The 140,936-nt window shown below is 53.5% G+C and overlaps 2 protein-coding genes and 1 pseudogene across 5 annotated transcripts in view; 1 reads left to right on the top strand and 2 right to left on the bottom strand.

Annotated features, from left to right (window-relative positions):
* Positions 1-45,107, top strand: part of PFKP (phosphofructokinase, platelet) — a 52,301-nt gene extending 7,194 nt beyond the window's left edge. The window contains exons 2-24 of one of the 3 annotated variants that reach the window (XM_086715059.1): positions 5,440-5,513; positions 15,433-15,510; positions 18,471-18,660; positions 19,592-19,757; positions 20,975-21,019; positions 21,131-21,239; positions 23,871-23,966; positions 25,100-25,192; positions 25,778-25,903; positions 27,326-27,390; positions 27,849-27,918; positions 28,044-28,190; positions 30,109-30,179; positions 31,832-31,919; positions 32,482-32,634; positions 33,186-33,188; positions 36,161-36,310; positions 38,424-38,588; positions 38,659-38,720; positions 39,521-39,632; positions 40,745-40,844; positions 44,341-44,443; positions 44,703-45,107. In XM_086715059.1, the coding sequence (XP_086571185.1) occupies positions 5,440-5,513; positions 15,433-15,510; positions 18,471-18,660; positions 19,592-19,757; positions 20,975-21,019; positions 21,131-21,239; positions 23,871-23,966; positions 25,100-25,192; positions 25,778-25,903; positions 27,326-27,390; positions 27,849-27,918; positions 28,044-28,190; positions 30,109-30,179; positions 31,832-31,919; positions 32,482-32,634; positions 33,186-33,188; positions 36,161-36,310; positions 38,424-38,588; positions 38,659-38,720; positions 39,521-39,632; positions 40,745-40,844; positions 44,341-44,443; positions 44,703-44,850 (2,414 nt within the window). In that variant the 3' untranslated portion in view covers positions 44,851-45,107. The remainder of the gene's footprint in view (positions 1-5,439; positions 5,514-15,432; positions 15,511-18,470; positions 18,661-19,591; positions 19,758-20,974; positions 21,020-21,130; positions 21,240-23,870; positions 23,967-25,099; positions 25,193-25,777; positions 25,904-27,325; positions 27,391-27,848; positions 27,919-28,043; positions 28,191-30,108; positions 30,180-31,831; positions 31,920-32,481; positions 32,635-33,185; positions 33,189-36,160; positions 36,311-38,423; positions 38,589-38,658; positions 38,721-39,520; positions 39,633-40,744; positions 40,845-44,340; positions 44,444-44,702) is intronic. The other 2 variants (XM_086715057.1, XM_086715058.1) reach the window with 2 other exon arrangements.
* Positions 45,108-45,919: 812 nt separating this feature from the next.
* Positions 45,920-89,753, bottom strand: PITRM1 (pitrilysin metallopeptidase 1). Of its 2 annotated transcripts, XM_086715054.1 has the most exons (27): positions 89,602-89,753; positions 86,992-87,091; positions 84,813-84,919; positions 84,328-84,479; positions 83,705-83,819; positions 83,534-83,630; positions 82,209-82,369; positions 73,848-73,974; positions 73,504-73,592; positions 72,664-72,792; positions 71,919-72,032; positions 71,640-71,736; positions 70,976-71,110; positions 58,643-58,781; positions 54,400-54,516; positions 53,642-53,774; positions 52,504-52,624; positions 52,325-52,401; positions 51,907-52,072; positions 51,559-51,659; positions 49,853-49,973; positions 49,108-49,179; positions 48,679-48,791; positions 47,650-47,775; positions 46,837-46,982; positions 46,434-46,536; positions 45,920-46,337 (listed from the first exon to the last, which is right to left on the bottom strand). In XM_086715054.1, the coding sequence occupies exons 1-27, from the start codon at positions 89,652-89,654 to the stop codon at positions 46,244-46,246; spliced, it is 3,105 nt and encodes a 1,034-aa protein (XP_086571180.1). In that variant the 5' UTR covers positions 89,655-89,753; the 3' UTR covers positions 45,920-46,243. The 2 variants fall into 2 exon arrangements, with proteins under 2 accessions (XP_086571180.1, XP_086571181.1); XM_086715055.1 differs by lacking the exon at positions 86,992-87,091 and having other exon boundaries at positions 89,602-89,694.
* On the bottom strand, positions 56,992-57,160 carry LOC112868056 (U2 spliceosomal RNA; annotated as a pseudogene).
* Positions 89,754-140,936: the final 51,183 nt, after the last annotated feature.

Here is a 140,936-nt window from a genome sequence, read left to right as displayed (position 1 = left end):
GCCGCGGCCGCTTGGATATAAAGGGTCCCCCTGAGCCTTTGTGTGGAAGCTCGGATGGCGTGCAGGGGACTGCTGGCTGTGGTCTCGGTGTCCGTGGTGGGCACTGGGACACGGCGTGTGGCAGGCTCGGAGTGCCCGGCCTCTCCCGCTCCCTGTCACCCAGGCTTCCCCGGGGCGGGCACGCTGGCTCCGCTCCACCCCCCACCGGGCCCCGCACCCAGTCCCCCAGCCCCGCTCTGCCCGCGCTCTCCTCCTTGGCAGTGTATTGGTTTCTCGGGCCCGGGAACCGTCCTGTTTGGCCAGGGATGTAGGGCACCAGTGCCTGGCGAGGAGACGATGCCCCATCCGTGTGCACCGGACGGCTGGACGAGTGAACGCGTGCCCACGCTTTCCCCCGACTTTTCACGCGGGCAGTGATGTGGATAGCACAGGATGTGGGGGAGCTCCCAGCTTGCCAACTGATCCCGGGGGAGCCAGCCCCTGGACACAGCTCTCTTTGTGACCTCCTCCCCTCGCCCCTCCTACCTACATTTTTAAACGGGGAGGCTTAATGGAGAATCTTAGGAGCAGGAGCAAGAGCAAGATAACGGTCCTTTAGCTTGTTTTCTGACACACGCTGACGGCTGCTTCGGTACAAAGAGGCGCGTGAATTCAGACAGAGGCCGGTGAGAGGGCTGAACAGCTGGGCTTTATTTTTCCGAAAGGAATTTAAGTAGGGACTAATTAGGGAAGGGAAGGTGACGCGTGGGGAAAATCGCTCCATACCGTTAAGAGGGTTAAGTCAGGAGGTTGATTATACTCTTCTGATCACGTGGGAAACACAAGATGAGCCCCACTCGTTTTATTAGAATCAGCATATCCCTTACTTCTTACAGATGAAGTTTCTTTTCTTTTTTGTTTTTAAGTTTACTTGTTACTTATTTTTGAGAGAGAGAGAGGGAGACAGAGACTCCCAAGCAGACTCTGCATTGTCAGCACAGAGCCCGACACTTAAGTTTACTTGTTATTTATTTTTGAGAGAGAGAGAGAGGGAAGGGGAGGGGCAGAGAGGGAGGGAGACAGAGACTCCCGAGCAGACTCTGCACTGTCAGCACAGAGCCCGACACAGGGCTCGATCCCACAAACCCTGAGATCAGGACCCGAGCTGAAACCGCGAGTCAGACGCTTGGCCGACTGAGCCACCCAGGCGCCCCAAGATTCCTCAGAGTTTCAACGTCATCAGAACAGACCTCAGGAAGCGTTTGGAAACAGGTCCACGGCGCTCCCTGACCTCCAGGGAGGGAAGATCTGACCAGACCCTCTTACCTGCACCCTAGTTCGGTGAGAAGCAGCGAATACGTAAGATCAGAACAACTTAAGGGTCCGATCTTTCTGCTGCGTCCCAAGTCACCAGCACACATTTCCCACCTCGCCGCCCCCTCGTTTTCCCAAGGTTTGGTCATTCTGGGTGCCCGTAACCAGACTCCACATTCCCTGAAGGCCGGGTTTACATTTCTGCGAACGACGAGGCGACTGCTCTCGAAGCACTAAGATTCTGACTCGCCAGCAACATAACGTTTCCCCATGATAACAATTAGGAGAGTTGCTTTAATTCCCCGACGTGGCCACCGAAGCAAAAGCGAAAGCACGAGGAAGGAACCCTGTGATGCAAGCTGTTGGGGAGCAGGGGTGTCTTCCCGTTTCCCTGGCTTTTGTCCTCCTGGGTCCCCTCCCTGGAAGGCGGCTACCTGCCGGGCCCAACCCCGCCCGGTGGGAGGAGGACCCACGAGGGCTGACTAACCCACAGGCCCCGCCCCGAGCACTTAGACAGGAATTGGGGCCCAGGGGGCATCTGGATCCCTCGCGGTTGGCTTTGGGGATTCCAGCACAGCCTTCCTGCTGCAGAATCTGCACCAGCTCTAAGTCTGACTGAAGGCCAAGGCTTACCCGCTGGGTTTTGTTCCCTTGGCGTCTCAGTTTCTGTGCTCGGAGCCTGACTTCCTCATCCGCCCAGGGGGGCTCCGGACCCCACAGGCTTCCTGTGAGCGTCCACCCCAGCTGGTTATTAGCCACAGGCATGGCCCCTCCCCAGGCCCCAGGCGGAGCTCCGAGCTGTGGCAAGAGGCCGGCTGGCTTCACTAGATGACTCACTTGCAAGTAAGTGAGTTAAAGCCCAGTGAGTCTTGGAGGGGGTTTTCAGGATGTACTGGCCGGACTGTCCTCCATCTGCTCCTCCCCGGGAACTTGGTGGAAATGCTCAGGCTCCTCCCTACCCCAGAAGCCCCCAGGGACTCTGCCAGGACCCAGGGGGATACCCAGTGCTAGGTGGGCACTGAGTGGGATGCAGGGGTGGGGTGCAGAAGTGAGTGCAGGGGTGAGTGCAGAGGGAGGATGCAGGGGTGGGATGCAGGGATGACTGCAGAGGTGAGTGCAGGGGTGGGAGGCAGGGGTGACCACAGGGGTAGGATGCAGGGGTGGGGTGCAGAGGTGAGTGCAGGGGTGGGAGGCAGGGGTGACTGCAGAGGTGAGTGCAGGGGTGGGAGGCAGGGGTGACTGCAGAGGTGAGTGCAGGGGTGGGAGGCAGGGGTGACTGCAGGGGTGGGTGGGGTGCAGAGGTGACTGCAGGGGTGGGATGCAGGCAGGGGGCCTCCGATGACAGGTTACAGTCGGGGCAGGCTTTTATCCCACAGGGACTCGGGGGCGTCCCCTCCGGATCATGTCTACTTGTCACAGTTCCTTCCTTCAGCCACCTACATGGCGCAAAAGCCCCATTTATCGTGCCTGTGTGAGGGGCCCCTTGGGAATGACGCCTCGTAAAGGAGGGGCGTTCAGGAGGGTGACGGTCTGGAGTCGGTGTTTATCATAATTCCCACCCAGTGACGGTGCCATTGAAGGGCTCGGGGTCAGTTTCCCTGTGACGGTGGCTGCAGCGTAAGCCCCGGAATCCTGGAGCCTGTTGGGGGGAAGCTAAGCAGCTGTGTTGTCCCCCCAGCCGCCCACCTGACACGGCCGCGGGGGACCCACAGGCCGCCCGCACAGGTGTGAGAGCCCACACTGTGCCACTCCTCCAGGGACGAGGGGTGGGTGGGGGCTCGCAGGGAGTCTGTCTGGGGGTCTGGAGCCCCATCTGCAGGTCGAGGGAGGGCATCCAGCGTGTCTGACCGGGACGCGGTGACATTTCGGGGGGAGCTGTGGGCTTGTGCTGTGGAGACGACCGACTGTGAGATTCAAGGTCGAGCATCCAGGTGGGGCCGAGCAGGTAGATAGAGTCCCCGTGCTGGACAACCTGTCCCTGAGGAGTTTGGCTCGACGCGTACAGGCCCTGTCGAATCGAGGGCAGGGACATGGGCATATCCGAGTTTGTGGGTGCCAACGCAGGAGACCCCGGGGCGCCTGGGGGGCTCCGTCGGTTAAGCATCTGACTCTTGATTTCAGCTCAGGTCATGATGTCATTGATCTGTGCTAAGCATGAGCCTGCTTGAGATTCTCACTCTCTGCCCCTCCCCCACCTGTGTGTGCACCTGTGTGTGTGCGTGTGTGTGTGTGCGCGTGCACGTGTGCACATGCTCTGTCTCAAAATAAACATTTTAAATGGACAAATGAACTTATTTATTTTGAGAGAGCGAGCGAGAGGAAGGGGGGTAGGAAGGGACAGAGAGAGAGGGAGAATCCTTGCTGACCCCGCAGAGCCGAAATCTCATGAGCCATGATGAAGACCTGAGCCGAAATCAAGAGTCAGACGCTTAACTGGCTGAGCCACCCAGGCGCCCTGTAATATTTAAAAAAAATTTTTTTAATGTTTATTTATTTTTGAGAGAGTGAGAGACAGACCGTGAGCAGGGGAAGGGGCAGAGAGAGGGAGACCCAGAATCCGAAGCAGGCTCCAGGCTCCGAGCTGTCAGCACGGACCACGAGATCGTGGGCTCGAACCCACAGACTGCGAGATCGTGACCTCAGCCGAAGTCGGCCGCTTAACTGACCGAGCCACCCAGGCGCCCCGTAGTTTTTTAACAAGAAGAACGTGTTTATAAATTACTTGTGTCGTAACTAACCAAAGACATACAGCCGTTCCAGGGCGGGATGCGGGGCAAACGTGGGGAGAAATGCGAGTTTCGAGGGCAGAGGCTGTCGTGGTGTGTGGGTCCAGCGTGGGCAGCAGCACGGAGAGCACGTACGGGAAAGGCAGCACGTGGGGGGTGTGGAGGCTGTGCCCTGATGTGCAGCGTCTGAGGGTCTGGAGGACCGAACAGCTGTTAATCCATAGGTCCTCAAACGGGGTTCGACCGGGAAGTGATGGCTCGCAGATGTGCACGTGTCCATGGACGTGTACGTTTTACGTGTGCGTTAAACGTGGACTTATTTCTAAGGTCTGGGCCCCATGCTCGTCCAGCCACGTGACTACTGTAGCCTTTGAGAGCCGACAGCCGTGTTCTCGGGTCTCAGACGTGGCTCAGCTGTGACCATCTCTGCCTGTCTTCTGGGTGGCTTTGCCCACCCAGTACGTACGAATTTCGTGTCCGTGTCTGTAACGCTCCTGGGAGCCAGGTGCCTTCCGTGTATTACCAGGGGTGGCCTTTCCTGCGTGGCCCGTGTTCTCCAGCCTCTGCAGTCCTGACATTTGTGTCTGAAACGTGAGTTAGCGGGGGAGGCAGGGGAGCGACCCGGTGTCCCGCATGTCGGCTAGGAGCCGGGAGCTGCCTGTTCGAGGCCTGGGACCGACTGTCCCCTCCCGAATCCTGGCCTCGTGGGCCGGCCTCTTAGTGATGACACAGGGTTTGCAGTTTCCTGTTCCCTCTGCTCTCCCCAGGGCTTACCCGGCCCAGGTGCGCCGCTCAAAAGTGGGGCTCCCGTGGAGAGCGAGTCGGGGCGTCGTGAGAGCACGAGGCTGTGTCGCACAAAACCGCTTTAATCCCCTTTAGGTAGTGTCCTCTGGGCAAGTGTGGAGCATGTCCGAGATTTATCTTGAGGAGGTATTTATTCATACCGTATTGGTCTGGCTTTTCTTTTAATAAACGGCGTGACTTAGTTTGAATTTAAGGCCCTTCACTGAGACATTCTTTACACTGCCAGCTGCTAACGAAATAACGATTTCCCTCCTCCGGTCGCAGAGGCAGCCCTCGTCCGTGTCAAGTTGAGTCTGTCTAACTACAGATAAGCCCCGGTCTCTCTGCTGTCTCGCCGATGGGCTGTGTTGCCTACCAACTCCTCCGGGCCGGGGTCCCGCCTCTGTCTGCGGTGACCGTCAGGGTGCCCCGGGCTCTCGGACAGTGACGCGCCCCGGCCGTGTGCCCTCAGCGCACCGGCCGCCTGGCCCTGACCCCGGACGTGCACGCCAGGCCCGTCGTCCGTGTGAGGAGCCCGCCGCACGGGCTCGTGGGTCCCCCATGGTCACAGCGGGTTAAATGGCAGCACGCGAATCGCCACAGTCTGGTCACTGACTCTGTCCCCTTCCTTCCGCAGGTATGAATGCTGCTGTCCGTGCTGTGGTGCGCATGGGAATATACGTGGGGGCCAAGGTGTACTTTATCTATGAGGTCAGTGTTGCGTCTCCCTCACGCTTTCTCTGACTCGGGGACCCGTGCCTCACGCTTGCCCGGGCGCTGTTGACCCAACACGAGATGACGGGTGGTGGGCACGGCCCTCAGGCCACAGCAGGGCCCCGTGTGCAGGGAGGGGGGGGGGTGCCCCAGGGAGTGGGGAGGTCGCACTCCTGGTCTGGGTGCAGGTCTGTGAGGTTTGTGCCAGGGGTGAGGGGCTGGGGGGGACCACACGGGGCGCAAAATGCCGCTTCGTGTTACCTGCTGGCCCCGTGGGATGACCGTATTTGTCTGCAGCCCTCCTTCCTTACGGAAGTGATCTGTCACTCATTATGGGGCTGAACGCGAATAAACATTGAGGTAACTGGCAGAAAGAGGCCACTTTGAGCTTTGTGTCACCACCGGGAAACCCAGACCACCTCCCCGGCAACCCTTTCCGTACCGACTTCAAATGAAGAGTCTGAGGTGAGCCGGGGGCCACGGGCTGTGATGTCCCACTTTCCAGGGGCTGACCACGTAGCGGTAGGCGAGGTTTGGAGTGGAGGCGCCCGTGTAGTTTGGACCCGGGCGTTTATGTCAAAAACTATGAGGGATAAATAATCTCTATTTAGGTTTTAAATTTATGAAACCTAACAAAGCGGAAAACACGGAAAGAAGAGAGCACATTCGTCTCTTATTCTGATCCTCCCCAAGACTGTATGTGAGAGTCTAGAAGGGGATCTGAATGCTATAAAAATTACAGCAAATAGGGGGGCGCCTGGGGGGGCTGCGTCGGTTGAGCGTCCGACTTTGGCTCAGGTCACGATCTCGCGGTCCGTGGGTTCGAGCCCCGCGTCGGGCTCTGGGCTGACGGCTCGGAGCCTGGAGCCTGCTTCCGATTCTGTGTCTCCCTCTCTCTCTGCCCCTCTCCTGCTCACACGCTCTCTCTCTCTCTCAAAAATAAACATTTAAAATTAAAAAAAAACTACAGCAAATATATTTTGTGCAGTGTTTTCCGCCACGATCCCTCTCCACACTTCAGGTTTCTGCGATATCCCACCACTGGGGACTCCCATTTACGTGACCCCTCGTTTGTGGGATCATTCCTCTCCCGTGCGACTGGTGACACCCCACTTTTCAAATGTCCTGACACAGGAGACCCGTGATGGTGTGTGAAGCCATTAGGTGTTTTGTGCGATTACCGCGATCCCAGCACAAGGCGCCGACGGGATGGCCCGTGCGGCAGGGATAGTGGGGGGGGGGGGGTTGGTATTTTGCCACAGTGGTTCCTGAAACCGGCTCCAGGCCCTGACCTCCCCCCCACCCTGCCCTGGCCCCCCAGAGCTGGCCTGGGCTCTCCTCCTTCTGGGAAGGGGCGGGTCACAAGCCTTTGCTCGTAGGGCTGGATAACAGTTTGTGTGTTTGCTGGAAAGGTGTTTTTTTTGCCCCGTTCTTGGCTTTGCTCTTCCGAGCTGCGGCTCTGTGGCTCTGGGGTTTGCGTCTCTCCAATTTGGGAGCTGTGAAAAGGATGGGCCCAATCAAAGCATTGTCTGGGGTGTCTTCGGGGTCACGTCACCCCTGTGGCCATTGGCCCTGGGCCGGGGCGCTGGTGTGGACAGAGCCCGCACCTCCGGTGGGTGTTTAGCTTGCTACAGTTGCCCGCGTGTGTTCCTGCCGCTGCCGGGGACCGCGTGCATGCGCACCGATGCCCTCTGCCTTTCCATCTGGTTCCATTTCACCCTGGGGAGGGGCTGCCTCTGCCTTGGAGCTCCAGCCGGAACCCCCCCCTCCTCCTGCCTGCTGGGGGCTGGGGCGGACTCGGACCAGGTTCCTCTCTCGTGACCGACAGCGTGTTTTCGATTCAGTGCAGACGATTCTGCCTGGACTCTGGGCGTGCAGCACGTGGGCCCCACAGTGTTTGTCCCCCTCGCTAGGGACGCTGTGGGGGTTCTCCAGGCTCCAGCTCTGTCACCAGCGGCCACTGGGACTGGAGGGTGACTGCGGGTGCTGGAGGGAGGGGAAGGAAGTCATTTCCGTTATTTCATAGTTGAAGAAACTGACTGGTGTGTGTCTTTCAAAAAAAGAGACTTTGCTTTTTCTGTGTCTTTTCGTCACGGGCAGAGCTGGGGAGAAAGCCCCAGTCCCCCATCCGGCCAGTGACGGGGATGGTACGTACTACCCCCGGGGACGCTGATGTCTGCAGACATTTCGTGGCTGTCACGTTATTAGGGCTCCCGCCATGTGGTGCCTGGGGACCAGGGACGCCACACAGCTCCCTGCGGTGCCCAGAACAGCGGCCACACAGGGAGTTAGTTACCTGGCCCCGAATGTCCACGCTGCCCAGGTCAACAGGCGGAGGGCGTGCGGTGGGCCTGGTGGCCGCGTGCATGCCAAACCTTTGGGTGTTGAATCCGGCCTAGTAACTGTCAGCATTAATCCTTGTCTGGTTTAAGAGTTCTGTTGTGGTTTTGTTTGTCGTCACTGGCCCTGTGTCCTGGGGGTATTGAGATGGGATAGTCAGATGAGATCTCTACTACCAGACTTCACAGTGTCCCCAGTCAGGAATCGCCTTGGGGCACATCAGCTATGCCCGCCCGCAGGAACGTGGGTTCCTTGGGAGAAGAGCATCTTGGGTATTCTCTGGAAGAGTCTTGACACAGGAAAGCAGACTTCTTCTCCCCATCGTGGGCTCCGCTGCCTGCTTTCGTCCCGACCACTTTTGGGGCCGTATTCTCGGTGCCCTCCCTGGAGGGGTGGGGTGGGTGGGGTCCTGTCGGCCGGGCGAGCCCGGCATCCCGCCCCTCCCGCAGGTGGGCAGTGCGGATCCTGAGTCTGAACAGATCCCATTTCTTTCAGGGAGGGTCTGTGTGCAGGGTGGTGTAATAAGTGCTTTACTGGTGACTGGCACCTCGGGAAGAAGGTGCCGGGGACAAGAGCAGAGGGCGGTGTCTGTGGCTCGGCCCCAGGAACGGCCGGCCCGTGAGTCCCAGCGATGGGGAGCTAACGGGGGCAGCCTGGAGAGGGGCTCCCTTGAACCGAAGGCATCTGTCGGGACAAGACACCTTGCTTCTCGTGACACCCCTCCCCCCCACCCCCAAAAGAGGAATTCTAGGGAACAGCCTGTCCTTTCTGTCCCCGTGGGGGGCCGTCCTGGGCTCACTCAAAACTCTGTCGCCTCCCACCCTCGGACTTTGCACTGGGAACCGATAGCATCTCATCGAACTGAATCCGTTCAGGTGCCATCAGCTCTTTGTCACCGACGTAAAGGACCCTGTCTTTGGAATCCAACCGACTCTGAAATCTGCTGGGTTTTTTCCTAATTCATTTGGGCAGCAGAATGCTCATCCTTTACCCACCCGCCTAGTGTGACCGTCCCTAGGACGGGCAGGGGGCACCGGCCGGGACCACCCCCTTCCCCACGGTCGTCACAGAAGTGTCTCCAGACGCGGGCAGTGGTGCTGGTGGGCACAGTGACCCCCGTTGGGGACGGCCGTCCGAGACCTCTTGGGGCTCAGATTTACAAGACGTTTGGTTTTCTTTCTCCAAAACCTCACTCGGCAGGCTATCCAGCTGCCTGTCGGTGTGTATAGCCCCCCACCCCGCCCGGCGCTTGACTGGAGCTTTCGAGGTTCCCCACGCGTCTAAAGAGTTAAACGGGTTAGTGTTACATAAAGGAAGGGTTTTGAGGTTTTTCCCCTCAGCAGAAAGTTTGTGGGAAGCGTATTGATGGGAAAACGCTGGCAGTCCTGCTCCAGGTCTGGCACCCGGATTGTTCTGTCTGGCTGCAGCCGGGACTGCTGTAAATCCGGGCCAGGACCACGTGCTGTTGTGCTGAGCCCTTGGGCACCGTCTGGGGAGGAGGGGGCGGGTGGCCGGTTAACCCGTTCGTTCCACCTGGTGAGTCACTTGTCGCTTTTTCTCCTTTTCCTTCGAGGCTCGGGTTTTTCCTTAGAGACCTACAGGTGTCTCTAGCTGTTCGGGGACGGCGATGACGAGCACGTCACATGGTTTCACAGGACTGTGCCCAGGACGAGGTCCCGGGGTTGAGGAGGGCCGTTAAGTCCTCTGTTCCTCCTGTCTTTGGTTGCTAGAAACAGGAGGCCAGTTCTGTCTCCTATAATCTGCAGACTCAAAATTCTATTAGCAGAAGGTTTTTCTGCAGATTTACAGAAATTATAGCTCTTTAAACATGACTCACTTAAAAGTCTTTCCTCTTTTTTGTGTGTTTATTTTTTTATTTTACGGAGAGAGGCGGGGACCTGGGGAGGGGCAGAGGGAGACAGAATCCCAGGCAGGCTCCTTGCTCAGAGCACAGCCCGACGCGGGGCTCGATCCCACGACCCTGGGATCATGACCGGAGCCGAAACCAAGAGGTGGACGCTCAGGGGACTGATCCCCCACCCCAGGCGCCCGGAGTCTCTCCTCTCTGAGATAGCGCTTACCAGTTGGGCATGGGCACACAGACCTGGAAATACCCACAGGCCCATCTCTGGTCTTCCGAACCCTGAATAAAGGCAGGAATGATTCCTGGCACATTCAGCAGCCGACCTTCTTGTTAAAAGCACGTATGTCAGACTTCCTGGAGAGAGGGGCCTCGGCCAGGTCAGAGCGGCAACCCCGGCCTGGCCGGCTTGGGCTGCAGGCGGAGACCCTGCTCATCAAAGCTGACTTAATACCCTGATAAACCAGCTCTAATCTGTTAACAGAGGGGTGTCATTTTCCCCTTCTGAACAGAAACCCCATTTGCCACGGGGCACGTGACTTCTGACGGGCTGCCTGCGTTCACCGTCTTTAAGCAGGAAATGTCATGCTCGGGGCAGAAAGACAGTGACCATCTAACCCCCCACTTTCCAGCCAGGCCGGGTGGGACAGCAGCGGTCCCCTCCTGGCCTGCCCTCCTCTGCTGGGCGTGGGGCGTCCGGGTGTGGTGGGACGTGGGTGCCCCCCGTGCTCCTGACCGGGGGGGCGAGCAGGCCAGGATGCCCAGGGTGACTTCTGGGGGGCGTGCTGGCCTGCTCGGACCTGCCCCACCCCTGCCTCTGCCTCTCCCCACTCTCCACCCCGAGTGCTGGGAAGGCCAGGTGACCAGAACCACACTCTCTTCTCCTGCAGGTTTGACACTTAACTGTTTCTACATTTTAACTTCCTTAGAGTCAGAACTACTAACCCACAAAGCACCTGTCTAAAAACAGTAGTAGGATGGCCCGAACAAGCAGTCAAGTGTGTGTCCCTTGCAGCTGACTTGCGGGGTCGGCTGCCCGGCTCCAGCAGGCCCGTCCGCACGGTTACTGGGTTCACAAAGGTCCTGTGGCCGCACGCAGCCGGATGACAGAGGTAACGGGCATAGGGCTGAGCGTCTCTCCCGCTGAGGGCCCGCTCCGCGACCCGTCCTCGGACCGTCCACACGCTGGTCCTGCTTGACACGGCCTTGCCCCGGTTCCCAGTTTAGTGTTTTAATCTCGGAAATATAATCTCCTTCCGGGCCTTTGCCCCGCCCTGCGTTATCACCGCGGGGCCCTGTCATGCTGATTTGCCGTGACCCGCTGTGGCTGTGGGTTTTGTGATCGGCCTGGGACTCTGTGTTATCCGCTTCGGCGTGGAGACATCCGATAACGCCAGGGGGCTAACGCAGCACGCTGGTGGACCGGCCGGTCTCCACAGGCACACCGTGCAGGGCTCCACCGGGGCCCGTCCTGTTCTAGAATTCGAGAGTCTGACCGCAGCTCGGAGGGACACGTGCGGAGGCGGCTCTGGGGCATCGTCCCCGAGGTCCCGGCCCCTGAGCGCTCTCAGGCCCGCTAGGCTGGAGCATCCGGAGCCCCAAGAGCCCTGGGGTTGGGCGGGGGGGGGGGGGGGGGGGGTGCGGTGAACTGGGCGCTGGGTCTGGGAGGGCCTGCTGTGTCACCGGGGGGTCCGCCCAGAACCTCCTGTAGCAAAACAGCCGACGTTCCTGGACTTCGAAGGCACCACCGTGGAGGACCTGTGCCCGCCGCTGTCTCACGCCCACCTGGTTTAGCAGGATGGCATTTCCTGACTCCAAAGCCTCCAGCGGTCGAGAGCGCACCTCTCGTGTGCTTGCCGTTAAGTCCTGTCGGTGACGTGCTCTCGTTTGTGAAGGACTAAAGCGGGAAGCCAAAACACGTATCTACGCAAAGCAGCAGAAGCCCGGGAGAGGTCTCTGGCGTCAGTGGTCACACCTAGAAGACGCTTCGCGGTCGCGATCTTGGCTACAGCGTCTCCGCTGGCAGCTGGAACGTGTGCCACTCAGACGGCGAGATGCTGGGCGAAAAATGCCAGAAACGGGATCCGGAAGGAGGATCGCCCGGCTGGGGGAGAAGGGTGGACGCCTGCAACATGAGCCTTCTAAATCACAAAGCGTCCTTCCCGTAGCATGGGACTCCGGTTTCCTTCTGGGCCTTTAATTAAAAAAAATTACGCAGTATGAGGTCTCTTGTGAGAGGAAGCCACCCACCGTGGACTGGTTCCGACTCTCCTCAGAGCCGATTTAACAGGTGCCTAAAAATGCAGGTCAGAGTGACCTCTGAAGGCAGCACGGGGTCCTGGGGACAGACTGGGCCCCCAGGCCTCCCTGGACATTGCTCAGGACGGTTCCAAGGGGGTCAAACTGACTTCAGAGTCTGGGGCACGTTTGGGGACATCACCAAGAGGTGCCGCTTGAAGCCTCCACAGGTCGTCACACTTGGTGCGGCCGCGAAGGGTCTCTCTCTGGCTCAACACCGTGCAAACGAGGGCCAGCCAGGCGGGGAGCGTTACTCTGGGGTAAAAACTCAGTGCAGTTCTTCCAGCTTTTGCGTGTCTTTACTCCCGTGTGAGTCATGGAACTCGCTCTGAAGTCAGACTCCAAAGAGGATGGCAGAAAATATTTTGGGCGCTCTTGGCTGTATTGGAATAGGCATTCAAACCTCCAAAGAGGCTTCAGTGGAAAACAGCTCATCCGAGCTTGTAAATTATGGTACGTTTGTGTAAAACCGGCCTTCTTGATTTAGTCACGTCTTCCTGGGAAGCGAAGGACGGCTTAAAACTGCGCTCAGATGTGCCCGAGCCCCCGGCCCCTGCCAGTCACTTCCTGCGGCCCAGCCCACGGGTGCTTCCTTTCCCGTAGACAGCCGCGCTGCGCAAAATAAACCATCTTGGGAGGCTATTCTGCCTTTCCAAATGTGTGTCATGTTTTCTAGGAGGATTTCCCACGTTCCTACTCCAGGAGCAAAGGGATTCGGAAATGTTTTTGTTGAGTCAGTGTTCAAGGCTGGGCGGTGACAATACAGGCAGAGGGAAATTTGCATTCCCCACAGAGGCGCCTGGGGGCAGAAGCTGTGGAATGCCGTGCGGGGCACGCGAGTCGCCCGAACTGTCCAGGGGACCGTGCCGCCAGCCAGGTGCAGTGGAGACGGCCCTCGACAAGCTGGGGACACTGCCCCGGCCTCCGCGTCCTCGCCGGCACTGGGGCACCCGGGGCGGCCCCTTCCCCTGGGTGTCCTTGGTGACCTCAGGACGGAGGGTGCCGGAATTACTCTGGCGGCCGTCGGAGCGGGGGAGCGGCGTGTTGGCTTTCTGGGTGTTGCCGAGGGGTTGGTGCGCGTCACCCTGCCGTGCACGGGACGGCCCTGGTTTTCACCTGCCGTTCTGGCCTCGTTCAAGATGTTTTCTCTCGTCATCAGGCCCGCGCGGGTTTGGGGCTGAAGCATCGTGCTGTGCGCTGGGTCCAGTTCAGCGCAGGCCTGTGTCCGGTGACACGTGCTGTGTCCCTGCATCCCAGGCTTCAGAGAACGGAGCTTGGAAAGCCGGCACCGCCACGGACGTTGAGTGCTGTTCCCGTATCTGAGGAATGGCATGGCGTGTGGTGCGTGCAGAGTGACGGGGGGTGGGGGGGTTAGTTCTTAGCAGAAACTGGGGAGTTACTTGGCAGGGCTTGGTGACAGGCAGTCCTGAGGCCGGAGGCTCCCTCCCTCTGCGTCCTCTCCCTGCTCTCTGTCTGTCTGTCTGTCTGGCTACCCGTCTCTCTACCTGTTTGTAACACGCTGCTCACTGTCCCTGGGAGTCCCTTAGAAGCAGGGAGGGCCTGCCTTTGCATTGGTCCCGGGGCAGCGTGTGTGGTTGGTGACTCACAGCTGGCACAGCACAACTCACACCTCTCGGGAGCCCCCCTTCCAGGGGCCGGGCCTGGCCCACGTCACCCTCCACAGACATCCTCGGCGGCCCCATACGTTATATGGACAGGGCTAAAAACACACACCTGGTAGGCTTTGTCGCTGCCCCACGAAGACGGCCTGTTCTGGGGGTTGTGGGGAGCCTGAGCCCGGGGGTCACGTCCTCAGTACAGGAGGCGTGGGGAGGCCCACCAGCTCCAAGGCGAATCTGCTCACGGCTCCTCTGCCCCACTTTAGTCCATTCCATTTGTCCCTCTGCTGTTTGTCACACAGAACACCAGACTGTGACATGTGCATGGGTGTATATGTATTTAGATGTTCGCATACTATACGGTGTAAAACATTATGTGACTATAATACATTGTATGCAACCTATGTTCTGTGTAACATATAAAGTATGTATTTGCTATATTTACGATTGTAATTATATTGCTGTTTTGTAAACGTATATGGTTGTATATTGTACGCAACATATTACGTGTTACGTACAATGCGTATCTATGTAGCCTATAAAAATATATACACAGACACAGGTGTGTGTTGATAGCCTGGTGTTATGTGTGTGACAAACAGGAAAGAGAGGTGGTCTGGAGTGAAACAGAACAAAGAGAGGTTGAAGGCAGGTTCATTCTGTATAATTTATAGACATACATCATGTATGTATTCTCGCTATATAACACAGAAATAATAAGTTTTATAATACGATGTTTCAGGATGTAAAGATAACAGTAATGTATCGTATGTCATGGTATACGATATAATATGTTAACGTGTATCATATATTATTACGATACAGTGTATTAACACGGTACGTTACATCATATGGGAACATATTTTTGACGGGTAAGCACAGGTTCACGCAATGATTGCCTGTAAAGGCTCCTGCCCTGTTGATTAACTTTCACACACGGTTCCCTACTTGGTGGGCCATTTCATTTTGAAAAAATCCTTACTTTTTTCTTTCCTCATGACCTCCACGAGGGTAGGAGATACGAATCCACCGTAACAATCTATTATGATCAACTTTCAAAGTGGTTAGTGCCTGTTCCTTTTTAAGGTTAAATGTCCTGGGGAGAGAGTCCGGGCGGTAAAGACGCAAATGGGTGTGTCTGTCTTCCTCGATCTCGTGTGGTCTCTGGGGAAGAGCGAGATGCCCTTAGAGCCAGAAGGTCCTGGTCCTCGGGCGCCTTGACCCCCACTGGCTCACCGCCCCCTCCGGCGAGTCAGATGCAGCTAAGCACAGGGTGAGGCCGACCGATGGCTGCGGTGATCCTCAGCCGTGCTTTTCAGAAGCCGAACACGGTACGGCGTGTGTGTCGAGAGCGGCACGGATAGCGGCCCAGGGAAACTGAGGCCCAGACAGGAATGCTTTCTTGCATGCGCAACGATTGACACCACTGTTTGCACATGAGTTTGTCACATTACGATCAGCGTTAGGGGAAGTATCTCCCCTTTCAGCCTGCGTGGAGCTGTCAGGTGACAGACAAACTGGCTTAGTCCCCGTAGGGCCCCGGACGAGTCTGGCAAGAAGTTCCCATTTGTTGGGGGTTAGACTGAGGAAGCTTTTGTGCACATTTGCCGCCTAGAAGCAGCACAGGTGGCACCCTGCTCGGAACCGCTGGGGTCCTAGGGGCTCAGAGTCCTTCCTCACTCCTCGCACTTACTTTTTCACAGAATGTACAGGTGGATCTGACGTCTCAGTAGAGTTGAACCCAGTGTGGTTTTTTTTTGTTTTTTTTTTTACAAGGATGTCCACCCTCTTTCCGCAGGGTTACCAAGGCATGGTTGATGGCGGCAGTAACATCGTGGAAGCCAACTGGGAAAGCGTCTCCAGCATTCTGCAAGTGGTACGTGCTCACTTCCCATAGTCCCTGTGTCTCCAAAGTAAGTCACTCTGGTAGTTGGAAACCTTTGGTCCTTCGGCTCCGGTGATGCTGGAGGCGCGTTGACGTGCTGGCTGGCATTACCGTCCTCGTCCACTTCTGGGGTAAGGACACATCCTCAATCGGTGGCTTAATTAAACTTTTTAACACGCTTTGCATCGTGCCAGCAGAGGATTATTCTTGCACTGGAGAGTCACGCGTGACAGCTGGGGTTCACTTGTGGGCCTTGTCGTGGATTTCGGGTTTGTTTCTGGTTTTTTTTTAATTTTTTTTTTTTAACGTTTTATTTATTTTTGAGACAGGGAGAGACAGAGCATGAACAGGGGAGGGTCAGAGAGAGGGAGACACAGAATCGGAAGCAGGCTCCAGGCTCCGAGCGGTCAGCACAGAGCCCGACGCGGGGCTCGAACTCACGGACCGCTAGATCATGACCTGAGCCGAAGTCGGCCACTCAACCGACTGAGCCACCCAGGCGCCCCTGTTTCTGGTTTTTTAAGGCCGGATTAATGTTGAGGCAGCTTCAGCTTGTTGGTGCCTGCTGGATTTTCGAGAGTCACCGGGCCTGGGAACGATCCCTGCTGTTGGCCTCCGAGGGCTGCGGGCTTCAGTGGGAACACAGCTCCCTGTGCCGGGCTGAGCCAGATGTGGCTGCTGGCTTTGGCCGTGCACAGCCGTGGGACCGTGCTGCTGTGGGCAAGACGGGTGCCGACCCGGAACGTAAAAGGAGCCTGCCCGGATGTCTCGTGCCGGATGAATTCCCCAAACACGGTCGCTCCGTGAAGGCCTGAACCGGTGGAGAATGGATGGCAGGGAAAGGATGGATTTCACAACACAGGTCTTTACTGGTGGTTCCGCACCAGTTAACGTGTCGCTCACGTTGAGCGTTTTTCAGTAGAAGGAAACCAGACTGATAGACTCTCGCTGAAGGTGCTCGTGCGACAGAAGGACGGACGGAGTAGATGGTGTCTGACTGTGAGTGGAATGTATTCACCGTAGGAAGGAAGGAAGTCCCGCAACTCGGGACGGCACGGGCCGACCTCGGGGTGTTGTGCTGAGGGGGGATGAGTCAGACCCAGACAACGTCCGTACGGTCTCACGTGCAGGTGAGATCTAGAAAAGCTGAACCCGCAGAAACAGAGCAGAGCGGTGGCCGCCCAGGGCTGGGGGTGGGGGAAACGGGGAGTCGCTGGTCCAAGGGCACGGACTCCCAGGTTGGGGGTGAGTAACCTCCACACCTAACGTACAGCATGGTGGCTATGCTTAATAATTCTGTTTTGTACACTCGAGAGTTGCTAAGGGAGTAGATCTTCGTTCTCAACACACACGGGCGCGCACAGAGGTTACGGAGGTGATGGAGGTGGTAATGAACTTGGTTATGGCGATCATTTCACAGTGTAGAAGTGCGTTGAATCATCGTGTCCTAGGCCTTAAAAACTCTTAACAACGCTGTATGATATGATGCTGAAAGTTGCCGAGAGTAGATATTAAACGCTCTCACCACAAAAGAAAGCGAACGTGAACGGATAAGCAGGTCAGTGAGCCTTCTCGTGGTGATCCCTTCGCAACGCGTGCATGTATCAAATCAGCACGTTGTGCGCCCCAACTTACATCACGCTCTAGGTGCGTTACATCTCCGTGGCCCCCGGTGGGGAGGGGATCGCCGGGTGTACGTTGTAAGGCTGGTTACACACTCGTAGGTCCTATCCTCTGCCCTCCCCGGAAAAAGGCCGGAGGGACGTTTACAGCCGTCAGCACTTAGAACGCTATTTGCAAAAAATGAGGACGCGTCTTCTGAATTCCAGGCAGCAAACCCACGTGTGACAGGACCATTTCCGGTCTGGTGCCGCGACCGCCCAGGGAGATGGGAACCCAGGCGGGGTTGTGCGGGGCGTGGAGGGCGACTCGTTGGCGATCCTCAGTCATGGCTTAGCTCCTGAGGCCCCGCGAGCCCCTCGGTGTTTATGGGCTGTGCCCGCTTGACCTCCAGTTGTCAGCAATCCCAGGACCCTCGAGTCGCTCTCGGTCACGTCGGAGTGACCAGTCCCTCTTTGTCCTTGCCCAGCACCTTCCGCCCCGGCTCGCCTTTGCTGGGCCACACCGTGCCGCTGTCTCCGCCATACTTCCCGTCAGTTGCACGGGCTCCTTGGGGTGCAGAGCACTTGCCTTATGAACTGAGCCCGTACGTGAAAGATTGTGTGCAAATGGAGGTGTTATAAATGAATTCACGATGTATGTAAAGAAATCCTGCTTTCTTTTATTTATTTTTTACTTCTTTAATTTTTTTTTAATGTTTATTTTTGAGAGACAGAGACAGAGCGTGAGCAGGGGTGGGGCAGAGAGAGAGGGAGGCACAGAATCCGAAGCAGCTCCAGGCCCCGAGCTGTCAGCACAGAGCCCAACGTGGGGCTCGAACTCACAGACCTGGGAGACCATGACCTGAGCCGAAGTCGGACGCTTCACAGACTGAGCCCCCCAGGCGCCCCTGCTTTCTTTTAACTCGTGACTAGGGGTCTTTCAGTTTTGAGAGACCGAGTGTGAAGAGCCCTGACTTGTCTCTCCTGGAAATGTGGGTGATCCAACTGAAGTTTTCTTACGACTTAGCCTTTAATAGAGGGCGGGGGGAGTGGGGGGAGATGTTAAGACACAAAACTCTTTGGCTCACAGGTTTCTATTCTGCCCGCATGGGGAGCTCCAGGAGAACGGGGGCCTTGGTACCCGGGCGGCTGGCCCGCGCCTGCCCGTGGGAGGCTCGGTGGATGGGGGCGCGTGGCCGCCCCCGCTGTCCTGCTTCAGCCCAGGCCTGGGGACGGCTGGGTTATCTTGCGGGCTCCTGTGTTCTCTGCGTGTCCACTGACGCGCTGGTAACGCCCCGTGTCAGCTCCTGCGGGGAGGAGGCAGGGACACGTGGTCTGGTTTCTTTCCAGGGAGGCACCATCATAGGCAGCGCTCGCTGCAAGGCCTTCCGCACCCGGGAGGGTCGGCTGAAAGCCGCTGGGAACCTGGTTCAGCGGGGCATCACCAACCTGTGTGTGATCGGCGGGGACGGAAGTCTCACCGGGGCCAACATCTTCCGGAAGGAGTGGAGCGGGCTGCTCAAAGAGCTGGCCGAAAATGGTACGTCTGTGCGCCCGCCTGTCCCCCGGGGGGTTTTCTGTTCCCTCCGTTCATTTGCCGTTCCCCTCGGAGCGCTCCGAACTCACGCGTCCGCCCAGCTGACGGTCGCGGGGCGTTTGGAGGTGAGGGTGCGGGTGTCCACCACCCCGTGCGTCCGGCTCTGCCGGGGGCCCCCCGGTGTCTGCCTTGTTGCGAGACTTGAGGTGACTTGTAGCGGAGGACCTTCTGTGTTCCGCGGCCCGTACCTTGGAAGGGTGCTGATGCGGAGGTGAGGCTTGGCATCCGACGCGGCCCGCGGCAGCTCATGGCCTCAAGGGACAGCCCCTTCTGACGGGCGGGAACCTGGCAGGAGCAGGGGCCCCAAGTCTGCGCTGTCCGTGCGTGGATGGGCGGGCGGCCGTCGGGTCCCGCGGCACCTGCCGCCCGCTGCACTCGGGCCCACAGCAGGCTCTGTGGCGGCACAGGGGGGTCACCGCCGAGTCCCTGCCCGCGCCCCCCTCGGCAGCTCTCTCCCGAGACCCGGAAGCGGGTCCCCACCACCGCCCCCCACGTCGGTGAGAAATCTGCGGGAGCACACGCAGCGTCCCGAAGCTCCCGGGTCTGTGCGAGTGACACCCCCTCACACGGAGGGACACCTGCCCGAGGCCGCTGACGGAGAGACGTCGGGTTTTACTAAAGCCGGACGCGGCGTGCTCCCCGTTCCCTTTCTGCGCTGAGCCCCTGTGCCCGGCTGGTGACATCTCCTGGCCGCAGGCTGGCTGCCGTGCCCTCAGCGCGCAGACTGAGCTTGTTCAGAAAACACAACGACACGTGGGAAACCGGGGCGGAGTGGCAGCTTTTTCTCTCTGGGACGCCCCGCTTCTCGCTGGCCGAGTGCCTGCGGGGTCGGCGGCGGCCCGTGTTCAGGGCCTGCGGTCTGTGTCCCACACAGGCGACATCGACAGGGAGGAGGTGCAGAAGCACGCCTACCTCAACGTCGTGGGCATGGTTGGCTCCATCGACAACGACTTCTGCGGCACTGACATGACCATCGGCACCGACTCCGCCTTGCACAGGATTATCGAGGTCGTGGACGCCATCATGACCACTGCCCAGAGGTGAGCCGGGGAGCGAGCGCCCGGCTGGGACGGGCCGCGGTGCAGATGTCCCTGACAGCCCCGGGAGGTCCCCTGGTGGGCGTTCTGGGCTGCGGGGTGGACCTCAGTCCCGACCCCGGGAGGTCCCCTGGTGGGCGTTCTGGGCTGTGGTGTGGACCTCAGTCCTGACCCCGGGAGGTCCTGTGGTGGGTGTTCTGTGCTGCGGTGTAGACCTCAGTCCCAACCCTGGTGGGCGTTCTGTGCTGCAGTGTGGACCTCAGTCCTGACACTGGGAGGTCCCCTGGTGGGCATTCTGTGCTGCGGTGTGGACCTCAGTCCCGACCCCGGAGGTCCCCTGGTGGGCGTTCTGGGCTGCGGTGTGGACCTCAGTCCCGATCCCGGGAGGTCCTGTGGTGGGTGTTCTGTGCTGCGGTGTAGACCTCAGTCCCAACCCTGGTGAGCGTTCTGTGCTGCAGTGTGGACCTCAGTCCTGACTCTGGGAGGTCCCCTGGTGGGCGTTCTGTGCTGCGGTGTGGACCTCAGTCCCGACTCTGGGAGGTCCCCTGGTGGGCGTTCTGGCTGCGGTGTGGACCTCAGTCCCGACCCTGGGAGGTCCCCTGGTGGGCGTTCTGGGCTGCGGTGTGGACCTCAGTCCTGACCCCGGGAGGTCCCCTGGTGGGCGTTCTGGGCTGCGGTGTGGACCTCAGTCCTGACACTGGGAGGTCCCCTGGTGGGCATTCTGTGCTGCTGTGTGGACCTCAGTCCCGACCCCGGGAGGTCCCCTGGTGGGCATTCTGTGCTGCGGTGTAGACCTCAGTCCCGACCCCGGGAGGTCCCCTGGTGGGCGTTCTGGGCTGCGGTGTGGACCTCAGTCCCGACCCCGGCAGGTCCCCTGGTGGGCGTTCTGGGCTGCGGTGTGGACCTCAGTCCTGACACTGGGAGGTCCCCTGGTGGGCATTCTGTGCTGCGGTGTGGACCTCAGTCCCGACCCCGGGAGGTCCCCTGGTGGGCATTCTGTGCTGCGGTGTAGACCTCAGTCCCGACCCCGGGAGGTCCCCTGGTGGGCGTTCTGGGCTGCGGTGTAGCATCTTGTAGAAAGTGGGCGCTCTCTGAACTTAGGCACTGCCATCGGCAGGAAGCAGGCTTTGCTTCTGACTTGGCTGTCACAGTGCCTCTCTCTGTGCTTTTCATGCTGTTCCCAGGGGTGGTAAGTGGATGTTTCCTTGTGTCTTTTGCAGCCACCAGAGGACCTTTGTGCTTGAGGTCATGGGGAGACACTGCGGGTATGTATGTGCACGTGCCGTCTGCGTGGCGAGGACCCTCAGCCCGGCCCCTTGGCCGGTCCACGCGGGAGCCCGCCGCTGCCTTACGAAGCCACCGCCCTTTCCGAATAGGTACCTAGCCCTGGTGAGCGCCCTGGCCTGCGGGGCAGACTGGGTGTTCCTTCCAGAATCTCCCCCGGAAGAAGGCTGGCAGGAGAAGATGTGTGTCAAGCTCTCGGAGGTAACGCGCGTCCTGTTTCCCGTGCCTCGCAGCGGCTCCGGTCACACCGCTCTAACCGTGACGGGTGACAGCCGTGGGATTTCCGGCGGGGACGGACTTGGAGACACGTGGGAAGTGTGGGGCTCTGAAGCGAGGTTGAGCTCAGGGCGTCGGGTCTGCCGGCTCCTCGTGGGTCCGTCTGCTCCCCAGCGATGCAGAGTGCGGGAGAGAAACGCCCAGAGCGCTGTTGTCCCTGCGCGGCGGCCGCTGGTGCTTGAGGTCGCAGAGGCCGTGGCCGCAAAAGAAGTCGAACCTGGGGAGGAAATCTGCTTCCTGTTCCTCCTGCGCCTACCAGCGTGAACAGACCTGCGCTCTGACCGTTTCCGCACACGCCGTGCGGCCCAGGTCACAGCCCCCCAGCTCCCCCTTGTGGCCCCCGCCCCTCTGGGCGTGCCTCCGGTTGGATCGTTTACCGGTCGCCCAGAACCAGGCTTTTCCCGTCCTCGCGGCTGTCGTCTGCGTCTCCCGCCGTGCGTTATTAGCCCCGGGGAGGCACACGAGGTCAGCTCTCAGGACAGAGTCCCCGTGCCTGGTGAATTTCCCTGCCGTGTCACCGCTGCCCTGCGGGGATGTCTTTAAGCGTGTGGCATAGGCCACTGACGGTCACACTTAGCAGACACTTGGGCTGAGGGTGCAGCAGGGACACGTGTGCGGTAAGACATTGCCGTCACCTTCAACGTGACGGGTTCCGAGAAAGGACTGTGGGCAACAGACCGAGTACCCTCTGACCTAAAAACAGCGTAAGAAACTCCTGACGGATGCCGCGCCCTTGCCGGGAAGAGCCCCGCACGTAGGAAGATGAAGCTTAGGCAGGGGACCGATGAAGCCACCAACGTCCCGGGTACGGGCGTTACCAGTGACGTAGCAGACACGCTCGGTGTTTCTCGCCTCTGACCCGGGGACGTGGGAGGCACCCCCGCCGGCCCGTTGGCGTGGGGCCACACATGGCTGGCTGCGTGAGAAGCACAGTGCTTCTGCATGGCTCACCACCCCCCCCCCCCCCGGTGGGGTCTGTACCTGTCCCTGCCCGCCACCGGTCCCCCTGCCCCCGGCCTGGCCCAGGACCATGCCATCTCGGGCCACGTTCTGGCCTTTGGGACGAGGAGACGCAGGCCTGCTCTGGGGCCGCGCACAGTGGGTCAGAGGGGCAGCGGTGAGGCTGTTACCTGGGGGGTGGGTGCTCGTGTTTAGCTTTGCCCGTCGTTTCCATAACCGTGTGGTCTTCTCCGCAAATGTCCTTGGGTTTCAGACTTTGTAGACGGCACTGCGAGCTGGGACGAGGACAAGAACGTGGTGGGGTCCCCGCGTTAGGTGTCGGCCGACTGAGGGCGGGTGGCTTAAGCGCGCTTGTGTGGAACCGTTGATCATTCTATCCGCAAGGAATTTTTATCGGGCGCGAACGTGGCGCTGGGAGCATTTCCCCAAATGTCCCGCCCGATAAACGGGCCCGGGAAGCACACCTCACAGCGTCCGCCAGATTCTGGCTACTTGGGTTTGAAATCGGAAAGGCCGCCCCGAGGCAAGACCCGGGCTCGGGCCCCGGCCCCAGGTTCCTCCGCTGTGCCGCGGGGAGATGCTTCAGCTCCTAGTGACCCGGGGGGGATTCGTGGGTGCACGGGTCCCAGTGGGGAGCCAGGGCTCCTGCCGTGCCCTGTTCGGGGCTCGGGGCCTCCCTCCCCACGTGAGTGTGGGTGGCGTGTGGCCACGTGGCCAATCCCGTATTCGTGGACACGTCGTAATCACTTGCGACCACATCTTCGCACGTCTGAGTTCCTCCAAGTAGGGCAGCTTAGTATCTGTCTAGTAGAGGGGAAAACCACCCCGCAGCAAACAGCCTGTGTCCTTGTGACACCCCCCTCCCCCCGAGGGACTGCCCACCTGTGTGACGTCTCCCGGCCTCCCCGGGAGGGTCTTTAACTTGGGACTCGGTAGACATTGTCCTTGCTGACCGTGGTTTCAGCACATCGCTGGGTGACACCCCCTTCCTCCCCCCCCAGGGGGCTGCGGGGACAGCAGGTGTGGGCTCAGTGCCAGGCTGGCCGGTCCTGCACAGGTGCGGCTTTCCCACGTGCGTACTCTCTGTGCGACCCGCACCCCCCCCCCCCGACCTTCTGCACGGGACTGGGGCTCCGTGCTCCCCTCCCCCCACCCCTGCACAAGACTGGGGCTCTGTGCTCCCCCTGCCCGCCCAGGTCTGGGGCTCTGTGCTCCCTATGCAGGGGCAGGAATTCCCTGCCAGGTTCACAGTGAGTGGGTGGGAGGCTCTGGCTTCAGGAGGAGACCAGAAGCCTGGTTTGCGGTATAGACGCGTTGCTGGGGCCGATGACTGAGCTCACCGCCTTCTGAGACCAGATGGCAGACGAGCGTGGTCCCCAGCCTGCAGTCACCTGGATGCTGGCCTGTGTCCGGGGTGACCAGCCTCCCCCCACCCCAACCCCCCTCACCCAGAGCGCCTTCACCCGCCCGCGGTAGTCGGTGACCTGTGTGCAAACTTGGGTGAAGATCTCTACCTGGAAAGAGGCCAGTGCGTTTGGGGCAAAGGGCCCTGGGTTTGTCTCTTGTTAAAAACGATTTCGGTGTCCTGTTTCCTAGAACCGTGCCCGGAAGAAAAGACTGAATATCATCATTGTGGCGGAAGGTGCCATCGACACCCAAAATAAACCCATTACCTCTGAGCAAATCAAGGAGGTGAGTGTGTCTGGTTTCGTAATGCTCAGGCGCCAGCCTAGAAGTGGGGGATTTTAACAAGGCTGGCGGGGTTTGCGTTTGGAACGTTGTGTTATTATCATGGAAACATTTTTTGTTCTTCCTGATGTTTAAAAATGTTTTGGTAATGACTCATAACTTTTAACGGCAGGAGACTCCCGCGGCTCGGCTCCCGCGTACTGTCCTCAATATCCCCAGAGGCCTTGGGAGCCGCCCTGACAGTTGAAACGCAGCAGGGGAGGGATAGGGACAGGGGGTCCTGGCTCCGGGCGCCAGCCGCCGGCCAGCGACAGGGGTCGGGCCCAGTGTTCTCACAAACAAGATTGCCTTCTTGGGTTCACGCCCGTGCTGCGTCCGGCCTCCAGGGCAGCCTTGTTACAGCAGGGCTCGCCCGAGGGCGCTGGCTTGTCACAAGGACCCGGGACGGGAGGGATGGGTTAGGCCGGCGATGGCTCGTGTCTGGACAGAACGCGGGGGAGACAGACAGACGGGCAGGCAGCCTCCGGTTGAAGCTGTCCATCAGGGCAAAGGACGTTATCGGCTGCCTTTGCGACCTGGTTTCTCGGTCCTGCTTTTCGTTCCTTCCCAGACCAGCCGTGCAGCTGAGTATTAGAACAGGGGGATCTGTCTGGGAAAGTTATCTGCCATTATCGACAAGAAGTAATCAATAAGATCAAAGACTTTCCTTTTCCCGCTTAATCAAAGTTGAGATTGAATCATGGGATACGAGAGCAGGAAGGACCACAGGCGCCACCTGGCCTGGCCCGTTGCTGGTACAGGAGTAAGAGGGGTGAGTGCGGATGGCAGCCCGGCCCGGCGACGCTCACGTGGGGCCGCCCTGGGGGGACCCCGTGGCTGACCACGGCGTCCACGCTGTGCTTTGCATTTACAGCTGTGCAGACTTACGGTGACTGGGGGGGAAACGTCTGCATTTCTAGAAGGTATTAGTAACGATGTGCCCTGATCTCAGCTCACCATTCACCTAAATGTTCCTCTAGGAAGCGAACTTTAGACACCCGAAGTCTCCCCCGCGTAGGTCCGAGGAAAGGACTCCCGAGTCCCCAGCCCCGGCACAGAGCACGAGATGACGTCCTGTGTCGCTCTGTTTCCCACAGCTTGTGGTCACGCAGCTGGGGTACGACACGCGGGTGACCATCCTTGGACACGTGCAGAGAGGCGGGACTCCTTCGGCCTTTGACAGGATTTTGGTGAGTGAGGATAGACGTCGTGGGGCGCCTCCCCCCAGGAGCGAGAAGGAACGTGTTACCGGGAAGTCCGACGCTCACAGAGCCATCCGGTGGCCATCTGGTGAAGAGCGTCCCTGCCTGCAGAGCCCTTGGCTTGTCCTGGAGACCCGCTCGGCACCCCCGTCACCCAGACGCTGGGGGACCCCCAAACACGGGGTGCTGAGGGGGAGGACGACGCATGCAGGTTTCTAGATGCAGGCCCCAGGGTCAGCAGAGGCCAGTCCAGACTCGTGGGTATTGGTCTGGGTGCTCTTTGCACCTCCGAGCCCCCTTCAGGGCCCCCCGCCAGCCACCTCGTAGTGGGGTCGAAATCTCGTCGAAATCTCCCCATTGGCGGTGGGTTAGACATGATAGGATAGACCGTAAGGAGCTCATCAGGACTCATGCCGGGGGGACGGGGGGACGGGGGCACGCTGGGTCCGGCTGAACACGGGCCAGGCCTCTGCTCACGGGTGCGTCTGCTCACGGTCGTGCCTCCCCGGAGCTGGTGGACGTGCTGCCCGGACCCGTGACCTTGCCTTTGACCTTCGCGATTGTCACTTACAGGCCAGTCGCATGGGGGTGGAGGCCGTGGTCGCCCTTCTCCAGGCCACCCCAGAGACCCCGGCCTGCGTGGTGTCGCTGAGCGGGAACCAGGCCGTCCGCCTGCCCCTGGTGGAGTGTGTGCAGATGGTGAGTTCGCCCGGGACGCCGGCCGCCGCCCGTGGGGGAGGCAGGGGCTCGGTGACACCAGGACGGAGGCAGCGCGCAGCGGAACCTCCCCCAAGATGAGCTCCGTCTGTCGGGAAGGAGCGTGTGCACATCACCCGTTTCTGCCAACAAGACGAGATGTGTCGGGCCGCGGGTCTGTGAGGCGTCCGGGGCGGGGGGCTTCACGGGGTGCGGTGGACGGGGCGGAGCCTCTCCGATGGCAGCCGCCCCTGCCCTCTGTCCCCGAGGACATTCCCATCTGAGACATGGCGCTGGAATGCCTAGCTGGGGTGACATCCTGGGGTGCACCGGCCTCCTTCGGGCCCCGGGGGTGGGGCCCCTGCACGCAGCAAAGCGGGCTGGGGTTTTCGAGGCAATTGGGCACCACGTGGGGTGGCAGCGAGCTGCATCAGACGTTGTCAGTGTCTTGTCTTTCCCGAGGCCTGTTTGTTACTGTCCTTTTATTTGGCCTTTCCGGTGGCTCTGAGGCGTTTGTACTTTATAACCTGTGCAGAGAGGTGATGAAGCAATTCGGTCTTGGACTTGTTGCAAGTGGCCGTAGAAACGTAATTGCCAGAAGGCTTTGGAGTGAATAAATGCGTGTGCAAGTGTGCATGGCTACGTGTGTGTATGTGTGTGCATGTTTCTGCTAGTGCACCTGTGCGTGGCTATGTGTGCATGTTTCTGTGTAAGTGCGCGTGGCTGCTTGTGCATGTTTCTGTATGTGCAAGTGTGTGCGGCTGCGTGTGTGTTCACGTGTGTGCGTGTCTATGTGTGCAAGTATGCACAGCTGTGTGTGCACGTTTCTGTGTGTGCAAGTGGGCACGACTGTGTGTGCGTGTTCCTGTGTGTGTGAGTGTGGATGGCAGCGTGTGTGTGCACGTGTGTATATGAGTGCCTGGCTGCACGTGTGTGTGTGCACCCGGTGTCTGTCAGGCACTGTCCCCGGGGTCCCGCACGTTCCTACAACCCAGATAATTTTGGAAGTTGGGCTATTTTTCTCAGGGAACAGATGAGGGAATGGAGTTCAGAGGCGTGAATAACTTGCCTGAGGCCCTCGGGCTGGAAGGGCCGAGGCGGTGTGAGTGGTGCTCCCCGGGCCGCCCGCCCCTGCTCCGTCCCCGGGAAGCCCCCCCTCCCGAACCGGGGGTTGCCCCCAAGGCCGTGTGCGAACTCCAGCTCGCCCTGGCTGTGCTGCTGTCCCTGGGGCCTCAGGGTCTGTGGCCCGGCCTTGCTTTATCACGGCAGCCTGGGCTCGGCCCTCGCAGCCGGGCAGGCGCAGGTGCAGCCTCGCTGATCCCGGGCTGCCAGCCCGGACGGTCGGACGGAGCGCAGGGCGAGGAGGGAAGGGCCCGGTGTCGGAGTCGTGACGTGTTCCTTCTTCTTTTCCTGACTGGTTTGAAGACCCAGGACGTGCAGAAGGCCATGGACGAGAGGAGATTTAAGGACGCCGTGCGACTCCGCGGAAGGTGACTCTCCCGAGGGCGCTGCTCTCCTGGGGCCCTCGCTCCTCAGCGGTGCTCAGCCGTGCTCCAGGGCGGTGCTCCTTCCCAGCCGAGAAAGTCAGGCCGAGTCCGGCCTCGGGCAGCGTTCTGCCGCCTGCAGGCCTTGATGGGGAGCGGCGGGAACAGTTTGCTGTCCGTGTCCTGGCTGGTGGGGTTGCTGAGGACTTGGCGAGGTTAGGACGGGACGTGGCACGGGGCTGGCATCTTGAGAAGGAAACCCGAGTGTGTGAGAGGCCTGGTTCCTTGGCCGCGGACACGACGTGCCTCCTACGTAACTGGACGCACCAGGGCCCGGGAGGTGGGGTGACCGGCCCCGAGAGCCCAGTGCAGGCCCCTGCGGACGGTCTGCTTCGACACAAGCCCTTCCCCGACCCGGCCCCTCGCGCCCTGACCTTGGCCCCGACGGCGGCCTCTCCTTCCAGGAGCTTCGAGAGCAATCTGAACACCTACAAGCGGCTCGCCATCAAGATGCCAGATGACCAGATCCCAAAGGTGGGTGCCGCCGCGGGTCGCTCCCGTGAGGCCCCCCGTGTCCCCCACGGACCCTGGCGTCCTGGGCTCCCGGGCTGCGTGCCCACTGTGAGCCCCCCGCGTGCGAGCCCTCCGCTGTCTTGCAGAGCAACTGCAACGTGGCGGTCATCAACGTGGGCGCCCCCGCCGCCGGGATGAACGCGGCCGTGCGCTCGGCCGTGCGCGTGGGCATCTCCGAAGGGCACAAGATGTTTGCCATCTACGACGGCTTCGAGGGCTTCGCCAAGGGCCAGGTGAGTCCCCGGGGGGCATCGTGGGGAACGGGGGCCTCCCTTCCAAGGCTTGAAACCTGGGGCCGTGTCATGTGACGAACGCGGGGCCCAGATCCGCCCTGAGGCGCACGTCCGAGGCCACGTGGCGCTCGGCAAGGAACGCACTGCCCGGTTTTCTCAGGGGACGGTCGGCAGTGACGCCCGTGGGGCCCGTGGACGCTGGCCCGAGGCTGTCCGCGTGGGGGATGCTGCAGGCCCGGTGCTCAAGAACGGCGAGCACCCGAACGAAAGCCTTGCCGGAGAGAGCGGGCGCTTCTTGAGTGCTTGTTGTATACACTCCCTGATCCTACGGGATCCGCACGTGAACCCATTTAAGTCTCGCAGCAAAGCGGCCGGGTCAGCCCCATTTTGCTCACTTGATCGACGTCACACGACTCAGGAGCTCAGATAGTGGGGAGGCTGCAGGCCCCACCCCGTAACCCAGCGTATCCTGCAGGGCAGCGTCTGTTCCCCCCGTTATTTAATGACAACAGTGCGCGGAGTTCTTCCGGGGGGCATCCGGCTAGGGACAAGGCAAAGCCTCGCTCGGCGGGGTTGCACCTTCAGGAGGGAGAGGACGTTGAGGGAACAGATGGTTCACAGGGCGTGGTCGCTGCCCAGACCCACAGAGGAGGGGTCAGCCGCGGGGACGGGAACTCAGACCACAGACGGAGGACGCGGCCGCAGCAGCAGCAGAGTCGGGAGGTGCAGGCGGCCGGGGGGCAGGTGGCTCGTAGGTGATGATAGAGTTGGGCTTGTGCCGGGAGCAGACAGGGCTTTGAGCAGGGGTGTGTGAGTGCATGCTGAGGGTCTCTGACCAAAAGCAGGAGCAGAACCAGGAAGATGAGCTGGGGCTTCTGCTATGAGCCAGGGGGAGATGGTGAGGCAGGGGGAGGTGCTGAGGCAGGGGGAGATGATGCAGGGGGAGGTGCTGAGGCAGGGGGAGATGATGCAGGGGAGGTGCTGAGGTAGGGGGAGATGCAGGGGGGAGGTACTGAGGCAGGGTGAGATGGTGAGGTAGGGGGAGATGGTGAGGCAGGGGGAGGTGCTGAGGCAGGGGGAGATGATCCTGCAGGGGGAGGTGCTGAGGCAGGGGGCGGTCCTGAGGTGGGGGAGATGATGCAGGGGAGGTGCTGAGGTAGGGGGAGATGCAGGGGGGAGGTACTGAGGCAGGGTGAGATGGTGAGGTAGGGGGAGATGGTGAGGCAGGGGGAGGTGCTGAGGCAGGGGGAGATGATCCTGCAGGGGGAGGTGCTGAGCCAGGGCAGTTGTCCCGTCTGGCAGGGGTGGAGTGGGCGAGCCGTCTGCAGCACCGGCTGCGTTTTGAAGGCAGGGCCAATGGGCTTCACCCCCGGAATGGACACAGGCATGAGAGAAGGAAGCCAGAATGACTCCATTTGCGGCCCGAGTGGCAAGCGGTTTCGTGGGAGGCGTGTCTACCGGACGCCCTGGGGGAGGCGTCCAGGGAGCAGACGGCTGTGTGCTGGGGTCTTTGAGGACGTGGGCGTGACGGGCTCCCCTCTGAGGGAGGGAGGGGAGAGCTGGCCAGGGAGGCCGTGCCCGGCGGGCCTCAGCTGGGTTCCTTAGATGCCTCTCAGTTTTCAGTTAAAGAAGTTACATCAGTTTAGAAAATTGCTCCTTAATTCCCGTGGGTAGAGTGTGGCCCGCGGAGTGTGGCTCTGGAGCCCGCGGCGGGAGGGCGGGGCCCTGGCGGCCTGGGTTCCAGGTTCACCCCAGGACCCACGTGACCTGCTCGGTGTCGCGACGGGAGCGGCTTCTGAGGGGGTGCGCGGGCCCTTCGGGACGAGCGGCCCGCTGGAGGCTCCAGGCCTGGGAGCCGGCCTCAGAGCTACCCCGTCCTCTGTCCCTTCTGCTGTCTGACTCTGTGTTTGCGCATCAGATAAAGGAGATCGGCTGGGCGGATGTCGGAGGCTGGACCGGCCAAGGAGGCTCCATTCTTGGGACCAAACGGTAACTTCTCCGTCTGGACTCTGACCTGCTCTTTGGGAGGAGGAAGCTCACGTTCTGCCAGAGCAGCTGGTGCAGAAGCTGCTGCTTTGGGGTTTTTTTTTTTCCTTTTTTTAAAATTTACTTATTTGTTTTGAGAGAGAGGGTGAGAGAGCGTGAGCGGGGGAGGGGCAGAGGGAGAGAGAGAGAGAATCCCAAGCGGAATCCGCGCTCGGACGGGGCTCGATCCCACGACCCTGGGATCACGACCTGAGCTGAGATCGAGAGTCAGACGCTCGGCCGACACCCCAGAAGCTGCTGCTCTGCCCTTGCTGTGAAGGAATCCATGCCCCAGCCCACCCCACGAGGGACCCGGGTCACGTTTTGGGGGGCCCACGGCTGGGCCCCGGACCAGAGCCGAGGCAGATGACTTGGGAGCGGTCTTGCCTCCAGTGAGCCTCCCCAGCGTGGCAGGCGCCCACGTGCCCAGCCGCTCGCGAGCTCACTGCTCCTCCGCAGCGGCTTGCTGGCCGTCGAGCCATCTGGGCGGCAAAGTTCTGTTCGGAGGTGGGCGCCTGCCCCCCCCCCCCCCCCCCCGGGCCCCTCCCGAGCTCCTGCGACACCCACTTGTGTCTGCTTCTCCAGCGCCAGCCCTGGCTCTGGGCTGAGCTCACTGTAGACACGGGGCGGCCTTGTCGCTGACATCATGAGGGTTTGCCCTGAGGGTCCCCGTAAGCGGCCCGGAAGGGTGAACGTTGTGCGAAGCCGGCACAGAGGGAAGAGGGGGGCGGGGGGTGGCCGGCGGCGCTTTGTCTGGTTCCATGTGTGGGCCGTGGGGCTCGAACCAGGAGGTAGGACCGGAGAAGACCAGCAGGTGTGGATGCGTGTGGACGTGAGCTGAGATCAGGTTGGGCGAGCTGTGTGCACCAGACTCGGAAACAGGAAGCTTCCGTTCAGACAATTGCCGTGAACGCTCACGAGCTTTTGGGGCGCGTTGTTTTTTTCTGATGAGGCACTGGGGTTCTTTTGAGGCCCAACTACTGGACGATGAGCGTTTCTTTCCCTTTTTTTTTCCCTTTTTAAAAAAAAATTTTTTTTAACATTTATTTATTTTTGAGACAGAGAGAGAGCATGAACGGCGGGGGAGGGTCAGAGACAGGGAGACACAGAATCCGAAACAGGCTCCAGGCTCTGAGCAGTCAGCACAGAGCCCGACGCGGGGCTCAAACTCCCGGACCGTGAGATCATGACCTGAGCCAAAGTCGGATGCTCAACCGACTGAGCCACCCAGGCGCCCCTTTAATGGTTATTTTTGAGACAGAGAGACAGAGACAGAGAGAGAGACAGAGACAGAGAGTGACCAGGGGAGGGGCAGAGAGAGAGGGAGATGCGGCATCTGAAGCAGCTCCAGGCTCCGAGCTGTCAGCACAGAGCCCGACGCGGGGCTTAAACTCACGGACCGCGAGATCACGACCTGAGCCGAAGTCGGATGCCCAACCGACTGAGCCACCCAGGCGCCTCTCCTCCTTTTTCAAACAACGCTCCCGGGAGACTTGATTTCCCGGCTCTGCCGTCCAGCTGCGGGGCCCGGCCCGGGGAGCGGGGTGGGGGTGCCGGTGGGGTCCGTCCGCTGCGCGAGGTCCGTCTGGCCTCACGTGTGACTGCACTGTTTGTAGGACGCTGCCCGGGAAGTCCCTGGAGGCGATCGCCGAGCAGATGCGGACCCACAGCATCAACGCGCTGTTGATCATTGGTGGATTTGAGGTACGTCCTTGTCTCTGTGCACCTGCAGGGCCGTCGGTTGGGGGGGAGGCTTGCGGCAAGCACAGGGCGGGGTAGGGGGTGGTCCCCCGGGCCCAGCTGCCACTGGGTAGTCGTGCTGCCGTGGGACGCTTCCCCGGCTCCCACGGAGCAGCTGGATCGGGGAGCCAAAGCTGGGCCCCCCACGGGGATGCACCTTGTCGGTGAGCCTCACACATCTGCAGTCTGCAGAAATGACGGCGTCTCTCGAATCCGAGGCCTGATGGCCGTCAGGGAGCAGGGCAGTCATGTGGCCGCGTCATTTCTGATCGCGCGTCGGACCGCAGACCTTCACGTCTCTTTCGTTCGACCGATAAGCTTTCCGTTTGCCTTAAAGAAAACGTGAGGGCCTCAAGTAATGAGACCCTTGCGAACAGGAGACTCGTGTCTCTTCTGCGTGACGCTGACCTCTGGGCTCCTTTGCGCTCACACAATTGCTGGTCCCCGGTGACGCGAACGCCCTCTGGTGTTTTTTAACGGCCCCTCTGCTCCCCTCCCTCCTTCCCCACAACCGCACGCCTGACAGGCCTACCTGGGACTGCTGGAACTGTCGGCTGCCCGGGAGAAGTACGAGGACCTCTGGGTCCCCATGGTCATGGTCCCCGCCACGGTGTCCAACAACGTGCCGGGCTCCGATTTCAGCATCGGTGCGGACACCGCCCTGAACACCATCACCGACGTAAGTCTGCGTGGCCAGCAAAGCGGGTGCCGCGGACGCTGAGCGGGAGGGCGCCTCCTGGCCCGCTTTTATCTGCCAGCGCACTAGAGACGGAAAGCAGACCCGGGTTTGTTTCCAGAACAGCAGTATTTTGTTTTCTTTTTGTTTTGAAGTCTGGCAGTCTCTAATCCAGCGCCCCTCTTCCTGTGCCTCGGCCAGGACGACGTGTCCCTGCTGGGCGCACTGACGGGGAGCGTGCGGCACTCAAGTCGTGGTGGGTTTCGTGATTTGGATGATCGCGGCCGTTCGTTTTTCTGACCGGGCCAAATTTACTTCAGTCCCGGACCGTAACTTAGTATGACGGATCCTGGGTCCGGTGGCCCCTGCGTGGATGTTTGGGGACGGATCCCGAGCTCCGTTTTGTGTCACTTTTTTCACCCACCTGAATCCGCGGGTATATCCGTCCTGCTTCTGGCTATCGCCGTGAGCATCATTCTCCCCCGTTGTACCCTGGCCACGTTCGGTCGCATCCAAAAACAACACGGATAGTACGTTAGTTTATCTGCCAAAAGGCAGTAACACAACAGAAACACGCCCGTGTTACCGTGTGTGAAAACCACACTTGGGAAATGGCGTGGGAGCTTAAAGCGCAGCGACCGACAGAATACGTTTCTAATTTTTCATCTGGCGTCTAAGATTTTTCAGCAAATTCACGACTCTTTATTTTCCTCGTGAGACACCCGTCCCATGAATGTTTTCCTAGCATTTTTTTTTTTTTTCTTAAACCCACGGCGTCGAAAATTTGTTTCTAGTGCTGGTAAATAAAAGAAACGCTTTTAAAATTTCACATGGTAAGTAACGCTTAGAACTTCATTTCTGCTTTTCTTTCCTGAGCTTCTTAAACCCTGTGTGCTTTCTTTACTAAAAAGCCCCACCCGTGTGTCCGGTGTCCCCTCGCTGGAGCGCCCCGCTGGGCCGTCACCCAGGCCACCCTGCTTTTGCCGCTGTGACCCGATTCAGCCCCTGATCAGGCTTCACCTGTGCACTGAAGGGCCGCTGGCCGTGACCTTCGTCGCTGTCTTCCTGCTCTTTCCCTGCCCTGGCTGGAGGTTGCGCCTGCTTACGCTCTGTGGAAGCAGCTGGGAGCTCGTGTTTCCTAACAGTCACCTGACTGGAGCCCCTCTTCGGGGTGGGTGGGGTGGGGGTTCCGGAGGTTGTCACCTGCACGTCTGGGCCCCGGGTGGGGTGTATCTCCCCGTGACATTTGATGTGCGCTTCGAGGCATGAAATCTCTCACTCATCCGTCCAGGCTCCCTCTGCTACGAGAAACTGCTTACGGCCTAGAGAGATTTGATACTCGTGTGTTGCTGACAATCCGAAAACCGGAATAGGCCGGGGGACCCCAGGTTACCCGCTTGCTTCCCTGGGATGCGGAAGTTTGGCGTATGCCTGTTTGGAGCTGATCTTTCGCGGAGTCTCTCAAAGCCAGTTAACCGGTGACAAAGGCACTGGCTCGCGGTCGGGGCCGCAGCGGGCGAGCCCGTGTGCGTCTTGCTCCAGATCCGCAGGCGGCTTTGGTGGCACCACGGCGCCGGGGCTGGCTTGTGACGGGTGGTGAGCCGGGCGCTCGGGGTGACGCCCGCTCCCGCCCCGCTCGCCGTGTCCTGGAGGTGTAGGGACTCCGTCTGGAGTGCACGCGTCGCTTGGTTTCTTGCCGGTTGTGGTCGTGAGAGCCAGAAGGAAGTGGTGTGGTCTGGGGGAGGTCTGGGTTTGGGCCAGAAGCCCGCTGAGGGGCCGACGTGACGAGTCACAGGCGTCCCACATCCCTCCTGACCCGCCTCGGGGGATCCGGGACCAGAGTGGGCTCCGTGTGGGCCCGTCCCCCGCACTCAGGACACCTCTTTCCCGGACGGGCCACCCGCGGGCCTGAAGCCTCGTGTCCAGATGCCCCGGGGGCATCTCCAGCGCCAGCCCCCCCTTTTGTTGAGATTCTGCCCCCAGGGGATGTCGGCAGTGCCCAGGGATGGGTCTGGCCATCCAGCCGCCGCGGGGGTCCCAGAGGCGATCTTGCTGTGACGGTACTGTCCTTCGGCTGTTTCGTCTTTGTCCCGACAGATCTCTGTGTGTCATGCGTCACAGCACCCCGTCCGAGCAGGGGTTTGAACGCTGTTCCTACGTGGGCAGAGCCACAGCTGAGGGCGGCTGAGCCCCGTGTGGCCGCGGACGCCGAGAAGGCGGCTGCAGTGTTATTCGCCCCCAGAACGTCTTGCCTTTTCTCCGAGCGCCCGGGTTGGGTTGGCGGTGCTGTGCTGTGAGACGCGCCCAGAGCGGACGTCCGTGTCCCTGCCCCCGGGGCCTCGGGCGGGACGTCTGTCCCCAGAGTTGCGCGCTCGCTTTCCCCGCTGGCCCGTCCCCCGTCCCCGCTGGAGGGTCCCCCTCCTTTTCTCGGGACGTGAGGGAAAAAGGAGCAACAGGAACCAGAACGTGGAAGGTGCTTCTGGTTACGGACACCCCACTTATTGCTGCTGAGAGCCCTCCTGGCCTCAGGGGCTGCCCCCCGTGACTCCCCGTGAACCCCCTGCCGGTGCCCCGTGCGACTTACGTGGTCTGAGGTGGACTGGGGCCGCTCCCCGAACTAACCTGCCACGGGCCCACCATCCACGTGTCCTCGGGCCACAGCCGCCCTAGAACCCTATGTGTTCAGGGGAGACACAAGGCAGCAGAGAGCACACGCCTTTCCAGGAGGCGTGGGTCCCCCTCCGCCGCCCTCAGACGTGCACGTCCCTGTAGCAGGTGCACAGGGGCCTTGCAGGCGGGACGAGGAAAGACCGTCCGGGGGTCCGTTCGCCCGCGGGTGGCCTGCCAGAGTGTCCAGCTGCTCAGCGAGCCCGGGGGCCTCGGGGACGGTGGACGGTGGGCCCGCGGCCGCTCACGAACATTCCGGTTAACACACTGCAAGCAGAGACCGCAAGCGCCTGCCCCCTGCTTGAGAACAGCTCCCTTTTGTGACATCAGATGCAAACGTTTTCACCTTGCGGTTCCAGAGCAGCGCTGGGGCTCCCCGCCCCTGTGACAAGGGCCCGGGGACCAGCAGAGGTGCGCCCAAGCCCTCCGGCCACCTTCGGGGCAGGGGCGGCCCGCTCCAGTGACCTGGGTCATCGTGGAGGCCTCGCTGGCGGGGCCCTGCACCACCACCCGCTGCACAAAGCTGCCAGGCCGGCCCTGAATTAAGCCCCCCCAATCGGCCTCCCTCGCCTCCTCCGAGACGCCAAGAAGGGACCGACTGGCTGTTTGTCCTCCACTGACACGCCGGCCCCTGCTTTGCTGCCACCTGCCTGCGTCCCCTCCTCCGGGAGGCCCCCCACCCTACGCCCCACACCCCGTGGGTGTCCCCGCTCCCACATCTCACCCCACTGAGGCCCCCGAGCTGCCGCACCCTGGCCCGTGAGGACATCCCCCCTGGCCCACGACGACGCGGCCCCGCCCGGTGGCGTCAGGGAGGTGCCGGGGACGCCCCGCTGACTGCCCGCCCCACGGCTTCAGGCAGTTCGAGGGCTCGGTCCTATTGGCCCAGGCACGTGACAGCCACCAGGAGTTTTGCGTCCCCATTTGCATCGTGCCGGCCACCATTAGCAACAACGTCCCAGGCTCAGACATCTCCATGGGTTCTGACACTGGCCTCAATGTAGTGGTAGAGGTAAGAGGGCCCTGTCGCCCCTCCGGCGACACTGCTGGTCAGGCCGGACTCTAGGGACTTCCTCTTCCTGCCCGGACACGCGAGGCAAGGGGAGGAACCCCCCCAGGCCTGCAGGAGTAACGAGCCACAGTTCCCGTTACTTCCCGCCGGCCGGAGTTCACGTCACACCTTCCACGGCTGCGTGACCCTCCCTGTGGTGGGGAGGGCTGATCTTCATCGGCTAAACAGGGAGCCTCTTCCCGTGTCCTGGGTGGGGTCTGCACCCCTAGCCCCCGGAGGCCCTGCTGTTGCGCGGGCTTGTGCTCGCGCTCAGGACGACAGCCGGCCCGGACGTGGTGTCCGGGGAGGGCCTGGCGGGAGTCGGGGGGGCACGCCACGGGGGTCAGGGGACTGCGAGGGTGAGCGCTCTGGGGGCAGCGGGGCACGGCCACGGCGTGGAACCACCCGCCCGTGGTTGTGCAGTGGGGGGCGCTGCTCCCAGGGAGGATGTCCCGTGCTGGAGGGTCCGGTGGGCTCTGCACTGGCCCCGTGTGGTCCGTGCTCACCGAGGACTTGTTGCCCATCGGCGGGCTGCTGTGGGGCGGTGGCCCAGGGTCGGCCGCGTCCTTGACGTTCATGTGGCCCGGGCTCCCACGCTTGCCACACACAGCCCCCTGTCTGCCGGAGGCCCTGGGCACACGGCAGCTTGGGTCCCGGCTGGCAGTTTGAAGCTGGATCACGGTGAGGGGACAGGGGCGGCTGTCTCCGGGCCTCCGTCCCCAATGCGCTGTGCCGCAGCCTTTAGCTCGTGACATGTGCACCGTAGTGTCATGCTCGTTTGCTCACCGAATTTGCTGCCGGGAGGGGAGCTCGTTCTGTTTCTGAGTAGGGCCACGGCCCCCGAGAGGCTCGTTCCCAGGCTGGCGGCTCCCACCCGTGACCTGCTTGGAGTTCTGTTTCTCCGCGGGTACGGTAGGCCCTCGGGCAGGCCAGGAAGCGGCCACCGGCCACGGAGCGCGGCAAGGCTCCAGGGGTCCGGCCTCTGGTGCTCAAGTGGCTCCGCCAGGGGTCTGTGCTGGGTGGGACCCACCACGCCCCTGCCCCGCCCAGTCTGGTTCCCCCAAGCCCCGCTCAGCAGACACCTTGTCCTGAGGGCTAGCTCTTGGGCCCGGCAGGACCACGTCCTCACACCCAGGTCCACGGGCCCTTTTCCGTCTTCACTGTGCTCTCAGCTCCACCTTGTTTCCGCGTGATGTGTGGTCTTGAAGCCCCGGTGAGGCGAAATGTTAGCCAGTGGGACCAGCCCAGGGATCGCACTGGGAGAATCTTCCGGCTGCCCCTGCGGGGCGCCCACGGTTGGGAGGGGACGTTCCCACTGTGAGCAGGCCAGGGGGCGTATCAGCACCCCTGGATTCCTCCTGCTCCCCACAAAAGGCAGAGCGACCCTGCGTGTACCACCAGCCCGGCACAGGGCTGCTGTCCATGCTGGTTTAGGAACCCGGGAGGGGGCGGCTGGCTGAAATAGCCGGGTCAGGACCCGGTGACGCTGGGGGCTCCTGTCCTCCAGACTCCACACCCTGGGAGCAGGGCCGGCCTGGGGATCCCGGAGAGGGGCTCTGACCCGTACTCAAAGGTGCTGTTTTGGGGCCCGGCAAGGCTAGCGCTGGATCAGAGCGGTTGTCCTGGGTGGGCCCGGTGAGCGGCGCTGTGGCCCCCCGAGCGTGCGTGGTGGTCCGGACTGGTGGGGTAGTGGGAAGGCAGTGGACAGGGGTCCCTGAACCAGTGTCTGGAGGAGGGCCCGTGGGAGACCTGTAGGCCGAGGGTCTGGAAGGGTTCTCAGGACCTTGGTCCGGGAGCTGCTATCTGGCCCAGAACACAGGTGCCCTTGCACGACGTGCCGTTCACAGACAGAGTGACGATGCCCAAAACCCAAATGTCACGGGGAGCTTTTCGGAAAAAACCAACCGAACAAATTCCCACTGAGCCCATCAGATGTCAGGGTGCCCACGTCCCGTGGGGCCACGTGGGCAGCGGGGGTGAGCCGGTCCCAGGCGCCCCCTCCCCCCCTCCCCGCGGTGGGCAGCGGCAGGGCCCGGGGGTGGGTGGGATGACCCGTGTCCTCCTCTGTGGCCAGACGTGTGACCGCATCAAGCAGTCGGCCAGCGGGACCAAGCGCCGCGTGTTCATCATCGAGACCATGGGGGGCTACTGCGGCTACCTGGCCAACATGGGGGGGCTCGCCGCCGGAGCCGACGCCGCCTACATCTTCGAAGAGCCCTTCGACATCCGCGATCTGCAGGTGCGTCCGTGCCACGGGGCCGCCGCGGGCGACAGGGAGGGCGCCTGACGAACAGAACACTCTTCCCTAGGCCAACGTGGAGCACCTGACCGAGAAAATGAAGACCACCATCCAGAGGGGACTCGTGCTCAGGTACGGACGCCCCCTCCTCGCCCCCGCGCCCCCCCCCCCCACCCCAGCCCCGGCTTCTCAGAACCATCCGGGTTCACGGTCTGAGCGCGCAGGGGCAGCAGTCCGGTCTCTGCCCCGGTCCCGAAGAAACGCGGTAGTAATTGCGCGTTGCGTTAAAAATTGCGTGCGCTTAAGTCACTGAAGGGCACGTTTTAAAAATTCACTTTTGCTTTGTAGTTAGCTTTGTTTTTGTTACCATCTCACCAAGTCAAGTATGTGCTTAAGTCCCTGGCATCTGCAGGGAAGGGCGCGTGGGGTGCAACGGAACCGGCTGCCCGGCCACACCCTGAGCGCTGACCCACCCGCTGCCGTGTTCTGAGCCCCCCTCCCCCACCCCCGTGCTCTGAACACCCCGCACGGTCACCGCCCCCCCCCCCCCCCCGGCTGCTGAACACCCCCTCCCCCACCCGCAAGCTCGAAACACCCCCCCTCACTCCACCCCCCCCGCCGAACACCCCCCTCACCCCACACCCACCCCGCCACTAAGCACCCCCACCCGCGTGCTCTGAACACCCCCTACCCTCACCCCACCTGCCCCCCCCCGCCGCTGAGCACCCCCTCCCCCACCCGCATGCTCTGAACACCCCCCACCCTCACCCCACCCCCCTCCCCCACCCGCATGCTCTGAACACTCCCCCACCCTCACCTCACCCCACCCCCCTGCCCCCCACCCGCGTGCTCTGAACACCCCGCACCCTCACCCCACCCCCCACCCCCTCCCGCCCTCCCGCTGAGTAGCCCCTCCCCCCACACCCTTGCAGGAACGAGAGCTGCAGCGAGCACTACACCACGGACTTCATCTACCACCTCTACTCCGAGGAGGGCAAGGGCGTGTTCGACTGCAGGAAGAACGTGCTGGGCCACATGCAGCAGGTGGGGCCGGGACACACAGGCGACCCGTGGCCGCCGCCCCGGAGGCTCTGTACGGGGAGGCCTTGTTTGAATCGCGGTGGGGAATGTGTGCTCGGAAGGTGGTTTTAATCCCGTTGGCGCTTCCTTCCCTAAGCGATGTTCTGTTGGAAAGCTGTACTAAACACCATCAGCTTTAGGAATTCTGTTGTGTACGGGGGGAAGGGCGCTGTAGGGAAAGCTCTCAACTTTCCTACAGTCAAGTGCTTCCCGCAACACCGGGCCTTCCTATTTATGGATCAACCGATCCTTGAGGTTTGCACAAGTCAGAACGATCTGCAAGGAGTCTTGGGGTGGCTCTGATTTGCAGGCGTGCCCCAGAGGTCAAAGCTGGAGGCGGGTGTGGACCAAGGGCGGCATTCCTGTCCTGGCCCTGACACCCCCCACCCCCCCAAACCCCCACCGGTATCTTAGGGTTTTTTTTTTTTAATTTTTTTTTTTAATGTTTATTTTTGAGACAGACAGAGTGTGAGTGGGGGAGGGGCAGAGAGAGAGGGAGACACAGAATCCGAAGCAGGCTCCAGGCTCTGAGCCGTCAGCACAGAGCCCGACGTGGGGCTTGAACTCACGGACCGCGAGATCGTGACCTGAGCCGAAGTCGGACGCTTAAGGGACTGAGCCCCCCGGGCGCCCCTCTTAGGGGTTTTAACTTCGGGTCGACTCATTCCTCCAAAGGGCCCGTCACCGTCCTGAACTTCTGTGGCGACCTGGTGCCCATCTGTGTATTTTCGTGGACGCTACTGGCCCACAGAGGGGATCACATTCTTAAAGGAAACCGTGACCCGCTCCCCATCCCCAAATACGATTAAGGAATCCTGAAAGAAGATTCTAATAAGGAAGCCCGGGTTGCGCAGCCCAGGCCGGGGTGGGGCGAGTCCTGGGGTGCCGCCTCACAGGCTGGGCTCCGGCTACAGGCCCCGACTACGCACAAGGAGATAAAAACTTGCAAAAGCAAAACAGAAACCCCCAGAACTGCTGCTTACACAGTCTCCTGAAAACACGATGTCCGTTTTGCTCAATACTCGCGGCTCTCACGGCGGTTTTAAAATGAGGTTTCCTGTGACTCTGACCGACAGGGTGGAGCGCCTTCACCGTTTGACAGAAACTTTGGAACCAAGATCTCCGCCAGAGCCATGCAGTGGATCAGCACAAAGCTAAAGGAGGCTCAGGGGAAAGGTACCGAGTGCCGGCGGGAGGGCGGAACCCCGCGCGGGGGAGGGGGGCGCCTCTCCTGCTTTGGTTCGTCCCGCCTCGAGCCGCGTGCGACACTCCCCGCTAGCCATCTGGCCTCGGGGTTGTGACCAGGGGTGTCCGAATCCATGCGGTCCCCTGCCGGGGAGTGGCGGAGACGCTCAAGTGGCCGCGTGGCGTCCCTCCGCCACAGCCACGGAGAGCCGCGCACACGCTGGGCTGCGGTGGCAGGCCCCAGCACCTGACCCTCCCTTGTGCCTCCGACACTGATCTGGCTTGTACTGTGCTGAGACTTGGATTCACTCGTGACCGTTCTTTTCGGCGAAAACCAGGAACTGGCAGGTGCCTGGGCCGTTTGCGCCTTCAAAGCCCGAGTGTGTCCTTCCCGCACGGTCCACTCCCTCCCACCAGGGGGAGGCCTCAGGATCGCAGAACCATTCTTTCCTGGAGTCCCGCCACCTGGCATGAAACCTTCAAAGGCTCTCGTAGTTTAGCGCATATAAGCCCACAGCGTGCGTGGCCCTCTGATGTCGCGTTAGGGTTTGCAGATTTGCCGCGTGGGTGTGCGCGTGTCTGGGGTTCCGGCGCTGGAACCCTGCCCCTGCCCCCGGGGCCCGCTGGCTTGCATGGTCCGGCAGGGGAGACGTGCTCACCAGCCACAGGCTCACCCTCGCGGTGTGCGATTTCCCCGTCACTTTTGGACGACCGGTGTGATGTGGGTGCGAGGCAGCTTTGCTGTGGCGTTGAGGCGACCTTCCAAAGCGATGAAGGAAATGCCAGGTTCCCTCATGTTTACCTCAAGGTCTTGCTGTTCCGTGGGGTCTTTCAGTACTCTCGTCTCTTAACGAAGTCCTCCGAATCTTTATGCAGCCAGTATACTTTTTCCTTTACGATTTGAGCTTTTTTTTCTAAAGCATCCTTCTATGTCAATGTGTTTGATCCGCTGGAGTTGATAGGAAGCATCAGGTCTGAGTTCATTTTCATGTGGAGAGTCACGTGGGGGCCATGTGCGAAGTGTCTAGTCTCCATCACAGACCAGCTATGTGCAAACTTACCGGGACCATCCGTGGGCTACTGGAGTCACCGTGGGGCACTGGGTTACTGACCCCTGCAGCGTTCAGGTTTATGAACAATTACGGATAAGCCGGTCCTCCTTCCACTTTCCAGCCATTCGTGGCCTCGTGAGCTGGCACAGAAATAGAAGCCGATTGTTAGCGCCCACCAAAACCCGTGTGGGGTTTTTTGAGAGAATTACATGTAATCAAGAATTTGCAGGTAGACTTGACATTAAAAAAAATTTTTTTAACGTTTATTTTTGACGCAGAGCATGAACGGGGGAGGGTCAGAGAGAGAGACACAAAATCCGAAGCAGGTCCCAGGCTCTGAGCTGTCAGCACAGAGCCCGACGTGGGGCTCAACCTCATGAGCCGTGAGATCATGACCTGGGCCACAGACGCCCAACCGACGGAGCCCCCCAGGCACCCCTTATCTCTTATTAAAGCATAAAGATCTTACATATCTTCTAAGTTTACTCCTAACTTCTTGATATTTAAAAAAAATGTAAGGTTTTTTTTTTGTTTTGTTTTTTACGAATTGCTGACATATAGAAATACAGTTGTTGTAAACGGAGCATATGATCAGTAATGTTTTACACACTCTTAGATCGTGGATCTGTCTTTCACATCCATGGACATCTTTCCGTGTGCATACAACCTTACACTCGCGGGTGTGCGTTTTACTCCAGAGAACTCTGAAGAGCTGCTCTGATGGCGGGATTCCTGCCGAGGCCTCGGCCCCAGCCCCAGTGAGAACAGGGGACACTGTCAGTGCTCCTTGACGAAGCATCACTGTCCTCTGAGGTCTCTCTGCAGTTAGCGTTTGCTGTTGGTCTTTGGTAAACTTCCGATACTTGAGGCTACTGGTGTTCACTACGTGTTCGTTTGGTCACAAAAGGATACTTTGCCTTTTTCGTATCTTATGAAACCATCTCGTAAGCCAAAATGGTATAAAGTGAAGAAACGATTCATTTATGCCAGAAAATTCCTGAGCATCCCTAGACCCCCCCCCACACCCCCCCCCCCCCCCCGGCCACTTAGGACACACACGCTGCTAAGGGTGCACGAAAGAAATTGAGGTGAAGCCCAGAGGCCACACAGCTCAAGGCTCGCATGGCTGGTGTGCGGGTCTCGTGTGCGGGTCCCAGGGAAGGCGCCCGGTGGCACCAGTCTCACTGCCCCTGCCCACTCCCTGCAAAACAAAGCTCAATGCTCTTTGAACTTTTTGTCATGTTTTTTGTAAAAGAAAAAATGTTTGGTTTTTAGTTAACGGAAACAGGTACCAACGTGGTCTTTCATAAAAGCAGGGTAGCTGCACACACTTTTGTGTAGACCGAGGTGGTCGCGTGCCTTTTCTGCACCTGGTTTCCTGCTCCCTGGCCCCGCACAGGCCGGTGTGCAATATCCTGTGATGGCCTTTCCCTCCGGTGATTTACCGCTGTCCTGTCCCCGGCAGGTGCGGGGTGCCAGCCTGCTCTGTCGTAGGAGGTCTAGGGGTGTGGGGGCTCCCTGCGGAAATCGGGGAGACGGGAGTTTTGCCCTGCTTTCTGGAGGGCTGAGACCCCGCCCCCTCAAGCCTCCTGCTTCCTTCATAGGGAGAGTGGAGCACGGTTTCCCTGACGTTTACAGAGCTGCTCCTGCTGTCTTTAATCTGTTCTGGAAGCTCTATTCTAGGAATTTTCGGGTGCCTGTGGCGCTCATAACCCCCTTTTCCTGCAGATGCTGGTTACTTGTGTCAGTGCCTGTCCTCACCCCGTTTTCCTGACCGGGGCTGACTAGATCTCTGCGTTTATTAGCAACGTCTAAGAACCAGTAATGCAAATGCATCCAGCCTGGTTTTGGTCTCAAAGAACCGCCTCGGGCTTTGGTTCTTTCCACGACCGTCGGTTTCGTACATTTCTTGCTTGGGGTCTTCTTTTCCCAGTTCCCTAAGGACGCTCATGCCCTTAACTTCCAGCTGCTCTCGTAGGTGCGCTCGTGAGCCTCCGCCTCCCGTCACATTTCACCGAGGCCGGCTCGTTCTGCAGTTGGCGCCAGTGTTCTGATTCCAGCATTTAGGGAGACACTCAGTCCCAACTCTTAGGGCGCTCCTTCCCGGGCTCTGCCTTCTGGGGGCGGATCACTTAGTGCAGGTAACGGCACCGCTCGGGTTGCGTGTGCGAGGAGGCCACGCCTCCACCCAGACACTTTCTCATCTCTGCCCTCCGCCCCTGGCACGGTCGTGTGCGGTGGTCCCCCAGGACTTGCCCCACCTCGTCAAAAGCCCTGGGAGAGATAGGGGGCCTTGCCTCTGCTCAGAGGTGGGGTGGGGTAGGGGCACCAGGCATCGGGTCTCTGCCCCACACCCCTCCCCTCCCCTCCTCCCTCGCTGCTCCTTCTGGCCTCAGCGTGACAGATCATTTGCTCTGACACCCCTTATTTTACAGGAAAAAGGTTTATGACCGATGATTGCATTTGCGTGCTGGGAATAAGCAAAAGAAACCTCCTTTTCCAACCTGTGGCACAACTGAAGAAGGAAACAGACTTCGAGTAAGTAAATAAAACAGCGCGTGTAAACCTCACTGCCCTTAGAAGCGTGAGCGACAGAGGGACGCCGCTGCTGGGGTCACGGTCAGTAACTCGTTATCGCAAGTGACTCGGAATTAACACGAGACGTAGAAGCGGCAGGATTTCTAGGAGCGTATAAAACGGTGTTGCGTACCTCGTGAAACTGCTCGATCGTCCACGCCTCCCTGGGCCGCCTCGGCTGGCGCGGGCAGTCCTCACGGCCGCTTCCTCCCGTCCGCAGGCACCGGATCCCCAAGGAGCAGTGGTGGCTGAAGCTGCGGCCGCTCATGAAGATCCTGGCCAAGTACAAGGCCAGCTACGAGGTGTCCGACCCCGGCCAGCTGGAGCACGTGCACCACCGAGGCCACGAGGAGCCTGCCGCCATCTAGACGCCGCCGGCCCGCACCGCCCGGCTGGCGCTGCTTCCGACTTCCCGTTTACCGCCCGTTTTTGTAACACTTAAGTTATTTATCGGCACTTTGCGTGAGTTCTGCTGACATTAACACCCGGTCACAGAGCCCCCGTCCTGTCTCCCTCTCCCCGTGGACCCCAAGGCTCCAGCACGACTTGTCTGCTGCGTCTCCTACTGTTTCCCGCTTTCAAACATGTGTATCCAGTAGAATTAAACGTTTGGCTAAAACTCCAACCATGGGACTCAATTGAGTTTTTTAGGTAGGCACTTAAATCCTCAGGATAAAGGTTTTGTTGGCAGTTTTACGGGCAGGTATTGACGGAGTGTTTTGACAGGGATCAGTGCACGTTCCGAGTCATCGCGGGCAACAGAGATGCCGCTTTGACACACGGTACACTTGCCAGGTGCGTGGAGGTGGCCCAAGTCCCAAAGTGACTCCACACGTGGAGTAAGTGATAGAAACTGGGAATGTGTCTTCAGAACGAGGTGAGCTCACACAGCGGACTTCATTCCCAGCCGCACACTGACGCCAAGGTTCTCCTACCGAAGAAGCAAGTCAGTGTCCGGTGGGACCCACGCTCGGGGCTGTGGGCAGTCACAGGCAGAGGGACGGGGACGGCCCTGCTTCCCTGAGGGCAGTAAGATGGTCACCTCACATCTGTGTTCAGTGAAAAGCATTCCTGCCTGTTCTGTCGTCTAGAGACGCGAAATGACCCGGGCTACAGACCCGAATGCAGGAAAGGCATCGTCCGGAGATCTGCTGAGGGGCGGAGGGCGGAGAGGCAGACGGGGACCAGCACCGAGCGCGCTTTCTGTCTGAAATATGCACAGTGAGCAACACGGGAGACGGTGGGAGAAGGGTAATGCTTACCAGGCCGCCCTGGGTATCACCCCTCTGTTCCAGACTTTTCCACGGGGCCTGGCTGTGACCACACTGGTTCACACATCAATGCACGTCGGATACCTCTGTTCACTTACTCATTTTTTAATAAGGGCCCCAGGAGCTCCTGTAGCAAACGGTCATTTAAAATAATGACTAAAGAAAGTACGGGTGAATCAGAGTTGCCCTTTATTTTTAAATTTTTAAAATAAATACTCCATGATTTGTAGGTAAAATAAGGACTTAGACGATGAGAAACTCTGAGTTACAATCTGTGTGTCTCTAACACTGAATACACCATCATGATCATCTCTTTCCTTCTAAGGGAGGAGTTTGGTCTGACCGGCCACACAAGAGTGACACGTGACCAAGATGGGGTGGGGGGAGGGAGGGACAGTAACTTTCCCACCTTTCAAGTTAAATTAGCTCAGGCTTCCCTTCAAGGGCCATGCCTGCCTGTCATCCCATCCCACTCCCGAGCACAGACGTGTCATCTGACTATCCATGACGGGTCCTTAGCGATTTTTGCGTTCTCCGGTCCGAGCAGGGCCAGGCCACGTGTGCCCCTCCCGACGCCGAGGTACCTGGAGGGGGGGTGGGGGTAGGTCAGGGTCAGGGCCGTTCCCGCACGCGAGCCTTCGCGGGCCGCAGGCTCCGGACACTCGTCACGCGGCACTTACTTGTCGCTCACGGCGACGAGACTGTCGTGGCTGACGGCAAAGAGCTGCTCCCGGTGCACCTGCTTCAGCTCGTCCGAGAGGCCGTACAGGAAATGGTCCAGCCCTGCGGGCATCAGAAAAGCCAGTTCCCACGCTGACCTGCTCCAAGGGCACCCGGTGGACACTCTTGCAGCAAAGGTCAAGCTGTTGCGTGGCCCCTTCCCGCAAAGCCTCTCCCCCAGCCAGGGGCGGAAGCCACGCTGCGGGGGGGTGCCCCTCTGGCACCTCCCCCCAGCACCCCTGGGCCTCAGACCACTCAAGCCCTGGAGTGATGGAGCCCCCGGACCCTGCCCGAGCGTGTGTGTCACCGAGGAGGCGGGGACCTGGCAGAGCTCAGACCGTGTCCGTCAGGAACAGCAAATACCTCTGTCTGAAGGAGGCACAGGGGCGTCCACGGAGGCGAAGACGGAGAGCTTGGCCTCGTCGATGTCCTGCTGTGTGAATCGCCCAGCCTTAGCCCAGTCGACGGCCTTCGCAAAAGACTGGAGCGTTTCTGTCGAATGCGGGTCCCTAGGAGGCCAGAGAGACTCACGCGTTCGCCCCTTCACCCTTACACCCTCTGATTTCACAAACAGAGGAAACCACGTGGACAGGGAAGAAGGCTCACGCGGACCAGACCCGCTGAGGATGGTTGGATAAAGCCCCTCAGTTCCTTAAGGAGCACCCAGAATGTCCTCATAAGCAGCCGTAAGCGGGCCAGTCTGCAAGGACAGCTGGGGAGCCCTCCCCGCTCTGCGCACAAGTCCTTGAGGCCCCGCGGGACCTGGGGGAGGCGGGGGCGGCAAACTCCTCCTTCCAGCAGATTTCTAACTCAGGTCCGCGGAAACTCAGGAACTGGTCTAAGGAAAGGGCGGGAGCAGTCAGGGCACGACAGCTCCACGCCTGGCACCCACACCGGGCCTCTGGGATCGCTCGGAGCCCGGAAAGCTCTCAGCTCCTGTCCTCGGCAACTAAATCTTGGTCTCGGGTAACCGCAGTATTTAAGCCAAAATGTTTCCCGTCACTACTGCGTCTCCTAGACACGAACAACCCAGAGGACACTGCTGGGCGTGGTTTTGCGTCCAAGAAGCGAGAAACAAGGGGAAACGCTTCTCTTTCAAAGGCTCGCCCGCCGCGCGTACACGCAGCCCTCGGGTGGTGAGCGGGGCCTGTGGCGGGGAGCGCGGGGCCCACTCACCGGTAGGAATAAAACGTGAACATCCCGTCGCGGCCGAGTCTAGCGCCTGCGCCGTAAGCGCCGCCCTTCTCTCGGATTTCTGTGTGCAAGAACTTGGCCGTCACGAGACGCGCGAGGACCTTGAGGCTGAGATGGATCGAAGACCGCGTGTTACAACCGCACCCTTCCCGCCAGAAGGCTCTCACTTAACAGTGACACACGCTCCACCGTCCCCTTCTCTAAGGCCGAGAACACACACGGGGAGAAAAATCGGACACGAGTTTCCAAACGGGGGCTGTGGGGAGAGGTGGGGACAGGGGTGGGGCGCCCCTCTCGACTTGGGACAGCGCACAAGGGGCACTGAAGGTCTCATCGGGTGAGGCCCCGAACCTCATCGCTCGGGCACACGGACAGACCCTCGTTCATCTAAACCCCCACCTGCCCTCTCTCTCGCTCTCTCCCGAAACACGGGGAGCTCTTCGGTACGTTTCTGCGGGGACCCTCCCTGAGAAAACACTCCAACAGAGCGAGTTCTACCGGTGGGTCCCACATTCCTGTTGGGGGCTCACGTCCTGGGAGAGAGAGCTGGAAGCTTCCAGCAGGCATCCTCACAGGACAGAGAGCGGCCACGCCCGGAGCCCCCCAGCCCTCCACACGTTAACTGGAGGAGTGAACGGGTGCCCCTCCGGACGGCGGTGGGGCTCGCCTTGTGGGCGCTCCGGGCCAGACCTGGGCAGACGGGCTCCCCGCATCCCAGCAGGGACCGGGGGTTCACCCCCATGTATTGTCAAATATTCTGTGTGCTATAAGGAACACAAGTTCACAGTTGGAAAACTGTAAAATACAAAGGAAGGGGGAAAAACGATACTCCTCCTCCCCAGGAGTGCTTACGACACGTTCGTGCTTTAAATGTACTTAACAGAACTGCGTGGCCTGGTCTGCGTGGCTTAGTGTACAGAGCACAAGTTCCGTTCCTACGAACGTAGACCCCCCTCTCCCTCGAGCCCAGCAGCAGCCCTGCGCCCTCCTGGGCCCTCCCCGGCCCCGCACCTGGCGTGGTCCGGGTCCGTGTAGGGGGCGGTCCTCACGCATTCGCCCACGTGGTTCACGGGGAAGGGGAGCAGGAAGTGTGTCTTCATCTGGTGTGGTTTGAAGGTGGGGTCCTGAGGGGACAGGCATGGCCGTGCTGGCTCCCACTTGCAGGCTCACGGCCAAGGGCAGGGCGCTGACCCCCGTGACCCTGTCTTTGCATTCGTCCCCAGACACACGTTAAGTCTTCGCATCTGTGATGAACCACACCACCGTCACGCCCCTAAGGCAGCGTGGGAGGGGCCGCAGCGCCGACTGCACAGTTCGAGGTGAAGGCAGCCGGCCGGGACGCCACAGGAGCACAAGGCCCCCGGGACGTGTCCCCCACACCAGCAGGGCACGCACAAGCCGCACTGCTCCTCCCAGGTGACAGGGGCCGTGTGAACTTACCGTGATCAGCTTCCTTAGGACTCGGGGGCCGCTAATGTGCGTGCTTCCACTGGACCCACTGGGGGCGGGTTTCTGAAAATAGTTTCCAAGAGAAGTGAGAAAGCCCCCAAACTCACCTGATACACTTCAGGTCTGGTCACGAAAATTCAGAGCCAGTGACAGGCGTGAGGGCACACATGCTAAGTGTTTTAAACCAGTGTAATGTCTGCAGGTTCTCAGAGCCTCAGGGAGAGGCAAGGCTGTCGCTGGAAGACAGGCCGACCAGTCCTGACCGGGGAACGGGCACAGGGACACAGCGGAGGGGGGGCAGAGTCCTGTCTGCAAAGCCTGTGGATGGTCACCCTTCCCCGCACGAAGATGCACTCTGCAAGCTAACAGAGCAGACTGGCCTCTGCCTGGGAGGCCGGGACAAACGTCCGCGCGATACAGAGTCCCCTTGAGGGGCCTTGCCAGCAGCCGGGAGACCCGCCTGAGCAGGAGGGTTTCTGGCTGCTCTCCCACTAGCACAGAGGCTCTCAAACCCACTGCTTTTCCGCATCAGGAAAGCGCCCACTGCAAAGGCCCACGTGACAAGAAGGGAACGCAGGATGGAAGGCCGGACGGTGGGGTTTGAATTAAGCTCTCACCTGGGTTGACACTGGGCAAGCTACTTAACCCTGCTGTCCTCTGCTCCCTCCCCTCAACGGGACATGATGGGGGCGGCCGCAGATGTAAGCACTGGGGCCCATGCCCGGCAAGGGCTCACCTCGACCACGGACAGGTGCCCCGGCTTCCACTCCGCCTTACTCCGACCGACGTTTCGAACAAACTTTTCGACCTCTTTTTCTGCCAGAGACATCTGCTGAGGCATAGCATTCACGGAGCATCTGTTCAAAAAGCCATATATACGTAGGAGAGCTTTACTGAAAAAATAAAACACTTTTACTAATTCATCACGTTTTGCATGAACGACACAAAGGAGTGAATACTACGTATTTACTTTTTGTACCAAATAATGTTTGAACTGTTAAAGAGAAACAGTAGCCAAATACAAAAGCAATAGAGCCGTCTTCTCCAAAAAGGCTCCCCCGTTATTTCAGTGCTGCAGGTGGGGACCAGCCGTCAGGACATAGTGGCCACACGCCTGACACTGACTGAACTGTGTCCTTGTCCCTTAAGGAGAACACACAACGTATCGCCATCTGCCAAGGGCTTACATTATCTGAAGGTGGAAAACCTAAATTACTGTCTAGGAGGAAAATCAATTTGAAAACATGCACCGGTCATTAAAGCGGAGAAGTTTAAGTTGCCAAGGAATTACCATGCTCTCCAAAACTATTCTCACACGAGTCTCCTCAATTCCACGGCGTCACAAACCCTGCTATCACGTACCGGTCGCTTGAACGGTACAGACCACAGATGCTGTCCCTCTTTTCCTTTGGACCCCAGCCCCTGAGTTCCTGTCTCTAACTGTAGGTACACCCAGATCGGTGCTAACTGTTCCAGACGCTACACCAACTGCTTCGCACACAGTCGTTCATTCCCTGCCATAAATACATGAAGCAGTGTTTTATGGAGAAGGAAACAGAAGGTCCGAGTGGTCACAGTGCTTAAGACACCTGCCCTCCCAGGGATGCCTGGGTGGCTCAGTCGGTTTAAGTGTCTGACTTTGGCTCAGGTCATGATTCTCATGGTTCATGGGTTCGAGCCCCGCGTCAGGCACTGTGCGGACAGCTCGGAGCCTGGAGCTGCTTCGGATTCTGTTTCTCCCTCTCTCTTTCTGCCCCTCCCTTGCTTGTGCTCTTTCTCTCTCTCTCAAAGGTAAATAAACATGAAAACAATTTTTTTTGAGGACAACCGTCTTCCCAGTGGTCGGGGAGAACCTGCCGTGATTCCTGAGGACCAAAGGGGAAGACACTGGGGAGCTCTAGAAAGACTAGAGGCTAATCTAGATCTGTGTCCTTGACAGTGAGATGCCAAAAATACACCGTCAGTCATTTTAAAATTCCCTTCACGCTCACAGACCTGAGGGCTCAGGGCCGACTGACAGTCATGGGTGCCACGGCTTCCCTCATCCCATCAGGCAGCTGTTCTCACAAGAGACGCTGCGTGTTCACTCTGGTCTCGAGCGAGCGGACCTTCCCTCGGGCTCACCGACTGCTTGCTTATGGAGCATGTGCGGTTTTACTTTTGGAACCACCGTAACTAAACGTGTGCAAGAACTCTACTTTGCAGTTGTTGGGTTAAATTAGCTTGCTTCCTCCCCACCCTCCACAGCTGTTATTATTCTCAAATATGTTTCTCCCGTGAAGAACGCGTTCTTGGTTATCAGAGGGCGTGAGGGCTAGAATGCGACTGCCGAGCGGAAGGCAGGTTTGTGCTGCCGCCTCGAGGGAGACACGTCTGACGGCCGCACTTTGGGGAGCGGGGAGAGCGGGAGGAGGGCTGCCACGAAGCCGGCGGGAGCCCCACCTCATGTTGTCACGGTTCAGCACGTGCTTCGTGATGCGAGGCAGCTTCCTCAGGACCTGCCCGATGTCGCTCATGCCCATCATCCTCTTCATCAGCTTCACCTGAGCCGGAGAAAGCCACACCTGCACGCGGGCCCCCAGGCACCCGTGCCCGTCCGGAAGCCAAACCCCGACTCGAGAATCTGGCCGTGCCGTGTGTGGGACCCGCCGGCCAGGCTTGGGGGTGGGGGGTGGGGGGAAGAAGGTCAATTACAGGAATCTTTCCCAGTAAAATGCGATCGGCTGGAGTTAGCTCTCCTGGGACACAACAGTCCGGCACCAGCGCTGGAGACCCCGGCCGGTGAGTCACCTGGTCCATCCCGCTGAAGGTCTCCTGCAGGTCCCCCGCCGGTGTCAGGGTCCTGCCGGCTCGGACCATCGCGTACAGATGCCCCGAGTCAGGCACTCCGTTGGACAGCTCTTGAGCGGACATCGTAACCAACACTCGGAAATATTCTTCTTCTTCAAAGCATGGGCTTCGGGGAAAATAAAAACGTATTCAGTTCCCGGAGACCCGGCCACACCCCTTTTGAGATCCGGAAAGTTCATTAAATGTCGGTTTCCAGACGATGCGAACACCGTCAGAAATTGTACACGTCCACAGGAATGACAACCAGGATGCAGGCAGAAACCACAAACGACAAACGAGTAACAACTCCTGCTTTCACAACACTGGAGACTCAGCCCCCTGATCTAGCCCCAGGAGGAAGGTCTTTACAGACAGTTACCTGTGGAATATCTCACTCCACAGCTGCATCATGTCTGGCAGGTTTCTATCGAGGCAGAAGGATGAAAACAGCACACCCTAAACCACGCAAAAAGGAAGAAATGACGACTTAATTTCAGGGACAAAGAACACGCTGAAGCAACGCCGTGGAGCGCCCAGTGACGCAGAGGGAACCGCTACCTGCTCGTACACGTCCAGGTGCGTGCCATCAGGGATCACGTGGGGCGACGCGGCCATGCCCCCCGTTTTCAGCTCGATCTGCTGAGCCTGCTGTCTGTAGTCCAGAAGGCCGCAGCCCAGCCTGTCAGAGCAAAGAAGGGTTCCCCCACCGCCGGTGTGGTCTGGGCCGTGTCACCCTCCGCTGTGAGCCGCTGGCACGACCGTGGCCACAGCCTCCAGCGACCCGCATCCACGCCCCTAACCACACCTGCCCACCGCTCGCGCCCCATTCCAGGCGGACACGACGTGTGCGGGGACTCCAGTCAGCGGCATCCCGCCCGCCCGGCCCACAGGCGGCCACCGCCCGGCGCTAAGCACGGAACCCTAAGCCCTGCTTTGCAAGGCCGAGCTTCCACGTTCTTAATGCTTCCTGTTCTCTCTGCTTCTAAAACGTTCTGGCCCAGATTTCATCTGCTCAAGTGTTCGGTCTCAGAAAGGAGATCTGGAGAACCGGCCTCTGTGAGCTTTTAAGAAAAGAAGTCCTCTCGGCACGGGTGATGCTTTTGCAAGAAACAGCCTAACCCTAGCTCCCAAGGTAAGAGAGGCCGGAGGCCACGGTGACACCCGTGAGGCCCCCCAGAAACGGCTGTGCCGTGAAGGACAAGTGGGGGGGCTGTGTTCAAGCAAGGGCAAGAACGCCGCAAAGGTCGGAGGTGCCTTCCCATGACCTCTGCTAAGGTGCACGGGACATGAAGCCCACGTGTGTGACGGGGCACCAGCCTACTTGCTACGGGGTTCCATCCCCCTGGTGTCCCGGCACACGGACACGGAGCTGCGGCCCCGCCACGGCCAGCCACGGAGACCCAGAAGAGGAGCGGGCCGTGGGGCCACGTGCGGCCTGCCGTGATCTCAAATCCACCCGGACGCCCGCTCTACCAGGGGTCATGGCGTCACACAGCTCAGTGGAGGCCACACGGCCTCTCCGGGTCACCCCCACGCCTACGTGGCCGACGTGAGGACGTTTTCTGATCAGGACACCGTTGTTTTCGCAAAAGCACTAGGGCTTTTCCAAACTAAAACGACTCGCTAAAAGGTGATCGCCGACGCACCGAGACACAGCAGCTGCGCGTCCGTGCAGAGACCCACCCCAGGCCCTTACTTGGTGAGGACGCTGCAGAAGAGGGGCACGTAGGGCCGGAGCTCCTCGGGAAGGGTGTGCAGGCTGCAAAACGCTCTGAAGTACACCACGCCGTTGGTGGGCTGGGCGCAGTACTGCACGGGGGTCTCGCCGGCTGCGGGGGCACAAGCAGCCCACTTCTCAGTCACCTCCTCACTCTTCGGTATGCCCTCCTCAAATGCTCCCCACTGAGGACACCCACACCCCCAGCCAGGCCCAGACGGAAGGGGCGTTCCTCGGGCCCTGCGGCTGCCCTGCCCACCGCCCCCCCCCGCCCTGCGTGCGGCCGTCTGCGCGGTCTCGGGGGGGCTGGCAACACCCGACCCCGCTCCCTTGCCCGTCCCATGGTGAAGACGTGGGGGACGTTAACCCCGCTTCCCAGAGGCCTCGTCCACTTATGTGCACACACACTACCCAGTGGTGGTAAACACAAGGAGCCACGTTAAGACAAAGCGGAAGCGAGGGTGCTTCTCAAGATCAAGGCGATCCCATGACCCGAGTGACACAGCCCACGTGTGGGCTCCTCAGGCACGTGCCCCCACTTGCCCACAAGCGGCAAAGTGGGCGAGACGGGAAGGAGCCGGCAGGGGGCATCGCCACCCCCCCCCACACCCCCACTCCCAGCACGGCCACGCACGCGCTCCAGCTCCCCACGCGGCCGGCCACCTCCCCCGGACGGGGCTGGCTGGGCACGAGGGTGCCGGCGTGGACACAGAAACAAGACCGAGCCTCCCACTGACCTGCCAGGGCCACCTCCAGGTGCGTGAGCGGGATGGTGGGCTCAATGTCCGACACCTTGAGCGCTGGCAGGCAAGACGTGTCCTGAGCTTTGCTCTGCTGAGTCTGTAATTCCAGACCTAGAACCACGCAGAGTGACGAGCAATCAGGGCAGGAGCTGGGAGGTCTGACGACCCGCTCGCCTGCGCTCGGGCCAGCCCTCACGGATGGCAGCCACCCGGGGCACCGCGGCTTGCCAGCTCTGCCGTTGCCGAGCAAACCCAACTCGGCACGACAGCCTGCCCGGGAGGCCGAGCTTTCCTAAGTGCCCTCCTGCCCACGACGTGAACGGAGAGCTGTGCTGGGGCCACTGCTGTGCTGAGGGCCGGGCTGGGCTTGCTCAGGCTCCTCTCCACCCCACCAGACTGTACTAGAGCCTGAATGCTCAGCCCACTGCTTTCAGACTTCCAACCCATTCCTTGCTGGACCGGAATTTCGTAACTTTCGCACTTGCTTTGTCTCCTTTCAGCCGTGCCAGCCTCAGCACGGTGCGTGTGCAACCACGGGTTTTGCACGTTCTGCAAATGCTCCAGCAGACATTTTCTCGGCCTGACCTCTCACAGCTCCCGAAAGAGGGGAGAGGCCCCTCCTTCCGGAGTCACAGAACCTCGCAGCCCGTCAAGGCGGGAACCCCAGAGGCTCGGCGCAGAGTCTGCAACGGTGCACGAGGGAAAAACACTGCACGGTCTCCAGTTCCGTCAAACAAACAGCTTCATTTCTCGCGCGTCCGAGGAGCTGAGTGGACCTGGCCTCCGCATCTACCTCCAAGGTCCCGACACCTGACAGCAGACTGCCAGCCTGTCCCGTGGGGGCCCATCCCCGGCACAGCACCGTTGCCGAGGCTAGCCCACAGCCCTCACTCTGGGAGACGCCAAGGAGTGGGCTCTTGGCGGCTTCCTGCAGACTGCCAGGCCCCCACCAGCTGTGGGCTGACTCCCCCACCCTGCCCCTCCACGTCACCTGGGTGTGCAGGCGGGAGCTCAGGAGCCTGCCCCGTCCAGGTCTAGGGCCCCCTGGTCCTGGGCGGCACCCTCACCTCAGCACCTGCTCTCCCAGAGTGCCCGGGGTCAGCGCAGAACTCTCCGGCAGCCCGTCCTCTGCCAGGTGACAGGCTCCCGACGGCGGGGCCAAGGCACGTGACCGGTGACGCAGACGCCCCAAACTGGAAGACCGTTCCAAGTCAGTCTCCCGCCCCACCGTTCCCACCGCGCTCCTCTACAGAGTAAACTCGGACGCATAGACCGCTCGAGCTGCAGTCCACACCCGGGACGTACTGGCCAGAAAGACCCCTCACGTGCCCCAGCACCGTGTCACACTTAACGGAACTGCGCAGTGATCTGCAAGCGAAAAACACGTTTCCGTAATGTGGGCCTCCGTCCGCTCACATGCGAGTGTGGACCAGAGCACATGGGTTTTCTTAGAACCGAGCACATCTCGGCGGCCAGGCCAAGAGTCCGGCAACTCCAGGAATGTACCAGGTCGGGTTGCTCAGGCCTACAATTACGCTCCGGGCCACAAAGGGCGTTAATCAAAAATGGAAAACAGGTGGGGCTGCAGCAACTAAAAGCTTCTTCACAGCAAACCACCAACAAAACGAAAAGCAGTACGGAATGGGAGAAAATATTTGCAGATTGCATGTGATAAGGGGTTAATAGCCAAATATATAAGAACTTGTACAATTCAGCAGCAAAAAAGCCTGAATAACCTGATTAAAAGTGGGCAGGGGATCTGAACAGACGTTTCCCCAGAGGAGTCATCCAGAAGGCCGACAGGCCAAAATGAGAAGATGCTCAACATCACAACCACCAGGGAAACGCAAATCAAAACCACCACGACCTGTCAGAGTGGCCAGAATCAGGAAGACCAGAAGTGTGGGCTGGTGAGGGTGTGGACAACGGGGAGCCTCGGGCACCGCTGGTGGACAGAGCGCGGGGCAGCCGCCGCGGAAAACAGACGGAGGTCCCATTCCATCACAGGATCGAGCAATTCTGCCGCTGGGCATTTAACTAAAGAAAACAAACTCTCACTTGAAAGGTGTCTGTACCCCCACGTCCGTTAATGTTGTCCACGACGGCCAAGATAAGGGAACCACCTGGGTGTCCATCGATGGGGGAAGATGTGGTTATACGTACAATGGATTATATTCAGTCGTAAACAGAGAATGAAATCTTGCCGTTTATGACAATACAGAGGGCATCATGCTAAGTGAAATGAGGCGGAGAAAGACAAACACCTTGTGATCTCACGCACACGTGGCATCTGAAAAAGCAAACGCCAAGCTCGCAGCGACGACAGACTGGTGGATGCCAGAGGTTGGTGGGAGGCGTGTGAGGGATGGGTGAAAGGGTCAAAAGGTACAAACTTACAGTCTAAAGTCACGGCACGGACCGCACAGCACGGGGACTGTAGGTGAGAACGCTGTGCTGCATGTGTGAAAGTGGCTAAGACAACAGATGTCACGAGTTCTCATCCCACGAAAGACAAATTGCAACTGTGTGGGGACAATGCTGACTAGCTGCCCTGTGATCATTTTGCAAGTTGTACAAATGTCAACTCACTGCTATATCCTGAAGCTAAAATAATGCTGTACCAGCTGTATCTCTTCCTTATGAACTTATTAATAAATCCATTTAGAAGACTGTCCTCGGACAGAGAACATATCCAATATTAAACGTATCAGAACAGACAGTACAGCTGACCTCAGCCAAAAGGCCAAGAAGCAATCAATTAATTACACCTCAGTTTAAAAAAGGAAGACGGAACTTGACGACCAGCACTCATAAAACAGAAGGAATTATTATTATATTACTCACAATTAGCGAGCTCCGTTTACGATTACTCACAATTAGCTGGCTACATTCATGAAGAGCTTAAAAGAGCTGTATGCAAAAACCAGAAACCAGAACTCCAAGGTAAAGAGTAACAACTTACATGCTCAAATTACCTTTACTAGATAGACTAAATCATCTGAACCTTAGCGTTACTGACTTCCTACCTAAAGCCAACTCCGCTGCCCGATAAACCTGATAATCCCTCACGTGATCCCAGCCAACTGCTATCCTGGCGGGGTGGCCGTGTCCCTGTGTACTGCAGATCTATTCTGATAGACTTTATTTATTCGTGTAATTTACCTACGCTAAAACCCACAGGTTTAAAGATACAATTCAATAAATTCTACAAACGCGTAAAGTTGTATAATCATCACATTGCGGTATCATTTCCGCCCCCAAAAAGTTCCCTCCTGGCTCCCTGCAGGCAACCCCCGGGCTCACGCGCCTTCTGTCAGTATAGTTTCACCGCTTCTACAGTTTCATGTAAATGACTCACTGGGCAGCAGGCACTGTTTCGGCCTGGCTAACTTCACTTAGCACAATGCTTTTGAGGCTCTCGTCACTATGAAGTGCATCGTACTCTGCTCCTCTTTGTGGCTGAACAGTGTTGTCACTGCACAGATATACCGGGCTGATGGAAATGTGAGCGGTTTCCAGTTTGTGTGGACATGTGCTATCGTTTCTTTTGGGCACATCATGTGGAGGAGACCACTGGGCCTTACGGTGTGTTTAGCCCAGGAAGGGATTAGGTACCCGTCTCTGTCTGCACCCAGGCCTGCGCCACCCGGCCCCCCGCCATGTGTCACGACCGGGGGGAGTATGTTCTGAACTCCCCAGTGGATGCCTGAAACCATCGATAGGGCCAAACCCTGTATATACGTACGCATAATCAAGTTCAATTCATAAACTCGGCACGGCAAGAGTGACAACAACTGATGGCGACACAGAGCAGTGACAACGATGAACTGAAAGAAAGGTTACGTGAACGCGGTGTCTGGCTCTCTCCAAATGCGTCCTTGTGCTGTGGGTGAAAGACATGACAGATGCAGGCACCATGACACAGCTCTGACAACGCACAAGCAGAGTCGCTCCCAGCCCTCGGGTGACCGTGGGTCACAGGGTGTGTGTGTGGGGGGCGGACCACAGTGCCTTTCCTCTCTAGCGTTCCTCCTTTCCTCACCCACAGGATGAAGCTTCTGAGAACAGGGCGATCCTACTGGGGTTGAAGCCATCGCATCCAACTGTGACCTTTGTCGGTGCCCAATAAATACGTGTTAGTTCAAATGATACTTGCCTCCAACTATCCTCTCGTTTCACAAAGTTCACTGGGGTTGGGGGAAGGCTTAGGGAATTAGGACGAAACTAAACATCTGACCTTTTTCATAGATCTGCTTCTTGTCTTTCGGGGAAAGACAGTCGATCTTCTGCTTCAGTTTTTCTGTCTCCTTCTGTGTTTGTTTCTCAAAATACTTGTCATCGGGTTTCATCAACAAAGTCAGCTTATGTGGATTATTCTGCAGAAGGCACAGCAACAAAAAGAGAAGCTGAAACAAGTTTCACTGGAGGCCAACCTGCTGACGAGCCGCTAGCGCCATTCCATGGGCCGGCAGGTGCACCACCCGTTTTAAATAGCCATGACGATAGAACATACCTCAAAGGTGGCCCTACGGAAAGTGCACGAGCCGCGTGAGACCCCAGCTGTCACCCTCACACACGCTGTTCTTCTCACTACTGGGTGCTTACTGTTACGGTTACTAGGTCTAAACCAGGAACCTATTGATGTTGAACATTCTCTTTATACCTTACTTGCACATTTGGACATTATAAATCTTTGACTTTAGTCTAAATCAAAAAGAACTGAAGAAACTAATGTAATGTTTATCTAGACTTCTTAAAGGTTAGAACTAAATTCTTCAGGATTTTGTCAATTATGAGGACAAAGTAAATATCCACCTAATGTAAAAATGTTAGATTATTTAATGTGCGTCTCTCACTCAACAACACACACACACACAGCACACCTGTCTGTAGCACTACAGAGAGGAGAGAGAACCGCACTAGAATACCAACTTTATACAAAGTAACCTGTAGTAACAGATGGCAGGTCGAGTGGCCGACCTATGCCCTACGTCCAAAATATGTGCCCATAATATGTGCACAGTGCACAACCGAGCGACCCTTCACTACACAACAGTCCAAGCCCCATGGTGAAGCCTTCTAAGTCCCACCACATTCATGGTCATCTTCCATGGAACACACACCAAGTACAATGCCCTAAAGCAATGCAAACAAATGAGCAAGCATCAAAAGAATCCATCATAAAGACCAAAATACCCACACATTTAAGGGACTGTTGTATTCTCGACAAAAGTCAAGGCTTCACCCAGGTGAATTCTACCAAATGTTTAAAGAGTTAACATCTATGTTCCTCAAACTACTCCAGAAGGCACTACATAAAAGAAAACAGGAGGCCAGTATCCCTGATAGACACAGATGCAAAATCATCAATAAATTATCAGCAAACCACATTCAACACTAACATTAAAATGATTACTCGCTGATAGAGGCAGAAAAAGCATTTGACAAAATTCAACATATGTTCATGATAAAAACTATCAACAAAGTGGAGTTAGAGGGAACACAGCTGAGCATGACGAAGGCCATGTATGGCACACCAAGGGCTAACATCACACTCAAAGGGGAAAAACTGAGAGCTTCTGCTCCAAGATCAAGAACAAGACAAGGATGTCCACTGTCACCACTTTCTTTTTTTTTTAATTTTTTTTTTTTTCAACGTTTATTTATTTTTGGGACAGAGAGAGACAGAGCATGAACGGGGGAGGAGCAGAGAGAGAGGGAGACACAGAATCGGAAACAGGCTCCAGGCTCTGAGCCATCAGCCCAGAGCCTGATGCGGGGCTCGAACCCACGGACCGCGAGATCGTGACCTGGCTGAAGTCGGACGCTTAACCGACTGCGCCACCCAGGCGCCCCATGTCACCACTTTCATTCAACACAGTCCTGAAGTCCTGGCTGTAGCCATCAGACAAGAAATATAAAGGCATCTAAATCAGGCAGGACGAAGTAAAACTGTCACTGTGTGTAGATGACATGATACCATACAAAGAAAACCCTGAAGAGTCCACCAAAAACACTGTGAGAATAAACGAATTCAGAAAATTAATACATAGATATTGGGTGTTTTTATACACCAATACAAAGGTAGTAGAAAGAGAAATTAAGAAAACAGTTCCATTTAGAAGTGCACCAAAAAGAATAGTACGCAGAAATAAGCCTAAGCAAAAAGTCGAAAGACCTGTGCTCTGCAAACTCGGAAACACTGATGAAGGAAACTGCAGACGACACACACAGAAAAGACACACCATGCTCACGGACTGGAAGAAATCACACTGGTAAATGCCTACACTACAAAGCACTCTACAGATTCAGTGTAATCCCTATCAAACCACCAACAGCATTTTCCACAGAACTAGAATAATCCTGTAATGTTTACGGAACCCAAAAGACCCCAAACAGCCAAAGCGATTTTGAGAAAGAACAAAGCTGGACATAGAATCCTAGATCTCAAGATTTACTCCAAAACTGTAGTCATCAAAACAGCATGAGGTCGGATGGCGGAGGAGGAGGACTGTAAGCTCACTTGGTCCCAGGGACACAAGGAAAAAACACCCACATCAGTGCACATAACCCAGAAAACGACCTGGACTCTGGCAGAATTGTCAGTTCTTACACCTAGTGGGGCATAAAGCCTGGAATTTTATTTATTTTTTTAAAATATTTTTTATTTGAGAGACAGAGCGAGAATGTGTGCAAGCAGGGGAGGGGCAGAGAGAGGGAGAGAGAATATCTTAAGCAGGGCCCATGCTCAGCATGGAGCCCAACATGGGGCTTGATCCCATGAGCCTGGGATCATGACCTGAGCCAAATTCAAGAGTTGGGATACTCAACTGACTGAGCCACCCAGGCACCTGAAGCCTGTAATTCTTTTTTTTTTTTTTTATGTTTATTTATTTTGAGAGAGAGAGAGTGCATGAGCAGGGGAGGGGAAGAGAGAGAGGGAGAGAGAGAAAGAATCCCAAGCAGGCTCCATACTGTCAGCACAGAGCCTGAAGCAGAGCTCAATCTCATGAACCGTGAGATCGTGACCTGAGCTGAAATCAAGAGTTGGGACACTCAACCAACTAAGCCACCCAGGCACCACCCGAAGCCTGTAATTCTAAAAATCAGCATGAGAAGATGTTAGTAAGTGGAGTTCCCACCTTTAAAGAGATAGCACACCAAAAAGTCTTTGCAAATACAGCACTTTGAGAAATGTCAGGGGCAGATAGGAAGGAGAGTGATCGACTCACAGCGAGGCCCAGAGACACAGGGATCAAGGGAGACCCCTCCAGGAACAAGGGACGTGACCAGTACCATTTTCCTTTCCCATCCCCAGCACAAACAATGGCCACCTATGGGAATCAGCAGCACACTGACACTCTTTATGAAACTGGCTTGCACCAAGCCACGCCTCCCCCATGCTTCCAGGGATCTGTTCTTCCTAGTCACACTCGCCTCAGTCCTGGCACTGTGGGCTCCTCCCCCAGAAGACTGGCACAAACCCTGCCAACACCACATCTCCGACCCACGTGTTTTGAAGGACCTCAGTTCCAGTGGCAGCAGGGGAAGGACTCATTCTTCAAGCAGACCACTGCATATCTTGTTCTATCGTGCCCCACACCTGCTGGAGAACAAACACTGCCCACAAGGCAGAGAGAGCCTCTGCAGACAAGCAGACTGAAGGAAGAAGAGGACAGGGCCCAACAGCAGGGCACACAACTCACCTAGGAGACACCCCCTGAAGTGCCAGGCCCTGCGGAGCAGGGGACACTGCACTGCCAGGCACAACAGGGCATCTTCATAAGGCCACTACTGTTAAGAGCAAGACAAGTAGCTCACTTTCTAAACACACGGAAACAGATACAGAAAGTTGGACGAAATGAGGAGACAGAGGAATATATCCCAAATGAAAAGAAAGGACCAAACCACAGCTAGAGACAAAAGTGAAACAGATAAAATAAAAAATACAACTGATGGAATAAACAGCAGACTAGATGAAGCATAGGACCGAATTAGTGACCTGGAAGACAGAGTAACGGAAAGTAACCAAGATAAACAGGAGAGGGGAAAAAATTATGCAAACTGAGAATAATCTTAGGGAACTCAGTGACTCCCATCCAACAGAGTATAGGGATCCCAAAAGAAGAGACAGAAAAGGGGCAGAAAATTTATTTGAAGAAATAGTAGCTGAAAACTTCCCTAATCTGGGGACGTTAACAGATGACAGATCCAGGAGGCACAAAGATGCCCCTCTGACCCAAAATCAACCCGAGGAGGTCCACACCAAGATACACAGTAATTAAAATGGCATTAAGTAGTGATAAAGAAAAAAAATCTCAAAAGCAGCAAGAGAAAAGACATTACACACAAGGGAAATCCCCACAAGGCTATCAATGGATTTTTCAGCAGAAACTTTACAGGCCCGAAGGGAGTGGAATGATATATTCACAGTTGAAAGAAGAAAACTCTGCAGCCAAGAATGCTCTATCTAGCAAGGCTATCGTTCAGAACAGAAGGAGAGATCAAGAGTTTCTCAGAAAATGAAAACTAAGAAAGTTCATGACCACTAAGCCAACCCTGCAAAGAGATATTAAATATTAAAGGGGACTCCAAGTGCAATTATGAAAAGTAAAAAACACAAATGCAGTAAAAACAAGTGTTTGTGCAAAAATCAGTCAAGGGATTCATAAAATAAAAAGAGGTGCAACACCATGGGGCGCCTGGGTGGCGCAGTCGGTTAAGCGGCCGACTTCAGCCAGGTCACGATCTCGCGGTCCGTGAGTTCGAGCCCCGCGTCAGGCTCTGGGCTGATGGCTCAGAGCCTGGAGCCTGTTTCCGATTCTGTGTCTCCCTCTCTCTCTGCCCCTCCCCCGTTCAAGCTCTGTCTCTCTCTGTCCCAAAAAAAATAAACGTTAAAAAAAAAAAAAAAAAAAAAAAAAAAAAAAAAAAAAAAAAAGAGGTGCAACACCACATACTTAAAATGTGAGGGAAAGAGATGTTAAAGAATGGGTTCATATTTAAGTGATGAGTCAACTTAATATAGACTGCTGAATGGAGAAAATGTTATACACAAGCTGAATGGTAACCACAAGTCAAAAATAATAGATAGTAATAGATAATAGATACACAGTAATAGATACACAAACACAAAAAGGAATCCAAGTATATCACTAAAGGAAGTCAACACACCATGAAAGCACGAGAAGAAAGGATCAGAGAAAATCTATGGAAACGACCACAAAACAAGTAACAAAACAGAAGCACACACCTATTGATGTAGAAAATGTTGGGGTTTGAAGCCGATGGCCAAGAAAGAATTCATGAGGTGTGTTTGGTGCAAAAATTTGGTTTATTAAAGCCCAGGGTGGGACCCATAGGGAGGAAAGCTCCACCGGGGTTGTGACGGGTGACTGAATACCTTCAGGTTGGGAGGGGATCAGGGACAGCACAAACCTCCAAGGTATTTTGGAAACAAGGTTTCCAGGACCCTGAGGGGACTAGCTACTGTTAGGAAAAGATCATTTATTACTGTTTAGTAAACCTTGGTCATGAGACCCTAGAGATGTACATCAGTGAGCCATGTGCTTGGGGAATGATTGCTAGCATATATTTGGCAGAGATAAAGGAAGTTTTCAAAGTAATTTCTATATGTTAAAGTAGACTCACAGGATCCTGGAGGTCAGAATAATGTTAAGCTTCGATTGCCTTTTGCCCTTTAGCAAAGTGTCACTGTCGAGGCAGCAGAGGGGGGTCACTCTGCCTGTGTCAAAGATGGTCAATGGACTATAGGCAGTAAGGACATTTAATTTGTCATTTGCCTCTGTTTCCCACATCACCTATCAATAATTACTTTGATTTTTTTTTTTTCCGGAGAATGTGTGTATGTGTGCGCAAGTATAGAACGAGCAGAGAGAAAGACAGAGAGAAAGATCTCAAACAGGCTTGCCCGATGCAGAGCTCGATCTCACGACTACGAGATCATGGACATGAGATGAAATCAAGAATTGGACACTTAACGGACTGAACCACCCAGGTGTCCCCATAATTACTCTGAATGTGAACGGACTAAACATTCCGATCAAAAGAAACAGGGTGACAGAATGAGTAAAAAAAAAAAAATAAGACCCATCGACATGCTGCCTGCAAGAGACTCATTTCAGACAGAAAGACACCTGCAGACTGAAAGCAAGAGGAATGGAGAAACACCTGTCGTGCAAACAGATGGTGAAAGGAAGCTGGGGCAGAAATCCTTACATCAGATAAAACAGATTTTAGAGCAGACTCTAACAAGAGAGAAAGAAGGGCACCATATGATATTAAAGGGGACAATCTAACAAGAAGCTGTCAAAATTGTCAATATTTATGCACCCGACATGGCAGCACCCAAATACATAAAATAGTTAATAACAAATATAAAGGATCTACTCGACAATCATACAATAACAATGGATGAACAGATCATCAAAAGAGAAAATCAACAAGCAAAAGTGGCTTTGAAATGACACACTGGGCCAGAAGGAGTTAACAGATATTATCCAGAACATTCCATCCTAAAACAGCAGAATACACATTATTTCCAAGCGCACATTGAGCATTCTCCAGAATCACATATTAGATCACAAAACAAGTCTCAGCAAGTTAACAACAAAAAATCATACACCACAATCAAGGGGGATATATTCCGGGAAGCAAGGGTGGTTCAATATTTGCAAGTAATCAGTGTGATGCATCACATCAGCAAGAGAAAGGATAAAACATACGGCCATTTCAACAGATGCAGAAAAAGCATTCGACAAAGCATAACATACATTCATGATAAAACCCTCGGCAGAGCAGGTTGAGAGGGAACATACCTAACATAATAAAGGCCTTATATGAGAAACCCACAGCTAGTATCATAGTCAATGGTGAAAAATTCAGAGCTTTTCCCTTAAGGTCAGAAGGAAGACAGAGATGTACACTCTCACCACTTTATTCAACACAGTACTGTAAGGCCTGGCCTTAACAGCAATCAGACGACAAAAAGAAATAAAAGACATCCAAATTGGTAAGGAAGAAGTAAACTCACCATTTATGGAGGACATGTGACCATACAGCGAACCCTAAAGACTCCACCAAAAGACCAGAACTGATACATGAATTCAGCAAAGCCACAGGATACAAAATCAGCACACAGAAATCTACTGCATTCCTATATACGAATAACAAAGCAACAGAAACTGAAATTAAGAAAACTATTCCATTTACAACTGCACAAAAAACAGAGTAAAATATCCAAGACAAAACTTACCTGAAGAGTTGAAAAACCCATACTTGGAAAACTATAAATACGGATAAAAAAAATTCAAGGCGATGCAAAGAAACAGAAAGACCTTCCATGCTCATGGGTTGGAAAAACAAACAGTGTTAAAATGTCTATACTGCCCCAAACTATCTCCAGATTGAATACGATCCCTGTTCAAATGCCGACAGCATTTTTCAGAGAACTGGAACAAACAATACTAAACTCTGTAGAGAACCACAAAAGACCTTGACTAGTCAAAGGAACCTTGAAAAAGGAAACTGGAGGCATTGCCGTTCCAGACTTCCAGTCATGTTACAAAAGCAGGCGCAACTGCAACATTACGGTACCGGCATAAAAATAAGTGAGGACACTTCTCCAAAGACACAGATGGCCAAGAGACACAATGAATGCTCGACGTCATCACTCACCACCAGGGAAGTGCAAATCAAAACCATAATGAGGTACCACCTCACACCTGTCAGAATAGCCGGACTCAAAAGAAATAACAGGTGTTGGCGAGCATTGGAGAAAAAGGAGCCTTTGCGCGCTTTTGGTGGGAATGTAAACTGGGGTGGCCACTGCGGAAGGCAGTATGGAGGTTCCCTAAAAAACCTGGGGCGCCTGGGTGGCGCAGTCGGTTGAGCGTCCGACTTCAGCCAGGTCACGATCTCGCGCTCCGTGAGTTCGAGCCCCGCGTCGGGCTCTGGGCTGATGGATCGGAGCCTGGAGCCCGTTTCCGATTCTGTGTCTCCCTCTCTCTCTGCCCCTCCCCCGTTCATGCTCCGTCTCTCTCTGTCCCAAAAATAAATAAACGTTGAAAAAAAAAACAAACAAACTAAAGATAGAAATAACCTATGATCCAGTCATGCGACTACTGGAGATTTACAGAGAAAAAAACGAAAACACTCATTTGAAAAGATCTGCGAGCCCGTGTGTTTACTTCATTTACAACAGCCAAGATATGAAAGCAGCCTAAACGTGCCTGATAAACAATGAAGATGTGCTATACATTCAATGGGATGTTACTCAGCGATAAAGAATGAGATCTTGCCATTTGCAAGAATGTGGAGGGACCCAGAAGGCATTATGCTAAATGAAACAAGTCAGTGAGAGACAAAGGACGTGTTTTCACTTACATGTGGAATCTAAAAAACAAAAGCGGAAACAAAGCCTTGGTGGCTCAGGTGGTTGAGTGCCCGACTCTTGATTTCCGCTCAGGTGATGATCTCATGGTTCATGAGGTCCAGCCCCGTATCAGGATCGGCTCTGCCGGAGCCTCTTTGGGATTCTCTCCCCGCCCACCCCCCGGCCCCTCCACTGCTCGCATGGGCTCTTTCTCTCTCAAAATAAGTAAATAAACATTAAAAAAAGAAAAAAAAAAAGCAGAAACGCAGCCATAAATACAGAGAACTGATGCTTGCCATGAGGGGGGAGGGGTGAGGATGAACAAAACGGGTGACGAGGAGTGGGAGGTCAAGGCTTCCGGTTATGCAATGAACAAGTCACGAGCATGGAAGGAACAGCATGGGGAACAGTCAATACTGTGACTGCACTGCAGGTGACAGACGGTAGCTGCACTTATGGGGAAAAGAAGAGAACCTTCATAAAAATAACCAGAATGTTCACAGAGTTAGGGGACTGTTTTGTATTCTACACAGGCGTATTTTCTTGTGCTCCGTTTTAACGAGCTTTGCAAATACTGCATTTTTCGCACAAACTGAAGGTCTCAGGGCTGCGCCACATCTGCTCGCTTCCTGTCTCTGCGCCACATTGTGGTAATTCTCGCCATGTTTGAGACGGTTTCCTTGTATTTATTATGCTCATCTGTGATCGGTGATCGCTGAGGCTACTACTGTAACGTTTTGGGGAGACGTGAACACACCCACACAAGACGGTGAACTTAATCGATAAAGGTGTGTGTTCTGACTGCTCCACCCGCCATTCCCTGGTCTCTCTCCCTCTCCATCCCCTGTCACACACCAGTATTGAAATTAGGCCAAACATTAACCCTACAATGGCCTCTGAGTCTTCAAGTGAAAAGTCACACATCTCTCACAAAGAAGCTCAAAACAATTAGGGGTGCCTGGGTGGCTTGGTTGGTTGAGCGTCTGACTCTTGATTTCTGCTCAGGTCATGACTTCAGTCCACGAGATGGAGCCCTACACGGCCTCTGACAGTGTGGACTCTGCTTGGGATTCTCGCCCTCTCTGCCCTCCCCTGCTTGTGCGTTCGTTCTCTTTTTTCTCTCTCTCTCTCAAAATAAAATAAAGCTAGAAATGATTAACTTACTGAGGAAGGTATGTTGAGAGCTGGGAGAAGCCAAGCCCAGCCCTTGCACCGGTTGGCCACGCTGTGAATGCAAAGGACAAGTTCTCGAAGGAGACGAAAAGTGCTGGTCCAGGAAACACACAAGTAAGAAATGAAATCACCTTACTACTGATACAGAGACAAGTTTGAGGGGTCTGGATGGAAGATCAAACCAGTCCTAACATTCCCTTAAGCCGTAGTCTCACCCAGGGCAAGGCCTGACCTCTCTTCAATTCTAGGAAGGCTGACAGGCGAGGGGAAGCTGCAGGAGCTTGAAGCAGGCAGAGCTTTGAAAAGTCGTCTCCAAACACGGCAGCGCAAGGGGAAGGAGTGAGTTACCCAGGTAAGTATTAGGTATTAACCAGGAAGTTATTAACGTTGGCTACACTAAATGAAAGATGATCAATGTAGACGAAATGGCCATAGAGGGAAGAAGACACCACCTAGGACTTACCATAGCTAGACAGGAGTCAACGCCTGGTTTTAAAGCTTTGAAGGACAGGGTGACTTTTGTCAGGGGCTAATGCAGCTGGTGACTTCGGGTTGAAGCCAATGCCCATTGACCATTCCAAAATGCCCAGCACCCTTCAGAACTATGCTAAATCCGTTCTGCCTGTGCTCTGGAAATGAAACAACAGAGCCTGGATGACAGCACTTCTGTTTACAACATGGCTTACTGAACATTTTTTTATTTATTTTGAGAGAAACAGAAATGAAAAGAGCACAAGCAGAGGAGGGGCATAGAGAGAAAGAGAGAGAGAATCCCAAGCAGGCTCCGCACTGTTAGCACAGAGCCCGACGTGAGGCTCGAACTCATGAACTTCAAGATCATGACCTGAGCTAAAACCAAGAGTCAGTCGCTCAACTGACTGAGCCACCCAGGTGCCCTGTAGTTTTCTGAATATTTTAAGCCCACTGCTGAGCCCCACTGCTCAAGACAACTCCTCTCAAAATATGACTGCTCATTGACAATGCACCTGGTCACCCAAGAGCTCCGACGGAAATGGATAATGACATTATTATTCTTCTCATGCCTGTTAACACAACACCCATGTTGTAGCCCATGGCTCAAGGAGTCATTTCAACTGTCAAGTCTTATTAAGAAATACATTCCATGAGGCTATCACTGCCATTCCTCTGATGGATCTGGGCAAAATAAATTGAAAACCTTCTGGAAAGGATTCTCCATTCCAGATGCTATTAAGAACACTCATGATTCATGGGAAGGAGTCAAAACATCGACATTCACAGGATAACAGGAGTTGGGAGAAGTTGGTTCCAGCCCTCGTGGATGACTGTGAGGGGCTCACGACCTCAGTGGAGGGAGTCACTGCAGATGAGGTGGAAACAGCGAGAGGACCAGAATCAGAAGTGGGGCCTTGAGATAGGACTGAATGGCTGCAATCTCAGGATAAAACTTGAATGGATGAGGAGTTGCTTCCCATGGGTTCCTGAGATGGAATCTATTCCTGCTGAGATGCTGTGACGATTGTTGAAATGACAACAGAGGATTCAGGATATGACACAAACTCAGTTGTAAAGCAGCAGCAGGTTTGAGAGCATTGACTTCAATTTTGAAAGTTCTACTGTGGGCCAAATGCTATCAAACAGCATCACCTGCTACAGAGAAATCATTCGTGAAAGGAAGGGTCAGTCGCTGCGGCAAACTTCATTAGCTATCTTATTTCAGAAATTGCCACGGCCATCCCAACCTTCGGCAACCACCACCCTGATCCGTCAGCAGCCATTACCATGGAGACGGGACCCTCCACCAGCAAAGATTAGGACTCCCTGAAAGCTCAGGTGGTTGGCATTTTTTAGCAATAAAGTGTTTTCAACTAAGATATGTACGTTGTTTTTTTAGACATAATGCTAATGCACACTTAATAGACTTCAGTGTAGAGTAAACATAACTGTTACATGCACTGGGAAACCAAGAAATTCACCTGACTCGCTTTATTTCAATATTCACTTTACTGCCGTGATCTGGAACCATACACACGGTATCTCTAAGGTATTGCTTATAGAAGGAAAACTAGAAAATCAACAAATACAGGGAGTTACACAACACACTCTTAAACAACCAATAAGTTAAAGAAAAAATACTCTGAGACAGGTGAGCCTACAGGCAGAACATACTGAAAACTATAGGCTCCCACAAATCGCGTTAAGAGTGATGTGTACACAGTAAACGCGTACACTGAAAACAAAGAAAGGCCACAAAGCCCAATGGGTAACCTGTCACTACACATTCAGAAAACAGAAAAGTGGGATCCACCCAAAACAAAGCTAGCAGGATAAAGGAAACGATGAAAATTAGATCACGGCCAAGACTTCTTCACACAGACTGCTGGACGTGACGGACCTTTCGACAGCCAAGAAAAAAGGGAGGCTCAAGTAAACGCAGAGATGGAGAGGGGTGTCTTAGCACCAACAGTACCAGGATCAGAAAGATCAGGGAATAAGAATGCCAGGGAATACTGGACGATCACACGCCAAACTGGACAACCTAGAAGAAATGGACGAATTCCTAAAGCCACAACCCCCAGACTGAAGTGTGAAGAAACAGAAAGATCTGAGAAAATCAGTAACTACCGAGGACACTGAGTCAGTCGTTTGCCAAAAAAAATTAAAAAATAATAAAATAAAAACCAAAAGACTCCCAATGAAGAAAATCCTAGTACAGTATTTCTTCGCGGTGAACTCCACCAAACTCTGAAGGACAAGGGAACACTAATTCTTATCAAAACCTTCCAAAAAACTGCGGTGAATGGTCTCATCTTTCTTTCAACAAAACAGAAAAAAATGCCCGCAGATGTTTCGTTAATTAGTACACACGCACACATATATTCCTCTGTAAAAAACACACTCAGGTATTCACGTAAAAAGCCAACTTGCATCAGGATCCGGAAAACTACATTTTTGAAGTTATTATGAGCATTAATTAATAATTAAGAAAGGCTGTCCCCATTCACATAAATCCTCCAAGTTTCTTACCTTAAAATACTGTTTTACTTTTTCTTGCAAGAACTCTGGATTCTCCCGGAGGCACTGCCTGAATCGAGCCACCTGACTTCCCAGCTTCAGGAGCTCCACCGGGTCCCCGTCGTGGTTCCAGCAGGGAGCAATGTACTGCAACCGAGAATTTCAAAGCCACAGCGCGCCTCACTCTGTGAGCTCTGCGCTTGCTCAGTAAACAGCAAACGGGACATTTTACTAAAACACCAGCTTCTGTGGCTAAAAATACCACAGATGACGGTTCAAAGCAAAGATTAAGTCATTCTTTGGTCAGGAAAATTTCAGATCTGTTTTTTCTTAATAAAATAAAGAACGGGTTTTGAAATAATTTTTAGAAGTATAATTACCAACAGTCAACAGTTATAAACCTCTATCCATAAGTATTCTGTGTCAACTTATCTTGCCTTAAAACATAAGCTACCAAAAAGCCGATTACACTGGTAAAAAGACACAACATATCATAAAACTAAGTTAAAAGTAAACATATCCGATCCAAAATGGCACAGCTTTCAAGGTTCAGATGAGAGGCGCTGTGAATATCTGTATCCTCAGCTGTCAAATACCCATTGGTCATGAAAGTTAAAGCAAAACAAAACCCACAAACAGAGCACGAGAGGAAGGAGGTAGGTGAGAAATTACACACAGACGTCAGGGTGAGTCCAAAGCTGACAGACTGATGCTTCATTTGTATTTCGATTTTATGTAGCAGAGCCTCTATTTGATCATCTTCAAATCCTTTCCTAAAAAACAGAGAACGGAGATGATGATTTGCAATGAGGCACTAAACAACCGTAAGTGGACGAATACGCGTTTTATGAGGAAAAAAGCCCAACGATGCGGCTGGGGTGGGGAGGGGGGTCCCGCGTGGAAAGCATCAGGGATGGAGAAGGTCGGCCCGGCGGCGGCCAGCAGCCACACGCACTGGAGTACTTCCTCGATGGTCCTGTCGATGATGTCCCGGACGGCCTGGACGTCCTGCTCGGCGACCCCCTGCAGGCCCACGCTGAAGTAGGCCTCCCTCGTGGAGCCATTGTACCTACGACACAAAGGCAGACTGTGTGGCAGACCGCGGACACGTTCCGCGCGCGGTGTGCTCGCTGGAAGATCACGCACTCTCGACCGCACAGCCACGGACGCTTGAGGCTCCCGAGTCCTCCAAGAAAAAGCCAGTGACAGCGGTGCTCTCGGACATTTGGTCCGCGCACACAAGTGCTCACTGTCATACGCGTGTCCACTTAACATTTCTAAAAACCAATACAATTTGAACTTTATAGAGTTATGGCAAAATTAAATCTAAAAACAGAACGGCTGCGCTTTTACAAAATTTTAAGATTTGAAAGAGTATTTAACAACCTGGCTTTTCAAACGGGCAGCAGTATGCCATCCTGAGATCTTGAACAAGCGATCTTTCTCTTCTCTTTTTCCAAATGTCCCCTCCAGGAGATGGAATTATCTGTACTGGACCCACAATCTAAGGCACAGTTCTGTGCTTGGGGCGGGAACGGAACCGTCCCGCGACTGTGAGGTGTCAGGCATGCTACATCCTTAACCCCACCCACCAGGTGCCAACACCCCTCCCTAGTCATGTCGACCAAAAATGTGTCCAGACACCGTCAAATGTCAAAACTGGCCCCCACCGCGACTACTGACCCGATCGTGAAACCTACCCGACATCAGGAGAGAAGTCTGTGCCAAGCCCAGATTCAATTAATGCTTTGTAGAAGGGGGAGTTAGGTCCACTGATCAAGAGTGACGACAGAAGGTTTAACGTGAAGGCTTCAAACGTATCAGTGATGCTTAATGCAAAGGGCAGGGGAGAAAAAGGCCCTCATTAACGTTTTCAAAATCATTAAAATCACCAATAAATCGACTTTCATTTCCAAAGCTGACCTAATACAAATTCTTACATGTTAACCTCTATTTTTAACTTACGTGGATAAAAGAGAATAATTTTTTTTTGGTTTGCAAAGTTCTAGTAAACCGCATTATTTTGGGGTCCCAAACCATGAAGCTGATTTAGCCGCATATCGAATGCTATCATACTACAGGGTGCCAAGCACTCCGACCTGTATCATCCTAATTACAACTGCACTGTCTACACCTCAACAGGAGCAGCACGGCGGAGGACCCCTTCCTGCCCACGTGCCCCACGTGTCCACGTCTCCACAGCTACAGAATTGTGTGTGTCGTACGTTTTTGTCAAGCCAGCGTTCGCTGCGCTCCTCTCCCGCTCAATGGCATCGGGGATCCCACCCCACAAATGTTAACCGCTGTCCGAGCCACCTTTCTCCACAGAAATGAGCTTTACAATGCAGCGAGAAGTTACGTTTTTCTGGATAGCTAGTGAAAGTGATTTTGCCCAAACCACCCCAGATGCTGCTAAAGCCCTCCCTGACATCCACCGGCTGCTGGACTTGGAAATTCCGACCGCCGACCCATTTACACTTGGAAAACTCACCTCCAAAGCTGCTAACCTGCACTTTCCCCAGTTCACAGCGGACACTTACTCTGGTAAGAGGAAGCCGACCCCGACGGTTGTCTGTTTAGAGGAATCTGCAGCCAGTGCGTCTGGGCCACATGTTATCTGGAACTCCCTCTGTAAAGCGACACGATGCTTTAAGTAGGGACAGAGTAGGTTTAATCTAGTAAGTTCCCTGTGTGTGTATAACGTGGCCCAGGAGATGCTTTTCACTAAATTAACTTTCTTCTCAGACACACAACTGTTCCTTAGGCTCAAGAAGCTCTTACGTTCAAGGCAGAGCCCTCAACATTTGAAAATCCTGTGATTAGTACGCAGTTTGGCTCTCCATTTCAATGTACTGAGTGTCTATTCTCTGGATGGGGCACTTACTGGCTTATCCCAAGGCTTCTGAGTGGGCACTGCAGTATTTGGCTTAATTTTCTCAAATTTACTCAGTGCTTCTTCGTGAATTTGTCTCAGATGCTGTTCTAACGGGAAATTGCCGTAAGTGAAGAACCTGAAATGTTGACAGAATAGATCAGTCTAGCTCAGTTTACACGATTGGGAATCTACACAGATGTCTTTCCGTATAAAATGGAAGGTACACAGAGGAGGAAAACCCTCAGCTTGCCTCATCGCACAGACACAACCAGATCCAGTCCCATCTAGGTAAATTACCCAGGAAACCACGCGCACACTGCCAGAACAAACGCCACAACTAAACACAGAGAAGAGCACACACTGCAGAGGGAAGGGGGGCCAGAGCCGCTGTGGGGAGCTAAATGGACCAGCACACCGTCTGCTGGAGGAAGGGCCCATGGGCGGGGAGAGGGGACAGAAACAGACCGTCACTCAGGGGAGAGCACGTGGAAAGATGAATCCCTGTAATATTTGGCTTTGAAAATGAGAGGGGCCGGATCTCACAAGTTCTTACAACTAGCGAGACCTAAAGCCGGAACTCTAAAAATTGGCAGGCTCTTTCTGGGAGAACCTGGAGGTGATAGGAAGCGGGGTCCCTGCCCTTGAAGAGAGGGCATAACAAACAGCCAGTGGAGATAATGCAAAGCAGCAGCAGCTTGAAAAACAGAGGGGCATGCAGGAGGGTGTCAGAGCGTGTCCCGAGGGACAGAGACGACGGGAGACTCCGCCAGGAGCAAAGACCTGCTTCCGCTGTGCCCCTGACCCCCCCCCCCACCCGCCCACCTCAGCCCCAGTGCTGGGGATCCCCTCCCACAGGAGCCCAGGGCACACCTTCCCGTCACCGTGTTTCCTAAATGCATGCTTTACAGGGGTGGCAGCCACAGCAGCCGATCACCTCCAGCGGAGGACACCCACCCTGGTAAGACTGCATGCCCCGCGCACGCGCACTTTGCAGATCTCCCCAACTGACCCCGGTCTCCTGCACGGCAGCACATCCCCTCTGGCAGAGGACCAGTGTCGCCTTGTTAAAAGTGTGCACCTGCGCACTACTCTCAAGAGCGGGGGACACAGCTGACTTTCACCCAGAACGGATACTGAGAGCGAGACAATGAGAACCCACAGGAATGTGTCCCAACTGAAAGAAGGAGACAAAATGACAGCAAGAAACCTAAGCAAGATGGAGAAAAGTGACGTGCCTGCCAGAGAATTGAAGGTAATGGTCATAAAGATGCTCCCTGGACTTGAGGAAGGAGAGGAAGACCTCGGTGAGGCCCCAGCACAGACCAGAAAGGACCAGTCAGGGACGAAGAGCACAACAGGTGAAACTGAAATACTCTAGGTGGAAGAAATAGCAGACTGGAGGAAGCAGAAGAAGGAATCAGCAACCTGGAGGACAGAGCAATGGAAAGTCATCAGTCAATCTGAGCGGGTGAGAGAAAAGAATTCTGTAAACGACAACAGACTTAGGGAACTCAGTGACATCATCAACTGTAGTTAACATCTGCATTTTAGGGATTCCAGAGGAAGAAGAGAGAAAAGGGGGCATAAAGGTTATCTGAAGAAATAACAGCTGAAAACTTCCTTAATCTGGGGGAAGAAATCCAGATCAAGGAGGCCCAGAGAGCCCCGAACATAATCAACCCAAGGAGGTCCACACCAGGACACCTAGTAATTAAAATAGAAAAAAAAGTGACAAAGAGGAAATTTTAAAAGTCCCGAAATAAAGTTACATACAAGAGAAACCTTGTTAGGCCATTAGTGGATTTTTCAGCAGAAACTTTGCAGGCCTGAAGGGAGGTTCATGATGTATTCACAGTGCTGAAAGGAAAAAATCTGCAGCCAATCATACTCTGTCCAGAAAGGCTATCATTCATAACAGAATGAGAGATAAAGACTTTCTCAGATAAACAAAAATTAAAGAAGTTCATGACTACTAAACTAACCCTACAAGATGTTAAAGGGGACTCTGAGTGGAAAGGAAAGACCATTAATGACAGTAAGAAAATTAAGAAACACAACAGCAGTAAAAACAAGTGTATCTGTAAAAATCAGTCAAGGGACTCACAACATAAAAGGATGTAACATAGGACACGATATACCCAAAATATGGGGGAGGGATAAAAAATGGGTTCAAACTTAAGCAACCATCAACTTAATATAGATTGCTATGTGCTAAAGAGGACATATACAAACCTAATGGTAACTGTTTATCAAAATCCAGTAACAGATGTGAAAAGAACAAACAAAAAAGAATCCAAGTATATCACTAAAGAAAACCAACTTAGAGTGAGAGAAGAACTAGAAAAATAATCATAAAACAAGTAACAAACTGGCAGTAAGTACATACCTATCAATAATTGAATATACATAACCAAATACTCCAATCGAAAGATACAGGGTGATGGAATGCATAAAAAACCAAAACCCATCTATATGCTGCCTACATGAGACTCATTTCAGACTTAAGGACACCTGCAGACTGAAAGTGAGGGGATGGAGAAACATCTATCATACAAATGGAAGTGAAAAGAAAGCCAGGGTAGCAATACTTACATTGGATGAAATAAACTTGAAAACAAAGTCTGTAACAAGAAACAAAGAAGGGCACTATATAATCATAAAGGGAACAACCCAACAAGAAGACAGAACAATTATAGGGGCACCTGGGTGGCTCAGTCAGTTAAATGTCTGACTTTGGTTCAGATCATGAACTTACGGTTCATGGGTTCGAGCCCCACATCGGGCTCTGTGCTGATAGCTCAGAGCCTAAAGCCTGCTTCCAATTCTGTGTCTCCCTCTCTCTGTCCCTCCCCCACTTGCAGTCTTTCTAAAATAAATGTTAAAAAAAATTTTTTTTAAAGAAGATACTATAATATTAATGCACTCAACACAGAAGCACCCAATGCATAAAGCAGCTAATAACAAACATAATGGAAGTAATCAATAGTAACACAGTAATAGTAGGGAACTTTAACACCCCACTTACATCAATGGACAAATCATCTAAACAGAAAATCAAAAGGAAACTGGTTTTGGATGATATGCTGGACCAGATGGATATAACATATATTCAGAACATTCCATCCTAAAACGGCAGGATACACATTATTTTCAAATGCACATGGAATATTCTCCAGAATAGATCACATATTATAGCACAAAACAAGTCTCAACAAACTCAAAAAGACTGAAGTCATACCATACATCTTTTCTGACCATAACACTATGAAACTAGAAATCAATCACAAGAAAAAAACCAGAAAGAGCACAAATATATGGATGCTAAATAATGTGCTACTAAAAAATGAATGAGTCAACCAAGAAATCAAAGAGGATATCAAAAAAGACATGGAAACAAATGAAAATGAAAACACAATGGTCCAATCCTTTGGTTGGTATAAACCAAAAGCAGTTCTAAGAGGGAAGTCTGTAGCAATACAGGCCTACCTCAAGAAGCAAGAAAAACCTCAAACAGACAACCTAACCTTACACCTGAAGGAGCTAGAAAAATAACAAAGAAAACGCCAAACCAGCAAATTAAAGGAAATAATAGATTAGAGCAGAAATAAATGATACACAAAACTAAAAAAATAGAATACATCAACGGAACCAAGGGCTGGTTCTTTCAAAAGATCAACAAAACTGATAAACCTTTAGATGGACTCATCAAAAAAGGGAGGACTCAAACAAAATCAGAAACGAGACAGAAGTAACAACCAGCACCACAGAAATACAAAGGATTATAAGAGAACATTATGAAAAACTATATGCCAACAAATTGGACAACCTAGAAAAAATGGATAAATTCCTGGAAACATATAAACTACCAAAAACGGAACAGAAAATTTGAATACACCAATAACCAGGAAAGAAACTGAGTCAGTAACTGAAAACCCCCAATAAACAAAAGTCTGAGACCAGATGGCATCATAAGCGAATGCTACCAAACGTTTAAAGCAGGGTTAATAAATATTCTTCTCAAACTTTTCCCAAAAATAGATGAAGAAGGAAAACTTCCAAATTCATTCTATGAGGCCAGCATTACCCGATACCAAAACCAGAAAAAAATATCACACACAAAAAAAGAGAACTACAGCCATTATCTCTGATGTACACAGACACAAAAAAGCTTAACAAAGTATTAGCAATCCAAATCTAACAATGTATTTAAAAAATTCTTCCCCTGGGGCGCCTGGGTGGCGCAGTCGGTTAAGCGTCTGACTTCAGCCAGGTCACGATCTCGCGGTCCGGGAGTTCGAGCCCCGCGTCGGGCTCTGGGCTGATGGCCCAGAGCCTGGAGCCTGTTTCCAATTCTGTGTCTCCCTCTCTCTCTGCCCCTCCCCTGTTCATGCTCTGTCTCTCTCTGTCCCAAAAATAAATAAACGTTGAATAAATAAATAAATAAAAATTAAAAAAAAAAAAAAAATTCTTCCCCGTGATCAAGTGGAATTTATTCTCAGGATGCAAAGATGGTTCAATATTCACAAATCAATCACTGTGCTACATCACACATCAGTAAGAGAAACGATAAAAGGGGCACCTGGGTGGCTCAGTCAGTTAAACGTCTGACTCTTGGTTTCAGCTCAGGTCATGATCTCATGGTTCATGAGGTCAAGCCCCGCAGCGGGCTCCACGTTGCCAGTGTGGAGCCTGCTTGGGATTCTCCCTCTCAGCCCCTCCCACACTCACGCATGTGCTCACTCTCTCTCACTTTCAAAATAAACTTAAAAAAAAAAAAAGATTAAAAACCATAAGATCACCCAACAAAGAACAACATCCATTAATGATAAAAACCCTCGACAGAACAGGTTTCAGGGAGGCCATGACAGAGGCCATATATGAAAAACCACCAGCTAACGTCATACTGACTGAGCTTTTTCCCCAAAGTCAGGATGAGAATGTCCACCCTGGTCACCACACATTTATTCAACACGGCACTGGAAGTCCAAGCCACAGCACTCAGACAAGCAAAAGGGATAAAAGGCGTCCAAACTGCTAAGGAAGAACCAAAACTTTCAGCGTTTGCAGATGACACATTATGCAATACAAGACCCTAAAGACCCCACCAAAAACTGCTAGAACTGGTACGTGAATTCAGCAAAATTACAGGATACAAAATCAACATACAGAAGTCTGTTGCGTTTCTACACACTAATAATGAAAGAGCAGAAAAAGAAATTTTGTTTAAGAAAATCCCATTTACAATTGCACCAAAAATAATAAAATACCTAGGAAAAAACTTAACCAAGGAGTGGAAGATATGTACTCCAAAGACAATATAAAAAACTGATGAAACAAATTGAAGACGACACAAACAAATGGAAAGACAGCCCATGCTCAGGGATTGGAAGAACACTGTTAAGATGTCCACACCACTCAAAGCCATTACAGATTTAATGCAATCCCTATCAAAACACCAATATTTTTCAGAGAACTACAATAATCCTAAAATTTGTATTGAACCACAAAAGAACCCCTGGATAATATATTTATCCAGTAATCACACTATTAAGTATTTCCCCCAAAATACAAAAACAGATTCAAAGGGATATAGGTAGGTACCGCTGTGTTTATTGCAGCATAATTATTTATGGAAGTCCCAAAGTGTCCACCGACAGATGGATAAGGAAAACGCAGTGTGCATATTAATACACACACATACACAGAATGGAATGATAAGAAAGAATGACATTTCGCCATTTGCAACGACACGGATGGAGCTAGAGAAGGTAATGCGAAGGAAAACACCCCAGTCAGAGAAAGACAAACACCATGTGATTTCATTCATTTGTAGAACTTAAGAAAGAAAACAAATGAACAAAGGGGGGGAAAAAAAAGGAGACAAACCAAAACAATAGTCTTTATTTAATTTTTTTTAGTTTTAAGTTTCTTTTGAGAGAGGGAGAAGGAAAGGGTGAGCTCGCTTGCATGTGAGCAGGGAAGGGGCAGAGAGAGAGAAAGAGAGAGAATCCCAAACAGACCTCACACAGTCAGCAAAGAGCCCAACGTGGGGCTCGAATGCACAAACCACAAGACCACGACCTGAGCCAAAATCAAGAGTCCCGCACTTAACCGACTGAGCCCCCCAGGCACCCCCAAACCAGAACAAGTCTTAAGGGCAGAAAAGGAACAGACGGTTGCCAGAGGGGAGGTGGCTGGGCGTGAAAGGGGTGACAGGAGCCCCGATGGGCACCGACTGATGTGTGGAACTGCTGAATCACAATACCGTCCACCTGAAACTCCTACAACAGGAGACGCTGACCAGAGTAGAACTAAAATGAAATGTAAAAATGGAAGTTATGCACTGAGAGCAGCTAATGATGAATGTGTCCCATACTGAGATGAAGTCTGTATAAAAACACATTTTTTTCACTTGCTTTATAACTACAAAGACCAAATACAGGCTTTTGATCTTGTTAGAAGATAGGTGGCTCAAACACAACATAAATCATGCAGAAAGATGTAGTTAAATGAAAACCTGCCAAAAGTTTATTTTAAACATACTATATAAAGGTGTTCCAACAACGAAGTAACTTGCACGCTAAAACGTTTCGCGGCCTTAGCTACAGGAATGCAGTCCTCCGTCACGCTGACAACTGAAGAAATTCACAAAGTTTAGACCGAGCCTACAAATTCCAGATTACAAGTTTTTAAGACAGCACATTCATCCAGGGGGCAAAGGGCACAAAGACAGAGTTGATCTGGTTTTTTTTTTTTTTTTTTTTTTTTTAGTACATTGTTCTCCGAGCGAAGATTCACGGATAGGAAATCAGAGTGGTGGCTGCCAGAAGGAGGCGGTGGGCGAAACGGGTCAAAGGGTCCAAAGTTGCAGTTGTAAGGCGAGTGAGTCCCCGGGATATAAAGGACAGCATGGCGACCACAGGTCACCACAGTGGACTGCATGTGACCTGCGTGACCCAAACCGCCTTGCTGCACACCTGAACCTAACGCAATGCCATCTGTCAGCTATATCCCAATGAGATAAATGAATCGGATTTTGAGAACTAATATCTGAAAGATCCTTTGGAACTCTCCACTCGTGGTTTCCAGAGTGACAACCAGGAAGCAGCAGCATCCTTGGCGTCCATGGAGACCCCGGCCCTAAAGACCATGGCTGCCTCCATGCAGCCGCAGGGCTCCTTACACGAAGAACTGACCACAGATCTGGAGCAGGACGTGCCTGGATCGGGGCAGGGGGACAGAAGCTAGTACTGAAGACCAAAGAAGCCGTAAGAAAGAGAAGGCAGTTAAATGACTTTCCTCGGGCCACAGTTGAAACAATTTGAGCATAAGGGGAAAAAAAAAAGACAACAGATCTCATTTGATTATATAATCTCAACTATACACATACACAAAAATATTTCTATGAGGTCATCGTGGTATTACAATAAAACAGGCCAACATTTATAAAAACAAAGCCTCTTCTGTCATCCCTGGAGGAGCTACGTCACCATCTCCCCCTAGAACAGCCGAGGAAGCAGCAGGCACCCGCCCTTGCCCTCCGACTGTACTTCAGGGTAACCCGGCGGCCCCTACTGAGGAGGGAAGTGCCTCCTCACGAGGTCCAGCCACTAAACGTAAAAGAAATTAGAGAATTCTTCAGAAAACTTTGCCAACTCTATGAAAGGAAGTGCTCCAGGCAATAAACATGGGTCAGTCCATAAGTAAATAAAAGCACAGACAAGGAACAGAATATTCACAGGATCCCACAACACCAACCCGCCAGATGTGTCTACACGGAGAAAACCAGCTGTACAAAACACGCGGCTCGTCTGGGCCGGACGACCATTCCGGGGACCACCTGAAAATCCGGAAGGAAGTACTCGGTGCTTTCAGGCAAGCATCAGCTAATGTGGATTCGGTACTTCAGCAGGGCACATCCTTGTGCTCCAGGGACACAAACTTAACTATAAAAAGTAAACCACCAGGACCCCTGGGTGGCTCAGTCGGTTAAAGCGTCCGATTTCAGCTCAGGCCATGATCTCACAGTTGGTGGGACTGAGTCCCGCGTCGGGGTCTGCACTGACACCACGGAGCCTGCTTGGGAGTCTCCCTCTCTGTCTGCCCCTCCCCTGCTTTCACGCTCTCTTTCCCAAAAATTAAAAAAACACAAAACTTTAAAAAAAGATAACAATAAAAAGTTCTTGCCGCAGACTTTCAGAATGAGCATCCACGTACGCGAGAGGGGCAATCCATTAAGAATCATCCAACCTTACAGAGTTCTTGAGCAAACAGTTCTTGGCCACACGTGAGAGAAGCCATGTCACTTACTGTATGCAAACAACTCTGAATCAACCCACCATTAACTCAGCTTTAAAACTGAAACGTTACCTAGCATTACTAGGGTGATAATGGGTGGCGTGGAACTGTTTAAGCTGCTCCCACGTGAGGTCTGGGATGCACAACGGATGGCCCCCGGAGATGACCGAGTATGTGTGGTCAGGCAGGAGTCGGTTCTGAAGGTGCTGCGAGAATATCCTCTCGTTATCTGTCTTCAAACGAAAAAAATTATACACAGAAGTGTAAAATAACACACACTGTTACATTACAACACAGCAAATTACTAACCCTCTGGGCGATACACCTGTAACACCTTGTGATTCAAACTGTGACGATGTAAACAAGGCCGTGGGTGCAGACACTGTCTAACAGAGTCCACCCAGGGTTTCTGCACAGGACCCAGGGATGACGTGTCTCAGAAAACTATGTGGTGTGCATGGCCCACAGCAGTGCACAGCGGAGCGCCGGGCAGCGGTGTGCACAACAGTGCGCAAGAGTCCCTGCCACGAGCTGCAGAGGGGGGGGGTCCATGGGCTTCCGGAGCAAAGGCTGTCACTCTAACTTGAATTTCCAGAAGGTGCTGGAAGGCACGGGGCCCGAACCAAGTATTAATGGCTAAGGAAGCAGCACAGGGCAGGAAAGCAGCCCGCGTCAGGGCAGAACTCCAAAGTGCGAGGGGCTGTGAGGACGGGGCATGGAGAGAGGCTCTCATACCACCTGGTCTCCAGAGCCTCATATCCTAAAACTCAGGGAGGCCCCCAAAGAGCTTTCCATGAGGTGGGTTTCCTGATTACATAGGAGTGTGTGTACACATAGCTTTTCTGTTACAAATTAAAGCTGAGACCTTTTAAAAAAGTTACCTGTTCACTCATGATCTTAACCCATCACTACACATTAGCAAACATTTTTTAACAAAGCAGAAATATCACTGAGAAGGACAGCACTATTTCTGCACATTCTGCAAATAAATCTTCTTAATGTCTGGCTTAACAGGAGACCGCTGGATTTTCCTATCTGCTTCCGGATCCGATAAATGCTATCACACAACACGTAACACAGGCTCGGGAACTGCACTTGGGCAAGAACGAGCAAAAATGGCCATCTCCCAGACTCCCGCGGACCAGATGCCAGGGCCCGAGACCGCAGTGGGGGAGCTGCTGGTCTGGAACACCGGGTCCTAGAAAATCGGGAGCCTGGCCATCTCGTCTTATGGCCGGTGATCACTGCACAGTCCCCTGGCTAGTCCAACAGGGCCCGTGCCGTAAGCACATTACACGACATGAGAGAATGTCGACTCTCCCCCAGACCTTTTTATGTTGCAGTATTTTACACGGGAAAATCATTTCTACACAATTTTACAAAAGGGAAAAACTCACAAATGCTCCCTTCATCTCATTAAAGACGACTCCCTTGAAGGTCAGGGGTGTCCGGGGGTCCCTCGGATTCTCATGTTCCAGTCGCCATCCTTCCTGCCTAAATAACAATCAATGATTACACAGTGACAGGGACTCTAACACTGAAGTCCAAATCCATCTGTCCTCACTCACCAGAAATCTAGTTCCCGCAAGCAGGGAAAAAATGTTGCATCCAAGTACACAGACAGGAGATTCTGGAAGTCCTTGGGATTTTGTGTGGAGAACGGGTACAGAGTATAATCGCTAGCTGGGTATAAACGAAAAGATTTTAAAACTCGCCAGATTCCCGGGGCTTTGGCCACTTGCAGCCTCCCCTTACCCCCCGCCCCCCGCCAACAGGGACCCCTCACTGCCCAGGGCGCAGAGGCCACACCTCACGCGCCTAGAAAGACGACCTCATCTACAGACAGCCGATGCCATGCGCGTTCGCCGCAGCCCTCACCGCACTTCCGTGCACACCATCAGTCTATTGGCTGCCCTGTTTCCAAGCCCCGCCACCAGGGCATTAACGTGACGCTACAGATGTCAAATTTTGTAGCAAATTTCCCAGAAACATCTCAGCTGCCCCTCCCCTAAGACTCCAGTTTGTATAAACCGACCCCCATGTGGCTTTCCTGGAAGACTAAACTTCCAGCAGACTAGAAAATGGCAAATCCGTGCTGGTCCACAGCTGCCGGCTCCCCCCTCCCCAGCGAGGATCCCGGTGGGTGCGGCAGCCAGGCCCAGCGCGGCCCCGGTCCCAGACGCCAGCTGACCTGTGAAGGCGTTCATGAAAGTGGACAGGGACCTATTCAGCATCTTGAAGAAGGGGTCTCTGCACGGGTACTTCTGAGAGCCGCACAGGACCGTGTGCTCCAGGACGTGCGGGACGCCGGTGCTGTCCAGGGGGGTGGTGCGGAACTGCACGCTGCGGCAAAGACCAGATGGCAGGCGGGAAGGTCAGGCGGGTGGTACGGCACACTTTTCAAACCTGTGACACCCGCGGCAACCAGATCTGGTCACCGTAACATCGTAACCCTTCGCGAAAACTGTCTCGACCACTGAGTATGAAATCGCTAATTCAGGCTGCAAACTTGCACCAGCTGTGGCTTTAGACACAAATCCACTTACCTTCTCCTGTTTTCAGGATGCAGCCAACAAAACTAAAACATTCGTGAACGGGGACCTTTAACCACGTAATGGACGGCAGACGTTCTCGGTGGAGACACTCGAGAACGTGCTCCCAAGATGCACCACACACCTGAACAAGTTGTTTGTGTCTTCTCGGGCCAAGTGCAAGTATTTGGCTCCTGTGCTGTCATGGCTAAGCTTCACCGCGGTCAGGGACAGTTCAGGGATGTCCGTTACCTGAATGAATAAAGACGCAAACAGCTAGACTCAGATGGAAAAGCGCTCAGGGCAGTTACGTTCACTGCACTGCAGGGCCTGGCCTGACTGCCTTTAATCAGGCAGCACCAGGAGGCTGGCATGGTGGGGCTGGGGGCACATCAGAAACCACCTCGTTCAGACCCTAAACCTTATGAACAAGCCAAGGGCTGACGATGCTATGCATCTCTTCTTTCTGAATGCTTACTGTTTGCGAGACATTTTCCCAAGAGTTTACGGGTCATCCTATGAGAGAGGGATCCTCAGCCCCATCTACAGACGAAAACATTGAGGCACAGAGCCGTGGTCATAGAGCGGTAGTCCAACTCCATCCATCACACCAGGCCGCCCTGGACGAGTCCTATTCCCACTGGCAATGCCCACTGTGTGGCTTCCTTTTATACACACCAGCTCGGGAAAGCGCAGAATGGCCCTGCTGGGAGCTCAGTGCTGGAGCGCCCACAGCCTGGGACGGAACTTTGCTGTGTCTGGTTCACAGAGTTCTAAGGACCAGTTACCTGCTCCTAGTGGGAGGGTCCAGGAGGGTACAAATCACCTCCGATAAAAACAAACGCATCCTGGGACACCCAGGTGGGTGGCTCAGTTGGTTAAGCAACTGACTCTTGATTTTGGCTCGGGTCATGATCTCACAGGTTCATGAGATCAAGCCCCATGTCGGGCTCTGCACTGACAGCATGGAGCCTCTTGGGATTCTCTCTCTCTCTCAAAATGGATAACCATTTTTTTAATAATAACAAAAGAATAAGTTCTTACATAAAATACTTCTAGATAATTTTCCCTCCAAGCATCTGCAGTTCTATAAGACCAGACCAAATGCCTGCATCACTATGACATAGTGCATAGTGCATAGAGCATCACTATGACAACCACACTGTTTATCACCCCCACTTTCCAGGGGCTGTCTGTGCTTACAGCAAGCTGCCAGCAGGGCAGAGATTAGAACCCGGGTGTCCTGAGTGTGTTCTGGGGACTGTCCACGCAAATGACATTGCTTAAAGAAGCTTGTGATACCTGCTGAGTTTACAACCATTAAATTATTTATATCTTACTTTGTAAGAGATGATCAATGTGTTTACAATCAGTCGCTATGTGAACTGTCTGCCCCCTAACAGCTTTCATGGTGACTGCTTCTTAAACAAGGATCGTATTTTATCATAAATCTCTATAAAACTTGAAAAATAGAGGAAAGAACTCTGAAAGAGGTCCTCAAGAACAGTAACTACTTTGAGTGCAAACTCCTCTGCACGGCCCTAGGGACCGCACGAAGGCCCTCCCGCGCCCGCGTCAGGAGCCCCTCACCCAAGCTGCGCCACTGCCCATTCCCAAGCCCTGCGGGGAACTGCTGTCCCTGTGTGTCCAGCCTACAGGGAGGCAGCTGTCCTTACGCACCGCTCCCTTCTCCCGGAACCTGCCCCCCTCTCGCCCCCCATCCTTTCGCTCTCTGCACTCGCACCAGGATGCCCATCCAGTTCTCCTTGCATCACAGCTGCACCTGTGTCCCCCTGGGCTGTGAGCTGCCCGCCCTTCCCTGCGCTAAGTGCTACCCACAGCATGAGGCCGATGGCCAGTCAATGATGTGAAATACATAGCTTTCCATCACTGTGTAAAAGAAAAAAAAAAAAAAAACAAAATTAAATAAATGCAGGACCACAATCCATCTTCTATAATTCTGAAACCCCAATGGCTCAAAACCAAAGTTTTTGCGTAAGTGCGGAACAAACTCGTGCTAGGAACACGCAGCCCCACGTACATGTGGGACAGACGTGGGCCGTCTTCACTCAGCGCAGAGAACAGTCAGGTGTCTGGGTGCAGAAACATCAATGGGCTGGACTCACTTTCTAAAACCTAAAGAGGCATTGGGTTGTAGGGGTTGGGATCAGGGAAGGGCCGGGGAACTGCACTTATCGAAGCATCGGGAAATCCCTTCGCTGGCAAACTCCACTCGGTCGAGCCCACTGTGAATCGGGCGAGCCAGGGCCTGGGACAGAGACCCCAAGGGTGTGTGGGTGGCGCAGCAAGGCGGGCCCGCGCACCTGGCTGACGGTGAAGCCGTGGATCCGCTCCCCCACCTCGTGCTGCAAGGCGCGCTCACAGGCTGCGGTGCCCCTCCTCCTCCGGGCTCCCAGGCTGGCACTGCCCCGTGGAAGGAAAGCAATCGAGGTTAGACGCTTCTGCAGGACGCTGTGTGGCTAACGTAATTCTGCAACATCATGAGGGCATTTGTACGTGACAAAGACATTTCAAAGAAAAAGCAAGCCTTACATTTTCCAAACATTTCAGAAAACAAATTTCTGCAGTTTTTAGTAAAGTTCTTTCAATTTTAAGACCTTTATCTCAACTCAGCTGAAGCTTCACTATATCAAGCTAATAAATGCATGTTGCAAGCCTTTTATACGTCAACGCTCGTAACTGTAACATGATTACGATACCAATTTCCCTCACCTGCACCAAAAACAATTCTCACATGACACGACATTTCCCATGCAGGTACACGATGTGGCCTCAAACTCCTATTACACATCTACTGAACTGGTAAAAAGCAAGAAGTCTTGCTTCACGGGGAACTCCTACACTGCAATTAGGTGTGCAAACAATAACAATCCTGGAATAACATTTGGCACCATTTAAATGAGAATCACTGGGGCGCCTGGGCGGTTCCATCGGTTGAGCATCTGACTTGATGTGCGCTCAGGTCATGGTCTCACGTTGGTGGGATGGTCAGGCTCTTCGCTGACTGCGCACAGCCTGCTCGGGACTCTCCCTCTCCCTCTCTCCGCCCCTCCCCTGCTCTCTGTCTCAAAATAAATAAATAATCTTTAAAAAAACGCACTTGGAAAAAAAAAAACCAAGAACTGATGGTGGCCAGAGGGGAGGGGGTGGGGGTGAGTGAAATAAAACAGCGGCTGCCATGTAGCTACTGTATGACTGGAACTGAATTTTGTATATGCACATACACACGTAGACGGATCAAGAGGAGCAGGAACAGACCAGAGAGCAATCGCATCTAAGAGGGTGGGAGAGTCAGTCGTTTGGAGGTGGTCTGCGTAACGGTGACACGACCGCACCATACGCTTGCTTTATAGAGTTTTCTACGTTAGCATTGTCTGACACAAGTATTTCCTTTGAGACACGCACCGAAGAGGAAAACAACAACAACGCCGAGCCGGTCGCCATCAGGCAACATCACCAAGATGAGCCGTCACCTTCCTGACTCAGCCGATTCCACAATCACAGAAGAGGATTTGCAGGTGTTCTTTACCATCAAGAGCACAACCACAAAGGAGCAAATGCTGGCGCCGAGCACGCAGAAGCAGCCCAGCACCTCGGGCTCTCCCGCCCGTACTCTCTGGTCACCGGCGACTCATGTAAGGCCCCTGCTGCCATAGTCACACGAGGCACGAGGACACCCCCATGCTTCTTCGCCGGCCGACTGCTCAACCGCACCATCCGTCACACAAGGTTCTGCGAATTAGCAGGGATCTTATCTACACACTCCTGGCGCACCACCATCGCTCAAGGTTGGAGTGGGTCTTTTCTCCGTAAACCGAGTCCATTTCTGGAAGCTACAGCTGTATTAAGAACACCGCAGCTCATGGGGCACCTGGGTGGCGCAGTCGGTTAATTAAGCATCTGACTTCGGCTCAGGTCATGATCTCGCTGTCCGTGGGTTCAAGCCTCCTGTTGGGCTCTGTGCTGACAGCTTGGAGCCTGGAGCCTGCTTCGGATTCCGCGTCTCCCCCTCTCTCTGACCCTCCCCAGCTCACACTCTGTGTCTCTCAATAGCAAATAAACGTTAAAAAAAAATTTAAAAAAAAAAAAAAAAAAGAACACCGCAGCTTAAGTAAGAACTCCGTGTGGAAGCCTCAGGTGTCTCGAGGACTCCCTGCCCACAACAACTGGTGACACGGGGGCAGCCAGGTTAATGAGAACCGCAAGCCAACAATTACTTTAATCACGCCTATTAAAATCCACATCAATGCCCATTTTCACTTCAAAAGCCCCGACAACCGCACACAGGGCCACCCACTCTGGGATCGCCTAAGGTCCCAGGGGTAAGGCCTCCTTGGGCCAGGACCCGCTTTGCCCAGACTTCAGGCTGCAGTTCCCAACCCTGGCAACCGGACAGGAACCTCTTTCCTTTGCTAGGGGGAAGCGATGGAAGGACGTCTCTGCGGTCCCTCATCCAGGCTCTGCAAGACTCCTGGGTCGGGCTTCGGGAACCGGGGCTATGGGCCTCAGAGTAGGGCTCCGGGCTCCCCGGGAGAAAGGGCTCCGGGTCCGGGCTCCCCGAGAGAGGGGTCTCAGGGTCGGTCTCCGGGTTCCCCGGGAGAAAGGTCTCCCGGCTCCCCGGGCGATGGGCCTCAGGGTCGGGCTCCGGGCTCCCCAGGTGAAGGGTTTCCGGGTCCGGGCTTCCCGAAGGGTTTCGGGTCGGGCTCCCTGACGATGGGCCCTGGGGTCAAGGCTCCCCAAGGGGAAGGGTCTCGGTCGGGGCCCGGGCTCCCAGAGCAGGGAACGGTGGTGCGGCCCTTCAGGGCCCGGACGACACCACAGAGCCTCCGGAGTCTCCCCGCTGTCGGCACCGCCCCTTCCTCCCTCTCTCCCACCCGCTTCTTCCTCCCTCTCTCCCACCCGCCTGCTCTCACCCGCCCCTCAGCCGCTCCAGCAAACAGCGCGTCCGCAAGCCGCCGCGCCACATGGCTTATGACTAGCACACGGGGCCGGACGCAGCTTGATTTATCCCGACGCAGGGCGCGGGGGCGAGACGCACCCGCCGCGACTGCCATTGGTCAACGAGCACGGCGACGTTCTCGCCAATAGGCTGCCGAGGAAAAGGGCGGGCTCCTGATGCGGCGGGGCGGGACTCGAGGGCGGTGGGCACAGAGTGGGCCAAGGCGGTAGGGGGCGGAACGTCGCGGGCGTCGGAGCGTCGGAGCGCGGCAGGGGCGGGGCCCGCGTGAGGAGTCCTGGGCGGGAGAGGGGTGGAGTCCGGCGGGAGGGAGGGCGGCAGCTGGGCGCGGAGTCCGGGACTTGAGGAGGAGCGTGCAGGGTAGGGGGCGGGGACTGTGCCGGGGAGGGGCGGGGGCTGGGCCGGGGAGGAGCGGGGAACTGTTCCGGGGGGGCGGGGGCTGGGCCGGGGCGGAGCGGGGAACTGTTCCGGGGGGGCGGGGGCTGGGCCGGGAGAGGCGGGGACTATGCCGGGGAGGGGCGGGGCTTGAGGGGGACGAGCGGGGACAATGGTGTCGAGGGGCGGAGACTGCGTGGAACAGGAGGGGACTGCGCTACGAAGGGGAGGGGACTGTACTGTTGAGGGGCGGGCCTTGCACAGGAAGGGCTGGGGCTGGGGCTGGGGCTGGGCCTGGAGGGGCGGGCGTACACTGCAAAGTCGAGGGGCGGGCCTTGCAGGGGAGGGGCGGACTCACGCTGGCCGGGTGAGAGGCGTGTTCCTCAGCCTCCGTGTGGGCGTCGTCTCCTGGAGAAGGTTGTGCGCCTGCACTGTGGGCGCTCACAGGTCTAACTGGAGCAGTTAAGTGAGAGTAGGGCCTCCAGGCGCCTTAACCCACTTGCTACCTGGCTTTGTGGATAGGGCCCGAGGCCTGCGCAAGAAGATTTCCAGGGCCGGGGTACCATGACATCATCGTCCTCAAGACTGGTCTGGTACAGGATGTCCCCAGGGAACCCCAGGACCACCGTCCCCCCCGCCCCCCAACAAAGCGCCTGCAAGGGTGCTTAGACTCACCGCTTTCCCTACCTGCATTTCGTGTCTGGGAGGACTCCACACTTATTTATTTTATTTTATTTTTAATTATTTTAGAAAGAGATAGAGAAAGCGGGGGAGAGGGAGACAAAGAAAGTCCCCAGCAGGCTCCATGCTGTCAGCGCTGAGCCTCACACGGGACCCGATCCCACAACTCTGGTGGGATCACGACCTGAGCTGGAATCAAGAGTCTGACCCTCACCTGACTGAGCCACCCAGACGCCCCAAGACTCTACACTTCTAAGGGTCCAAAGTACCCACGGGCCCTTCTGGAACAGGAGTGCAGATCATGCGGATCTGCGCACTGTGGCTGTGGAGGTGGAAGACCTTTGGGATGAACCACATCTGGGCCCTGCAGGAGTGGGGAGAGGCCCCGCCTCCTTCCGTAGATCCTCAGGGCCCTGGTCTTCTCGTTTTGTTTTGTTTTGTTTTTAATATGAAATTTATTGTCAAATTGGTTTCCATACAACACCCAGTGCTCCTCCCCACAGGTGTCCTCCTCCATGCCCATCACCCACCCCCCCACCCCCTATCCACCCTCTTTGTTCTCAGTATTCAAGAGTCTCTTATGGTTTGCCTTCCTCCCTCTCTGTAACTCCCCCCCCTCCCCTCCCCCCTGGTCTTCTGTTAAGTTTCTCAGGATCCACATATGAGTGAAAACATATTGGTATCTGTCTTTCTCTGCCTCACTGATTTCGCTTAGCATAACGCCCTCCAGTTCCATCCACATTGCTACAAATGGCAGGATTTCATTGTTTCTCATTGCCAAGTAGTATTCCATTGTATATGTAAACCACATCTTTATCTATTCGTCAATTAATGGACATTTAGGCTCTTTCCATAATTTGGCTATTGTTGAGAGTGCTGCTATAAACATTGGGGTACAAGTGGCCCTGTGCATCAGCACTCCTGTATCCCTTGGGTAAATTCTTAGAAGTGCTATTGCTCGGTCATAGGGTAGGTCTATTTTTAATTTTTTGAGGAACCTCCACACTGTTTTCCAGAGCAGCTGCACCAGTTTGCATTCCCACCAAGAGTGCAAGAGGGTTCCCGTTTCTCCACATCCTCGCCAGCATCTCTAGTCTCCCGATTTGTTCATTTTAGCCACTCTTACTGGCGTGAGGTGGTATCTCAGTGTGGTTTTGATTTGTATTTCCCTGATGAGGAGCGATGTTGAGCATCTTTTCATGTGTCTGTTGGCCATTTGGATGTCTTCTTTGGAAAAGTGTCTATTTGTTCTTCTGCCCATTTCTTCACTGGATTATTTGTTTCTCAGGTGTGGAGTTTGGTGAGTTCTGTACAGATTTTGGATACTAGCCCTTTGTCCGGTATGTCATTTGCAAATATCTTTTCCCATTCCATCAGTTGCCTTTTAGTTTTGTTGATTGTTTCCTTTGCTGTGCAGAAGCTTTTTATCTTGATGAGGTCCCAGTTGTGCATTTTTGCTTTTAATTCCCTTGCCTTTGGAGACATGTCAAGTAAGAAATTGCTGCGGCTGAGGTCAGAGAAGTTTCTTTTTTTTTCCTGCTTTCTCCTCTAGGATTTTGATGGTTTCATGTTTCACATTCAGGTCCTTCATCCATTTTGAGTTTATCTTTGTGAACGGTGTAAGAAAGTGGTTTAGTTTCATTCTTCTGCATGTTGCCGTCCAGTTCTCCCAGCAGCATTTGTTAAAGAGACTGTCTTTTTTCCATCGGATAGTCTTTCCTGGTTTGTCAAAGATTAGTTGGCCATACATTTGTGGATCCAATTCTGGAATCTCTATTCCATTGGTCTGTCTGTTTTTGTGCCAAAACCATGTTGTCTTAATGATGACAGCTTTGTAGTAGAGGCTAAAGTCTGGGATTGTGATGCCTCCTGCCTTGGTCTTTTTCTTCAATATTAGTTTGGCTATTCAGGGTCTTTTGTGGTTCCATACAAACTTTAGGATTGCTTGTTCTACCTTCGAGAAGAATGCTGGTGCAATTTTGATTGGGATTGCATTGAATGTGTAGATAGCTTTGAGTAGTACTGACATTTTAACAATATTTATTCTTCCAATCCATGAGCACGGAATGTTTTTCCATTTCATTATATCTTCTTCAATTTCCTTCATAAGCTTTCTATAGTTTTCAGCATACAGATCTTTTACATCTTTGGTTAGGTTTATTCCTAGGTATTTTATGCTTCTTGGTGCAATTGTGAATGGGATCAGTTTCTTTATTTGTCTTTCTGTTGCTTCATTATTAGTGTATGAGAATGCAACTGATTTCTGTACATTGATTTTGTATCCTGCGACTTTGCTGAATTCATGTATCAGTTCTAGCAGACTTTTGGTGGAGTCTATCGGGTTTTCCATGTATAATATCATGTCATCTGCAAAAAGTGAAAGCTTGACTTCCTCTTTGTCAATTTTGATGCCTTTGATTTCCTTTTGTTGTCTGATTACTGATGCTAGCATTTCCAACAGTATGTTAAATGACAGTGGTGACAGTGGATATCCTGTTGTGTTCCTGATCTCAGGGGAAAGCTCTCAATTTTTCTCCATTGAGAATGATATTAGCTGTGGGCTTTTCACAAATGGCTTTGATGATGTTTAAGTATGTTCCTTCTATCCCGACTTTCTTGAGGGTGTTTATTAAGAAAGGATGCTGGATTTTGTCAGATGCTTTTTCTGCATCGATTGACAGGGCCCTGGTCTTCTCTGTTCTTTTCCTCCCTCATTCCTTCCCCTGGCCCACTCGTGCAAATGGACTCAACTCTCCCTGCCCCTGCTTCTGGGCTCTGAAGAAAGGCTCCTAAGTAGACAGGCGCCATCTGTTTGAATATATAAATGCTCTGGCAATGATGGGGAGGGTAACATTGCATTGAAAATCCACCAAAAGTCTCCCCAGAGCTCTTCACGGTGCGGTGGATTCTGCAAGTAACCCAGCACCTCTTTAACCGGAGGAGAAACCAGCTGAACCAGAGCAAACAGGTGATGGTTAGAAGCAACTCTGTGCATGTCCCTTTACTGCATGGAGAAGCTGGGTGAGAAAGGTTACTGGGCCACCACAGCACCTCTGTGACCCTGCGGGGACAGTGGGGTGTTATTAGCCCCGCTGTGAGTGTTCAGGAAAATGTGCACTGGGAAGTTACAGTATTATGACCTCTCTGCAGAATGGGTATATGCCACATCCATCCAGTAATTGTCACTTACTGGTATATTCCCACACGATACAACCCACACACACACTAAGAATTTATAGATAATTATTTTGAACAGTGCCCGATATAATTTTAAGTCACATGTAATCTCCATATATGTTCAAAATCACTACAATGTAGAAATTAAAAATAAAGAATTGTCTATGCAGTATCCTATGTTTCGAAACCACCTCCAAAGCCCCAATGAAATTCACCGTTTTAATCAGAGGAGCAATGATCAGAATAGGTGGTGTCTGGGATGCAGAAAGGCAATCAAGGGAAAGTGTGAGTGTGACAGATTGGACTGTATCTCCCCAGAAAGATGTTGTGACCTCGTTTGAAAATAGGGTCTTGGGGCGCCTGGGGGGCTCAGTCAGCTGAGCATCCCACTTCGGCTCAGGTCATGATCTCGCTGTCCGTGGGTTCGAGCCTCGCGTCGGGCTCTGTACTGACAGCTGGGAGCCTGGAGCCTGCTTCGGATTCTGTGTCTCCCTCTCTCTCTGCCCCTCCTCATGCTCATGCTCTCTCTCTCTCTGTCTCTCAAAAATAAACATAAAAAAGATTAAAACAAGAAAGAAAAGAGGGTCTTCGCAGAGGTAATCAAATTATTATGAAGTCGCTAGGTAGGGCCCTGATCCAATGTGACCAGTGTCCTTATAAAAAGGGGAAACCTGGAGACCCTGACACACAGGAGGAGGCCATGTGGAGGGGACGGCAAAGATCAAGGTCATACTTCTACAAACCAAAGAGCACCGACGATGGCTGGGCGCCCCAGAGGCCAGGAGAGAACTGATTCCCGGACACGGCCTCAGCACAAGCCTATCTGCCGACACCTCGACCTCAGACTTCTGGCCTCCAGAGCTATGAGACAAGACATTTCTGCTGTTCTAGGCCATCCAGTTTGCGGGACCTTGGGATGTCAGCCCCAGCAAGCTAAGACAGAGAAGTCAAGGTTCCTTCACCCCCCGAAGAAGGACACAAAGTACTTAGGCTGCATATGTTGTCTTCCAGGATGGCACGTCCTCGACAGAAGGCTTGCTTTTTGGAAATCCTTTATTGCTGAGTCTGTCATAAACCACGAGTGGCGGGGTTTGGAAACGCGAGATAAGAGATCAGCTCAGCGCCTCCGACTTTAAAATTATAGAAACGTATACAATGTCAGCAAACAATGCTAACAGCACAGAGTAAGGCGAAAAGCCCCGTCCAAAAACCAGCGAGCCCTCTGTGCCAGGACTCATTTGTGCCATTCAGCAGGTTGTTATTGAGCGCCATCTATCTGCCAGCCCGAGCTTTGCCACAATGACTTTGAATAAAGCCTTTTTCATCTTCCTGCTGAACTTGTACAACCGGGCGGCGATTTTCTGCTCGTTTCCTCTGAACCCTACGTTTCCAAGGTTTTGTTACTTCAGGTTGTTGTGACGTTGGTACGGCATGGACTCCAGCCTTCGGCTTCATTGTTTTCTGCGTGTTCAAAATGAAGCGAAGGAAGAAATTCAGATGAATTTGGCAGATTTTAGTTTCATTTCTGCTCCTAGGTATGCTGTCCGATATCCACCTTTGAGGGAGATAAGCTGTCCCCTTGAATGGAGTTTGATTTCAGGTGTTTTGAACCATTGTCTCAGAAAACCTCAGATGTTGTTGAGATTTCCTCTTGGCTAGTGCCTTTATACAACATTCTTTTTAAATATTTTTATTTTTACTTTTGAGACAGAGAGAGACAGAGCATGAGCAGGGGAGGGGCAGAGAGAGGGGGAGACACAGAATCCTAGGCAGGCTCCAGGCTCTGAGCTGTCAGCACAGAGCCCGACGCAGGGCTCAAACTCACAGACTGTGAGATCATGACCTGAGCTGAGCTGAAGTCGGACGCTTAACTGACTGAGCCACCCAGGCGCCCCTTGGCTAGTGCCTTTAAGAATCTTAATAATTTTTAGAGATTTTACACATTTATGTATATAGATGTGAAAAAAGTCCAGGATTGATCATAATTAAAGAAAAGGTACATTGATATAAAACGGGATATTATTTTATCTATCAGGTAAAACAAGTTGATAAAACCTAAGGGAGGCTTGTGAAGTTCTGGGGATCTGGTACTTTTTAATTTATTTATTTAGTTTATTTAAAAATTTTTAAACATTTATTTATTATTGAGAGACAGAGAGAGACACTCTGTGAACAGGGGAGGGGCAGAGAGACAGGGAGACAGAATCCAAAGCAGCCTCCAGGCTCTGAGCTGTCAGCACAGAGCCCAATGCGGGGCTCGAACTCACAAACCGCGAGATCATGACCTGAGCTGAAGTCGGACGCCCAACCAACTGAGGCACCCAGGTGTCCCAAGATCTGGTACTTTTATGCTCTGGGTACTAATGTGGTACTCTCTCTCTCTCTATATATATATTTACCTTTTGGAAAGCACTTTGGCACTATTTATACACATTTTAAGCGAGTGTACTTTCAGCAGAAATTTCACTTAATGAAAATTATCCTACATCTGTATCCTCACAAGAGCACGATGTATAAGTAAAGATGTTCTCTGCAGCATTTTTAACTTTAGCAAATATTGAAAAAAGTCTACCAAGAAAAGTTTTCTTAAATAAAATGTAACACATCCATATAATTAAATACTGCACAGATACTAAAAACAGTGATATACGTTACTTTTCACATATATACCACAAATTAGTAAGAAAAAAAAAAGCTAGATGGGGGTGAAGCTCTCACTGAGTGAGAAAAATATACTCCCATTTGAGGGGAACAAGTCAAAAGGAGATTTTAGTTGTGATTTGATTATGCTTAACATAACACTTGAATAAAAGAAATTTATGAAGAATTAATCAATGGCAAGACAGTCTATGTTCATAGACAGGAAACACAGTATGATAAAGATAACATTTCTTTGCAAAAAAAAAAAAAAAATGCAACGCAATTCCAATAAAAATCCCAACAGATCAGGAGCACAAAATGATCCTAAAATACAGATGAAAGAGAAAAGATTCAAGAACAGGAAAAGCAATTAAAATTCTCTTTTTAGTGTTTATTTATTTTCAGAGAGAGAGAGAGAGAGAGAGATCACAAGCAGGGGAGAGGCAGAGAGAGAGGGAGACACAGAATCTGAAGCAGGCTCCAGGCTCCTAGCTGTCAGCACAGGGCCCGACGCGGGGCTCAAACCCATGAACCATGAGCTCATGACCTGTGCTGAAGTCAAGCGCTCAACCCACTGAGCCACCCAGGCACCCTGCATAGCAATTTTGAAGAGGGACAATGTGGGGAAATTATTTTAGCAGCTATTGAGACAAATCTTACCAGCAAGGACTTTTAGATGTACTAAGTCTATAAAAAGCTGTAGCAAATAAGACAGTGTGTTAATATTAGCACAGAGAAGGGCAGGGAGGCTAAAGGACTATAACGAAAGCCGGGAATAGACACCTAGAAGTAGGTCAGTGGAGAACAGATTCAATAAGTCTTGTAGTTTATCTGGGAAAAACCGAACTTCTGGTTAAAGTCACTCTGTACCTACCCCAAGGCAATAGCGATATTGTGTCTCTTCAAAGGGCTTTGAAGTTTTACTTTTCTCACCTACGCTTTTAATACACACGATTTGAGTTTTGTTTCTGCTTCCTGTAACAAAGAAATCCTCAAGATGAAACTGACTGTAGGGCGCCTGGGGGGCTCAGTCGGTGAAGCCTCCGACTTCCACTGAGGTCATGATGTCACAGTTTGGGAGTTTGAGCCCCGTGTGGGGCTCTGTGCTGACACCTTGGAGCCTGGAGCCTGCTTCGGAATCTGTGATGCCTTCTCTCTCTGCCCCTCCCCTGCTCATGCCCTGTCTCTGTCTCTCAATAAAGAAAAAAATGTAGGGGCGCCTGGGTGGCGCAGTCGGTTAAGCATCCGACTTCAGCCAGGTCACGATCTCGCGGTCCGTGAGTTCGAGCCCCGCGTCGGGCTCTGGGCGGATGGCTCGGAGCCTGGAGCCTGCTTCCGATTCTGTGTCTCCCTCTCTCTCTGCCCCTCCCCCGTTCATGCTCTGTCCCTCTCTGTCCCAAAAATAAATAAAAACATTGAAAAAAAAATTAAAAAAAAAAGAAAAAAATGTATAAATAAATAAATAAATAAATAAATAAATAAATAAAATGACTACAGAATGAGTCATTAGACTGGACCCCCCAAGGTCTTAGAGGTGGAACCCAGGCAGAAAAGATACCCACACACCATCTCGTCCTTAGCATGTAATTTACCGGTGCCGGAAACACTTTAGTAGGAGACAGACTCGAGTTCCAAAATCGGGCAAGATGCTTGAAGTGCAAACGCTCGTTCCCCTAAATTCACACCGAGACCGAATGACCTCCGTTGAGCGGTGGGCGGGAAGAAACTACTGAAAAGGAAAAGAGGTGTTAAGCATGGCACGATTTCACCAGGTAGAAACGATAAAACGAAGAGGGCAAATGAAACCCCGGGAAGTTCCAAAGCCATGATTATTTCCTTCAAATGTTTCTTTTGCAAGGCTGGCCGTTACTCACATTCTAATCACTTTGTATATTTCTGATGTTTTAACTGCAACTCAAATGCTACTGTTTCCAGGTGAATGACTTGTCCCTGGTGTTACTAACCCACAGCTGTCAGGTGGTTACAACATAGAGCTATTCAGGTCCAGGCTCTGTGTTTGACCTTTCATCTGCTCTGTGGTCATGGGTTACAGCTTTCATATGACAAGTCATTTCATAAAACTTTTAACACTTTATGTTTGTAACTGGTTTCCAGGTAGGAGTGCAATGGGTCCATCATCACTTTGGTTGGATATTTATTGACCTCCTAGGACAGGCTACTTACTTAGCTGCTGCTAAATTTTGGATAAAGGTTTAGAAACTAGCTCTTCAAGCAGAGATTAAAGACAGTCCCCACTTTTACGGAACCCTTGGTCTAGCACAGGTTACAGGAAAATAAATGGAAAATTACTGTGTCATCCGGTGCAGCGGCCTCTGGGACGGCCAAGGTGAAGATTCTATCAGCAAATGATGGCTCAGAGAAGCCCTCCTCGAGAAGGGGGCACATTGGACTTTCCCCAAAGGGTGAGTTAATCACAGTGTAACGTGTTCATCTTTATTTCCTATGGATGCTGTAACAAATGACCACACGTTTTCTGGCTTAAAACAACGCGAGTTAATTCTCTCCCAGTTCTGGAGGCCACAAGTGGCACGGGTCTCGCGGGGCTAAAATCGAGAAGCCCAAAGGGGGCACTTCCTCTGGAGGCTCCGGGGAGAATATGTTTCCTTGCCTTTTCCAGTTTGGAGAGGCCACCCACATTCCTTGGCCCGTGGCCCTTTCCTCCATCTTCTACGCCAGCGATGGCTGGTCCGGTCTTTCTCCCAACGCCATTTCTCTGTATTTGATGCTTCTGCCTTCTGCTTCCCTATTTAAGGCCCCTTGTGATTACTGATGGGCCCATCCAGGTAATCCAAGGTAGTCTCTTTATTTTCAGATCATCTGTTGGCAACCTTAATTCCAACCGATACCTTAAATCCTCTTGGCCATGGATCATGGTGTTGACAGATTCCCGGGATTAGGATGTGGACACACCTGGAGACCATTACGTTGCCTCCCACAAGGTTAAAATAAATTGATGTATTGACTAAATACTAGAAATACTAGAAGAATCTTTAAAATACTGATGTTTGTGTTCTATCGTTCTATCTGTTGTTGCTGTATTAGAATATAATTGTCAGGTTTCTATCCTAAAGAGAGGACGTCAATGGCTCCCCATTCAGTAGCCCCCAGGGCTTTCCCCCCCTCCCCCCCCCCCCCCAGGGCTTTTCCCCTGAGCTCTTTTTTGAGTTTCACTTACTGGTCAGAATCATGATTTCACAGCACAAGTCTCAAGTTTTGTTGCAAATTGTTGGTCTTTTCAGCGGAACATTCTACAATAGTCTAGCTTATTTGTTTGAAGGGAGAGTTTTGACATTCCAGAAATAGAAGGAAATGAATATTATAATGGAATTTCCAGACATCACTTTTTGGAGCTTTGAGACAAATACCTGTCAGTTAGAGAAAGAACAAATAGGCACATATCAGAGGAGGGGGGAGGGGAAAGAATGCCCCCGACAGCATTTATTTAGCATTTTTGTGCATTATTATCCGTGGCAGTGGAATAAATATTCATTAGCGAAATGTCTTTTTAGTGGAAACAAGCCAGAGGCGAGAGCATATTTATACAACATAAAGCTCACGGGGGGGAAAAGGTGTTTTTGTTACTTCTGAATCGGTTCTTTTTTTAACCCCGAAAACATATCATCGTTAAAGTAGGTTCATTTCAACACATCTCTCAACCTCCCCACCATTGTAATCAATCACTCCTTTATTGATAATATTGACAACGAAGGGGTCATTTCCTTGCCGACATACCCTTCTTGGGGAACCCGTGAAGATCTTTTGGGTCAAGAGCCAAATACATTTGTGCCAGAGGTGGATCACGAAGGGTAGGATCTGGCCTCGCAGGATGACCCCATTTCTAACGAACGCGTCTTTAGGGGACCTGAGTTTGAAAACACAAAGGTGGGAAGGTCTCAAGTCAAATATTAAGTGCAAATGCAAGCAGAGAGAGAACTAAGAATCAGGAACTGGATGAGAGAAGCAAGCCAGAAACCAGGCGTGGGCCCCTGGGGGACTTCTGCACATCACAAGTGAGTACTCAGTCTCCTCTTCCATCATGCCCCAGCCCCAGGTGGCAGGTGGCATGGCTACAGACGTTCGGCCTTTCAGACGAGCTGGAGGCAGATGTCCGGTGTGCTGGACCCTCTGACTCACAGACCCCTTACTGACTTTGTGTTGCTGTCTGATATATGTCTAGAGAAATCAAAGGTTGGGATATACATTTGTGGTCGTTGGCAAAGCTCGGATGGCAGACGGCGGGTATGCTGGGTCGTCATGGTTCACACGATGGGCGTTTATGTTCTTACTGATTTTATCTTTCCACTGGGACTATCTTTTGTCTCTGGTTATAAGATGGTGTTACGAGCTGCCAGCCAGCCTCGTATGCTGAACCCCCAGGACCCCCAGGACCCCCAGGACTTCGGAATGTGACTATATTTGGAGATGGGGTTTCCGTGGAGGTGACTGAGGTGAAATGAGGTCACTGGGGTGGACTCTAATCCAATCTGACTGGTGCCTTTTTAAGAGGAGGAGATTGGGACACAGACTCCCACAGACGAGAGAGCACCTCAGGACATGGGAAGGGGACGGCATCTACACGCCCAGGAGAGAGTTCCCGGGAGAAACCAGCCCTGCCCACGCCTGGATCTCAGACTCCCAGCCTCCAGGACGGGGAGACAATAAAGTCTGCTGTCTGAGCCCGTTGTTCTGGTGGCCCCAGAAACCCAGCACAGATGGCTACTGCTTCAGAGGGAACAGACAGATTGATCTCAGGGACCCCAGATAGTTGCCCAGAAAAAGACAACAGAACCTATGGAGCTTTCATCTATGATAAAGGAAGCGTTTAAAAAAATTTTTTTTAATGTTTATTTATTTTTGAGAGAGACAGAGACAGAATGTGAGTGGGTTAGGGGCAGAGAGAGAGGGACACACAGAAGCAGAAGCAGGTTCCAGGCTCCGAGCTGGCAGCACAGAACTCGACGCGGGGCTCAAACCCACGAACTGTGAGATCACGAACTGAGCTGAAGTCGGACGCTCAACCGACTGAGCCACCCAGGCACCCCAAGGAAGCATTTTAAATCATACAAGTAATGGGGTGCCTGGGTGGCTCAGCTGGTTGGTTAACCGTGCAACTTTGGCTCAGGTCATGATCTCAAGGTTCATGGGTTCCAGCCCTGTATCGGGCTCTGTGCTGACAGCTCAGAGCCTGGAGCCTGCTTCGGATTCTGTCTCTCTCTCTCTCTCTCCCCCTCTCTCTCTCTTCCCCTCCCCCCCTCGTGCTGTGTCTCTCTCTATAAATAAATAAACATTAAAAAAAGTTTTTAAATCATACAAGTAAGTCAAGATTATTTAAGAAATGATGTTGCAATAAGTCAGTTAAAAACCAACCCATCTTTTACAGCAAAAGAGATTCCAGATAGGTCAATGAGTTTAGTATAAAATGAGCTCATAGGGGCGCCTGGGTGGCGCAGTGGATTAAGCGTCCGACTTCAGCCAGGTCACGATCTCGCGGTCCGTGGGTTCGAGCCCCGCGTCAGGCTCTGGGCTGATGGCTCAGAGCCTGGAGCCTGTTTCCGATTCTCTGTCTCCCTCTCTCTCTGCCCCTCCCCCGTTCATGCTCTGTCTCTCTCTGTCCCAAAAATAAATAAACGTTGAAAAAAAAATTTTTTAAATGAGCTCATAAAAACATAAAAGAAAGATGGGTAACTTTAAAACGCAATTTAGGAATTGTGTGTAAGTATGGTATAAAGATCCAGGATCCCGGAAAAAAAAAAAAAAAACTGGTCCATTTGTCAACATACAATTTAAAAATATGTGTACAACAAAAGTATCATTACAAAAAAAAAAAAAAAACAAAAAAACAACAAACCAAAAAAAAGTAATTGCAAATCACATGACAGAGAAGTCCTTAGTACACAAATAAATTCTACAAATCTCTAAAAAAACTGCAAACAACAAGAAAAACTGGCAGAGTTATTTCAAAAATAGAATTACAAGTGACCAATAAAAAAATGAAAGACCCTCAAAGATATGACTAAAGAAACAAAAATTAAAATAAAAATGGGAGGGGCGCCTGGGTGGCTCGGTGGGTTAAGCATCTGACTTCAGCTCAGGTCATGACCTCACAGTCCGTGAGTTCGAGCCCTGAGTCGGGTTCTGTGCTGACAGCTCGGAGCCTGGAGCCTGCTTCGGATTCTGTGTCTCCCTCTCTCTGCCCCTCCCCTGCTCATGCTCTGTCTCTCTCTGTCTCTCTGTAAAAAATAAATAAACATTAAAAAAATTTTTTTTAGAAAAGAATGGTTATCTGTAGGGGTAGAAAGAATGTGAGGGATAGAGAACATTTATCTTTCACTTTACATCTTTCTAAAACTTTTTTCCATGTGTATATACTACAATAGTTACATCAAGTAAGTGCGTACCATTTCTATAGACATGCTCCCCAACAGATTCATGGGAACCATGAAACAGAAAAGCCTCCGGCTTCCACACAGCTCCTTTCTCATGTGACTTTATGCTGCTCACACCTTTTGCTTTTCTGTGTTAATTTTCCTGGGAAAGAACTATATTCCTCCACTTGTCTGGGTCTCCTTGAAGGCAGGGACTGGGTCTAATTTGTATTCGTGCCATCCGTTCCCAGGGCCGTTTCTAGCATGTACAGAGGGCTTGGTGTTTTTGTCTTTGGGGGTTTTGCTAATCCCTGAAAACACCGAGGTAAGCGTAGAGCGATTCCCCAACTCTATGCCCTTTGCGTCACTTCTCTCTGTCTCTCTCTGTCTCTCTCTCTCATCTCTCCTTCTCTCTCTCTTTCCTTCTCCTTCTCTCTCTTTCCTTTCTCTTCCTCGTCCTCCCCGTCCTCCCCATCCTGTCTTGTTTCCGTTGAGACCGGGAAGACGCTATTGGATGCCCTGTGCCTCCGTGCCCACGTTGTTCATTGCCTCTATTCATGTAACATTTCTTCATCTGACTCTACTGCTTTTGAGCAGAATGCATAAAATATGATTCCCACCAATTTCTTAGGATTATTGAATACAGTTTCATAGTCAGAAAAGTTCCACCACTTAGGAACGATTCGACCTTCAGCACATCACCTAAATTCCTTTTTTTCTCATCACCTGAATTCGTAACATTTTGGTTTCCTGTTACCTATCTCACAGAAAATATAAAATATTCAGCCTATTTCTCTTACCGGGAAGGCTAAATGGTACTTCAACAGCTTTAGAGCTGCTTACCCATTGATACTGCTATAATGATAATTGGCCTCCCCATAATCGAAATTATCCCAAACAGATTTCTTACAGGGTCTGCTCCTTAGTTAAGAAATGCCTCTTTAAAATCCACATAAACAGAGCACAACTGCTTGCGATTCTTTGTTCCTTCACAATTTTGACAAATGCTGAAGATCTTCCTTCTCTTTGGAAATACTTACATTGAACTCGATATTCTAGAGATAGTTGTCGTTAACCCAAAGGAACAGATTACAATAGACTTTTCCAGACATGTGAGTAGCCCTTGAAACTACATTGCATAAAACGACCCTCCTTTGAAAAATAAAATGGGTCTAATCGCACTAGAACTCATGCCATGCAATCTTGTGGAAATTTAAGGAGATAATGTATCTGAAGTGCTAGTCACATTGTCCCACAAATTGCCCCTGTGGTTGTACTGTATTTGTCCCCTAATGAGAACGCCTTTGGGAGTCCTTGTTCGCACCCTTCTTCCAGGGGTTCGGCCACACCAGAGGGTGTCCACTCAGGAAGTGCATTTAGCAAGGCTTCCAAAGGATTTTCTGACACTTTGGTTATGATGTTAACGCGCACTGTATCAGACTACAGAAGGGTGTAGTTAGAAATTACCCGATTTAACGAAATTTTTCCCGCTAGGAATAAAGGTGCAGCCCATTGTAACAGTCTCCACAATTTCCGTTAAATGCCGTCTCGTGCTCACGGTCGTACATGGATGCATTCATTTGTGTTAGATCATCTAACCACTGAATGAATATATCCCACCTGGGGCTTTCTTTTTGCAACATAAGTTATGGATAAACCTTTTCAACACAGATTCTGGCTTTTAGGAGACCATTTGAATATTCATATGCTTAGAATATTATAAGAGGAACATCAAGCTAAAGTTCAGAGACAGTATAGATGTAACCAGGGGACCCGTTGAGCTGTCTTGGTTGTCATTTTCAGTGATTTGGGCCAACTAATTGGCGATCTGATCAATTGCCTTGTAATTATCTCTGTGAATTCCAATAGAGCTCGTTCGTACATTGCCTGGTACAGCCAGCCTCCAGGTCAGGATGCGGTGGGTGTACAGACAGATGTACTTAATTGGAAAACCTGGTTGGGATTCAATCGCTTGTCCGTGATCAGGTATTATGTGAAGTGAAACCAAATTTCAAATTGTGATGTACTTTCATTCAGTAGGCCTGGTCTCTGATGACGGGAGATATGAACGTGGAGCCTTCCTGAATGGGAGCGCAGCAGTGGTAACGGCTGAGCGGTCCCCTGCGCTGGCCGCGTTCGTACATCATCACGAAGAAGTGTGTTCTGGGCTGCTCAGTGTGGTCCACCAACAGTCTGTTTCTGGCCTATAGCAAGTTCAGTCCAAAAGCAGAGCGTGCAGAGGGTCGACCATTGAAATCAAAGAGTTTGGAAACCAAAACGTTTCCAAAAGTGGAGTGTAGAAATTGGGTTAGGAAGTTTAGAAACTTTTATGACATTCTAACAGAAATGTTATTTCTTTGAATCGCATATTAAACATGTAGGGTTCCTGGGATGCTTGTGTGGCTCAGCTGGTTAAGCATCCGACTCTTGATTTCAGCTCAGGTCATGATCTCACGGTCATGAGATCGAGCCCCGTGTCGGGCTCTGCGCTAAGCGTGAAGCCTGCTTGGGATTCTCGCTCCCTCTCTCTGCCCCTTCCCTTCTGATGTTTTCTCTCTCTTTCTCTCTCTCTCTGTGTCTCAATAAGTAAATAAATAAATAAATAAATAAATAAATAAATAATACATAAGATAAAAATGTAGGGTTCCTATTTTTTATCTAAGATTTTTTTTTTTTTTTTTTTTTTTTTTTTTTTTTTTTGTATTTTAGAAAAAATTCAATCCACCAGAACTGGAAATTGAAGAAACACAGGACCGGTCCCACGTCGAGGGTAGTTTGGGAAATACTGACATGTGAGCACAATGGGAAAGGCTCATTCACGGGTCTCCCAGCCACCTGCAGGTGACTTATCTCCTGAAAAAGACAGGGTCTATATACCTCCTTCCCTACAGTGTGACATAAGAGAGGCAGCTTGGAACAGAGACATACAAGCACCCAGGTCGGGGTGTGCTGGGCAGAGGTGGGATTCTAGTCTAGAAGGGAGCCGTAGCTGCTGGTTTATAGTCAGTGGTTAAGGCCACAAAAGGAGGTGGAAATGAGTTGTTGGAGACTGTGATTTGCAGGTCAATGTTGGACAACTGCCTTGGGGGGTAAGGGAGGGAAAGCCCTATCTGCAGCCTCTGGAGACTCCCCTGGGTGTAAATACACTCATCACGGGTGACTCCACAGGACCCTGCCCGAGCCAGCTCCAGTGCACCCTTGAGCCACGCTAAATATCCCGGCAACTGCAGAGGGGTGAATACAAGAAAGTAACAATGTCCACACAGAACGGCATGGATCTCGGAAAAGGACTTCCAGTGAGCCGGAACAAGAGCACGGAGAAAAGTCGGCAGGGCCAGGGATGTTTCTCTTAGCCCCTGGCCGCCTCGGATGAAGGCGCTTCCCCAGCAAGTTTGGATGATGATGCCAGAGATGGGATGCCCGGTGTATCCTGCGTGCGTGTATGTTTGTCATTTGGCTAAATTGCACACGCATTTGACTTAGTCGTTGAAATGATAGAAGTTCAATAAAGGACAACAAGGCTTCGCGGAGTTTGGGAGTTTCCAAGACACTCTCAGACTTGACCATGCCCTGGAAGGACTCACAGAATCGCAGAAAGCTATTTTGCTCATAGTTGTGTTTTATTACGACAGAGGAATAGAGATCAAAGTCAGCCAAGGGAAGAGGGGCCCTGGGGCAGTGTCCTGTCCCCTGGAACTGTGGCCGGGGCTGCCTTCTCCTGGCCATGACAAGTGACAATACCCATGGAGTTTTGCCAAACAGGGAAGCTTCTGGAGCCTTTGTATTTGGAAATTTTTATGAGGATTCCATCATAATTGACTGTCCGCCTGTCTGACGTTTAGTCTCCAGACCCTTTTGAACTTGACTGATACCACATGGCCCACAGCCGCCACCTTAAATCAGGCTTAGACTATCAGTGTGGCCCGAGGCCTCAGGTAAACAGAGATAGTCCTATCAGGAAGAACATTCCAGGGGCTTAGAGGTGATCTTCCAGGAGCCCAGGGCAAAGGCCAGCCCTCTCTGGGTATGGCTAGTTCTTTACTGTATATACTTCAACGTATTGCTACAAAAGTACTTTTGAACTTAAGAGATACCAGTTGAACCACACAGGTACCAGACCAATGCTCCCCAAGAGGCCAGGTGAGCGATGCCCTTTACAAAACGTTGCTCCCCAAGGCTTATTCTCGCATTTCCACAGGGAATGCACAATGTACTTCCTTAAATTAACACACATGTGAGACAACTCAGTCACAGGGCCTGGTGTATCCACAGCCCCTCAAGAAAACGGCCACCATTTCTGGGGCGGCCAGTGTTTGTCAGCTACAATGAGTCCCACCACCAGATCCTTCAGCCCAGGCTGGGCCCCTCAGCCAGTGACGGCCCGTTCACAGGCTGCCTGCGGGTCTGTGCTACGACTCAGTGCCCAAGGCTCCACTCAGATGTGATGAATCAATGTTATTACCTGAGTCTACTGAAGCCTTCTCCTAATGATTATATTGGAAACCAAAGAAAGGCCAAGCCAGTAGGAAGGGAAGGGAGGTATAGAATACCGAGTAGTTGAATTATGTTAATGAGGAGTGGGGTCCCAGGGTCCCTCCTTGTGGGATCTTGGCGTGGCCTTGGGTGATAATGCAGTTACCTCCATACAAGCTGGGACTCTTATGATTTTTTAAAAGTTTCTCTGAGATTCAATCTCCTCATTGCCTCTCACGGGCACTCAAGCCGACACCTCCTCACATAATCAAGCCTGAGCGCGTCTATCCCCTGTGATCCACATAGGCAAGCTGAACCAATTATCAAAGGTCAGGGCTGAGTCAGTCCAGGGCACAAGAGCATATGTCCTCTTCACTCTGAACGAAAGTTGCAAGTTTTTCAAAATCTAGGCAATGCAAATCCTTAACGCTTTCTCCTTGATGAAACCTTCGTGCACCTTTAAAAGCAAAACGGTGAGCATTTAAAAACGTGTTTTAAAATGTAAACGGCGGGTCGAGATTGACCACGTATTACCTGGTTCTTCACGTTCGGTATCATTTTGTTTTATTTTCCATGAATATTGAATATCATAGGCCGTTTTTTCTCTTTTCCAAAGTGATATTTTTGTCACAGTTCAATAAGGAATATTTAAACATTCTCTTGTGATTGTTTTTTTCTGAAATTTTTAAAATGTTTATTTATTTTTGAAGGAGAGAGAGACAGAGTGTGAGTGGGGAAAGGGCAGAGAGAGAGGGAGACACAGAATCCGAAGCAGGCTCCAGGCTCCAAGCCCGACGCGGGGCTCGAACCCATGGACCGCGAGATCATAACCTGAGCCAAAGTCGGTCACTTAACCGACTGAGCCACCCAGGAGCCCCTGTCTTGTGATTGCTAATAAAAAAGTTTGTATCAAACTCTAATATGAGCGATCTAATGCCAATGGATCCGTAGGGTGGAAATAATTTAACGAAACAATTCATAAGGAAAATAAGTCTTTTCTGTGTGCCATCAATTCTGTTCAGTTCCCGGACAAAATAAAGCTGTCCCATAAATAGCGTCTGTCCTGTTTCTGATTTCACAGATAAACTGTTCTTTCCCAGGTTTTTGGCAGGCATTTTGCAAGTTTCAACTGAATGTCAACAAGGCCGCACAGAACAAGGGCCGGGACATAATTCCGGTCTTGAGTAGTGTTTGGGAGGCAGCAGAGAAGTGTGCTTCACAAGCTCTGGGCTGGTTGTTGAGGCCTGGTTTCCGCTTAGCTGTGTGGCTTTGCGAAAAGCACATAACCTCTCTGGGCTTCAGTTGCATTGTCTACAAAATAAAGAGGTTCCAGCAGACCTCCAAGGTCTCTTTCTGCTCTAACATTCTGTTATTCGAGGAATTTGTTGGACAGCAACGATCACGCTGGGAAGAACTCCAGCTTACACACAAGGACCCCCTCTCTTCTTGGAAACCTGCAAACATCAGCAGAAAACAGATCTCGGTCCCCCGTGTCCCTTCCATCCCTCCTGAAGCAGCTCACGCCCGGTTTCACATCGGACACGACAAAAATTCTGCTGAGAAATAGACTAGATGGATAGACTCGATCGTACAAATACCCGTCACAACGTACATGTGTGTGTTTGCAATGTGCTAAAATGTGACAAGAACAATTTTGTTCCCAGAGAGCATCCCCTCCCGGGCAACCCAAGAAAACCTTATCCTTGCTCTACTTTTTACTTGTTTGTATTACACCTGTATGCCATCGTAAACTGTTCTTTCTTTCTTTCTTTCTTTCTTTCTTTCTTTCTTTCCTTCCTTCCTTCTCTTTCTTTCTTTCTTTCTTTCTTTCTTTCTTTCTTTCTTTCTTTCCTTCCTTCCTTCCTTCCTTCCTTCCTTCTTTCTTTCTTTCTTTCTTTCTTTCTTTCCTTCTTTCTTATATGAAATTTATTGTCAAGTTTGTTTCCATACAACACCCAGTGCTCATCCCAACAGGTGCCCTCCTCGATGATCGTCACCCACCCTCCCCTCCCTCCCACCCCCCATCAACCCTCAGTTTATTCTCAGTTTTCAGGAGTCCCTCTTTCTTTCGTATGAGATGATATGATACCATAAAATGATAATTTGGGGGCTTGTCCTCTCTACTTACTGTGATGTTACCAGGACGTACTTCAGTGGCTGCGCAAGTCAACCCGGTGGTGGTGGTATTGGGTCCTAGGAACGTGAAGGAAGCCGCACCTGCTTGTATCACTGAAATACGGTGGTCGTGGATGCGTGGACGGCACCAGTCGTGTGCTGCAGACTTGAGCTTCCGGGAGTAAACCAGGAGCAGGGTTTAAGTGATCACAGGCACAAGGAAGTGACATGAAACTAGTAAATGAACATTAACAAAAAATAAAAAAAAATAAAAGCGCAGAATAGTGTCCACGCTTCAGACACCTTACTTCCTCTCGCCAATAAGGTAATTGCCTCCCCCACAGAGCGGCTCCCAAATCCTCGGGTCAGGTGTCAGGGAACCTGTGTGTGGGCACTGCGGCCACCAGAGGGTGCCTTTCCCTTGAACTTCTTCCTGCTTGTGAGCAAATGCATCCTTGGTGCGGTTTATTTATTTTGACAGAAGTTGCTTTCATGACAGTGACCCAAACGTACAGCCATCTCAGATTGGGACTCAGAGTGAAGATACTGCCTTCTTCGCTCTGGCTCCCCACATGAAGCCGGCAGAGAGCAGAGCGGGCCCCCCACTTCCCCCTGCCCTTGTGCTGCCCGAGGCTCTCTCTACTCCAGGGTTTTGACACCTTTATCGTTTTAAGCCAGTGAGGGTCTCTTACTGACACCCCAGCCTCTGGAGATACAGAGTCGGAATTCACCTGCTGCCGTCCTGACCCGGCTGCCTTCGTGCTGTAATCTTGGGCAGGTGCCTTGTTCCTGCAGATGCCCGCCCTCCCCACGGCCGCCTTCACCCATTTTGCATTGTTGAGGTCCCTGGTGTGGCGTGGGTCATAGCACGAGACACCCGCTAGTTGGCTTGGGAATTTCCTAGCAGACTTTGCGGACAGGGCTCCATCACCCTCACGGAAACGTGTTCATCTTTCCAACCCGGGGGGGGGGGGGAGGTTTGACTCAGGTTTATCTGTGCACGGATCCTGCACTCAGCCTAAGCACCTAACATCACATAGGAGGTGGAGGGAGATCAGGGGGACGGGAGGAGAGACTTCAGGTGTGTCCTTTCTGTGTGGGGACCTGGTTTTCTGGGGCCCCATCTCTTTACGGAACGGACTCTTGGGTTTTGCTGGCTGGCTGACCGCCCGAAAGCCACCATCGGCGTTGTGACTTCTTGGGAACAGCCGGGGTCTCCAAAGGAACTCCACGGGCAGGTCAACGTCATGTGCCAAGCGCAGCCGACGCTCAGGGCTTTATGCTGGCTGTTCCCCATACCCAGGGTGGGCTTGTTCCAGACCACTGTGCTCCCTGCCCCCTTCCTGCAGGACGTTCCTCGCCTGTGGCAGCATCCCTGACCAACCCCCTAAGCCTTCAGTGCTTTCTCCTCCCCTGCCAGTGTTGGGTGTTTTTACCTCCAGGTTTCCCCTATGCACCTGCTTCTTTTTTTTTTTTTTTTCAATATATGGAATTTATTGTCGAATTGGTGTCCATACAACACCCAGTGCTCATCCCAAAAGGTGCCCTCCTCAATACCCATCACCCACCCTCCCCTCCCTCCCACCCCCCATCAGCCCTCAGTTTGTTCTCAGTTTTGAAGAGTCTCTTAGGCTTTGGCTCTCTCCCACTCTAACCTCTTTTTTTTTTTTTCTTCCCCTCCCCCATGGGTTTCTGTTAAATTTCTCAGGATCCACACAAGAGTGAAAACATATGGTATCTGTCTTTCTCTGTATGGCTTATTTCGCTTAGCATCACACTCTCCAGTTCCATCCACGTTGCTACAAAAGACCAGATTTCATTCTTTCTCATTGCCACGTAGTACTCCATTGTGTATATAAACCACTGTTTCTTTATCCATTCATCAGTTGCTGGACATTTAGGCTCTTTCCATAATTTGGCTATTGTTGAAAGTGCTCCTATAAACCTTGGGGTACAAGTGGCCCTGTGCATCAGCACTCCTGTATCCCTTGGGTAAATTCCTAGCAGTGCTATTGCTGGGTCATAGGGTAGGTCTATTTTTAATTTTCTGAGGGACCTCCACACTGCTTTCCAGAGCGGCTGCACCAGTTTGCATTCCCACCAAGAGTGCAAGAGGGTTCCCGTTTCTCCACATCCTCGCCAGCATCTATAGTCTCCTGATTTGTTCATTTTGGCCACTCTGACTGGCATGAGGCCTATGCACCTGCTTCTAAAGATATGCTTATACATGAAGTTGCGCCCTGAGACCTGGGTTTTTCACACACTCTCCCTGCTGACACTGCTATGTCCCCACACATTCTTCTGCGTTGTGATCCTCACTGACCCACAATCAGACCGCCCTGCCTTCCCTTCTGCCATTCTGCTGTCAGAAATGCTGAACATTAGTTGATCTCTTCGAACATCTTCTTCTGCGGGTGTCTGGGCGGCTCAGTCGGTGAGTTGTCTGACCCTGGGTTTTGGGCTCAGGTCCTGATCTCACGGTTTGTGAGCTCGAGCCCGAGTCGGGCTCTGTGCTGACAGTGCGGAGCCTGCTTGGGCTTCTCTCTCTCCCTCTCTCTCCGCCCCTTCCCCACTTGTGCGCTCTCTCTCTCAAAAATAAGTACACATTAAAAAACAAAAGAACATTTTCATCTGGAGATTCACAGCCTCTCTCTCAATATTAAAAATAACCCTAAATTCCCCTAGGAAGCTCCTGGCTTTTCTTTTCTTTTTTTTTTTTTTCCCCCCTGGCTTTTCTAACTTAAGATACATTTCCTTTTCGTAAAGCGCTCCTCAAATCACAATCATTTTGGGGAGAAAATATTCCAACAGGAAATCGCAGGGGGATCGAACGTTCGCAGTGAGTCGAACTGCGCGACTGCGGACAGAAGCGATGCCCGCCTGCATCCCGTGGCGGCTCCCCCTTGGGCTGGCGGGAGGCCTGCTCTGGTGCCCGTGCTTTCTGGGTCATGGAGGACAGGATTCTCTTCTCTGTTCATGTCCCCCATTGTCGCAGTGAGTCATTCCGGGCACTTCTATTAATACGATTGGACTTTGTGTTGAATATTTTGGGGCACTGCAAACTGTTTTACAAAATCAAACTTGCAAAAGCGTCTCCTGGGAGTCGGGTCTAGAGGATGGTAATGAGAATTGAATATTAGGTGATTACAATTCAACAGAGTTAACATTTTGGTACTTAAGGATTCCCTATTAATGAAAACGCTGCGGCAATTTCCATCTCCAAGTTTTTATCCCTGTTACAACAGAAAATGGAATCTCTAACACTTTTCAATTTTTGTCCGCCCGTTATGACTATTGTCTCTCTTTCCCTCAGCTGCATTTCTTTATATTTAAAAATAAAAATCCATCGCCGTAGTACAATACCAGCCTTCTGCTCAAATCCGCATGGATACGTACTTACGTGCACCCCCATTTCTAAACTGAATTCTTGGGGCGCCTGGGTGGGTCAGTCGGTTAAGCGTCCGACTTCGGCTCAGGTCAGGCTCTCGCGGTTCGTGGGTTTGGGCCCCAGTTCGGGCTCTGCGCCGACAGCTCGGAGCCTGGAGCCTGCTTCGGATTCTGTGTCTCCCTCTCTCTCTGCCCCTCCCCTGCTCATGCTCTGTCTGTCTGTCTGTCTCTCTCTCTCTCAAAAAATAAATAGACATTAAAAAAGAATAAACTGAATTCTATTCCACATGCAGACAGAACGTGCACGGTGGCAGATTTTACGCTTTTCAAAACAGGAATCAACTATGCTTCAAAAAGCGTATTTGTTTTTGTTTGAAGTACCCACCTATTTCCTGGGCAAAATGAGGGGCATCTGTCAGATGCTTGGTCATATTAATCTGACCGTCATATGGAGAGTTCTACTCTCTGCAGGGTCCTGTCCGATGTGCTATATCTAGTTCTATGCATATTTAGACATTTGCTGATTAGTCTATATTTGCCTATCAAAATAGTATCTGGGGGCATCAATATTGTACCCTTCCTATATATTTCGTGCTTTCCTGAAAGAAATGTTGCCTTGACTTGGGAAAAGTTGAGCGACAGGGGAAATAAAACCACCTTGACAGAACAGGTAGCAAAAAATAGGAAGCTTATGTAAACTCATTTCAAAACAAATTTTCATCGGAAGTTTAGGGAAATGTTTTCTAGAACGAGACCACGGCTGAGATGCTTGAACTGGGGTGATGGCCAGAATCAAGGGCGTTGGCGGCGACGGTGGGGGGGTGGCTCTGTCCAGGCGGGATGGCACTCACACCCTGACAGCAGCTGCTGAGATGCGGCCAGAGGGGCCAGGAGATCCGGGAGGGGCTCCGTTAGCCCCTGCTCGAGGCAAAGTCAGTAAGACCCACTGTTGGGTTCTGGAGTGGGGTTCTGCCCAGCGGAAGGGATTCTGTCCAGCCAAAATAATTTGAAAATAACCCGAACTTTCTATTTTAGTTCCTAAAACTCCGTGAAAGGCATAACGGACCTCCAGCAGTGTTTCTTCAGCCCCCTCCACCCACCTTCCAGAAGCCTGCCGTCTGATGTCTACGCACAAGGAGGTGACTCAGCGAAACAAGCTCTGGTGGCCACACGGGTGCCTGTGGTGTCCTCCTGCTCTCCTGGATGTCCCACCACGGGCCCAGGTGCCAGCGGGGACAGTGCGAGTGGGGACGGGCCGGGGGGGCTGCACAGGAGGGGACGTGGAGGGAGACAGCAGGACAAGAGGACCCAGTGGGAATCTCATAATATGCTCACCTCTATCCCGTTTGTCACATCTCGGCCACTCTGCCCCTGCGTGGTTCTCCCCGCCTTCTGATTTCTCCATGGCTGGCGGTCCAGGCGGGTGGCATGGGCCCCCTGTGGACTTACGGACCCCCACCGAGAAGGTAGTGGCTCCCAAGGAGGGAATCCTGGCTCGTGTCCTAAATAATGGAAGGACACGGGAGCCCAGGCCAGCAGACACTCATGCTCCTCTACTGGCCTCCCACGGGCTCTGCCGTGACACAGGGACGGGGGGGAAACGCCACGGTGCCCCCACCGCGGGCCCCAGCCTCCAGTGGATTCCCGCGCTGGCCTTGGCGCATCAACACTGACCACAGCCTGCAAATCTGCCGGCTGCCTTGTCTGTGTTCCCTGCCCTGCTTGAAATGTCCCTAAAGTTGGGGCAAGGTCCCTCTTGTTCACTTCTTTTTTGTTTGTTTGTTTATGTATTTATTTTTGAGAGAGAGGGAGAAAGCATGATCGGGGAGGAGCAGGGAGAAAGGGAGAGCGAGAGAATCCCAAGCAGGCTCGGTGCCGTCAGCACAGAGCCCAAGTCGAGGCTTGAACCCCGGATTGTGAGATCATGACCTGAGCCGAAGTCAGATGCCTAACTGACTGAGCCCCCCCGCCCCCCACCCCGGTGCCCCATCTTGTTCACGTCTCACGGCGCCTAGCCCATCACGGATGACCTCCTCACGTCCGGTAAAGGAGCTGCCCTCGGGAAATTCCATGGAATTTCTGGCCATGGAATCCAGAAAGAGGAGCACCTAGCCTCCTGCCCGGGTCTTCAGGGCACGTGTGGGCTCACCCCAAGAGACGTGTTCAAGCTGAGAAGCTGCAGCTGAGGAATCTTCGTTCTACCCGCTCCCCATGTTGTCTGGGGCTCTCTGATGGGCTGGGAGGGCAGACTGCACCTTCAGGGGCTGAAGACAGAGTTGCTCATCTCGCATGGTCGCCGTGGGCAGCAGGTGAGTATGCAGAGCGCCCTTGACCGTGCAAAGGACTGTTGATTCTTTCTGCTGTGAAGGTCAGGTCAGCGGTCAAGAGTCCAGCAGGAGCTAGGTTGTTGGATGTTTGCAACATGATTTCGGGTCAGAGCAAGTGTCTCAGCATCCACAGGACTGGGAGGGACGGAGAGGTGACAAGCGGGAACACAGAGGTCACGGGGGAGATTGACTGTCCTGATGCACTCAGATCAACGCTTAAAGACCGAAGCCAAGCAAACAGCTGGCAAGAAACCGGGAGTGGAGGTGAGTGGACGTCACATTCCAGCTTGATCTGTCATCTGGCTCACGGTAAAGCGTGAAAAAGTCAACTGTCTTACTAGGTGTTTCCATCTCTAAATATTGCACACATAGTAGACATATACATTTCACTTTTTTTTAATGTCTATTTATTTTTGAGAGAGAGAGAGACACACACACAGAGCGTGAGCAGGGAGAGGCAGAGAGAGAGGGAGACGCAGAATCCAAAGCAGACTCCAGGCTCCGAGCCGTCAGCACAGAGCCTGACACGGGGCTCGAACTCACAGACCGTGAGATCATGACCTGAGCCGAAGTCGGACGCTCAACCGACTGAGCCACCCAGGCGCCCCAAAGTCACTTTCTACCAAGAGTGGTGGCTGCAGCCATGTGCCCCTCCACCACCAGGTTGTCCCGTCCCACTCCCAGACTCGCGGGCCACCTTCTCCTCGGAGAACTTCACAGCCATCATTCAAGGCTCATCACCTGGCCCATGCCTGTCGAGGGCCCTGAATACACTCCTTACTGTCCTTCTGAGCTACTACAGGACATGCTTTCCAAGCCAGGATGAATAAAATAGGTGACACGGAAGCACAGGTGAACCCACACTTTGTTTTTGAAAAGATTGGCCATGAAATCTGACATGCGATAATTCCACGGTCTTCAAAGGGTTCCAGGGACAGCTGGAGACACCACCTCGAAAACTGCCGACACTGAGTGTCACCGGGGGGAAGGCGAGAGAGAGCCCCGGGGAGCCCCACAACCTCCAGGGCTGCGTTTCAGGCCAACGCTCTCTTCCCAGACGTTCCCCTTACATGCTGCTCAGAAGTTGGTTTGCTTTCGCTTTGAATCTCTGTCACCGACATACACTCTGTGTGCTGGAGTGACCACTAAAAATGAAACTCAGAGTTGAAAGCACAGAAAGTCTCCTAGTTTTTCTTCCTTTTTGAAAAAGTTTCATTGTTCTGAATCCCAAGTTAGGCACAGTAATGAGACTGTTTGTCTTGGGCAATAGCAGTGGAATATCTGGATAACTTTGACCTCAGTAAAAACCCCGAGAAGATTCAACCACGGGAGTCACACAAAAATCAGGCATCGTTACCATGGCAGTAATGAAAGGAGATAAGCTCAAAATGGGGAACGCCATCCTGAAGAGCCAACCAGTCAGCTAACAACCCCCCAGAAAGGCAGCTGATCATCTAATTTTCTCTCTGCTAATGAATGATACCCCCCTCTCCTTCCAGTCTATGAAAAGACATTAAGAAAACAACGGCAGCAAAATCTAAAATAATATCCTGGGGAGATGCTGAGACAGATATATTTTGTTGAGTTTTATTAACAACAAATACATTACCAACCAAAGCTATGGTCTTAAACACCAGTCTTAAAAACATACAAAGCCCTCTTCTCTATCAGGATCCGGGGAAGTAAGACTTGTTATGAATATTTATGGCTTCCTCCTGAGGGCAAGACTCTCTGAAACCCCAGCAAGTTAATGCAATTCTCTCCAATGGTCTTTTTCTCTCCCAGCCTGAGAGTGTTTTAAGGACATATTTTAAGGACATAAACGGAAGACAAAGAACTCTGTGGTCATGAAGATCGGGCTGCAGGACACATAGAACCCTTCCAGAAACCCTGTAGAGTCAGACAGGTACTGGACAGCAGCCGGTAATGCGGTGGGCACTTCTCCTGGGAGGCCAGCCTGTTCCGACGTGCGATAGGTGCCTTGTGCCGTGCGGAGTTGCAGCGAAGGGCTGTCCCAAGGACCCAGTGCCCCTCTGCAGTTGGAGACGATGAGTATTTTCTCCAAGTGGACCCCTGAACCGGAAATCCTAGCATGAGCGGTCCACAGCTGCTCCTGCCTACAATGGACGTTGATGGGCTCTTTTCCACTTTCAAGTCTGGGGTCAGGTCTACAAAAGTATCATGAAAACAGAAAAGGAAATATGAAAACTTGTTTGGGGGGGTAGTGGAAACCCCAGGAATGTGTAAGACAAAGATTAATGAGCATATTGAGAGGCTTGATAAAGAAAAGAACATATTCTGGAAGAAGAAATATTTAATACATGTCTAATTAATCATGAATCCACATCGATGTGACAGCCCTATGAATCGGACGTGACATAGAAGCTGTTTGTCTATATCCCGTACCGCACACGGGATCATGCAGTTCACGTGCTCTGTTTTGCTTCTGACCCTCGGGCCACGTGCTATTGTGACATTCAACTTGTGGCTCTGGCCACAGCGGTTTGCTGTCTGCTACTATTAGAGGGGCATGAGGCACGTCATGGTAACAGATCAGTGCATAGCCCAGCTCTGAGTTCTTCGTGCTTCCTTTCTCCTTCCAGCCCCAGCTCCTAAGCTTCCAGTGCTTCCAGAACATTCAGCCATATGATACCTGAGATAATAAGTTCCACCCTCTTTCTGTGGCATGGACAGGTATTCCTCCAACCGCCTCTCAAATCTAAAGTTCCCTCCTTCACCAAAGTTACACTCTGATCAAGCCAAAGCTTTCATCCGAATGTTTCCCATCAGTCGTGTTTCCAGATCGATATGTCTCACGATGCTCTCTGGTCGTGAGAGTTCCTCTCGCCTCTGGACCGCTCGGCTCCTGTGGGTCTCTGTTGCATGTCCTAGGATGGGGCATACAGGGCCCCCTGGAATCTTCCAGACAGGACACACCCTGGTCTCACACGAGAATAAGACTGTGCTGGGTGCCTGGGTGGCTCAGTCGGTTGAACAGATAACTCTTGATTTCGTCTCAGGTCATAATCCCAGGGCTGTGGGACTGAGCCTCGTGTTGGGCTCTGTGCTAAGCATGGAGCCTGCTTGGGATTCTCTCTCTCTCTCTCTCTCTCTCTCTCTCTCTCTCTCTCCTTCTGCCCCTTCCCTGCTTGTACTCTCTCTCTCTCTTTCTAAAGGAAAAAAAAAAAGAGTAAGAACGTCCTTTGCTTGGTCGTCACTTCTCTCTCCTGACGCTTTATGTCTGTCACATTGTTTACTATGGACATACTATCCAACCTCAGGGTTTGCCACGAATCGCGGCTCTTAACCCACAGCAGGAAGCTCTGCCAAGGTCTACAGTCAAGAAAACATCTTCCACAGCCAAGCTTCCCCCTTTATTACAACTTCACCCACACCTTGCTCTTCTCGTGAGTTCGTTCAATTCACATTGGGAAGTGCTAGTCCCATGACATCTCCGAGGGCACTTCACGTCATACAGGTTGACCCCAAGAGGCGTCCCGTAAGTACACACAGGCATGTCCAGTATCTTTAGTGTGGCACAGACCCTGCAGAATCATTTTTCATCTCTGCAGCGTCCGTGTTGCCCTAGCTCACAGGACCGGACGCTCAAGTTGAGGTCAGGTCTCCGTGTCGGAGCAGAAGTTTTCATGTCATCTCACGAGGCTGCCTCAGGTAGGTCAATCAAATCATGAATGAGGCCACTGCTAAGGGTCAAACTGGTTGTTGACTATCAGGCTAAACCTAAAAGAGTTCAGGTCCCGGACTTTGTCTTTTAGAAATAACTGGGTTGCTTTCGGTTGTGGTGTCATCTGTCCTCTGCGATGTGACAAGGAAAGCAGTAATGAGGGACAAAGGCTTCGAGAGCTGTCCTACCCCACGTGGATGGAGTCATGGCCAGATAGTCTCTTCCTCTCACAGCATCTGCTCCCACCTTGCTCCAGGGGCCTCACACCTCGATACTCTGGAACTTCATGACTTCCCCAGTTACATTGACCTTCAGGTCCTCCTACTTTTCTTTTCTTATTTTTATTTCCTTTTTAAATGAAAAACAGGTACCCCACTTCTCCATGGTTCTGTCCCATTGGGGAACATTTGACAGGTTTGGCCCCTAGGACTTCACATTATGACTCCAAGCCCAAGGGCTATCAGAGGAAAGCCAAAGAAATGGGGACAGACCCTAGTTTGCCTTTCTGAAGCTTTTTCTCCAGAACCTGCTGGAGCTGGTTCAAGACCAAGTGACAGTCTTGTGTGTGGACCCAGAGGCAGCTCTGGTCTGCATTTTCCCTACACATCTCACATATTCAGGGCACATTTCCCATGGCGAGAGCTGTTACCTCCTGAACGAGGAGCTATTGGTGACAAAAGTAATGTTGCATTTAGAGTTTTCCTGTAAGATTCCAAGTTGTCTTTGGGGTAAGAGGTCTTAGGGCTACTGAAAGATTGAGGGGTGGGATAAGGCAGAAGAACACGCTCCATGTGGGGATGGAAAAGCCCACTCGCTCCCAGTTAGGGACTGAATTACGTCTGCCACCCCACATTCACATGTTGACCCTAACCCTGAGTATGGTGGTGTTTGGAACTGGGGTCTCTGGGTAGGTAAGTAAGGTTGATTGAGGTCATGAGGGTGGGATCCTGATCTGATAGGACAGGTGCCTTTGTAAGGAGAGGAAGAGACGCCAGAGGGCTCTCTCTCTGCCATGTGAAGATGCAGAGAGGAGGAAACCATTTACAAACCGGGTAGAACGTGCTCACCGGACACCATCCCTGATGGCACACTGATCACACCACGGGCCAGGTCCACCCACGCGCTTCGTGTGTGTTACAGCATTTATTTGAACACGGGTCTTCTTCGTTCTTTGCATCCCTCTGCCCTGCAGACGCGAGATTCAGCAAGGTGAGCAGTCAGGTCCTCCGAAGCACTGGCAGAGACCTTCCGCATTAAGTACCAAGTCCCAAGTACACCCAGGTTCACCGTTCCCGGAAGCACACGCGGACCAGCATCATGGATGGGGCCGCTACTGGTTTTCCTTCCACTTTCCCTCAAAAGGAGGGGAAGGCACCAGAAACACAGGGGGCCCAACCGGTGGTGCGCGGTGTTCTCAACAAAGCTGTTTGTTAAAAGTAACTACAGTCCTGGAAATAATTCTATTCAAAAAACGTTAGGAATACGCATACAGAGTTTTCGTCTTCTGGGTTACCAACATTGTAAGCATTATTACCCCAATTGTTCTATGATTTAAATTTTTTTTTTTTCAACGTTTATTTATTTTTGGGACAGAGAGAGACAGAGCATGAACGGGGGAGGTGCAGAGAGAGAGGGAGACACAGAATCGGAAACAGGCTCCAGGCTCTGAGCCATCAGCCCAGAGCCTGACGCGGGGCTCGAACTCACGCACCGCGAGATCGTGACCTGGCTGAAGTCGGACGCTTAACCGACTGCGCCACCCAGGCGCCCCTATGATTTAAAAGTCAGAATAAGTACCAACAAAATAAATAAAGTCGAGAATTAAATTACTGCATTCTAGAAACTCTCATGACGCATGTTTTTGAAAGATAACCAAACACAATCACCAGAAAAAAATCTTTGATCGAAGATATGCCGCTTTTTTGGCCTCCAAGGTACATTATCTTCCTCAGTTTATGTTAATTAAAGAAGATTACCTTTAATAACATAAAATAGAGATATTTTGGGTCCCATTAACTTGTAGTTCAAGCTTGCCTCAAGTACTAAAGAGGAAAAAATAGGGGCGCCTGGGTGGCTCAGTCGGTTGAGTGTCCAACTTCGGCTCAGGTCATGATCTCACAGTTCGTGAGTTCGAGCCCCGCATCGGGCTCTGTGCTGACAGCTCAGAGCCTGGAGCCTGCTTCACATTCTGTGTCTCCCTCTCTCTCTGCTCCTTCCCTGCTCATGCTGTGTCTCTCTCTGTCTCAAAAATAAATAAACATTAAAAAAAATGTTTAAAAAAATAAAGAGAAAAAAATATCTTCAGCTTTGCTTACAAAGAGGGATACACCACGCCAATCCCAGAAATTTGTGTAGCGTGTCCATCATTATTAAAACATAGCTGGAGGGGTGTCTGGATGGCTCCGTCAGTTAAGCGTTCACTTCGGCTCAGGTCATGATCTTGTTGTTTGTAGGTTCGAGCCCCACGTTGGGCTCTGTGTTGACAGCGCAGGGCCTGGAGCCTGCTTCCGATTCTGTGTCTCCCTCTCCCTGCTCCTCCCCTGCTCGTACTCTCTCTCTCTCAAAAATAAATAAACACTAAACAAAAATTTGAAAATAAAAAATAAGAATGAAATGAAATGAAACATAGCTGGGCCGTCCGTGCCCCCAGGCACGTGGACACAGTGACCTGGGAGACGGAGTCTGGTCTTTGAGAATGAAAGAGAGAACACTGCTTTTTCTATCAGGTGGAAACTTCACAAATGAAACGCTTATTCCTTGCACGATGCCATCAGTGAGCACCGTCGCCGCGTATTTGCAGACCTCGTCACAGCAGCCCCTAGGTTCCCTTCTGTTGCATATTCACGGTATTTTCACTCATGGCCTTTTTACATGTGTGTAACCTGGTGCTTTAGTCCGTCCGGGCCACCATCAAGGGCCATCACGGGCCGGGGGGAGGGCTTGTAAACAGCAGAAATGTACTCCCCGTGGCTCTGGGGGCTGGAGGACCAGGATCAAGGCACCGGCAGCTTCAGTGTCTGCTAAGAGCCCGCTTCCTGGCTCACAGATGCGTCTTCTTGCTGTGTCCTCACCTGGGGAAGGGGGCGGAGGGGCTCTCTGGGGTCTCTCTTACAAGGACACTAGCCACTGTGAGAGCTCCACCTCATGACCTCCTCCCCGCCGAAGGCCCCACCCCTTGTGTGTGTGTGTGTGTGTGTGTGTGTCCAAGTGCAGGAGGCTGAGGAATCTGACTCGGGGATTGTGTGCTGTGCCCCACAGGCGACCACGACGCTTTCAGCTACAGGAAAGGCTCTACCCCCTGGCGTCTGCTGTTGAGTATGGCATTCACGGCCTTCCAGGTGCTTCCACGCCCCAAACACCAGCGCCTTCTGGAGAAGCTGAGACTGATCCCCACTTCACACCTGGAGCCCGAGGCCGGGACGCATCGCGGGCCTCCGCAAGCCCGCACAGCCTGTTGGGGGCCGGCCGGGAAAGACACGAGGCCTCCGTGACGGTGCACCTGCCGAGCGCCGGGGTCCCGCGCCTGGGAAGGGAGGCGGCGGGGCTGGGCCTCTCCGGAGGGCCTCGGCCCGTCTTCCCCTGGCGTCCACGGAGAGGGCTCCCCGGACGCACACCGCGGGCCGGCTGGGCCTCCCGGAGACGCCGGGCCAGGGCCCTCCCTGTGTTTTATTTTCTTCTCTCTGCCGACGATAAACGGTGCCCTTCCATTTCAGTGAGTGATGGCCATCGAGAGCAGAGCCGGTCGACACGGCCACCTGACCTCTCGCCTTTCCTCCTCCTTCTTCTCAACAATGCTCGTGAAGATGTATTTGCGACCACAGAGAAGAGCCCTTTGGGGAGGGGTGGGTGGAACAGAAATAAAACGTAACGTAAGAGCCAAGTGCTTGGGCCAAAAAGTGATGTAAATTAGTGGGAGTTTGGTCATTTTAAAGCCACGTCCCAGACTCATCCTTCAGCCCAGCCTCGACGCCACAGGGTCCCGTGTAATAAAGCAGGGGTTTTAGCCGTCTGCCTCTGACATGTTTATGGGCTCCTGGTGCACTGTCCTTCCCAGGGTCACAAAGCTCTGGATGGCCGTCTTCGCAGCCAAGCCACAGAGGGGGCAGGATGCCTCTGAAAATTAAGCTGCTCTCACTTGACCTTCAGCACTCTGGGTGAGGGCTCAGCCAGCGCCGGCTACGTGACGGGGGACGGCGTGCAGGCCTCGGTCAGGATGAGGCTGGCGGGGCCGAGGGGTGGCCCAGCTTGGGCGCGGGAAGCTGGCCCTGCTCACCAGGCAGTGACAGCTGGGGGGCACAGGCGGCCTCTTGGGTCGGCTCCCCGCGTGGGCTTCCCAAACCCCGAGCTTTCTGCCTCGGTTTACGTGTGTGCACACAGCTGGGGGACATCGTGACAACAAGTGTGCTATATTTATCGTCTTTGGGGGGGGGTGTCGTATGGAGCCAGGTCGTTGCATCACAGAACATTGGAGAACCTACTGCCTCGGTCCCTGGAGTTAGTGCTGGAAGGGGCTGAGGTTGTGTCTCAAAGCCAGAGCGGGGGGGGGGGGGGTCGCTCCTCAGTGAACGTCATCCCTGATCATTTTGTGAGTTTCCCGAAGGTTGGGACTGTGTCTCATTCGCTTACTTATTTACTTTTATTTGCTTATTGTGTGGGTGTGTTTAATTTTGCTTAAATTCAAGTTAGTTGTAGCCTTGGTATTGGTATGCGTAGCATTTAGGGGTAGGACCCAGTGATTCGTCACTTACATACGACCCCCCAGTGCTCATCCCGGCCAGCGCCCTCCTGAACGCCCATCCCCCATTTAGCCCCTCCCCCCACCCACCTCCCCTCCAGCAGCCCTCAGTTTGTTCTCTGGATTTAAGAGTCTCTTACAGTTTGTCACCCTCTCTGTCTTTATCTGATTTTTCCTCCCCTTCCCCTATGTTCATCTGTTTTGTCTCTTAAATTCCACATTTGAGCAAAACCATATAGTATTTGTCTTCCTCTGACTTATTCTGCTTCGCATAATACACTCTAGTTGCATCCACATGGTTGCAAATGGCAAGATTTCATTCTTTTTCATCACCAAGTAGTATTCCACTGTGTGTGTGTGTGTGTGTGTGTGTGTGTGTGTGTGCGCGTGCGCACAACACATCTTCTTTGCTTATTTTTTGTTGTGGTAAGATACATGTGATGTACAGTTTTCCATCCTAATTATATTTAATTGTACAGTTCGGAGACCTGACATACGTTCGCGGGTTGTGTGAACGTCCCCACCTCCCACCTCCAGAATGTTTCCATCTCACGCTGAAACTCCGTCCCGATCAAACACAAACTCACAGTCCCCAGACCCAGGCCCTGACAACCACCACTCTATTTTATGAACGTGACGGCTCTCAGAGCCCCGTGCACATGGAATCATACCGTATTTGTTTTTTTTTTTTTTGACTGGCTCATTTCACTTGACTTAATTACTGTTATGGCACCTGTCAGAATTTCCTTCCTTTTAAAGGTGAATGATAATCAGTTCTGCACAGAGAGCACGTTTTGCCCACCCAGTCATCTGTCGACAGACACGTGGGTTCCTCGTGCCGTTTAGCTGTTGTGAATGACTCTGCCATGAACGTGGCCGCATAGACGCTTGTTCAAGTCCCCACTTTGTATTCTTTTGGGTCTTGTCTGTTTTGGTATCTGTGACACCGACCAAAGTTACCAGCATAAACAGGAAATCAACTTTTGTTGTATGAGATAGATATAGGAATGAATAAACGTGCGGTAAGAGCCGATCTTTTCATCTCTCAAGCACAAAAACAAAACAATATCCTGTCTGCATTTGGAGACAACAGAGTAAAGACATCTCTGGTTTGTTCTTCTAAAGTTATTCCTCGGGAGGAAGAAGAAATCCAGAAAGCCAACTGGGTCTGCAGTGTGGCGCTGAGCCAGGGTGGATGTGAAGGCATCGGACTCACGGAATGTGGACCGGGTGCTGAAAGGTCCCAGGGAGAGGGTGCCCCAGACTCAGCCAGAGGCTCCGAGGATTCTCTGGGGACACTGCGGATGGCCCCCATCTGAAGCGTGGGGTCGGGACACCGTGGACGGCCCCATCTAGAGGCGTGGGGTCCGACGCGGGTTGGCAGCGGGGATCTCCCTGGGCACCACAGAGGAGCAGGAGAGATTGTCCGAGGGAAAACCCTGCTCTTTGTGAGCATTCCCCGTGTGTCAGGCAGGACACTGTGCCCTTTAGCTGGTCCTTTAACGAGTGACCTCTGCAGGGGGTGATCTGTGGGTGAGGTGAGGTGCGAAGCTCACTTTCTGTGAGCTGGGGAGAAATCATTACTATAATGACGCACACGCACGTTCGCGTGCAAGCACACAGCCCAGGTCACAAGGAAGTGGCTTCATTCCGGACGCGGGTAAACTGACCTGGCCCCATGTGTGCCTTGGGTAGATAGTTGGTGCAGAAAGATTCCCTTTATTAGAAGACGGATTTGATGAGAAAGAAAAGAGCACGGATCTATCAAAGATAAGAGTAAAGGAGGAAAAGAAAAAGAGAGGCGGGAGACAGAGCCCACACCGCCGGCCGCGGAGCGTGTGGAAATAGCCCGCGTCAGAGCACCTTCCTCAGGGAAGCCGCAGTGGAGACAAGGAGCCTCAGTGAGTGAAGGAGGGAAACGCTGGGCCGCCCCGGAGCACAGAGGACAGTGACACGGTGGCAGATGAGCGGCCACCCCCGGGTGCAGCCGTCTGTCCGGAGATCGACAGGGAAAGCACAGGATGAGCCCCGGAGGGCAGGGAGAATGCTGTGCACACCAACCGAGGCAGAGATGACAAAGATTTAAATCAAATGTATATAGGGGCACCTGGGTGGCGCAGTCGGTTAAGCGTCCAACTTCAGCCAGGTCACGATCTCGCGCTCCGTGAGTTCGAGCCCCACGTCGGGCTCTGGGCTGATGGCTCGGAGCCTGGAGCCTGTTTCCGATTCTGTGTCTCCCTCTCTCTCTGCCCCTCCCCCGTTCATGCTCTGTCTCTCTCTGTCCCAGAAATAAATAAATGTTGAAAAAAAAATAAATCAAATGTATATAGAAACGACATAAGTGGCGATGATCGGACACAAGGACACGCCCGACACGAAGACATTGGACTAAGGACGAGTGACGGAGACGCGTTCAAAGATAAAGAAACGCACTGGGTGTCCTGCCAACTGTACAGAAGAGCGCACTCGATATCTATAAGGGAAACGCGGCCCTCACGCTCGGCGGCAGAGCCTGATTCTAGAAGGGAAGACGGCGCGCTGTGGTTCGGGTGGGAGCAGAGGAGAGCAGGGCTCCGCGACCCGGGTGGGCGAGCTCCTCGGGAGCAGTTACAGCAAGACGCCGGTGTGCCATGGGGAGATGCCGGGATCCAACAGGAGGCCCTGAGCCCGGGGCCACTGGCACGTGGGCATGACCACAGGGCCTGCGGGATGACGGTGCTGATCCGGGAGCACCAGCCGCCCCCCATGGGCCGCGCGATGTGAGCAGGCACCAGAGCGGGAGCCAGGACGCAGGAGGGGCGCCCCCCCCCCCCATCCGTCCTCTTGTCCCGACTGGAAAGAAAGGGATTGTGCGTGACTGATGGGCCGTGCATGTTGGAAAGAAAAACGCATTGGAAACACCAAGAGTGACAAAACAACAAACTAAATGTATTAAGGCAGGAAAAGGGAGGCCAGAGAAGTCAGAAATGCACTGATTTCATACTGAATAGGAAGTCTGGAGCCTGAGAATTAAGTGTATTATGAGCAGTTAGTGTTTGAAATGTCCAGCGAAAGAACTGAGAACAAAATGGAAACGCTTTCATTTTTTTTTTTTTTTACTTTTTATATTTTTATTTTATTTTTTTTTTTTACACATGAAATCTATTTTCCAATTGGTTTCCATACAACACCCAGTGCTCATCCCAACAGATGCCCTCCTCAATGCCCATCACCCACCCTTCCCTCCCTCCCACCCCCCATCAACCCTCAGTTTGTTCTCAGTTTTTAAGAGTCTCTTATGTGGAAACGCTTTCAAATTAGCGTAAAAGAAAGGACAGAGAAGCCCAAGTGAAATAAAGATCACACTCACAGACCATAGAGCATGAGAAACAGAAGGCAAGACTAAAGATAGAATTACTACCTGACCCAGTGATTCCATTCTGGGGGTTTACTCAGAAGAAGTAAAGGCAGGCTCTCAACGAGATTCTTGCACACGCACGTGCACACGCAGCAGCACTGCTCACAGTAAAAACAAGAGTGGAAGCAAGCCCTGTGTCCCTCAGCGGTGGACGGAGGAGTCACAGGGAGTATTACCAGCCTTGCAAAGGGAGGATATTGTGGCGTGGGCTACAATGTGATGAACCTTGGACACGACATAAAAGTACAAACATTGCGTGATTCCACTTCTAGGAGGTCCCTGGGGGAGCCCCAAATCATGAAGACGGAAGGTAGCATGGCTGTTGCCGGGGGCTAGAAGAGAGGGAAAGGGGGTCAGTGTTTACTGGGGACAGAGTTTTACCTAATGCCGCTCAGCTGTATACTTAAAAATGGTCAAGGTGGTGAAATTTAACATTTTTTTAAAGTTTATTTTTATTTATCTTGAGAGAGATAGTGAGCAAGCAGAGGAGGGACAGAGGGAGACAGAGAATCCCAAGCAGGCCCCCTGCCATCAGTGCAGAGACCGATGGGCAGCTTGAACTCACAAACTGTGAGATCGTGACCTGAGCCGAAATCAAGAGTCAGATGCTCAACTGATTGAGCCGCCCAGGTGCCCCAAGGTAGTAAATTTTACGTTGTATTTTAGCACCGTTAAAAATGTTTAAAAATGTAAAAAACACAGAAGCCTAGCATATGATAGAGGCAAGACCCAGAACAGTGCAATAGTTCTGAGTCAAATAGAAAAATGAGTAACTGGGTCATCTGGAGGGATATCTCAGAAACTGAAGATGCGTTCTCCCCAGCATAGGATTTATTGTATTCAGATCTCCTACCATGTGTATATTCAAAGTATTCGAATATAGGGCCACCCGGCGGGGGTTGGGGGGGGGGCGGCCCTGCTCAGTCAGTTAAGTGTCCGACTTCGGCTCAGGTCATGATCTCTCGGTTCGTGAGTTCGAGCCCCGCGTCGGGCTCTGGGCTGACAGCTCGGAGCCTGGAGCCTGCTTCGGATTCTGTGTCTCCCTCTCTCTCTCTGCCCCTCCCCTGCTCGCGCTCTGTTTCTCTCTGTCTCTCAAAAGCAAATAAATGTTAAAAAAATTAAAAACAGTACGCAAACATATCCAAAAGCAAATACTAAATACCTATGAAAGGATGGTAAGTGGCATAATTAACGTGAGCTGATTAATTAGTTTGTATTCACCATCAAGTACCTGCTCATCCAACAATTTTACTCATCATCAGCAGAACAAAAAAATAAATAAATTTTGTCCAAATCAACCATATTTTGGGAGTAAAAACAGCGCCCTTGCATTCCATGGGTCCTAGGATAACACGGATTTAAGCATTTTTATGGGATGACTCACGCAGCACGGGCCTTCATTATTACGGATAGCCTGCTGTTGGATTGCCCGTCGCTAGGCAGGGCCATGACCTCTGACGTACACAGCTGATGATGGCCAGCGAGGGTGACAGAACGACTCATCCTGCAAAAGCGTAAATCACGTGGAGAAAAGAAAGGTGTTATGTCGGAAGGTGGACATTGATAAGAGGCTCAGATTGGCTTTGAAGATAATTGGCTGAAGTAATTCTTTCCAACCAGAGAGTTCTACTCTATTTTTGCCCATAGAAAGAAGCACCCAAATTTATAATTTGATAGGTGTCTTTAGACCAGGTAGAGTTATAGAACACTGTCACTTTCCCCCTCTGTGTCTTCCAACCAGGCCATCCCCGAAAGTGAGGTATTCTGGGATTTAGTTCCATATCGTAGTGGTTTTGATTAAAAAAAAAAAAACGTTAAAAATATTCTTAGAACAATTTTAGCTTCACAGCAAAATTGAGAAGAAAGTACAGAGATCCCCACGTATGCCCAGTCAATGGCCCCCACTAGATGGTGTCTTTGGTATAGTCGTTGAACCTGATTGACACCCCACTGTCACCCGCAGTCTGTGGTTTGAATCAGGGCTCCCTCTTGATGTATATTCTGTGGGTTTGGACAAATGCGTAGTGACCTGTATCCACCGTAATCGTACCACACAGAGTAGTTTCACCGCCCTAAAAATCATGCCCCACCTAATCGTATGCTCCCCCATAATCCCTTAGGTTTCTTCGACGGTGTGGATAATAAAAAAGTCACGAGGCATCTGAATTTTTACCAACGAGTTTCACCATAGCTCTGATCGATAGCTGTGGCTTCATGACAGCGTCTCATCGGTCGGTGGGAAATGGTCTAGTACCCAGCTCCTTTGAGCCTCTGCTATGGTCTGTTTGAAAGGACCCGCATTGTTTTTGAGTCTCTGTGCCCTTCTCCCACGTGTGGGCGTGCAGCAGACTCCTGTGACTGAGAGTATCTCATGGACAGATCAGCTATGGTCTTTGTATCTGCCTAAGGAAGACAACCCGTCTATTTAGGTCACTCGACCGAAGGCTAACTTGCAATTTGGCATCACACTGTCACGCTCACGTGCTGTGTGATGACTGAATGGTGGCTCAGTGGCTAAGCCTGACTGTTGCAGGTATTTTCTTAAAACTTTTTAAACGTATTTATTAATTTTGAAAGAGAGAGAGACAGGGAGTGAGTGGGGGAGAAGTCGAGAGAGAGGGAGTCGCAGAATCCGTAGCAGCTCCAGGCTCTGAGCCGTTGGCACAGAGCACGACACGGACCTCGAACCCACGAACATGAGATCATGCCCTGAGCCGAAGTCGGACGCTCAACCGACTGAGCCCCCCAGGCGCCCCAAACGGTCGCAGGTATTTGAACACGCGTGCACATTACGAACAAAGTCTCAAGTATGAACTTTTGGGAAGTGACACCTGCCTTCACATGGAGAAGGTGTTGGTGGTTTTTGGCGATTTCGTTCTCCATTCTTTACCATGCCCCAAGAAACGTCTCATGCGTGCCTTGACCCAAACTTCATGCATTTCTTTTTCGTTGAATTACATTAGGTGCGCACATGTAAGAATGCTCCAATAAGATCCTGTAAGACTCGACGTGCATTTGGCCAAATACATTTTAAAAACCTGTCTGTCCGTGTACAAACTTCGGTCTGTGGGACTCAACGTACTTAGGTAGATTTTTCAGCACTCAGTGTGTTACGGGAATGGTAATTGAACTTGATTCAACCCACCCAGGATTATTACTCACTCTCCCTTTTGTGTGGTTTCCATCCGTTTACTACGCAAAACAAAGCAGATGTTGTTATCGAAGGGGAGAGGCCCCCGGTAGTGAACCCGAGCGTCCTTCTCCCGGTGCCGTTTCCATAGGAGAAGCGCGTGAGGCAGCTGCGGGCACAGATTGAAAGCATAACTCAGTGGAGGGTTTTGCTGCCGTTGGGAGCCAGATGAAAGTTCACACCTTTGCATTCAGTCTCCAGACTGAATTACAGCCTCCCCAGCCCCCTGAATCTCACGCCCGTCACTCGTAATGCTGAGGGACGGCTCTCCAGATTTACAAAAACAGAAGGACTTCCTGGACTGGAGCTGGAAAATTTACGTCCTTGTCACCACCAAGGAAAATTGTTGTCGTCGGACGAGCAAATGTTCCCTGAGGGATTTAAATGGATGTGAGGGTAAAGTGGGCTTTTAATTTTAAATTCCATTGGTTTGAGAACACGAGGTCCATCCTTTTGATCTTATTGTCTCGGATTTATGAAAACAATAAATTATTAAAATACATTAATTCAGATTCCAATCACATTAATGTTCAATCAGTCCTGCATGAATAATGGCGCGTCAAATGAAAGGCAAATGATCAGAAGGGAAATCAGTCACGAATGAACCAACTTTCTCTGCAAAGTGGCTTCCAGGAGTTGAATGATGCATCCCAACTCATACATCCAGTTGACAAAGGACCCGGATATTTAGAATTAGACGCTGTGGGAAGCAATGACACGGGGTGTCGGGCGCTCTTGCAGACGGATCTAGGGGCTGCTCAGCACGAACGACAGTGGCTGCGGTCTGGGTCACTGGGCGGAAGTGGAACGTGATGCGGACGTGCGTGGGGGTACACGTGCAAGAGAGGGAGACAGGGGTGGTGGCGGGAAAGGCGTGGGTGAGCAGTTCGGGGAGGGAAGACCATCTCTCCTGCACCCCATGCCCATTAGACTGTGACTTCAGAGGAAGCCAGCAGTGCTCTGGGGGGACTAGATGCTTGTCACCTCGGTGGTAAGCCCTTGGGGTGCCCTGCTCTGTGAGCTGAGCCACAGAAACCCCTTCTGGGGACAGGGAGCTCACTGTCCAGGCGGTGACAATAATTGGAGTCACCAGCTAACAATATAGGATCAAGAAAGGAGTCGGGCTATGGGTTCCTCCTGCTCCAAGCTGCCTCCTTGCTTGCCCCTGGCGAGGAGATCTCTCCTCTAAGAGGCTGCAGACAGAGCGGCGTGGACAGAAGGCGCACAGTGACATTGGGAAGGGGTGCCTTCCCAGGCCTTGGGTCTCCTGTGTGTGAGAGGGGGAGGTGGGCCCAGCGATGTCTGAGGCAAAGCTCCATGCGTGTGGGCTGCTGACCCAGAGATGCTCCCACCTAGAGAGGCAGGTGGGGACGGGACAGGGCCACCCGTGGGACTCTACGTGGCTTTTTGCAGAGAAGGTGGGCAAAAGGAAGGAAATGCCGCACTGGCATGTCTGATTTACACGACACGGCCCATGACGGCCTCCCCGACCTCAGGAAGAATGTCCCATGGGGGTAGCTCAGGTGTCCATTTGGTGAATTAAAACATAGCCAGGTTCATTTGACTAGTTTGTTTTCCCTTTGTGCAAATAACCAAATTTCCCCCTTCCCTTGACCGACTGTTTCACCGCGATCCTGAACTCGCCCCAAGCCTGTCAATGACACTCAGATGACACCGCTGATTGTGCTGGGAGTGAGGTCCAAGGCTTCGTGTGTTCTCAGCGTGGAGCACTCACCGAAGAGCCGTGTGACGGCACGGGCCGGGCTCCGTGGGATCCACAGCAAACATGGGGGGTGCCCCCGTGGGCTGCCGTGGGGTGCTGACCTCTGCGGTCACCCATCCACCCATCCGTTGACCTCTCTCTACCACGTTCCCATGAAAGAATGGGCGAACGGCACGCGGCTCCTAAAACTTTTGCCCGTAGGTGGGAGGTGACACCGTCACTTTTCTTCCCATTGAGTCAGCACGTCATTCTGGCGATGGCTGAGATCAAGCACATGGACGGCTGGCCGGACAGTGGGCAGAGCGTGTGCGACACGACCGCGGCTGGTCTCTGGGACCACTCTTCCCATGGGGGCCTTGCCGGTGTGGGATGCACGCACGGGGTCCGCTAGGCACCTCTCAGGAGCCCGGACAGCGCTCCCGGTTGGGCAGGATGATGTCCCCGCAGACGTGTGCTACTTTGGCCCCTCAAAGGGGTTGTGGCTGATGTGATTCCCTTGGGGTGTCATTTTACCAGTGGGTGCATTACAGACAGTAGTGCTGAATTGTCCATTTTGTTGGGACACCTATGGAGACGCACAAACTTGAGGTATCGAGGCCGAAACGTACATCTGTTATGGGCGGAATGTCTGCATTCCGCTAAATTCTTATGTTGAAACTAACCCCCCCAGTGACCGTGTCAGCAGGGGGGGTCCCAGGAGGGGATGGGGGCATGAGGGCGGGGCCCCCACGATGGGACCAGTGCCCTTATGAAAGAGACCCTAGGGTGCCCCCTCGCCCCTCCCACCCGTGAGGATACAGCCAGAAGACGCCGTCTGTGACCCAGTGGCTCTCACCAGACACAGGATCTGCCGGAGCCTTGATTGCAGACTTCCAGCCTCCAGAGCCGGGGAAGGCAGGTCTGGGGTTCACCAGCCACCCTCGTCTGGAGGATTCCTGTTCTGGCAGCCCGAGCCGACCCAGGACACCGGCTTTGGGAGTCAAGGGAAAAGAAGGTCACGTCTGTGTTCTTGGGAGGTTACGGCATGTAAACCCCAGATCCCAGGGAGAGCGATAGAAACGCCTGAGAAGTCTGCTCCGTGGGCTGGGTGGGCACAGGCCAAGGGCTGACTCATGGGGTGCCCCCCTGCAGAGGCTGGGGCAGGGGAGGGGGCACAAACACGTGGGGACATCTATGACTTCAGCCAGCCCTCGTGCAACGTTCTTGGGGGCCCTTGGGGACATTCGACTGGCCACGTCGCTTCCGTGTTGGATCCCTCGGCAGCTGGGGTGGGCTGCTGAGGGCAGAGCGAGGCGGGGGTGGAGGTGGGGAGCTCCCCGTGGTTTCAGCATCTGGTACCGGGCTCGGCCCCGGAGACAGGAGAGCTGGTGCCGTGTGTGGGAGAAGGGGCTGGTGCGGAGGCGGAGGGCAGGGGAGTCGGCTGCTCGCAGGGTCCCCTGACTACGGCTGGGCGGACAGCGTCCCGCTGGGCTGGCGGGGAGCCCCGGGGGCTGCGGGTTGGGACGCCAGGCTCCCCGCGCCCTCCACGCCGCCCCAAGCCCTCAGCATCCTGAGCCGAGCGAAAGGCCTCCTTCCCCAGGCTCACCCTGGCAAGACATCACACCCTTAAACCGCACTCTGCTTTGGTAAACGAGGACTTTCCCTCTGACAGTCCTTGCCGTCACCCACACTTGGGCTCTCACTGTTCACGGCTCCTCTGCGGGAACCAGACCGCCGGCTTCACCTCCCGCACCCCACGCGGTCGCCCGGGATGTGCACGGTGCCCCCCGTCCGGGCTTTCTGGCTCTGTCAGCTTGCTCACGAAGCTTCCGGAGCACATCGCCGGGTACCGCGGGCTCCGCAGGCGTGCAGGCCCCTCAAACGTTTCCTTTTCCTTTCTCCTTTGGGTTTGCCTTATCCTTCCCCTCTCGGGACCCTCCTCTGGAAGGCGTTGAGGCGCGTGTTGAGGCTGTGCCCCCTGCCACCCCACCGGGTAACCTGGGCTCGTTCTTCCCCGCCACGGGGTCTCTCCGTCTTCTTCCTCCGCGTCCAGGCTGGCGGCCCAGCAGCGCCCGGAGGGCTTCGAGCCACACGCGGCTGCGGGTTCTCCCGGGTGTGTGTTGTTTGTGTGGGGCCTCGCTTCACTCCCATCCGGCCCCGCGGGGGTCTAGTTTCCCATTCGGGTTTGCTGCTGCGAAACAGCCTATCTCGAGCCGTTCTTACCTGTTATCTGTACACACACTTTCATCCGCCCCGTCCCCCGACGGCTCCAGGCTCCGCGTCCCTGGGATTCGCGTCCTTGGCAGGCGGCTGAGGAGGGGACGCTGAGGGCTACACCAGCTCTAGTTCTGGGTCCCACTGGAAGTGACTCTGAGCGCAGTCCTGGCTCTGCCTCCTGCAGGTGCTCCCACAGGTGCTCCTTTAGTGCTCCTGCAGATGCTTCCTCAGGTTCTCCCTCAGGTGCTCCTGCAGATGCTCCCGTAGGTGCTCCCTCAGGTTCTCTCGCAGATGCTCCGGCAGGTGCTCCCATAGATGCTCTGGCAGGTGCTCCCGCAGACGCTCCCACAGGTGCTCCCTCAGGTTCTTTCGTAGGTGCTCCCATAGAGGCTCCCGCAGGTGCTCCCTCGCGGGCATGTGATCCAGAAGGACCCTGATTGGGTTTGCTGAGGAAGGTAGATTCGGTGTTTTGCTGCATAAACTGTCTGCCAACACCACTCTCCAAAAACAGCTACGATCGCTGAAAACTGCTTTGTGTTTCGTGCGTCCCTCTTCAACGCTGCCTTTCCGCTGTCCTCTCCTCCCACTGCAGAGCGTGTTCCTTGGAAGACGAGATAGCCTCTTACGCTTTCTCACAACAGACTCCGAGATGATGTCCTTCGAATCTTACTTGGGAATTCTCCTGCGTCTCCCGAGAGGCGACTTGAGATTTGCCTCCTGTGCTATCCATGGTTGCTGCTGTGCACAGCTCAGAGCCCACCCCACAGCCCGCCTCCAGGGCATGGACAGGGTCCCCCCCCAGGGAAGGACAGGGTCCCCCCAAGGGTACAGACAGGGTTTCCCCCAGGGCACAGACAGGTCCCCTCCAGGGCAAGGACAAGGTCCCTCTCAGGGCACAGACAGGGTCCCCTCTAGGGCAAGGACAGGGTCTCCCCCAGGGCGTGGACAGGGTACCCCCCACCAGGGCACGGACACAGTCCCCTCTAGGGCAAGGACAGTGTCCCCCCAAGGGCACGGACAGGGTCCCCCCCCCCCCCCCAGGGCACGGACAGGATCCTCCCTAGGGCAAAGACAGGTTCGCCCCCCAGGGCATGGACAGGGTCTCCTCCAGGGAAGGACAGGGTCCCCCCCAGGGCAAGAACAGGGTCCCCCCAAGCGTACAGACAGGGTTTCCCCCAGGGCACAGACAGGTCCCCTCCAGGGCAAGGACAGGGTCTCCCCCAGGGCGTGGACAGGGTCCCCCCCCAGGGAAGGACAGAGTCCCCCCCAGGGCAAGAACAGGGTCCCCCCAAGGGTACAGACAGGGTTTCCCCCAGGGCACAGACAGGTCCCCTCCAGGGCACAGACAGGTCCCCTCCAGGGCACGGACAGGGTCCCCTCCAGGGCAAGGACAGGGTCTCCCCTAGGGCGTGGACAGGGTACCCCCCCCCAGGGCACGGACACAGTCCCCTCTAGGGCAAGGACAGTGTCCCCCCAAGGGCACGGACAGGGTTCCCCCCCCAGGGCACGGACAGGATCCTCCCTAGGGCAAAGACAGGGTCACCCCCCAGGGCATGGACAGGGTCTCCTCCAGGGAAGGAGAGAGTCCCCCCCAGGGCACAGACAGGGTCCCCCCCCCCCAGGGCAAGGACAGGGTCCCCTCCAGGGCAAGGACAGGGTCCCCCCCAGGGCAAGGACAGGGTCCCCCCAAGGGTACCGACAGGGTTCCCCCCAAGGCATGGACAGGGTCCTCCCTAGGGCAAAGACAAGGTCGCCCCCCAGGGCAAGGATAGGGTCCCCCCGAGGGCATGGACAGGGTCTCCTCCAGGGAAGGAGAGGGTCCCCCCCAGGGCACGGACAGGGTCCCCCCCAGGGCACAGACAGGGTCCCCTCCAGGGCAAGGACAGGGTCCCCCCCAGGGCACAGACACAGTCCCCTCCAGGGCAAGGACAGGGTCCCCCCCAGGGCACGGACAGGGTCCCCCCGGACACGGACAGGGTCCCCCAGGGCACGGACAGGGTCCCCCCGGACACGGACAGGGTCCCCCCGGACACGGACAGGGTCCCTTGTGTGCTGGCCACATTGCTGATGCTGCTCCTTTTCCCTGCTCTGGTTTCACCGTTCACTGCTTGTTTCAAAATAAGCTTCTTTAAACTCTTTGTTCCAAAGACAGAGTGAACAGTGTCTGTACGCAACCCGAATTCCGTGCGAGAACAAAGACAGAGACGGGGGCAAGGCTGAAGCACCGTGTGCGGCCCCTCTCCTGTTTTCCTGGAAATGCCGTTCGAAGCCCGGAAGCCTCACCGCCAGAGACACACGTCTGCGTGCCTTCTGCCTCTTGTTCCCGCAAAGGCAGTGGCGAAGATTCCGCGTCCCCAATTTCTGTGTGTGGGTTCAGGGATCCGCTCAGCGCATTCAAGTGATGCCACGAGGGGGAAGGATCCGGCAGGAGCGGAGTCCGTTTGGCCAGGTCTTTCTGGAGAGACCTTGGGACGCTGTGCTTTTGCAGGTGTCAGCCCTTGTGTGCCGGCCCCCCTGAGGTCAGGCTGGGCGGTGGCACAGGAGCCATTCTACGGGAAACACCCACCTGACCCACCCCACTCTCTCCCAGCCGTCCCTGACCCCTCGCTTCTCTTCCCTGGGCTGGATGTAAATATCACGAGCTTCAGAAAGTTCACATGCAAAAACACAAGCATTTGGGATAAGCTACTTATGGCCAATTTTAGGACGAGGAAAGGGTTTTTTTGTCCCCCTGCTTTGGCTCACTTCCCCAATTCTCCACGGATCGTGGACACATGAACACAGCTTTGTTCTTCTAATTATCTCAGGTACAACGCTTGAAGGTTGCAGGGCACTGACTCTCTCTGGGATTTCAACGGAATACAGACGTGCTCCGTACCGTAGGGGCGGAAGCTGCTGGCGCCACTCCAGAGGCCGATGTGAATTTTGAAAAAGCACAGGAAACTTTGTGTGTGGGGAAAGTTCAGACAAATGCAAAAGCAGACAGAACGAGAAGGCCCCGTGTGCTTCTTGGCACCAGCTCTCCCCACGACCGACACTTGGCTGGCTTTGTTTCATCTGTGCAAAACCTGTTCTTCCCTCCCTCTGTCCTTGGGGATTACTTAAAAGCAAATCCCAGAGATGTGCCCTGTTGCCGGGAAGGCAGGAAGCGAATCGCCCAGTAACATGTGTCGCTCCAGTCCCCAGAGAACGGTGGCCCGGTGGCCCTAGGACCACAGTGGCCGTCGTGGTCACAGTGACTCATCTTCTTCCACAGAGGCCCCCAAGAATCCTGAGATTTATAGTGCGGGTTTGTTTTTCCAGAATAGCACACTGTTTCCAGAAAGTAGGAAAAATATGTGTTGTGAGACTTTGTGGATTTGGCCCGGAGCTTCGGGGAGAGCGTGCCTGTTTTCTAGAGGGAGCGACCTTCACGACGTTTTCCACACAGAGCTCCCTGGCTGGGTGCGAGTCTGTGCGAGTTTCTGGGTATCGGGCCCCGGGGCCACCTTCGCGTCATGCGGTCAGTCGACAAATGCTTACTGAGCACCTGCTGTGCCCTGGCTACAGCAGCAAGCCTGGAGGGGGCTCTGCATCCAGGGGCTGACCTCCTGGCGGGGAGGGGTGCGGGGTCCGGGCCGTGAGGGGGAGGGACCCTCGCAGGCACCCTGGCCCCGTGGTGGGGACTGTTTGAGGGGAAGCTGTCGGGACCTCGGGCGTGTGCAGATTCATCCCTGGGCTGGTCACTGACGCGGGACGAGCAGTGTCCGGGAAGAGGCAGGGGATGAGTTCTGCTTGGGCACAATGACCTTGAGCTGCCTGGCACATCCCTCCAGAGACATGTGCCCTGCAGGTGCGAGCAGCAGGGCTCAGCGTCTGGAGCTGTAACATTTAAGGTTTTGAGAAGACCCACAACGGGCAAGAGAAGCCGGTACACGGCTGCCGGTCCTCCCTGCAGGTGTGAGCCAGCGCACAGAGAGGAGTCTGGCAGGGGACCGAGTGCATGGAGGCCATGAGCCGCGTCGGGAGGGAGGGGCGTGCGGGGTGGGGGGGAATGTCACCGGGATCAGAGCAGGTGGCCCCGGGCGCATCAGCCCGTGCACGGCACGGGCATCCTGTCTTTATTCCTGGTAACCCTGGCTCCCCCGTCCTTTCCGGAACTGTGCGTGTTTCCCGGGGGCGCCCCAGCTTTGCGAAGGCTGCGCCCAAGCTTCTGTTGTCACTTGTCACCTGGACTCTGTCCCGTGCGTGTCGGGTCCTCCCTGGTCAGGCCAAGGGGACAGCCCCTCGTCGTGTCCAGAAGGCGTTTCCACGATCACCTTCCCACGCCGACCGCTGCTCTCGGGGCTGAGGACCCGTCTGCTGCTCTGTGCCCTGGTCCGCCGGGGCTCGCACGAACGGGGGTGGGGGGCTACCAGTGGCCTGTGGACATTTCTGCAGCGTGCCAAGCGTGTGGCCAGCGAGGGCGCTTTGTGTCTCCCTGGGACCCACGCGAGACAGGAACCCTGGGCTTCCCTGTGGTCCAGGACCCCACGCGGCCTGAGAATGCAGTGGTCCCCGCCGTCAGGGTCCCTAAGCGTGCAGGCGGGGCCACGTCCCTTCTCAGCGTCCGCTGGCATTTGTTTCTTTTTTTCCTTTTCTTTGATCCTGACTGATTCTCTGTCTCCATTTCCTCCCATTTAGGAAAATGCGTCCAGTCTGGAAGCTGGCTCTCGCGGCTAAAAATACCCTTCCAAATCTCGTTTCATGCCCCGACCTCCGCTCTTGAAACTCGAGGGCTGGGGATGCGCCTCGAGTGTCTCTCTGGGCTGCTCCTGTGTCGCCCATTTCCTGATGGGTTAAGACAAGACCCGGGCCCGTGCGAACAGCGGGGAGCCAGAAAAAGGGTGGGAGGCCCCCCCTGGTCTGTCACAGTGTCGTGTCCCGGCACGCCGCATGAGCTCAGGGTCTCAGACGGACGGCTGCGGAAAAGTCACGAACTAGGCACAGCGTCCTTGGCGTGGGCTGGGTTTTGTGGGAGATCCACAGATGAATCAGGCTCTCCTGACTTCCTCGAGAATGTGGCCTGGAGGAGACTGACTGACCGCACGCAGGGCGACTCTCGGCTGGGGTCCAGTATATTCTCCGGTGGGCGTGATGGAGGGTGAACGTCTGTGGTAGACGCGGGGCAGGAGCTCAGGGAGGTGAACCGGGCAGACCCAGCGAGGCCTGGTCACTGGGATTCCCCTCGGCGGCCCTGTCTTTGGAGATAAGGATGCTCTTGTCCTCGAGGGAGGTGGAGGGAGGGCACCTGTCACGGGAGAGTCCCACGACCTGCTTCGGGGGAGGTCAGAGAGTCCTTCCTGCACCTGCGGTTACTCAGCTCCCTTCAGCTTGAAAGAGTCAGCGAGCCACGGCGCCACGTGGTGGGGTAGCGTGACCACCCAGCCGTGACCACAGCCAAGCTCTTGACACCTCTGGCGTTTAGCTCCCTCCTCCGGAAGCGGGGTAATGAGAAGGCCTGCACACAGGGCACCTTGTGGTCTCACACGGTGACAGGGGGCAGGGCCAGGCGCTGGCACAGTAGACCCATCGGGAGGAGTAAAATGCACAGCACCTGCTTATGGAATGTTTTTGAAAAGTATGAGTAAAGGCTTATGATATCATTAAAGAAAAACACGACACAATATGATCCAGGCTACGTACGCAAAGAAAATCAGGAAGTAACGCGTTGAAAATACTAATGAGGGGAGCCTGGGTGGCTCAGTCGGTTGAGATCCGACTTCGGCTCAGGTCATGATCTCACGGTTCGTGGGTTCGAGCCCCGTGTCGGGCTCTGTGCTGACGGCTCGGAGCCTGGAGCCTGCTTCGGATTCTGTGTCTCCCTCTCTCTCTGCCCCTCCCCTGCTCATGCTCTCTCCCTCTCTCAAAAATAAATAAGCATTAAAACAATTTTAAGAAAATACCAACAATAATTTTGTCTGGTTGACAAAACTGGACGGGTCTTTGCCTCCTTCTTTATTCCTTCTGAATTGGCCTGTTTTATTCGGTGAACACCCTGGTTTTGTGCTGTCACACGGCTGGAGACGCAGCGCACGCCCTGCAGGAGCCCCTTGTGCGCGTCTCCCAGGAGCTCCTCCTCGTGGTTCTCCCGGAACAGTCTGCTTGCCTGTGCACCTTGTCTGATGTGTTGTGAATAGATCTAGAACCCAGCACCACCCCTGCCTGACTCACTCTACACCCTGAGGCCACCAGGAGCTCTGTAAATGTTGGATGGAAGTGGCCCCATGGCAGGTCAGCCCTGAAAATGGGCGGCTGCCCACCTCCGGGGCTGTGGCCGTGAACTGGCGCCCCCCCAGGGGAGGCAGCTGGAGAAGGGACCCACCGTGGGTAACTGGGGCCTCTGTCCCGCAGGACCGTAGGCCATGCTGACCTGGTGCTGTGCCCTCATCTGTAGAACACGATCCCGAGGGTCAGTCCGTTTCATCCCCTGTGGGTTCTCTGCTCTCAGCCGGGCACCTGCTCAGCACATGTGGAAGCTTCCAGGTCCTTGGTCATCCCTCTGTCCTGCGGCCATGCACCTTCATCCGGGTGAGCGAGGAGACAATCCTGTGCCCCAACGGCAGATGGTGGCTGACCCCAGGCCCGTGCTGCCGGGGACACCCACGTCGATCCATACGCCACACCTGGGAATTCCACAGCCTTGATCCTGTCACGGGGTGCGCGGACGGCCCATGTGATTAGCGCCCTTATGAAAGAGGCCCCGGAGAGCCCCCCCACCCTTCCTGCAGGTAAGAACACAGCCATCTGGAACCAGGAAGCGGTTCTCACCAGACGCCGAATCTG

Source organism: Puma concolor, chromosome B4 (assembly GCF_028749965.1).
Source record: "Puma concolor isolate L17-30 chromosome B4, mPumCon1.1.hap2, whole genome shotgun sequence".
NCBI lineage: Eukaryota > Metazoa > Chordata > Mammalia > Carnivora > Felidae > Puma > Puma concolor.
This window is presented reverse-complemented; position numbering and strand designations above follow the sequence as displayed.

Coding starts and splice junctions, on each gene's coding strand:
- PITRM1 (XM_086715054.1), bottom strand. CDS start 89,654: ATGTGGCGCGGCGGCTTGCGGACGCGCTGTTTGCTGGAGCGGCTGAGG. Junction 46,537..46,836: donor TGTGCCTCCTTCAGACAGAG/GTATTTGCTGTT, acceptor TGATGCCCGCAG/GGCTGGACCATTTCCTGTAC. Junction 46,338..46,433: donor CTCGTCGCCGTGAGCGACAA/GTAAGTGCCGCG, acceptor CCCCCCCTCCAG/GTACCTCGGCGTCGGGAGGG.